Source organism: Pollicipes pollicipes, unplaced genomic scaffold (genome assembly GCF_011947565.3).
Source record: "Pollicipes pollicipes isolate AB1234 unplaced genomic scaffold, Ppol_2.1 Scaffold_4219;HRSCAF=4965_pilon_pilon_pilon, whole genome shotgun sequence".
Lineage (NCBI taxonomy): Eukaryota > Metazoa > Arthropoda > Thecostraca > Pollicipedomorpha > Pollicipedidae > Pollicipes > Pollicipes pollicipes.
Genome location: NW_023596448.1, coordinates 29352608 through 29494733, shown reverse-complemented (window position 1 = coordinate 29494733; position 142126 = coordinate 29352608). Strand labels below are relative to the sequence as shown.

The window sequence follows — 142126 nt, the reverse complement described above, 5'->3', positions numbered from 1 at the left end:
ACAGGGCAGTGCTGCACTGGCCACCGGCGGCAGGGCAGTGCTGCACTGGCCACCGGCGGCAGGGCAGCGCTGCACTGGCCACCGGCGGCAGGGCAGTGATGTACTGGCCACCGGCGGCAGGGCAATACTACACTGGCCACCGGCGGCAGGGCAGCGCTGCACTGGCCACCGGCGACAGGGCAGTGCTGCACTGGCCACCGGCGGCAGGGATGTACTGGCCACCGGCGGCAGGGCAGTGATGTACTGGCCACCGGCGACAGGGCAATACTACACTGGCCACCGGCGACAGGGCAGTGCTGCACTGGCCACCGGCGACAGGGCAGTGCTGCACTGGCCACCGGCGACAGGGCAGCGCTGCACTGGCCACCGGCGGCAAGGCAGTGCTGTACTGGCCACCGGCGGCAGGGCAGCGCTGCACTGGCCACCGGCGGCAGGGCAGTGCCGTACTGGCCATCGGCGACAGGGCAGTGCTGCACTGGCCATCGGCGACAGGGCAGTGCTGCACTGGCCATCGGCGACAGGGCAGTGCTGCACTGGCCACCGGCGGCAGGGCACTGCTGCACTGGCCACCGGCGGCAGGGCAGTGCTGCACTGGCCATCGGCGACAGGGCAGTGCTGCACTGGCCACCGGCGGACAGGGCAGTGCTGCACTGGCCACCGGCGGCAGGGCAGTGATGTACTGGCCATCGGCGGCAAGGCAGTGCTATGTAGTATATATGATGTATCCGCACATATGTATGTAATATGCGTCAATATTATACTTTCAGAACGACCCAAGAGCGTTGTGCCGTGAAGATGAGCGAAATAAGAGTAAACTGCATGGAAGTAAAAACACTGCTGCGTGAAAACTGAATAGGTACCGGCTTAGCTAAGCTCGATTTAAAAACGAACGTGCTCCGCAAGCGCCAAAGAAAGTGGCGTGTTGACGTAACCACATTCAAGTGCATGTAAAGTGCGCACATGACGGCCGGAATTTTAGAACGGTCAGACACATTTCCTTTGACGGATGCGATCCAAAATGACCTATTACCACTGCGTCAAACGCTCAATTGGTCACGCACCCTTCCACCCAGGTGCGCACGCCACCCCCATGGGCACGTGGGCGCGCTCGTGCACTTAAGGTTATTGGGCGGGTGTGCTGTGAGGCGGTGGGTCGGCCCGGCTCCCCGGGGGTCGATGGTGCAAACAAGCGCAGCTTGAACCGCTGCATGCCGCGGGTCGGGCGGCGCTGGCCGGCGCCTACTGATGGGCGGGGGCCGAACGTGTCCACCGTCGAGAGGGGGAGGGGAGGGGAGGGGTAGGGGCGAGCGACGGCCAGCAGCCGCTGACCGTCTCTGGATCACCAGCCGCCACCCGGCGAGCCTTGCCGCTGTGAGCGCTTTACGCCAAAAACGCGACGTTCAAACACCAGTGGGCTCCTGACAGCGAAGCCGGGAATGTTGGACGTCTCTTATTTTGCACTTCGATGTCGATTGCGGAAATCTCTATTTCTGTGCTGAAAGTTGCAGATTAGTGTAATATTTATAAAGATATTATTTATCTGATGGCAAAACGTTCGTAAAAATAGTCTTCGTCTGATGACAAACCGGTAACTTCAGAATTGTCAGGTGATTCCAGAAACGGGGGTGCTTTCGAGCGTAACTTGGAACTGGGGACGCGAAATGCTGCCAGTGTTCTGCAGCATTGCACCGGAGTGCGCGAGCAAAGGTCATTAATACTGCAACTGCTGCATGAATCTTACAAAATCACACGGCTCGTGCGTGACTCGTTGCAACACGCCAGCTCACGTTCAGCCGTGCATAGCGGCGCTCCCTTTGTTTTAGTGCCTCGTGTCATAATTCTGATGTCATGTTTGGCAACCCGACGATCAAGTATAGACCGGTAATCAATTAGAGAGTAATTGGCACGGTAAAAATGATCGTTAACCCACTACCTTGTAAATCTTACGCGCATTTTAGGCAAACATGTTCTGACTTTGTGTGCTGCTAACGAAATGTGGCCGAAACCTCATTAACTGTTCGACCAAGGCTCAAATCGGGTTTGGCCAAACAGCGATAATAATAGAGTCGAAGCCAGCCGACCTAGCTGCGTCGACCCTGGAGCTTGGGCATCCACGCTGCCGTTATCGGAACCATTATCTGACTCTGACTGACTGAACCAATATCAGAACCATTACCTGACCCATTCACCACCACGGGACATAAGCGGAAGTAACATCCAATATATCACTACCTGAGCAGGACCGCGCCATGCTTACTGGAAATCGCCTCAGGGCATGCGCCTTCTCCCACGAGGGTGCGGAGTACCCCAGGTAAAAGCCATGTCCGATCGCTTTCCTCCGGATGGTGCATCTTGATGGAGCATTACTGAGTAACCGCATATGTATGGCTCGCGCGATACACGGAGTGTTTAGCGCGCTCATTAATCCCGCACAAGCTCATTTATCTGTCAGCCCTAGTTAGACGGACGAGGCCGCAGATGGCTTTCCGACGCCTCGTCACTACAGCCACCGTACCTAACAGCCCCAGACCAACCATTACGCTGGCCGCATCAGGAGACACCGCGTGTAATTATACTGCTTTCGTGTACCGTGGCTTTTCGTGTTTCGTGTACCGTGGCGTGTCCTGCACGGGCACTGTTTTCGACGAGGCCAGCGATATCCACCAGTTCCAAGGGCTTTATTACATGAGGTCAGTTTGCGTAAAGCGTCCAGTGGATGGACCATCTCCTTCCTCCCCCTCCCCCCTCACCCCACTGATGGTCACCGGACGGACCCAAATGTGCCAGCGCCAGCGGACCTTCCGGTGCCCGAGCCTACCTGCCAGCTGGGATCTGCCGACTTGTAGTATATGAAGTTCTCCTTGATCCACTTGTAGATGCTTGCCAGCGTCATCTTCTTCTTGTTGTCCTCCATGGCCATGATGATGAGGGTGGCGTAGGAGAAGGGCGGCTTGACGCAGCACTGTTTGTAGTCGATGTTGGGCAGCACCAGCTCGGCCTTCTTGCGCCGTCGCTCCCGGCTCGCTTCGGCCGGCGGCGAGGCCGGCGGCGTCGGCGGCGTCGAGAAGGGCGCCAGGTTCAGGTGCTGCAGCCAGTTGAGGCTGGTCAGGTCGCCGCCGTCGTCGCCGCAGGGCGGCACCGAGGGCAGCGGGGAGAGCGACATGGCGAACGGAGCGCTGACGGCGGCACCGGAGCAGCCCCGCTCACATGGCGCGCGCTCCGCCGGCCTGCTCTCCAGCTCCGTCGGCTCCGCTGGCAGCTCCGTCAGCTCCCTCCTGCGGCACACGGCACGTCTGTCAGCGGCGCCGCCTGCAGCTCCGCTCCCGACCGGCGCCCGCTACGGCAGGCGGCGCCGGTCAGCGCCGGCGCCAGCGCAGCGAGCCGTGTCGGCTCGGCAGCGGGGCGGCTGGTCCGCCCGGCGTCCGAGCGGCGCCGACACCGCCGTCGCGCCCGTATCCCCACCGGAAGCAGCGGCCGCCGGCCACTGAACCGTGCTGCTCACCTGTCCCCCGCCCTCCCGGCGCCCCCAGGCGCGGCACGCGCGCGCCCGCCACAGGGGTGGGAGCTGCACCTGCCGTCGGCGCCTGAGGCAGGGCCCCGCCCGGCAGATTAGAGCGCGGCCGGGGGTACGACGGACGGGGGCACGGGGTACGGCGGACAGGGGCACGGGGTACGGCGGACAGGGGCGCAGGGAACGGCGGACGGAGGTGCGGGTGCGGCCGCCGGCGCGAGGTGCGGCGGACAAGCGGCGTGGGGTGCGGCGGACAGCGGCGCGGCGTACAGCGGACAGGGGCGCGGGGTGCGGCGGACAGGCACGTGGTACGGGCCAGCACCAGGCGCGATACGGGGCGAACGACGTAGGCATCGGCGACTGAGATTCAGACGATAAGGACCTGGATCACCGTTTCCAGCGGATAAGGGGGGGGGGGGGGGGGCACGAGGGCTTGGCAGTGTAAATTTACCAATTTGTCACGGATATGCTTCACTGTAGTAACTGAAGTTTGTATTAAAGTAAATAAAACTTGCGACAAAATATGAAACAGTTCCATAGCCACAGCAAACAAAAAAAGACGGATACCACAACGTTTGTCGTATTTTCTCCAGCTCACGACATCGTAATGCTACAGTCCCGAAGTATTTGTCGCTGTAATGCTGGTGCCGCTGATGTCTATGGCCTCAGAAAGGGCCCATGTTAAAGCCAAAACTTAGCGAAATTATTGCCGCAAAAATAGCAAGCGGCTGGGCAAAGCAAACATAGCAGATGGATTGGTGAAAACCGCAGCTGTCCATGTGTGTAGAAACGTAGTTCATTTCAGCTATCGCATTGTTCATATTTCAGCTAGGTATATACGCAGCTTAGCGATAAAGAAAGTTTTATCCAATTCTAGAAAAAAATCATGCCAGAATTTTGGGGTTGGCCCATTCCTTCCAAAAAACTCTCGCGAACATAGACATCTGGTAACATTTGATATCTAGTGTTCCTGGATATCCATCCTACACACGGCTTTGTATATATATGTTTGTGATCGTCGGGAATTTTGTTTTCCAACATTATGGCCGAAAGGGCTCACGTTCGTAAAACTACAAGGCGTTTCGTGTTGATGAAGCACTGACCTAATATTGCCGGTCGTACTGGACAGCCCCTGATGATGTTTGGGCGTTTTACGGGCGCGTCGGTTCCTGAGGCAATTTCGCCTCGTATTGAGCAACCTGGCGACCTTCCAAATGCATTGACGATATATGTTATGACCTACGTATGTGCATACCCAGGAAATATTTTCGCTGGATCCGATCACTTTGAATGATTGCACTTGCAGCTTTCTTTTCACGTCGCAACTCTAAAGCCAGATTAGCGTCTTTCATCAATATCAGGGAACACTGGCTGCACAAATCAGACAAAAAGAGGGCATCATGTATGCACGCGCAGCGCCGTGGTCGGGGGTCAGGATAAGAAGTCCTTCCAACATGTTCCGACGATACTGACTCTCCATTACCATTGCCATCGCCGACCAATTTGCGTTAAACAGGGCTCAGAAGTCCGCATTCTGGGACGAAATCCTCCCAGACGGAAGTGCACACAATGACTAATGACGACTAATGTCGCCATTAGTTCGCGGCCAGGATAACGAGTTCTGCGAAAAAGCAGCCGAGTGGATGACCAGGTCGCATGTAAAGTTCCGATCGACCTGACCTGACCTGACCTGACCTGACCTGACCTGACCGAACCTGAGCCGATCCGTAGCCGGACTTGAGCCGGTCCTTCAGACCCGCCTGACCCGGCTGGCGGCGCACGCGAGCTGACGGCAGCACCTGCCCGCCTGCCCGCAGCCGTCGCCGCGTGCAGCGCGCCAAGTCACACTGTACATTGACCCGCGGGTGCGGCGCGAGCGCGGCGCGAGCGCGAGTATGACGCTACACGCGACTCATCATCGTCGCGCGCTCCAACAGGTCGGGGAGAGAGGCGAAAAATCACAGGAAGGGGTCATGTCAGGCGACACATGTTCTAGCCAGGGACAACTTTTCAGAGCCCTCCGCGCATTTATCAGTGGCGCAGGACGGTGCTCAGGTCAAGGAACTAGCGTAAGCGGATTTCCCTGCGCGAGATGTCTTAATACGTGAAGCTGTACGACTGCCTTACAGTGAACACCGGACCAGATCCTGCTCATTATCGCGGATCAGGAACACCTACATTGGAGCGCTCGCGAAATAGGACAAAACGTGCCATCCAGAACGTCTGGAGGATTTACAAAATTGGTTATTTCATAACCAAGCTGGCAGATATGGGATGACTCCAATTTAGGAGCAGAGCGTTTTGATTCAATGACAGAATGCAATCAGTGGGCATATTCAGATATCTACGATCTGCAACCCATCGCATGCAATTTTCAGGCAATCGATACACCATTCAATCGACCTAATTCCGCGCCGGACAGTGTAGTCTACATCGATATCGATTTGTTATCTTATACTGCCTCTTCTAAATTCAAAGAAGTGAAAACTCCCACGTTGTCCGCAGTAACCAAGTTCTTCTTCTTTTTTTTTGGTCACGCCTGATCCAGTTCCACAAAAGGATGCTACCAGCGTGCGCACTTCCAAATGATGCTCGTGAGCATGCTTATTGTAAACGATTCGAGTTTTCCTTTATAGCACGAGAGGCGTCGTTTCTGCGGCCGTCAGGGTAGCCGTCCCCCGCTCTGACTGTTGCAGGGGGCGGCGAGACACCTGCCCGGCGGCCAGACAGCACGACATGCGTCACTTCTGCGGCAGTCAGGGTAGCCGTCCCTGCTCTGACTGTTGCAGGGGGTGGCGAGACGCCCGCCCGGCGGCCAGACAGCACGAGAAGCGTCGCTTCTGCGGTCTTAAGGGTAGCCATACCCCCGCTCTGATTGTGGCAGGGGGTGGCGAGACACCCGCCCAGCGGCCAGGCCCCAATGCACGGCGTGTAGCACGGTCAAGGGCGACGCAGACGGCTTAGTCCTACAGTGCGGCTCAGTCGTGAATGGCTTGCGGGTCCGACTAGGAAGCAAAGCCGACCCACTTCCGTCAGCGTTCTAGCCTCGGAGCCCCGCTGTATCGAACTGGGCCGGCTTAAGCGAAGTGTGCTGAATGAATACCGGAAGCGTGCAGTCAGTTGAAATGCACGCCGACCGGATTTCATGAGGCGCCAAACGGCGGTGGCGCGGAGATGTCGTGGGGAGCTCTCGGAAGGAGTTCAAATGTGCCAAACCGCCGACGGTCCTCTCAGCAGTTTGGCAGGATTTCTTTTTTTCCAGATCGATCGCAGATCGCAATCGATCACACTTACAGATTATCATTGTTGAGACGGGTATTCAGCGCACGCGTTTCTCACGTGCTTCGAATTTAAATACAAATATCAAATCAAGATAGATCACATTTGACCGTTTCGCAGCCAGAACGCATGGGTGCGGGTTCTAATCCGCGCCTGCGCCGGTTTTGGGCTGACAGCCGCCTGGGGCTACCCTCACATGCCATCGAATCCCGCACAGATCGAGCTTTTACATTGTGCCAACACGAAGGACAAGAAGCCGAGTCAGATTGATCGGCGCACATTTGTGACTTAGTACTGCGCGTCACGCAACGACCTGCGGCGCCATTCGTGACGTCATTCATCGGGCGCGTGACGTCATGTAAGACGTCGTTAGCAGGCTGACACCTGTGCGTCAGTGCGCTGGCACTTATCCGTACGACGTCGCGATGTGTCAGCCGTGGGTGACGTCACCTGGGCGGTGACGCCATTCCCGGCTGACACATAGGAACATGAAGTGACGTCACCTGGACGGTGACGTCACGTCTGATGTAGGACGGGCCCGCACGGATCGGTGGTCGGTGCGGCACGTCAGGTCCAGCATGACACCTGTGTGATGCTGACATAGATCATCCCGAAGCGACTGGCACTGCTCGTAACGCATCCGGCGATTCCCGAATCTCCCCCACGTATCAATGGCGCTGCAAACAAATCTGTGCCAGGACGCCTGTACAAACCGAGTTGTCCTTTTCTCAAAGCGGTCTAGTCTGCGGCCTCAGAACGTCACGCGAAAGAATGTTGCGATGGAAATGCCTCTCGAACCGAAACGTTGAAAACCAAGCCTCAGGGGAAAGCCGGCGTTTAGTGTCACGTGCGCGGTGCATGCCACCTCGTCAGGCGTGTTGCGTGTATGCCGCCTGGGTATGCCGTGTATGCTGCCTGGGTATGGATCCCGGCTGTGCCACCCCGAATGGAGCACACGGGATGCCGCGGCTCCCACGTCGCGGGAGCCGCGCGACATGCGTGCCACCAGGAGCATGCTCCGGCGTCCGGAGCTCCGGGCCGAGTGATCCAGTGTGACGTGGCTGCTGCGTTTTCCCGAGCGCTGTGCCGGATGCGCTGTTCCGTCCACGTGGCGTGTCAAATGTGACGCGCAGAACGGCAGTGTGTCGCCTGCCCGCTGCCGGTCGGGACTGACGGCCGTGGTATACGGGCGGCGCGGAATGCGAGCCAAAGCGAGCTAGTCTCGGGCACGGGTACGTCGCTCCAAGACAGCTCACCGCGGACGAGATGCAGGCCTAGAGAGCATACCGGCAAATTACGAGCCAAACGTTAGAGGCTTATCGCAATCGCGTTTTCATGGAGCACACTCGTGAGTGTGGATAGCGTATTGTGTCGTCTTCAAACAACGCCACTGCTCGCTGCTCGCTGCCGGCTTCCCCGTGCGCGAGGCGGTGCGCGTCACGTAATTAAGGTCATGGCCCGACGGCTGACCGGCTGCTGTCGAGCCCCCCCCCCCCCCCCCCCAGCTGCCCGCCGCTCTGTCGGCCGCCGGGCAGATGCCCGTCCACCTGCCCCCCCCCCCCCCCTCTCCACCGGCCGGCCGGACGCGACAAACGAGCTCGGCGTCCACCTGCGCTGGCAGCCAGGAAGTTAATCCTGACCAGGTCAGCACCGCGTCCCCTCCGTGCGCCCACTGGTCTCACAACGGCTAGAGCCGAAGGCTAGCTCTGGCAGGGCTCACCTGAGGACACTAGGTCCTCCTCATCCCGTCAGCCGCGCGCCAGGGGGTACCTCTGACCATCTGCGGTCGCTCTGCCTACCCCAGCTGTGCTGATTCGGGACATGACCTGACTGCAAAGAGCGACGTCTCCCCTCCCCCTCCCACTCCCATCAGCAATCGTCAGGTCAACTGCACAATACGCGAAGTGCCGCGGCAGCTAAGAGGTGTTACAAGTGCCGGCCGCCGCAGTGGCTGAGCTGTCATGTCACACTACGTGTCAGCACTGGACGACAAGGTTGTCAACTGTCACGCCGCGACACGTGACGTCACCATGTCGCGAACACCAACGCTCGTGTACCGCGGCTGAGTCGCTGTCAACCTCCTGGCGATCGGCGCTCACGGCTGGACGCGCTGGAACGGGCTGAAACACGCAGGGCGCGCTCACGGGCTCGCCACGACCACACGGACCGCAGGCGCGCGGCGCGACGCGGGGCAGCCGGCCAGGACCCGACCGGCGGGAGCGGGAGCCGAGCGGGCGCGGCGCCCGGCTCCGGAGTACCCACCTGGTGCGTGGCGGGCCGGTGACGGCGCGTGCAGCCGCGCCTGGGACGGTGTCCGCCCCGCTAGTAGCCGGCTCCGACTGGCCCGTCGCCGCCGCCGCCGCCGGCGACAATCAATACCTGGCGCGCTCCTGCCGGGCGCGCGCACCGCCCCGCCCCCACCTGTGGGCCGACGCCGCTGCACCGGGGCCGCCCCGGACACGCCGTGCCGGAGGTGAGGCGCCTGGCCGGCGTGTGGGTACACGCAGTCAGAGACGGCGCGCCTAATCACACGGGGCTAGCGACTGTGAATCAGGCTGGTTTGAATCCGCTAGAAACGTGTGACCAGGTGATTCTGAACCGATGGTGTCAGCGTGTCACGCTAGGGTCCTTGCCGCACTGGAATGCTGCAGTGGTCCGAGGACCGTAGTGGTCGCAGCGCACGTGCACAGGGCGTGCGCGGCGCAAATTCCTGACTTGGCGGTCTAAAATTAGAACAGCTGCGTGTGCTCAGACTATAACCCATATCAGGGTTGTAGTTTCCTATTCTGTTGGCGGGCTTCCCTTCCTGAGCTTTAGCCCTCCCTCCAACTTTGAGAAAAAGCGGGTCAAACCCGAAGGGATGCCCGTTTGTTGGCGCATTTTGGAAAGGGTTTCGTCATTCTTTCACTGGTTAACCCTCAAGTCATTTTGCAATACTTGTCCCTAACTCTTTATCTTGTCACTGTTCTTTGCTTTAATCGTCGGGACTTGGCCGCTTCCAGTGCAATCTACGGCGTCTTATATTCTCCGCGATCAAACACAAAGTCGAACCTCATGCTCTGCATTCTTGCTTTAATTGGGTTGCTCCTTTCCTCTTGACTTATCTGTGTGGGTTGTTCCGTGCATTTCGTGCTTGTGTCTACAGGTCAACACCTTAAAAATGGGACGCTCTGCAGAATATCTAATGTGAAACCTTACGATATTGTAAGAAAGACGCTCGGTAGATGCGTGTGTGTCAACGACACATTAAAGAGATAAAAACATATCGTTTAGCTTTTGCAACCCCGGGAATGTACCTGACAGAAAGAGTGGCTGCATTTCCAGTTTTATTTAATGACTGCCAGCACGTAGTTCATTCCGCGTACAAAGGCGCTCTATAAATGCAGTAGCTTGGCGTGTACAAATCCGCATGTTTACAGACCATCGATGCGCCCCTGTGACATACAGTCGACACGTAATTCACTTGCCTGTCCCCGCCTCCCCCCCCCCCTTCAACGTTTCGTGACAGCTTCACATTAACCTCACGGTGACGCATTGCAAGAAATCGGCGTAAAAAGGGACAGTTTCAGATCTCCACTTTTCAGAGCGATCCGCTGGCCCTGCTGTTGCTTGGCCCAGCGCGTGTGGTCCACGTCCGACCAGCGCCCAGCAGGCCGCTGATCGAGGCCAGCGTCACAAGGTCCGCACGTTACGCTGGCGCACTACGCAGCGCCGGACCGAGGTCAGCACCCCAAGACGGCAGCGCAGGAGAGATAAGACCGCCGGTTTGCGATGACTTGCTATTTGCAGGACTTCGTCCGCACGGAAATGGGACCGGGCTCATGTTTCGTCGCCGCGCGAGGGCAGCTCTAAGCGTCGAACATGTAATACCCATCCTCGGAGGCATGCGGCAACTGACAGCTGCTGATATCGACGCGTTGCGTGCACCGACGAAGACAGTGAGTCTTGGTGCTGTTTAGCGGAGCTCCAACGAACCTTGCACTGTACTAGCGAGAACTCAAATCTGAGATGATATGACGAGATGCAAAGTTGAAGCAAAAGTAGACTAACCTTGGATTCAGCCAGAAGAAAGGCAATGAAAACCGACAACAGCAGAATATGCCCATCTAGCCTTGAACGCTTATTTTGAGCATCGTGGCTGATAGAACTGCATATGGCTCCTATCGTATAACAGCGGGATATTTTGAAAAACAAAACACTTACAACGTACACTTTTAAACCATTGTGTGTGGCCGCAAGCGTGTATCTTAATGAACATGCTGTTGACCGCTGTAGTACGCCTTGAAGTGTGTCAATGGGTCAAGATTGTATCACTTATCTTCGGACCTGATCCGTTACTAGCGCACGGAAAATACAGACGCCAATGCCACAATCAAAAGGTCTTTTTGTGTAGCACAGGTTCTTTAACCAATTGAAAGGGACGCAAGTTATGACCCTTTGGCTTCTTTGGTTGGGTCACGTGGGATCCGACAGAAAGAGGCTCACAGTGACATCTTATATGCAGATAGACACAGAGCATTTTGGTGGCGATGGAGCCGCTCGCTGTCTGGTTCTCACCTTTGACCATGCGTGCATGCGATGCGCCTCGCGTCGTGGAATAAGGTGACCTCAGATCGGGTCAACAGTCACGGAAAGCAGCCTCAATGGTGCCGTCGATGCAAGATCACTGCTAATGCAGACGACGGTGCACGCTGAGTCTGTTCGACGATCCCCGCGAAACCTCACTCATCATGCAAGTCGTTGCTAATTTCTACAAATAAAACCGGGATGCATATGGAAGCCTTGGTTTTGATCTAAAAGCATCAGACCAACTTCAAAGCAATTTGTTTTCGTTCATTTGGGAATACATGCGTGATATGAGCATATGGTGGGATTTATTGCCACAAAAGCTCTAGCATTTGAAGCTCTATAGTCACTTCCGTCGCACGCGCATGACCAGCGGTAATCAATTTCAATAAAAAGTGAGTTATTTGGACTAAAATCGCAAAAAGACGCCTCAATCGTAACAACACTTTGAAACAACACGATCGGCGTGTGAAAATTGTTAACATTCTACAACGTAAAAATGAGTGCGTCGGCAGGAGAGGAGAACTAAGAGATCGCGACCTTTGACCTTTCTAAGCATCTACACGGTAGCATTCTGGGATCGTGAGATGACGCTCAGTTTCCGAGCTCTTTGCATTGGGTTCCGAAATGGTCAGAGCCTTGAGCAAGTTCGGTTTAAGTTTGGCGTTTCGAAGTGCGTGTATGACAAAAAAGTCACGCGGGCGTGAAATCGGCACACGTGAATGACACGTAATGTCCGCGTACAGTGCCTACGATTAGAACAAAGATCCTTGCGATTCCGCCGCCACTGCGTTAAAAAGAGAACCTTCGCTAGGTGAGCTGGTGGGAGGGGAAATGGGCTGAGTCATGAAATGTTATGAAATCTTGCCCCAAAAGCTCGTCATTAAAAGGCTTCTCCCCGGATTCGGCCCACTTTTCTCTCAAAGTTGGGGGGCTGGAGCCCAAGCTAGAGGAAGGGGGGGGGGGGGGAGCTGAAGCTCTCTCAGCTAAATAGGAGAATATACCTCTGGAAAGGAAACGAGTTAAAAAATGGGACGATTTGCGAATCCGACCATAAGCCGCAAACCACCCACCCCACCTACAGAGAACACGTTTACGGACCTTGCTTTCACTTCGCTTGGTCCGCCCGGCTGGACCGAACGAGGTGAGACAGAATGTGCAGGAAGCAACCGACCGCCGCTGCGTAACCGCGGGCTACAGCTGCTCCATTCCCGGAACGGCAACACAACACTTCCACGGGACAGCGTGACGTCATGGGATTCCATGTTGGTATCGATCTTGAATGAAACTCGGTCTACCTCAATCTATCTTTCACGATTCATCATCTGGCCCTCCCGGGCCGTTGCGGACTGATGACTGGACCAACGACATTGATGACTGACTGGACATGAACATGACTGGACCAACGACCAGCGAAGCGGTTCTTGGTAGCGGGAAGGGTGCGCTGGGATGGCGGCATCGATGTGAGTTGGAAGGACGCAGCAAGTGATTTGTTGCTCAGGTCAGGGCAAGGTCAGATCCAAGGAGGGGAGGGGGGGGGGGCGCAACCGAACCATACCTTCAACCAAGTTGGCCCAAGTTGCACCCAAAAATGATGCAGAGATATTTGAGGTCTGAAAAAGTCTTAGCAGTTTTGACCAATTTTTTTTTTAGTAATTCTTGAGGTAAAGGAAAAGATACCTGATGAATTTCTATCAATCAAAGCAGCTTTTTGAATTTTGAAACGCCAACGTCGGTGTTACCCCCTCCTACGCACCCAACTCTTAGAGGCTACGTTCTGGATGTACTGCTGGGTCAGATAGATGTTTGAGTAGTAGCGTCAAAGATAAAGCAGATGACATCGCATATTTCTTTAAAATATTTACCTAACCCACTTCAGCTTTTCTAAATGGCTTTTAAGTCCAGTTCAGTTCTTCCATACCAATGAGGTCACGCAAATCTCCCAAGATAATAATACTGGTCCCCAAGAAAACCCTACACCCATTTTGCATTTACTAGCCCCGTGCTGTAGACGGCCGACAAAACGAACGACAACATGCGGGTAAATGTAAACTTTAGTCGCAACAGCGTATGGGAGTTGTCGTTGTTGCTGTTGCTTATGCACGATGACCTGAGAAGCAGTCGGAACGGTTCATGAAAGTGTTATAGAATGAGGTGGGGGATATAAGCCAAACGTCCAGGCGTGTTACACCGAGGAGACGGCCTTCCAACATAACAGTGCGTTTAAACTACGCTGGACAGGCCATACCCACCTCACGACGTTAGTCACCTCATTCTGTCTCAATGGGATGTGTGATAGACATAAAAACAGAAGGGCACAGGTTCCGCCGCGCGTGACGCACGCCCCACAGCATTGGAGCGCCCCCCCCCCCCCGACAGAGGGGGGGGGGGGCGCTCACCGCAGAGCACTGGCGCTTTCCGAGGGAACTCCAGCGGTTGTCGTTCTTTCATCGTCTATTCCACATCATGACCGACGACGTGGGCAAAATTTGATTTGGCGTGTGAGCTGGAGCTTCCGAACCGATGCCATGCAGGGACGATAGAACGTCCATAGGAAACGGGGACGAACGGTAGCGTCACTTCTCTGTTCTCTCTTATGTTGTGAAGTGCATTTGCGAGGAACATTATGCACACAGGGTAGACAACATCAGTGGCCTTATTCCTCGTAGAAAAAGAGTAAGAATGACAATTTATTTTACGAGGATGGAGGCCACTTATACTGACTCATCTCTGTTCTCTCTTTCCACACAATTTTTGCGCCAGCTCACTTTAAATCCGTTAATGATTATTTCGACGCATTACCAAGCAGGCTGTCGCTCGCCGCCCATACGGCTATCCACCATACGGTGGACGCTTAGCTGTCATCCACGCTGAGCCGTGGTCCACAAGTAACGCGGACCACAGCTCGCCGGTCCCATCCCCGGTCCGCACCATCCCCGATAAGAAATTGTATTAAACCATGACGTCAGCAAGTTCAGATAATTTTCGATAATTGCGAGTGCGGTGGCGTGAGAATGTTTCAATAGTGAAGTAAGCAAGGGCAAGAGAAGAGTTTTAAGTTCCGCGTGGCTTAAGGAATGACAGGATTTGAATGACGTTATTATGACGTAATGAATGTCAAGGTGATTTTAAAATACTCTCCCCGAAATACTCTCGCCATTTTCGCGGGCGTGTAGCTCAGAAACTAGGGGGTTTAGGCCTCAAGAAAGGCAGGATTGTTAACTGTACCGACAGGTGTTCAAGATGGCTATCTCAGTTTAAAACCCCCACAGAAATGCGGAACATTCCCTTTGAAAGGAGTGTTCCATATTTGTATGGAATTTGAACTGAAATAGGCATCTTTAAGACCAGTCGGTGCAGTTCACAACCATGCCCTCCTAGAACCCTTTTAGTTGGGCTGCACGCCGGCGAAGATGTGCAGACTATCTCCAGAAGACTTTTATGTTCACGCGAACATCCATGGTGCCATTATAACGTCATTAAAGTTCTGCCATTCATTACCCATGCGGCGATCAAGGCCAATTAAAATTTAGTTGTCGAGTCGTTCATACCTGACGTATGTGAGCACTGTTCCCAAATATAAATATCGTCAATTGGCTCTCCCTTAATGTTGTGCGAGGTTCGGTGACACAATCAAACAATGACATATTGAGGAACATATTCACTAAATGGTGAAATTTTGTTGTCTGGGGCAGCCTTTTCCACCTAAAAGCATAGCAATAGCCATGTTGGCTTGCTTCATCACATTTGATGCTTCAATAGCTTCTAATGTGGAACATTTACTTCAAGCCAGTCGTCACTCGCGCGGGTGGCGTAATGGCCGAGTGGTCAGCGTCTTGGACTCCGACGTGCGGAGTCCGGGTTCAAATTCTGGTTGTGTCATGACCTCTGAGCGCTGGTTGGTTTTTGGTGTCATGACCTCTGAGCGCTGTGTCATGACCTCTGAGCGTTGGTTGCATTCGCTGGCGCTCCATAAAGGCTGCGTGTCAATGCGCGTCACGTTGTCTTAACGGAAAACAGAACGAAGATATTGCCTGTGCGCCGCTCCCCTGGTCGGACGCGGCTTCGGCGCTCCTCTTTGTTCCACACCCTTGGACGGACGCCGAGCCGGCGCACACCCCACTGTCTATCCCTCGTTGTGAAAGGGAGGAGTGAGAGGGGCTAGCGCACCGCGAGGGAGGTGTGCACTCCCAGTGTGCACTCAAAGCGTGCACTCATAGTGTGATTCGCGATTCAGACTTCAAACAGGACCGAGGGGCGTAATGGAGGGTAGTGATTCCGTGACCTTCGTTCGATATCGGCGCGTTGCGGTTGGCCGTGGTGAGTCTCCTCGGCTATTCGGCTGTCCGTGGCCATGGCCGTCCTCCAACCCACCCATCATCGAGACCTGCTCCGGCTTCTTGTAACGCTGGTCGACGTGCGGAGCCTGGTGCTTATCATCTTCGCCGGCTGGTCGCTTCTTCGCCGTGATCGAGGGAGTGAGCACCACCGAATCAGTCGTGAGACCGGTCCGGGCCAGCCTCTGCCCGGGCCACTGCCGTTGGCCGTGTCACGTGACCGAGCCGGCCTGCCGCCGACCCCCGCGGCCGCCCCTCCCCGCCGGGCCTGCTTGACAAGGGCGCAACCGGCGCTTTCACCGGGGTGGCAGAGGGCTTCGTTGATGCGGCACCCAAAGAGCAATATTTCTTACCGGCCATCTGAACATTAAAAGTCTCAAGCAGAAAATGTTTGAGCTATTCACCGAACTCAGAAAATTCCGGTACGACCTCTTCCCCCTCAACGAGGCCTGGTGCCGCCGGACACCCCGTCTCGCCTCCTGGCTACGCCTAGCTACCGAACGGGTTTCGTCAGCTACTGCACACTGACCTGCGGGAAGGTCGTGGGTGCAGCGGCGGGACAGCGCTCACTCCGGGACAGCGTGTGCGTGTCACGCTGCAAAGGTTCTGCAGCGCCCCAACCCGGCAGCTGGCTCGAGACTCTGTGGACGCTCGTCACACCCGGTGTTGAGCGGCGACTGATCTCCGGATCAGCGTGCCGCCCGCGTGATCTCCGGCCCCGATCTCCGCGTGATCTCCGTGCCGGCGGCGTGAGCTCGAGGCTCAGTTACGAAGTCTACGAACTGAACATCACAGTATGAATGTTGTGATTTGCGGCGATCTTAACTGTGAACACCTGAAACCCGACTGTGGCAGTGGCAAATTCAGGCTGTGCGCATGTTGGTAAGACTTCTCCCTGCACCAGAGTACTGTCTCCAGCACCTGTTCCTCCGGTTCTTTACTCGACATGTTTCCTGTCAGTTATTCTGGTCTAGTCTCCGCTGTGGCATCCGGTTCTGTGCTCTTAGGCCGCCTTTGTCCGTACGTACGCTTGTATCGCTACCTTAAGCACGTGTCCGCCTGCCACCCTCCGCTGTCGTGCTTTGCGTCACCTTGACTTGGTCTCTTTTCACTCGGACGCTCTGAGTGCTGGTCTATGGCCTTCCATCAGTTTTTTTTTTGCCCCGGCGACCCAAAGTCATAGCCGGGGCTGGGGAACTTACTTCTAGCCTAAGGCCAGGCAAAATGCTACGTTAAGCCGGCTTGTGCTATCCAGCGCAAAGGAAGGGACAGGGGTGAGCTACGTTACGTTAAACCCGCTAATGCCGTCCGGTATTAATGCAAGAAAACGCGCTCGATGCTACGTTAAACTGGCTAATTTCGTCCGGTAGCAAGTGCAAAGTAAAACACGACACACACACACACACACACACACACACACACACACACACACACACACACACACACACACACACACACACACACATTCATTGTATTCAACAAACACAACACGTTTGGATGACGGACGAGCACCTCATCGCAACAAAGGTTTCCCCGCACAGCAAGCGGTGGGCCCCCCGGCTCGGCGGTCAAGTCCGTCAGTGACCTGAACCGGGTCGCTTCCCACGCTGAATGGGGGAGCGGCGCGGTGCGGCCATGTCGTCCGGTGTTGTGTGATGTAATCCGGGAAAAGTCCTAACTATAAAAACCCGAATTCCTAAACCTATTGGGAAACCAGCACGTTTATGCCGAACAGCACGTTTTGGACCGAATTGTGCGTGGAAAAACCTCACGACCATGAGGAAACCGCCAACGGCGAGCATGGCATCTGTCTGCGTGTTGTCCGCCCCAGTTTTGACGCCATCAGCACTTTATTGCTCCACTTGGTTATCTCCAGCCTTTCCCTCTCCCAAAGCTCTGATATCCTGGAGACATTCCCTAGTTTTCTCTCTCTTCAACTTCAGCGATCACACCCAACCGTCCAATGGCCGTCCAATGCACATTGTTCCAGTGATTGCCAAAATGTGGAGCGCACTGTCCATCAGCAGCTGTATAATTATCTCTCCTCGAAGCTACCTCATTTCCTCTTCCCAACACGATTTCAACAGCTTCGCACCCAATGGCACAATGATAGGAATGCAACATTGCACATTGTCAGTTTTCACTTAATCTAAGAAATATCTAATACAGAGTTCAGTCCTTTTCCTGCTGTCATAGACCCCATGTCTTTCCAGGCACATGAAGATTCTGTTATCTATCATACGGCTCCAACCCTGGGCACTGGACTGACGGCATTGAACGTTCTCGGCCGATTCTGGTTATGTCACCCGGTGGTCATTCAGATAGGTCTCAATAGGGCTGCACTTTTTGTTATTCGATGCTAGCAAATGTGATGGAACTTCGTTCTGAACAGATCTGCTCACGTGAAAGACAACGTTTGCAAAAAGTATTTTGCTCCTGCGATGCTGTTCAGATAAGGGGTGACTGTCCCCTCGTATCCGAATGTAGACGAGCACGCGTCCCCCGCCACCCCCCCCCCCCCCTCTCCGGTGGCGCCGGCCCTAGGCCTCAGCCATTTCGTGCTCCGTCAGATACCGCGGCAAACCTACTTACAGCAGCATCGCTGTCAGCATTCCTACATGTCACCTTCGAGCTCTATGACAATAATAGCCAGCACAATATATTGCATCATTTTCGCATGGCAGTCCATCACTAGCTGAGAGTTATTGCGGGTTGGGGCCTCCCTTCCCAGTCCCCAATGAACTCTCTGAAGACTCCCACAGCTCAGGAACTCTCGCGTCGCAAGTTTTTCAGCGCACGCTTGCATCTGGTCTGTAGGTAGCGCCCCGGGCACCAGTGCAATGGCTAGTTGGCGGTCACCGCGGGCCGGCTCCCTTGCCCTCCCGCCTGTTTTTCCACCACCGCCAGCCTGCAAGGCCCTCAATTTTATCGATTTCCAGTGCAGTCCCACGCACTGGACAACCGTCCACCAATCAGCGCGGCGTTCTGTCCGCCGCGGCCAATCCGCGGCGCCGACGCAAGCCGGCCGCCATCGACCGCGACGCGTCGCGTCCGGCCGGCCGTCGGGGGCGACGGAGCCCGGCTGGCCGGCCGGCCGCCGCAAAGCGGGCCTGATCGCCGCAAATGCCGCCGGCGTCGGCTGGAGGATTACACCTGGCTCCCGCTCCCGCCTGTCGGCTCCGAGAACGCCGGCGAGATCGGATTCCGGCAACATGGTCTGTAGCAGAAGGCCCGACGGATCGGCCTGGCAAGTGGAGAGCTGGGAAGGAGTCGGCGCCAACGTGCTGAGAGCATATACCTAGTCGTGGGGAAAGGGGAAGGGGAATTCGGGGTCATTGATCACTCTTACTTTAGCGTCGGTATGCCTCGCTAAGGAGACCATTTAATCCGAGGTCTCCCCTCTGAGGAGACCATTCAATACGAAGGGAATGGATTCATACTTTGAGGGGTCAAAATGCCCCACTTTTCTACATGGACCTTGGCAGGAGAGACCAAGGCAGACCACAGTTTCTGGATGCATTAGGGGCCCTTGAGCCTTCAGTTGCCCAGCAGCGGCGGGCGGTGGTTGATGCATGGTGTTGATCCTGGGACGGAGCGATCGCTCCCAGTCGCCATCATCGTCTGAAAAGGTGCCAGTCGTTGAAGAAAGCCTTAGCAAAGTCGGGCTTGAATCAGAGACCTCTCACCAAGATGGCCATATCTACGCATTCACTAACTGCGCCACTGAAGTGGTCAGAACGAAGCAAGATACACATTTGAAACTTGCTGTTGGTGTGCATGTCTATTGTCTCTAAGACATATGTTTGGTGTTTTAAAATTTCGAGCAATGTATGTCTGTATATTTCATGCCGTGTTTTCCAAAAAGTATAGCTTTCATATTCACGTGCTTGAAACATTACAATTAACTCCATACCAAATTCCAGTTTTGTAGATCTCAATACACCCTATTCGATACACTTTTGTGCAATGTGCATCGCGGGAACTCGATTCAGTTTGCAAGTTGACTTCAACACGACCAAAACATTTGAAAACCTCATTCGAAAACCTTTGCCACATATGTGAACCACTCTCCTCTCAAAGCTAGCGAGTTGGGAGTCCCCATTTGAAGAACAAGACAACAGCGTCTGCTCCAACACGTTTTCTCGCTCTGTCTCGGCGGGAGGCGATGCTGTCCGGCCTCATTTTCACTTTTTTGGGCATCAGTGGTCGAAACAAGGTTTCAGCACTTGCCGTGAGGTCGTTTTTATGCGGTTTCAGAATTCTTGGACGTGTATGGCTCCGTTAATGAGGCGTGTAAGATGGCAAGGGCGCTATTTTGGGCAGCCGCGGGAATCCCCGGCCGGCTGTCGCAAGGCGGGCTGCGGGCTGCGGCGCGCATGCGCGTTAGACATGTTCGCGCGGCCAGCGTTGTTTTGGTGGCCATCGTCGGACGCTTGCCGCTGTAGGTTCAGTCGGCTGATGTTGGTCGTCAGGTCATCATAACTTCTCCATTGAATATTCACGTCCAAGTGGATGTCGGCGCATTTAAGGATTCTCCCGAACGTAGACGGCTGGTAAATTTGCCAGTTTTTTAGGTGCTCTCATCTGACTTTCTTTTCATTACCATACGATTCGTCGGGGCAGAATGACGCAACTTGTTACAGTCGGTAGAACTTAAAGCATCGCTGAGTAACGTACATATTTGTGGTTTTAGGGCGCGCTGACTGCGTCGGCTGTTGGCACCCACTGAATAATGGCAAAGTACGCAGGCAATAACAGAAAACTAGACTAGAAACAACAAGACGTGCGTATCACATGACTAAATATGTGCAGCATGCAGCAAAACAAGACGATACTGCACCAACACATAGTTTTAAAAGTGTGACCACCTTAATCAGGTGCACTCAACTGAGCATAGCGCCACAGTCTAGCGTCCTTGTTCCTTCCACTTGTGAAAGAGGTATTATAAAACTTCAGAATTTATATTGTTTTGAGCTCCCATTTGTCATGTTTTGCTTGCACTCAGGTGTCAGAACTTTAGGGTTCAAGATCTGCTGATGGCATTCTTTTCCAAAAAGGAACTTGGATGTAAGAGGTCTTTGGGCCTGCAGTAATTAAGGCAACATTTTTTAAAGCGGTTTTGGGACATTTTGTAGAACCCAACGACCTCTGGTTAAGGCCACCTGAGCTTCCAAACCACATTTAAATTAATGTCTTGGCCGAGGAAACCTTTGGACTTCAAGGCCCGGAATGCACAAGTTTCAGGGGATCACCGGCCGCAGGCAGCGTTTAGGCCTCCATGGCATTCCAAGGCTTCAGAGGGGGCTTCAGGACTACTTCGTAGGTCCTCTCCGGAAATGCAAGAGCGGCCAGAGTCTTGGTCAGGCTGTCTTACATGAGTCAAGGTACCTGGGAGTATCTTGGGGTACTCCAAGAGTAGAGCCTTGGAGAAACACGACCCTCCTAAGCCGCTTACATGAAGGAAGCCTTTGATGCAGAGCCATTAGGGCTTCTACGGAAGGTCAAAGACCCTCCTGAAAGGTCCTGAAGCGTCTCCTGATGCCTAAATGGGTAATTAAACGCATGAGCTAATTCTAAACTTATTAGCGTAAAATTGGTGATAAGTAAACTAGTAATGGTCGTGGATTTGCGATCGGCTGGTGAGAACTGGAGCCGTACATCCGTCTACACTGGGTTCATCCGCCTACACTGGATGCCCCGTCCCCACTACGTACAACCACCTTCACTAGGTACGCCCGCCCACTTTGATTACACCCACCTACACTGGGTCCATCCGCCTACACCGAGTCCTTCCATCTACACCGCGTAAATACGCCTACACTGGGTACATCAAGTTACACTGGGTGCATCTACCTACGCTGCGTTCATGCGCTTATACTAGGTTAATTCGTTTTTACTGCGTAGATCGGCCTACGCTGCGTACACCCGCCTACACTTCGTAGATCCACCTCCACTGCGTACATCCGCCTACATTGAGTACCTCCGTCTGCGCTGTGTACATCCGCCTACATTGAGTACCTCCGCCTACACTGCGTACATCCGCCTACACTGAGCACCTCCGCCTGCGCTGCGTACATCCGCCTACATTGAGTACCTCCGCCTACGCCGGGTACGCCCGCCTACACTTCGTAGATTCACCTACGCTACGTATATCCGCCTACATCGAGTACCTCCGCCTGCGCTGCGTACATCCATCTAGACTGAGTACCTCCGCCTACACTGCGCAGTTGGTGCCACGTCTTCATCCACTCGGGCTGCTGAGATATGACATAAACCCTAAGAAAAAAACGCCACCCAGCGGGCGGGTCCATGGTTTACGCACGAGGGCGCGTGACCACTGATCACGTGTCGGGGCACATGACCACTGATCCTCTGCACACGTCGGCTCGCCGTGCATGATTGACCATTATGTGCTCAGGCGACTTGTTGTGCATTTATTAACACGCGCCCGGGAGGCCGACTAAATGCCCTTCGCTCGGGTGGGGGTCAATTTGGCCCCCTGCGATCTCGGGAACTAAGAAAGCTACAGACATCAAACTTACAGAGTGTGTTGACCTGTACGCGAACTCGCTTAGGGCAAATTTTCAGGTTCCTAGGTCATGACCTTCGGGTCAAAAAGGTCAAACAAGGTCAAGTTCCAGGTTGGTCTCCAAAGTGCCCCCGGAACCTAGGTAACCGTTTCTAAGCAAAAGATCGCATGGTCATTTAAGGTCAGTGACGTTTTTTGACCTTGTGAAGGTCAATGTGACCAAACTAATGCAAAATTGCTTTGAGTTTTGCATTTGACTAAGCGACAAAGATTACGCTAGGCAGTATGTTCCTAAAACAAAATGTTGACCCGGGTCATTTTAGGTCAATGACCTATTCTGACATCTGAGAAGTCCATGGATGACGTATAATGTGGTTCCTGCTATCAATAAATTCGAAATGAACACCAGAAACTATCCCATACAGCAAGCCCTAGAGTAACAAAACAGGTTGGTTTTGACCAACCTGTTGGTATGACCTTTAAACTTGACCTTAGGTCAGTGTAATATGTTCATTTAACTGTTGTGTTGCCTAAGAAAGCATCTCAGAGATGTATGACTTCGTCTACCACTCCGTTGTTGGATCAGATCGGAGGATTCCCTAGAAATTGCCTTCGCTGAAACTATGGCCTGATTTTGACCTGTTATGGGTCAGCGAGTTTATAAGGTACATCTAAATTTTTGATGCCAAGCGATCCGCTATTCAATCGTCTACAGCTATGCAAAATGTGGTGCGGCTGTGCCGCGCCTTTCGGAAACCATTCTGGAAAAATCTGTGGGGGGTCAATTTGACCCCCGCCCGAGCGCGTGTTAAGGGATTCACAAGAATAGAGCGCCCACGATATGTGTGCCTATCACAACCTACTTACACACACGTTCTTAACGCACTATGCACATGTTGCTGCAGGTAATGTAAAACGAAACATTAGCACTTCCCCACGCACCATTTCAGAACACGGTTCTCAGCGTGGTTCTCGATCTCAAGAGCATGGTCCTCAACCTTTTCCCGATACGCTCAGACAAATGGCCTCTCGCTGAGAATGCCTGCCCTCGCTCTTTGTAAAAAAAAAAACGCATTGTGATCTATGCCGCACTTCTGGGGGCGACCGTTCCAAGCTCTTAATCTTTGTAGGGAAAGCGACCCTCACCCGCTTCTGTTCGAAACGTGTGAGAGAACTCCCGTCGTGAAAATAATATGCGCAGCTCAGGCTGATTGTGACGGTGTTCTCATTTGAACTGGCTCTTCAGTGGCCACGCGATTACACCTATGTACGCATACCCGATGTTCAATGAGCTAGCCCACGCCGGAGCACAACCAGTCTTGGCAAGGTGGAGATGGGAAACAGAGTTGGCAAGGGCCTCCCTGCCTGTGGAAATCCCATCCCGCCAAAAATAGATATGGTCCACTTGTATTCGAGGGCCACTATTTTCTCCGTTGTATTTCAATATTTATATTTAGATGAAACAGAAGCCAGGTTGACATGGCCGACCAGGTTCTCCCGGGAATATTCTACCTTTGTACGGAGACGCGTAGAGAGAAAAAAATAAAAAAGCAACGTTGACCACGTGCCCTCGCAAGTCTTGGAACAAACTCCCATGTCTGGCGATACAGCTTCCATGGCCGCGCGGCGTCGGATGAGGACAACCTCAAGAATATAGAGGTAAAATTCGCGAGCAGCCCAATCTTTGAACGGTTTAAATTGATCTTAGCCCAATAACACACAGAATTCCGACTCCGAGCAGCCTGTCACATTTTGAGTCGCTTACTACTCCTTCGCAAGGAATGCACCTCCAGTGTGGGATCGATTTCGATTGAGCCGTTTCCGGTGGCGGCAGTTCACAGGATTCCGCCCATGCAAAGAACTTACCAATCTTGATAAGGCAGTTTTCAAAGACTTGTTCCTCGTAATAGCCAGGCAGAGTGAACTCAAAAATACCTGTCGATCCTACCAGTTTTTCAGCCTTATTTTGACAGCAAGGCACAGTTTGCAAGCCACCAACATTCAGGGAATTAAACAAGGAGCAATTGCCAACCATTACTACGATGCAGTGTATGCTAGGAATTACATATAAATATATATTATAATATACGCAACTAAGAATTAAAATATGCAAAATATGTGTGCATGTAAGCGAATTCAAGTAAACGGGTGTCACACATCACACATCATTCATATATGCAAACGATTTCAAGTAAACAGGCATTACGCATCACGCATCACTTACGCATGCAAACGGTTTCAATAAAACAGCCATCGCGCATCGTGCGTCAGGCATAATTCTGTATGTAAAAGATTTTAAGCTAGCACGTTTCACACTTACGGACGCTAATCACGTTCGCATGATCAACCGTGATGAGCCCTGTATGCTTAAGTTTGGTCGACGATCTTTTATAAGAATAAGTTCACTTACCTGTCTGGGTGGTCCTGCGCTCTGCAGATGAGATTGAAATCTAGAAGGGATGCAGAGTCCGTGGCTCCCTGGACTTTTGTCTGAGTGTCCCCAACCTGGGTGTGCTTTGTCAAAAAAATGTCCCCGAAAGGAATTTTCTCTGCTTTGTTTTTAGAGTCGCAGGTGTTCATTCTATCCCAAACGAATAGGTGCCCATTGACATAGACTATGTCACGACATAGCCGGTGTCCCCCTCACGTTTTCACACGGTTTACACTTAATTTTGTAAACCACCTTTTTTACATGGAAACCCATGCGGGAGTTCATGCGGGAGCCCATACGCCCTATTCGTTCGACGAGCGGGTGAGAGTGAGATGAGATTCGTTTGAGTGACACCGTTTGAGTGATGCCTGAGGCGTGATACGCGATGCGTGTTCACAAATCATTCGCATGTATAACTCACGCGTGATGCATGATGCCTGTTTCCTTGAAATGGCTTGCTTGTAGGAATGATACGTGATGCTTGTTTGCTTGAGTTCATTTGCATGTACACGCATTTTTTCTCGCATTTTGATTCTTAGTTGGATACATACTGTTCCGTAGTAATGGCTGGCAATTGCTCCCTGTTCAATCCACGAATGTTGGTGACCCGTAAAAGGCGTGGCTTAATATAAAAAAATCCAGTAGGATCGGCAGACAATTTTTAATTTACTTCTCGTGTTCATCTTATGGAAAGAAGCGTCTTCAAAGCATCGATGGCCCTCAACCTCCGGACTTAAGCGGTGATACAGCTGGCCGTTACCACACAAACTTACTACGGACATCATTGAAAGCGTCATTATGTGGCGCACGCCTTACGCCGGCACCGTGTTATTGCTAAAACATTACAACATTATTGATGCACAACGAGCAAACTCCTGACGAAAAGGTACCAAATGGATCAGTAGATAGTGGAACTTTTTACACATTAGCCGGTTTTACGATGGATCAATGCACTCAACAACTGTTTAAAAGTTGTTTGAAGCTTCTTTGAAGTTTTATTATATACTGTTACAGAGATAAGACTGTTTTCATACAATTCCATTAAGGTGCAACAGGTAAACCACATGCATCAAACTAAGACTGAGTCTGCTATATTGAACGAAACGCTTCATGAACATTTCACCAGCCCGTGCCTTTAGTTCACCCACATTCTAGGAAATTACCAGACCTGGCAATCAGCAAAGTGCACCCGTCGACGGCGTTGGGCGCCGGCTGTCCCATCCTTGTTAAGATCGGTGCTGTGTGGAGCAAGGCGGGCTTTGAGGATCTTTCATTCAACGATCATTCATCTTGGATGATGTAAGCCCTGTAAGCTCTGTTAACGCTGTGAGCCAACTCTGTAATTACTGTGAGCTCTCGTAAGTACTGCGCGCTAACGAACAGGAACCCTACAAGGATGTAGTACTTTGTTTTGTCGCGTCTGCATCAAAGAGGCCACCGAACGGTTCTAGTTAGTTTTGAAAAGCTTCGGTACGGAGAGATCTGGCATCATGCCTGTTCGTAAAAGCATGATCTTGCTTGAGGCCAGCAAACCGCAATTTTATCAATTTATGCGTCTCGACAAACATGTTTTTAAATCTGTGCGAGACATTTCTTGCCGATAACCGCCGATTAAAGATGTGCAGTTATGAAAACAAATGTTGGAAAACATTCATTGCGGAACGATTTTCGGGGATGCTCAACCCGCTTCTGAAGGCACGCCGCTCCTTAGTGCTTCATAAAACCTGCCTAAGACGAAAATTTGTGGAATTAGCAATGTGCTTAGGAACTGATTACCAGCAACAGAACGGGCAAAACCTTGGTAAAAATAGGGGTGGAGAGGTACAAGTTGTTTGCTGTTAATTATACTATATTTTGCGAACATGTGCATAGTTCAGCCACTCAGTTGTATCTCAGTACATTCACGGCTTCGTCATTGCCACACGTGTAGTAAGTCTTAATTGAACTATTGCAAGCACGGAGGGTCTTTTCCAAGAGATCGTTTTGCAACACAAATCTTTCAAGCATGTCACTGAGTTGTGGGGGCATGTTTGAAAGGCACTAGCAGGGCTACCAACTTGTATTTGGCCCGAATCTTTGCCGAATGGTGGCAAAGACCTTTCCAGAATAGATCGGTCTGGGGGCATGCAGGAAGAAATGCATATGGGCAACGGCAGGCCCAGCACTGTGTGTGCCCGGGTCCAAACGGTTGTTAGTCAAATGCGGTGTTTTATCCACACACCCCTCATCATACCACTCCCAGACAAAAAAAAGTGATGATGTGGAAAAGCTCCCAGGAAATGATTTTGAGAGGAATGGCCGTGACACGACGGGAGGCGGACCACCAACACAGCAGATGGCACCGGCAGCAACGACCCAAGCCATTAAGCGCCTCTGGCTGCCCAGATGAAGACTGGGTCAATCAGACAGTCAGGAGGTCCTTATGGAGGCCGTGCGAAAACAAACTGGGGAAATCCTAAAGCGAGGTACAAGCGTGTGAAAATAATTGAGACTAAGATTCCGAAGACAGGCGACGGTGGTCACGATGGCTTGGTACACACGCTGAAGGATAACCGAGTTGATGATCTCCACCTTGTATTTGCCGTAAGCCAACAGTTTTCACGTTCGCGTTGCTTCCAGTTTGTATATTCATTCAGCTCCGTTCCGTTATTTATGAGCGGCGTTCATCACGTGCTTTATTTACCCACACGCGAGCGTTGTCAGAATTAGAGCGCCTGTTGTTACCGTAAATGTCTAGGCAATTGCTGGACTGACTCATCAATGATTTGAATCAATACGGCCGACTCAGCTTACCACGGCTCACGTGAGTTTGCAAGGAAGTCGATTCGACTCTGGTTCAACACATGTTTGGTTGACCCTGGAAGTGCACCTTCACATCCTCGAAGAGCATCTTCGATATTCATGACTTGTTTTTTGGCAGGGCGTTCATGTTAAAAGTGCCAACGCCATTACTTCAGTTAGTTGCAAGTAAAGCAATAAATTGACGCGTTTGGACTAGCCACTTACCTTCATCCGCACAGGACGCGTGGTCTCGAGTTGGTCGACTGACACCATCCGAAATTGTGTAGCTTGGTTGATCTGTTGATGTTGGTAGATCTGCGTACTTCGTAACATTTTTTCACTACCGGGTGCTGAGCTGATGGTGCGGCCATGGACAATCTAAAGCGCCCGACAATCTAAAACTTGTTTGGTCTTCACATGCTCCGCGAAAATGTTTCCGGATCTCGGATATCACAGCTCGGATTCTCGGATCTCTCCTAATGTGACGCATCAGGCTCGACATCACACACGTAGCAACGTTCCGATCGTGTATTGTGCGAAAGCATGACATTCTGACCAACCCGCCCCTGGGAATATGAAAAACAGACAATGCTTGATCAAAAACGACGTAAAAAGTGGCGAAGGAATCGAGGCCAATCGTCAGTTCTGGCCTTCGTTGGTCGTGCTCGGTGTGAGTGAACTGCGCAGAGGCTGGCAGGGGCGCTACTGCTGTGTCCTTTATCGAAGGTACAATCACTGAGAACCCCGCTACAGTGGAACGGTGCTGACCTGAAGTGAGATAGCATTTCTTCCCATCAAAGTAACTGATGCTTAAAACGTTGACTGCGTACGTCCAAACATCCTGACAACGATTGACTCATCTTATATTCTTGAACAATGTCAGTACAAATACTCTTTCACACAGCATCCCCGCGGTCAGAAAACACAGATCGAAACATAAAACGCTGAGTACTAAGGACAACTTCTCCAAAACAATTATACACGATACGACAGGGGGCAGTCAACAGAGCGCGGAGCCAGCGCATCGTGCCTCGTGGCCTGCCGCACCTGCACGTGCACACGGGTCCAGTCCGGTCACGACGCCGCCGCGGCGGGAGTGTACACAACGGTGTGCGGCGGTGAGACGACATTCACGGAACGAACCGGACGGCCCCCTCCGGGGCACCCGGTACACCGAGGAGGAGGTGATCCTTAGCTCAGCTCCCGTCGATTCATTCGCTCCATGTCGCGGAAAGGCGTGAAACCGAAGGCGACGGACACAAACACAACTCTTTTGAGCCCCGCCGGCACGGGGCGCAAAACAAGCTCATTAGATTAAAACAAAATGCGTTATTCTTCCCATCAGCAGCGCCTAAATGCAACATCGTGGGGTGGTGGCGTTGAGCGAAATGCAACTGAACAAAACGTAGGCCATCGCTCCCCACTGAATCGTACGATCGGGGCCGAGCGCAGGCGGCCGGGACACCTTCGCGCCCTCCGCCATCCTGTACAAGTATGTATAACAGGCCGGCAGGAGACGAGCGGCGTGCGCGGCGGGCGGCGGCGGCGGCGCGCTCCCAGCCCAGGTGCCGGCTCAGCGCCGCCGCCCGGCGCCGGCCGCGCGGCCTCGCCCGGTCCGCGCCACAGCACCAGCAATACAAAACGGGACCGGCCGGCCGGCGCGCGCTCGGCGGGCGCGCATGCTCACTGCGCCTCACTCTCCAGTTCCAACATGGCGTCCAGCTCGTCGGTTAGGTCGGCCAGCATGGACCCGATGTCGTTCAGCACGTCGCCCTGGCCGCCGGCCGTGCCCGCGGGCGCTTTGGCCGACCTGCGGCGCGGCACAAGTTACCGTTCGGCCCCCGCGGCGATCTCGGCCGGCGCGCCCGCCGCGACGGTGGCGACGCGCGGCGGCCACGACGGCAAACTCACTGGCACCGGCGATTGCAGCATTACAGTGGAGCGTCAGCGACGCGCGATCACTCAATCATCTAGGCTACGGAATGGCAGCATCAGTTCAACAATCGAATGACGTTTGTGTCGGTACGACGATGAGTCGCGGAAACGCATGGAAACATCGCGCACTGACTGACTGACGTAATACCACTCACATCACCTCGTCAGATATGTGCAGAAGACGGAAATCCTCCAAAAAGCGTGCTAAGCCATCTACGAAAAGAGAAGCTGTCTGTGAAAGTGTTCCTCAGACCACATCGCGTGGTCGTGGGTGGCGAATTGCCATGCGCCCGACGCGTCACTCTGGCAACGAACGCCGCGTGCTCTGGGTGCGAGTCCACCATGCAAAAGAAGCCTAACCGACGCCTCCAACCAACCAGAAGATAGCGAGAAGCATGCCTGTCACCAACTACAAATCGCTACAGGCGATACAACAGAGGGCTCATCGACGACGAAAGAAACGGGTCCTCTACCGAAACATGCAGACGAGACAAACGCCGAAAACAAGCCGTCGCTGGCCAGCGGCGGCGTGCGCGAGCGGCGCACCTGCCACGCGGGCATGACCTGTGCTGGCCCCGGTTCCGTGTGAAGGGCAGAGAGACAGAGAGAGAGAGTGCCGCCGGGGACAAGAGGTGTGCACGCACCACGCCGAGTCCACCGCACCGCCGCCTCGCATGCCATCGACAAAGCCTCCTGAAGCGTACCATGCAGCGCCGGTGGCGAGCCGGCCGTGCTCGTCCACTCACTTGGCACTTAGACTAGAGGCCAGGTCGCCGACGGCCGCGTGCGGACGCTGGGCCCGCTGCTTGATCGTGCCGGCGTTGTCGTTGGCGAATGGGAACGAGTCCGACTCGGTGCTCGAGGTCGACTGCGGACACAGCGGGAGGCGCGCGCGCCGGTCAAGCCCCTGCGGCTGGTGAGCCGTCCCCCGGCGTCGCTGAGTCGGCCGGGCAGGACACACACACGCACATACGCATGCACGCACGCGCGTACGCGCACGGATACTGAGACACATAGGCAGGCACAGACAGACACGCACACACACACACAAACACAAAGGCACGCACACAGGCACACACACGGACAGACAGCACCACGATGGCTAGGCATACCCACCCACTGTGAGGTCAGCCACCCCTCGCTCGCCCACACTGGTCTGACCCGTCACCGGTAATCCCGCCGCCTGACCAATCTGATCCCCCGTCACCAGAACTGCTCCGCCCCCCGCCGCCAGCAGCGCCCCGGCCGTCCCCCGACGCACCTTGAAGCTGGCGCTGCTGTCGTTGCGGCCGGCCCGGCAGGTGGCCGGGCTGCCGCTCTCGCAGTCGGAGGTGTCGCTCGTGTCGCCGCTGTCGCGCACCACCAGCGGCAGCGGCGGCGGCGGGAACGCCTGGCGCGCCGCCGCCAGCTGCGCCGCCTCGGCCGCGCGCAGGACTGTCGCGCCGTGGCGGCGGCGGCTTCTTGGGCGTGCTCTGCGGCGTGCTGAAGGCGGGCCGCGCCGCGTCCGGCCGCTTGAGCGGGTCGCGCGGCAGGCTGCCGTAGCCCTTGGGCGGCGGGTCGGCGGCGCCGGCGGGCTCCGTGTCGCGCGTCTTGGCCACGATCTTGGCGACGGGCCGCGGCCGGGCGGCCGGCGCGCGCGGCCGCGGCAGCGTGCCGGCGCCGTCCAGCAGCGCCGGCTCGTTGGTCGGCGTGACGTCGCCGTCCTCGAAGCTGCGCCGCCACGGCGGCGCCTGCAGGATGTACCGCTGCTGCTCGAAGTACTGCAGCTGCGTCTGCGGCGCCGGCGGCGGCGGCGGCTCGTCGCCTGGCTCCCCGGCCGGCTCCACCTGCGGCGGCCGCGCGGCGCGTCATGGGCGGGGTCAGCGCGGGGTCGACGGGTCACCGAGCAGGGGCCGTAGGGGTCACATCGACCAGCAGGGTCGTCTGGGTCAAACGAGCCAACTACGTGGGTCGGCAAGAGCCGCAGGGTCATAGCAGCGGTTATCGGGGTCAGCAGATTTGAGAAATGGGGTATCTACACTTGCCCCGTTACCTGCGCTACGAAGCGGGCCACACAAGGGCTGGTATGATCTCAATGGGTTCAGAGAAGCATTCCGATCGGAAGCACATCGCAGTGTTCATAGGGTCGGGGTTCAGGGTCCAGTAAGCCCACTTAAGGGCCAAAAACTCGGCATAAAAAAATCGTGAAAGCTAATGGAAATTATAGCAGTAGTTTCCCATGTACCTCGTAGAAATGATTCAAATTTCGACGAACTTTATGAGGACCGACTATTCTCCGCAAGAAAGCGAGCCCAAGTAACCCGGAAATACCACGGAAAGCACTCTAAAGTTGCCCACTCCGCCAATCGGCATGATGGCTTATTTCATTTCCCGTCGTCCGCGCGCGATTTTCCAGCCCGACGACTTCGACCAACTAGTTTCACGCACTGCAGTCGCCACCGATCGCGGTCACACGCGTGTGACAGCGGTCAGGGCAGCATCTTGGCGCCAGCACCTGCTGTAGCGGCAGCGGCCGGTACTGTCAGAAGCCCCGGTACCGTACCCCCGGTACTGTCAGGGGCCCCGGTACCGTACCTGCGCCTGCACCTGCTGCAAGGGCAGCGGCCGGTACTGTGAGAAGCCTTGGAAGCGGCCGGCGGCGGCCGTCTCTGCCCAGCCGTCGCGGGCGGGGCCGGCGTGGTGGAACGTCTTGAACTGCTGGTAGGTGGGCTCGGTGGGGCTGGAGCTAGCCGGAATGGCGATCTCCTGCGGGCCGGACGGACCGGCGTCAGCGGCATGCCGAGAACAGCGCTGGCCACGGCCGGGTCTGGCCTCGGCGAGGTCAAGACGCGCGGCGAGGTCACCGCTGGTCACGGTCAGGTCACGACAGCACGGCGAGGTGACCGCTGGTCACGGTCAGGCCACGACAGCACGGCGAGGTCACCGCTGGCCACGGTCAGGTCACGACAGCACGGCGAGGTCACCGCTGGCCACGGTCAGGTCACGACAGCACGGCGAGGTCACCGCTGGCCACGGTCAGGTCACGACAGCACGGCGAGGTCACCGCTGGCCACGGTCAGGCCACGACAGCGCGGCGAGGTCCCCGCTGGTCACGGTCAGGTCACGACAGCACGGCGAGGTCACCGCTGGTCACGGTCAGGCCACGACAGCACGGCGAGGTGACCGCTGGTCACGGTCAGGTCACGACAGCACGGCGAGGTGACCGCTGGTCACGGTCAGGCCACGACAGCATGGCGGGGTCACCGCTGGCCACGGTCAGGTCACGACAGCACGGCGAGGTCACCGCTGGTCACGGTCAGGTCACGACGACACGGCGAGGTCGCCGTTGGTCACGGTCAGGTCACGACAGCACGGCGAGGTCACCGCTGGTCACGGTCAGGTCACGACGACACGGCGAGGTCGCCGTTGGTCACGGTCAGGTCACGACAGCTCGGCGAGGTCACCGCTGGCCACGGTCAGGTCACGACGGCACGGCGAGGTCACCGCTGGTTACGGCCAGGCCACGACAGCACGGCGTGTCGCGGCGTGGTAGCCCACAGCCATGAAACTGCACCTACACCATCTGCACTGCGCCCAGGTGATGGAACATCGCCTGGGTCACGGAGGCACCGCCCGCAGCGTGACCCTAATGAGTTGAGAGGCGCTGACTGAGAACATTGAGCACGCCAGGGCGCTCGCAGCGGCCGGGAAGGCGGCGCAGTCCTGCCCGGCGCCGGGTCTGACGTCACCCACCTGGGTTGTGTACTGGTGCTGGTACTGCGACGGCACGCGCTTGCCGGTCAGGATGTCCTTGGCCCGCTTGATCGCCAAGGTGATCTTTTTCTGGTGTCCCAGCCGTGAGATGCCTGCAGGAGTTGGGGGTTTGGTCGGGGGCGTCTCGAGCGGGCCGGACGAATGTGACGTCATCGCTGCTCCGTCAGTGACAATAGCTGAGCGCATGCAAGCGAAACAAAACAATACTGTCTATACGTCACAGATTTCATGATAAGTCACCATTTTCGTACAAGTGAAAACACGAAATCAATCTATCTTTGGTTCGGAAATAACGCAACATACGACAAAAAGACCCGTTCACCGAGCGCCGTTCACCGTTGGGCGACGTCTGACGCCCCTGCATACAGACTCGAAAAAGTTCTCAGAAGTTCTCAGTACAGAAGTTGATCGGGCAGTCTAATTCATTTCTTTCCAAACTTATAACAACCGCTCCCGCGTGCACTTGAGAGCGGGAGAGCCGGCTCCTTTCATGGAGGGGGGTGGGGAGGGGGGGGGGGGGCTGGCGGTGGCCCGATAGGCCCACAAGGCCCCCGCTTGTTTCCCAATGCCTTCCCAGGAGATTCAGTAGCTTCAGCGTCATAATGGTCCCACAGATCTTCCAAAATCCTCACAGGTGGCCATAGTGCCCAAAGTCTCATATCAATCCCATTTATCTGCCCCAGGGGCATTCTCCAGATCTCCCCATGTCATCTCAGCCTCCAGAAAGCCTCATCACATCCTAACCGTTCTCAGCCAGGCATGCCCACGTGATCTCGGGGGCCAGAGCATCATAATGGTGCCACTGATCTCCGCCAGGTTCTCCCAGGTGACCTCGGGGTCTATGGTCTCTCACAACGTTCTCACCGATCTTCCCGACGTCCTTCCAGGTGATCACGAGGCTAGCGGTCTAACAACGTTCTCACCGATCTCCTCGAGGTCCTCCCAGGTGATCTCGGTGGCCTGCGGCACGGTGGTGTAGCCCTGCGCCCGCAGCAGCTCGCTGTACTCGCTCAGCCGCAGCACGTGCAGCCAGCGCTCCAGCGACTCCGGGATGAAGTCAGGGATGCCGTCGGAGATGTTGAGGCGCGCGATCTCCGCCTTCAGCTTGCGCCTGTGCGCCGGCTTCGTGATCCCGATCGCCGTCAGGTCCTGCGCGAGTCACCGGGTCAGCACTTCAACAACATTCCTCGCCGGCAGATACCACAGGTCACGTGGTCTCCCAGCCAACCGATGTCTCGTGGCGATTGCGATAGTGGACATCATCCAGGCACCATTTCGCTGTCGCTCACACGCCACATTGCCTCTCGGTGCACGAAGCAGAGCCTGGCCAGGACATGAGACATCTGCTAGGCTCTGGATTGATGCGCTGATGCGCGAGCAGGAACCGATGTCGTTCATCTGGCTCACCACATCTATACAGTCTAAGGACAGGAACATATCGATCGAAGTTTTCACTCCGACTAACACGTGGAAACACATGCACTGTAAGAGCCGGTGACGACTGTTAAACGCACGACCTTCGGCTCACGAAACAAGCACGCCCCCGCAGCGCCGCGACCGTGTTTATAGTGTAACAGCGACAGCCCGCGGCTGTCCGCGCTGCCTGCCGTGTTACACAGGGCGCCTCGGTCCCGGGGGTCCAGTCTGGTTCAGTCGCGCGCCGTCGCGGGCGCGTCACCACACCGAGCCGTCATCCGCCCCGCTTGATCGTCCGACCGGCAGAGCGGCGCCCCGCGGAGCATGGCCGCAGGGCGGGGAGGCGACGACGCACAGCGCGCCGGAATCGCTGGCCGCGGTTACCCCAGACCATCGGCCGGCCGGCCGGACACGCCGCCGGCGCGGGAGAGGCTCCACCGGAGCGGGAGAGGCTCCGCCGGTGCAGGAGAGGCTCCCCCGGCCGGGGCCAGGCTCAGAGGTCCATTGTAGGCCGACGGCCAGGCTCAGAGGTCCATTGAAGGCCGACGGCCAGGCTCAGAGGTCCATTGAAGGCCGACGGCCAGGCTCAGAGGTCCATTGAAGGCCGACGGCCAGGCTCAGAGGTCCATTGTAGGCCGACGGCCAGGCTCAGAGGTCCATTGAAGGCCGACGGCCAGGCTCAGAGGTCCATTGAAGGCCGACGGCCAGGCTCAGAGGTCCATTGAAGGCCGACGGCCAGGCTCAGAGGTCCATTGAAGGCCGACAGCCAGGCTCAGAGGTCCATTGTAGGCCGACGACCAGGCTCAGAGGTCCATTGAAGGCCGACGGCCAGGCTCAGAGGTCCCTTGAAGGCCGACGGCCAGGCTCAGAGGTCCATTGAAGGCCGACGGCCAGGCTCAGAGGTCCATTGAAGGCCGACGGCCCGGTCACAGCCAGCATCCGGCGGCCGGTCATTTTCCGGTGCGCTGACCGCGACACCAGACGGCGCTGCCGCGGTCGGTCTGTTTTTGCCCGGTCCACCTCCAGCTTTTGAAACGCGTCACAGCACAGCGGTCGGCTTCTTCGAACGGCAGCCTGGGCATGTTCTTAGGATAGACCGCTTTAACAGCCAATGAAAATGCCTTCCAGAATGTGGAGGCACTCGACAACACAATATACCCGCGGTTTCACGACCCAAACATCTCAAGCTAAACCGTCAATAGCGCTTTCCTGGCAACTATGCTAATTAGACGACGCGGACGATCCGGGCAAATCTTACCGCAGTTACGTATGCAAAAGGATCTGAAACGGATCTGACAGACGGTAGTTTGAAGAATTACTGGCAGGCCGCCGCTCATGCATGGCAAGCGAATGAAGGACTTCTGCAAACCATCGCAGGACGTCTCAAACACGACCAGCCTCGCCGCCGCGCGGCGCCAAGGCCCGGGCCGTCCGAGCGTGCTTCAAAACCCGCCAGCACGTCCAGGAGGCAAGCGGCACTTACGGCCGACAAAACAGCGGCGTCCCAGACACCGAGAGATCGATACCAAGGCCGGCCGGCCGGGGGCGGGGCGGGGCCGGCCGGTCAAGCGCGGGGACACTCAATGACGCCGTAACTTACCCATGGCCATCAGGGCGGCCGGCTATTTCGTGATGAGGTCAATCACGGGTATGCCGCTCGTCATGGCCCCTTGATGGTCCATCGCGGGGCCCAGGAGTGCGCGAGAGGCTCGGAGACGGCCGTGGGGCCTTGAGACGGCCGTGGGCCTCGGAGACGGCCGTGCGGCTCGGAGACCCACCACTGAACTCGAGGCCAGGCCCTCGGCACGGACGCGCACCCGCTGCGCCGTTCGGCATCGCATTCAGACGCCCGCAACAGCACCGCGGCGCATAAACAGATCGAGCCGCTGCGAGCTGAGATGCTGGCGGGTGGGTCGCCGGTCTCAGCGGGTGGTCATCGGGACGCGGCCCGACGCTCGGCAGCCGCGCCGACCGGCCCGGCGCCCGCCAACGCCGCCGCCGCCGGTCACAGCCAGACGCGCCGGCGACCGTCGAAGGGCGCGGAGCCTCGGCCCGCACACGGCGCCTCTGACAGGGCAGGAGCGCACCGGGCCCCGGTCGGCCTCTGGCGGGACCCCGTCGGTCGGGTCACCAGGGGCGACGTTCACACGCCGTGTGGATTCGTCCCACAAGGAGTGGATGATGAGCACTCAGACAGCCGACTGCAGTGGACCCACTTTACGGCGAGAGGTCCTCGCAACGAGCTGTCGACGGCCTCTAGCGAACTGGGAGAGGTCGGACTGAAGGGGCCCTTCCGGGCCGCCGCTTCTCGAGCCCTCCCGCCGGCAGCGCCTGCGGAGCGTGGCCGCCGCCCAGCCGCTGCCTTCCCAGCAGCAGCGGAGGTCCGAGCGAAGGCCCGTCTGCCTTCCACACGCCAGAGATTGAGCCAGAGACGGCCGGTACAGCGTAACCACAGGTGGAGCAGGCTGGACCGACGGGGACAGCGAGCACTGGCGGGGCAGGCTGGACCGACGAGGACAGAGAACACGGGGGGGGGGGGGGGCAGGCTGGACCGACGGGTACAGAGAGCACGGGCCTGGCCAGGCAGGACCGACGGGGAGAGAGAGCACGGACGGGTCAGGCAGCACCGACGGGGACAGCGAGCACCGGCGGGGCAGGCTAGACCGACGAGGACAGAGAACACAGGCGAGACATGCTGGACCGACGGGGACAGCGACCACGGGCGGGGAGGGCCGGCCAGCCGCACAGCCCGAGGACGGCGGCGCGACACCGGCGGGAGAGGGGGGGGGGACGCTCGGCGGCGCCGGCTCACCTCCGGGGTCATCCGGGACACGGTCGGCATGTCGTAGCCGGCGCTGACGAACAACTGGTAGTACTCCTCGAAGTGGAAGTCGGTCAGCCAGGCGTTCAGCACCTCAGAGTCCTGCGGCAGAGGGTGGCGGTGTCAGCTCGCGCGCTTAAGACCCGTGTCACACTTACCTGCACCGCCCACCACACCGAACCACACACATACTGACCACGACAGCCGCAGCGGCCGGCTGGTTACAAGTCGATTACAGAGTTCAGAAACATCACTGCTCCGTGGTGGAGACAAGCGCCAAGGGTCAGGAGCGTAGGATACTGATAGACACTGAAAAATCGTGTACTCAGAGCGCCGAGCGATGTACGGCCTCGTCCAGCTCCACCCAGCTCTCGCTACGGCCTGAGTGATGTGTCGGTGGTGACGGCAGGAAACGCTGCCGGTTGCCAACTGATACCGCGGGGAAACGGACATGGTATTCACCCCACTGCACTAATCCTACTGTGTAATTATGTGGGACTGTTGGATCGTAACGCGCGATGTGCAAGTGACATGAACCAATACGCACACCAAAGGTTTCTTGAAGCGACCTTAATCTAACGAAGGCTGATAATATCCTCGATAAGCTACTATGAAAATGCAGAGCAAGAATTAAGAGAAGACTGCGATGATCAAAGATAATCCAGGCACGTGAAGTCAAATCCAATAGATCTGTGTCCCTTCGGCCTTGTATCTTCCACGAACTCGCGATAAAGGATCCTGCGAGACCGTCGAAGTTTCCTTTTCCGAAACACGGCGTTTTATCTCCTCGACACACAACAGGCACCCGAAGCCCGTCGACTTAGCCGGGCTTTAGGTGCCCGTCCGATCGCAGCAGCTCCAAATCCCCGGCTCTGAGCGAACTTAGTTCTGAGAGCGCCCGCGTCCAGGGTCACCGCGTGTGACCTGAGGCCGGGGTCGCCGAGGCTGGGCTGAGGATCGGGCCGGCCGGGGTCGCCGAGGCTGAGCTGAGGATCGGGCCCGGCCGGGGTCGCCGAGTGTGACCGGAGGACCGGCCGGGGTCGCCGAGGCTGAGCTGAGGATCGGGCCCGGCCGGGGTCGCCGAGGCTGACTAGAGGATCGGGCCGGCCGGGGTCGCCGAGGCTGATCTGAGGACCGGGCCGGCCAGGGTCGCCGAGGCTGACCTGAGGCCGGGGTCACCGAGGCTGAGCTGAGGATCGGGCCCGGCCGGGGTCGCCGAGTGTGACCGGAGGACCGGCCGGGGTCGCCGAGGCTGAGCTGAGGATCGGGCCCGGCCGGGGTCGCCGAGGCTGAGCTGAGGATCGGACCCGGCCGGGGTCACCGAGGCTGACCTGAGGACCGGGCCGGCCGGGGTCGCCGAGGCTGATCTGAGGATCGGGCCCAGCCGGGGTCGCCGAGTGTGACCGGAGGACCGGCCGGGGTCGCCGAGGCTGAGCTGAGGATCGGGCCCGGCCGGGGTCGCCGAGGCTGACTAGAGGATCGGGCCCGGCCGGGGTCGCCGAGGCTGAGCTGAGGATCGGGCCCGGCCGGGGTCGCCGAGGCTGACTAGAGGATCGGGCCCAGCCGGGGTGGCCGAGGCCGACCTGAGGACCGGGCCGGCCGGGGTCGCCGAGGCTGAGCTGAGGATCGGGCCCGGCCGGGGTCGCCGAGTGTGACCGGAGGACCGGCCGGGGTCGCCGAGCGTGACCGGAGGACCGGGCCGGCCGGGGTCGCCGAGGCTGACCTGAGGATCGGACCCGGCCGGGGTCGCCGAGGCTGACCGAAGGACACCGGGCCGGCCGGGGTCGCCGAGGCTGACCGAAGGACCGGGCGGCCGGGGTCGCCAAGTTTGAACTCGGGACCGAGCCGACCGGGATTGCCGAGTGCCACCGAAGGACCGGGCCGGCCGGGGTCATCGAGTGTGACCTAAGAATCCCTGAGGATCGGACCCGGCCCGGGTCGTCGAGGCTGGCCGGAGAGCCGGACCGGTCGAGCCGCAAGGAATCCGGCTACCGTGTCCACCTCGGACGCCCGGCTTATCTGTGAGCCGGCGTCGCATACGCGGCGGTTGCCATGCTTGCCGCCTGGCTCTTGAACACCAACCGATCCTCGTAGCGTGAAACACCGTCTCAGAGCTGCACCATGCACCCACATCTCAGCCCTCCCGATCCCCAGGATAACACCGCCGCCGCCCGCCTCCTCGCCGAACTGAGCCGATGACCCGCCTACAGGGGCGCCGCGGCCTCCACGCCGTCCCACGCCGTCTCCTCCCCCATGTTTGTGCCAGCGGCCGCCCCCCGCGCCGCCGCCGCCGGCGACAAATGACCCCTGATCGGCGCCGTCTCGCCAGGCGCTGGCCTCCTGCGGACGTTCCCAGGCTGGGCCACCCGTCCCTCGCGCCGCCCCACGCCGCCGTCCGGCCGGACAAATCCGCCAACGGGCCGCCGCCACGGGGGGACACGGACGCTAAGCTGCAGCGTGAGATAACGGACACCAGGCGTGGCGTCCTCCGTCTTCACCTACCCGGGGGCGCTGCAGTTAGCCGCGACACAAGCGCACCGGCCACCAGTCGGCAGGTCTGGCCAGGGGTCAGTCGGGCCCGCGCTATCCCGCCGACACCTCGGCCCACACGCCGACGACATCACCGCCCTACGGACAACACCTCCGGACCGTGCGCTTGAGCAGCCGCCGAGCATCGGCCGCCTGGCCGCGGCACGCTCCCGCAAAACCCCGCTACCCCGGGCTAGTTGAAAGTCAATCGCTCCTCGCCGCCCGTGTCCGACGCCGGTCGAAGCGACGGCCATCGCGCGCGCGCGCGACTCCACTTACAATGGGCCGTCCGCGGGCACATCACTCGCCGGAAGACCGATCGACGGCCGTCGACGCCGACGTAGAGCGGTGACGACAGCGGCCATCCGCCGCGGGGTGCGGCGGCGCTCACGCGAGACGTGGACCGGTCCCGGGGGAGGGTGGTGCCCGGTCCCGGCGGAGGGTAGTGCCCGGTCCCGGCAGAGGGTGGTGCCCGGTCCCGGTGGCGCTCGCTCGAGACGTGGGCCTGGTGCCCCGGCTGGGCGGGCGGCGAGGGGGCGGGGCGCTGAACATGCCGGTGGCACGAGCAGGCGACAGACGGTGTCCAGATCCCAGTTGGAAGCGGCACGTGCCCCCACGCAGGACCGGACCCAGCGCAGAACCCAGCAGGAAGGGGGGTGGGAGCGGAGTGAGCGAGCGACCCGACCGCTAACCACCAGCAGTCCCCCTCCCCCTCCGCACCACAGGCACCACAGCCCGCGCCCACCCTACGCCGACGGCGCCGGCGACACAGTGCCCGGGTCACGGCCGGCGGCTGCGCCCCTGCCCCGGCACACGGTCCGCCATCACCCGTCACCGTTACAGCCGGCGCGTGTTTACCGGCCCGCTATTACAGCGGAGATCGCGAGCCATGGCTGAGCCGCGATGTAAACATGGCCGAGCGGGCCTAACTAATGGCCGCGTCTTAGTGCTTTATCAAGCGGCGCCCTCATTCCAACCAGCTGCCGCTACCGTGCTTCACTCGACTTCAGGATAAGCCGGGCTGATAGCCCACCAAGAGCCGGCACAAAAGGCGGCGGGCGCTCGGTCTGACCATGTGGCTAGAGCGGACGAGCCGGCAGGGACGACATCCGGCGGGCGGTCATGGGACGCATGCATTCCATCCTGCCACCATTGTAAACAAACGTGGCAGGAGCAGCACGCGACGCCAGCTGCCGACGCGTCGGCAGGTAGCGGGCCGGGCCGTCACCGCCGACCGCTCACTCCCGCGGCGTTCGTGGCGCGGACGCTCACTCCCGCGGCGTTCGTGATGCGGGCGCTCCTTCCCGCGGCGTTCGCGGCGCGGGTGCTCGCTCCCGAGGCGTTCGTGGCGCGGACACTCACTCCCGCAGGCGTTCGTGGCGCGGACGCCCGTCGCCACCGACGGGTCCATTGCACGGCGAGCTGGCGGCTCTAAGCCGCAGCTGGGGGCGGCGACGGGCCGGCGGGCCTCAATTGACCCGCCTCCGCGCCGCAGACGGGACCCACCCGGCGAGCGGGCGGCGGCGGGCCGGCGTCGCCGCGCCGCGCGCCCCGGCCCGGCAGCGACCACCTCCGGGTGGCAAAACAGCGGCCGCCGGCCGACCTGTCCAATCCGCTCGCGGCTGACTGAGGCCCGGCGGCGATGGCCGGCCGGCCCCAGCCATCACGCCGCCACCCAAGACTGGCATTCAAATGCCTGCAAACAGCGGCCGAAGCAATTTACGAGATGGCGTATGGAAGGTGGCGTGCGCGGCAAGAAAATGCAGCCAATTCGGCTTGCAGGCGGCCGTGTGCATGGTGATTGCACGCGATTGCGGGCGTTGCAATCGAGCGGCGGCGCGCGGTCGCGACCGGCGTGACCCGCCCGTGGCAGCCCACGCCGAGGAAGCGCGCCCCGCCCATGATCGCAGGCGTGGACCCGACACTGGCAGGCGCGTTCCACGAGCGGGCCATGTGGGCCCGCTGCCCAGCGCTGCGCCGGCACCAGCCGGCGTCTGCACTGGAGCGGCTGCAGCACTGGTCACCGACCCGCCCCGCGTGAGGTCAGCTTCCGAAACTGTGCGGCTCTCACTGCTCAGCGGCCTGGGCTGTACCGTGCGGCCGGCCGGCGCCATTGCCAACAGGGCACGCTGAGGTCAGCAGGGCACGCTGAGGTCAAGAGGGTAGGCTGAGGTCAACAGGGCAGGAGCGGTGCCGACCGGCGGCCACCTCTGGCCGGACTGCTAGAGACGCGTTCCGAGAGGGGAGCTGACGTCGATGTCCAGGATTTCGGCCCCTCCCCTCCCCACGGGACACTGAGATCGGGCCTATTTCTGGCCGTATATTGGCTGGCGACCCAAGTGGGGCCACTTTACGGCGGTGAAGCGGTCAATAGCGCCGGGGTCGGAGGCGCCGCCCCCACCACTGACGCCCAAACACGGCAGACGCTCCAAGGCGCCGATGCCGGCATCAGAACCGCCGCGGGCCGCCTCCGCCGCCGGCGACACACGGCAGCCGCGGCTAGTAACCGCGACCGCGGCCTGGTCCGCCGCGCCCGGGCCCCGGGCCCCGGGCCCCGCGCCCGACGCCAGGGGCCTCCAGGCCGGCGCGAGTGGCCCCAGAACCCCGTCAAACTTAGCTCCGCAGGTGTCGGCAGTAGAACATCGCAATTTGGAGCGACCTGACCAGCAGTTGGTTGCAACAGAAAGCGACCTGACCAGCGGCCAGTTGCAGCAGAGGGCGACCTGACCAGCGGCCAGTTGCAACAGAAAGCGAACTGACCAGCGGCCAGTTCCAACAGAATTCGACCTGACCAGCACTCAGTTGCAACAGAGGGCGTCCTGACCAGCAGTCAGTTGCAGAAGAGGGCGACCTGACCAGCGGCCAGTTGCAACAGAGGGTGACCTGATCAGCAGTCCGTTGCAGCAGAGAGCAACCTGACCAGCGGCCAGTTGCAGCAGAGGGCGACCTGACCAGCAGTCCGTTGCAGCAGACGGCACTGTTGCACGTCCGCTGATGGTGCATTGTCCGATGATCGATGCGTCGCTCAGCTGCTGGCGGCGCCGGCGGCGACTCTCCACCGCGCGCGGCCGTCTCGGCTTGACCCGTCGGCGGCCAGAACACCTGCCGCCCGCCGGCCAGCGGCCGGCCCAACAGGTGCACCGGCGGGGTGACGTCAGACCCACTCCCAGCCGGCGTCACGAGATGGCGGGAGGGGAGCAGGAGCCGGGCACAGAGCGGCGCAGGGAGAAGGAAGGAGTGAATGGCACGGGCAGCGGAACGTAGTGACAATATAAATACAACGGGAGGAGATGGACATCAGGAGGCACAGAGGGATCGAAGTGGAGAAAATGAGGGACAGGCCAAGGCTGAGAAATAGGGGGAAAGACGCAGTGGGAAAAACGCACTGTCCGTTATTCGATTCAGAACCCAGCCAGCCAGTGGAGCTGCTCTGAGACTGATTGTCCAGGCATGGGACCGCAGGACGGCTGAGAGCGATGGCCCTCGATTCAGCTGAGACTCGGTCCCCCGTCGTCTCCCCGCCCAGAGGGAGTGAATCCAGCTGAGAGCGAGTCCAGACCGCGTTCAAGTGAGTTTCCAGTCACTGACTCTTCCCAGCCAGCCGGTGTGTGGTTTCAGCTGACTGCAACTGAGCAACAGCATGGAACGATTTCAACGAAAGCCTCGCAGAACTGATGCCGATTTTCCGAACTCATGCCGAGGGATCTCATTCATCTGAACTCCTCGGTCGACAAATCTTCCCGCCTCGCTAACCTCGCTTCGACTCGGACCCCGTCACCCCCCCCCCCCCCTCTCCCCGCCCCAGCAGGTCCGTCCGCACCCGTGCAGGCGTCAGAGGCTCGGCAGAGCGCCATCGTGATCAGCTGAAACGAGCAGCCACGGCCAGCCGAGAAGTCCGCCGGCGACGCGGCCGTAAAATGTCGCGCCGCGTCGCCCATGACGAGGCCGCCCCCCCCCCGCCGTCATCCCCCTCCACCGACGAGACGACCGTCGGCCCGCGGCACCCGCGGCGGCGACGCTGGGACCAGCGGTCGCGGCGCCGATGCTGGGGCCAGCGGTCGCGGCGCCGTCTGGCCAGCGGCAGACAGCGCCGGCGGCCGGGCGCGCAGCGGCACATCCGCCAGCCGAGCGGCGGCCGGCCGCGCGCGCGCCCGCCCTCCGGCTCAGCTCGGATGGAAAAGTTGCTCCCCGGCCGGCCGCCTCTAGCGAGCGGCCCACCGGCCCGCCTGCCCACGGCCGCCGGCACAATCGATACCCGCCCAGCTGGGATTTAATTTGGGGCTCATCATGTTTATGAACGCAGGTCGGACGAAGCAAGACCAGTCGCCGGAGCAGAGCATTAGCCCTCGATGAATGATTGAGGGAGCCTGCTCAGCAACCCAAACGTTAATCTGGTAGCGTTCCATTAGCGAGTTTTTCAGACTTTCGGGCTCCCAGCAGTATGACAGACGGTGTTATAACAGATAGCGGTATGACAGACACGGCTCCCAGCGATATAACAGACCGGGGCATCTCCGGGAACGCGGCGTCCGCGGTCGGGCGGGATAGAGGGAGTATTTATTACATCCGGGGGGCGCGTCTTTACCAGGAGCGACGAGGTGGCCACCACAAGCGTCTGGCCAGCGCGGCCTTTGCTCAAAGCACACGGTTGTTGCCAAGGATTTCGAGACGCGTTTATGGTTGAGAACATTTTGCGTCCATATGGCAGGGGTTATCAGGCAAGATCTCCCACAGCGTCAAGCATGGCGAAAGGCTGCAGACTTGACCCTTACGGTCTCCGGCCGCTCCGCAGCCGGTCACAGAAACCGTGCATGCCACCGTCCAATCGCCAACCGCGGCGTCATTTCCAGCCGGGCGGCGGGCGGCCGACACTGCCTGCACGCATGCAGAGCCGGCGGCGCCATCCATCAGAGCAGCCGCCCGGAGGCGGGGCGTGGTCGGAGGCTGCCGGCGCCGACCAGCCGGCCCCGCGCGGCGCCCAGCGCCCGGCCCGGAGCGACCCGGGGCGGCGGCCTCGCCGCCGCCGCCAGAGGTCGGGCTCGGGTAGTGGAGCGTCGTCACCCAGCGGCGGCCGACTCCCTCACATGCGAGCCTCCCCCCACACTGGGGCTTAATTGGCTGCGCCAGCCGCCACTCGCGCCGTCCAATATATCGGCCACTTGAGGCGGCCGGGAGCTGCTGCCGGCCGACCCCGGCGACCTCCTGCCCTCAGAGCCTGGTTCGCTTCGGAGCCGCCTCAGCGCCCTGCACAGGGGACCACCCCGCCGGCCGACCGGGCACCGGGCGCGGCCGAGATACTGCCGCCGATCACCGATGCCAACAGGTCGCCCGCCGCCACGCCGACGCCGCGGCGGCGGCCCGACGGCCGCATGGGCGTGGCTCCGTACCGACCCACGGCGCCTGCAGCCGGCGCCTGCAGCCGCCGCCACGCTGGCCGGCGGCGCCGGGCCGGAGGACACGCAGCGGTCCCCGGCGCTCCGCCCCGCCGTCACCTGCGCCGGCACTCCCGGCCGGAGGGGCGGGCGGGGGCGGTGGGCGGGAGCGGCGGACGACCCCGGCGGCGGCTCACCTGCAGCGGCTGAGAGCTGTCCTCGCCGGCGCGCAGGCACCAGGCCATGACGGGGGGCGGCGGCCGGCGGACGCGGGCGGCGGCTCGCCGGCCCTCGGACCTCCTCTGACATGCCGGGCGACCGCGAGCGCCACCTTAGCCGGACCGCACCTCCGCGCCAGCCGACGCCGCGCCGGCCCGGCAGCGACTGGCGGCGGCCGGCGCCGACGCTGAGGCCGGCCCGGCCGCGATGCATCACGGCTGGCCCAAGATTGGACCGGGCACCGGCGGCGATCGCGGGCCGTCCGCGGCCGTGAGCCGCCCGCGCACCGGCGGCCACCGCTCATCGCGCGCACCGCTCTGATGAATGGAGACGGCGCGCCGCCGACCGGCCCTCTAAACTGCATATTGGCCGTCGAGAGGCGGCCCGGTGGTGGCGCCGGGCCGCCGCCGAGCCGCCGGCCGTCGACCGCGGGGGCGGCGTCCTGGAATGTCAACGCGACCCGCCTCGCTCCACCGGAACGCCGCCCTGCAGCGGTACCGGCGGCGACCGGCCCCCAAACCTGCAGCCGCCGGGATCGCGCCCTGCCCGACCCCGCGCCAGACCGGCTCGGGTCAGGTCAGACGCGCGTCCTCTGACCCGGCCGGCGGGCCGCGCCCCCCGCCAGGCCCCCGCGTCCGACTCCTGCCCTGACGACCTCATTCATACACAAAATGACATTGATTGGGCGGCGCGGCCCTTTGTGCCACCGGTCGGGTCACCGCGGTGGCGCCCGGGGCCGATCGATGCGGCGCGGCGCGCGCACCGGGCCGCCCGGCACACTTCACACTTCCCGGAACCGCCGGGGCGGCCTCAAACGGCGCCGCCGGCCGCCCACCGAGGTCACCGTCCTGGCCCGGCCGCCGACGCCGGTCCGGCGAGGGGGCGGTGACAGGGAGCGGACGGACAGGCTGGTGGATTTGTTGTTTGTTGGGGGTTGCCGGCGCGCCGACTGCAGTGGTCATTTTGCGCCCCTTGGCTGGTGACTTAGGACGGGTCAGTGACCGCTGATGACCCTGGACAGCGACCGACAGGTGACCTCAGATAGGTCAGTAGACGCTGATGACCTCGAATGTGTCATCCACCGGTGGCAACCACGGCCAGGTCAGCGACCAGCGGCGGCGATCAGCGCCAACACACCTGCCAGAGCTCACGATGCTCACCATGCACAAACACAGAGCGCACCACAACCGTCCACCGCTGGACAGCCCCGTCCGCTGATCCGGAGCCGCGGCGGCCAGAGCTGTCACGCCGTCACCGGCAGCGAGAGACGAACGGAGCCCGCGCCGGGGCTGCCCGGCGGCGCCGACAGCCGGCTCCAATCAGCCCATTAATGACGCATTAGACGCCGGCAGCGCGTCGCGGCGTGCTGCTGACGGCGGCGTGAGGCACGAGCCCGAGCTGAGGCGACAGGAATACGGCCAGGCTCGGCGGCGGCACGGGTCCGGCTCAGGGGCTTCGACCGGAGCACGAGCTCGTCCGTAACAATAGCACGAACGTGCTCGCGTGGATGAAAAAAAAGAAATATAATAAAATACCGACTTAAACGATAAAAACATCACTCAGAAAAGACACCGGTACAAATTATAGAAATTTAATGCTACAAAGCCGCATCCGGAAAGGCACGAATGCCAATTCCAAGATTCCTTACATCCCTTGCTCGTAGCAAGGGATGCAAGAAAAGGCAGAAACAAAATATAAAAATTACCGGCTATGCGTAAGAGCACTAGCACCATTACTTCCTGATCACAAAAGCATTCATCACGTAATTGTCTCCACTGAATGTTCATCAGCTGCCACGGCTGGCCGGTACCAGAGCCCGAAGCTCAGCCATCCAGGGCCAGCACTGGGCCATCAATACAGGGACGGGGTATCGACGAGCCAGAAGATTACGACGCTAATGCAGTAATTTGTTGCGCGTCGAGATAGCCATATAACTTACAGTGCACCCAGCTGTCGGGAAAGGAGAGACAGTCGGCCGTCGCAAGTGCCACAGCACGGGTGTTGATGGCAGCTGCCGCGTTACGGCAGCTGGGCCGGCGGCGGTCCAAGCCACAGCTTCGGAGGTCGCTGACCCGGCGGCAGCACACTCGAGACCAGCCATTCATCCTCCCGGAGAACGGCGACTGCACTGAGGCTACCATGCCACCCTCTGGCACCGGCTGCTGGTCCAGCCGACTGCGGCCGGACAACCATTAAACGTCGCTGCGGTGTTGACCGCTGCCGAGCGCTCGCCGGCGCCGGTGCCCCTGCTCTCCCGCGGCGATGGACGGCGGCTGCGGAGGCGCCGGCCATCCGCGACACGCTCCTCTCGGCCGGCTCACGCCGGCCGAGGAGCGTCCCAACGCGCCCGGCCGGCCGGAGCGTCGGGCCAGAGCGCGGCGGCCCCGACCGCGTCCGCCGCCCTGCTCGCGCCGCGATCACCGCACCAGGAGCGTGCGACCGTGGCCGTGGCGGCGTTGGTGGCGACGTCGCCTGAATGTGAGCCGACGGCCACGGCGATACTTGAGGCCGGCGCGCCGGTCCACTGCGGCGTCCCCCGACGCAGCTCACCGCCGACGCCTCCTCCCCCGGCGGGGCGTTTCTCAGTACAGGACGCAGGTAGCCGCAGAGCGAGGGCGTTTCTCAGCAGGCGGCGGACAGGCGGACAGTGCCGCGTGCCGCCGCATCCGGGACGGGCCGCGCCACCTCGCACGTCACCAGAGTTGAGAGGTCGTCGGCGCGGGCGTCCGAGCGGGCCGGCGGACCGGCCGGCGGACCGGACCGGCGGACCGGACCGGCTGCAGGAGTCCCAGACGCCGCCACACCCGGCGGCACCCGGCGCCGCCCTCGGGAACGACTCCCACTGGCGCGGAAGATTTTTCCATTTTGAAAACGGTTATGGTGATCGATTCCTCGCGGAGCAATGTCAGTGTCATCATCATCATGGCACCATCATGCCAGTGTCATCCTGACGGCATGGCTGGCGTCGGATCGACTCTCGCCGCGAAGGACGGCCGCTCCACCGGTCCCCTCGCCTCGCCGGCGAGGGGCTGACGGGCGCTCCGCAGCGCCCCCTGGACGTCCTGGTCAGAGGATCGTGAGGCTCCCCGGGCACCGGAAGCTGCCCCGGTCCGGCCCACTTCGTCTACGCCACAATCGTACAGTTGTGGGTACGATTGTGCGGGTGCCAGCGTGCGATACGTGCGAGCTTTCGTTCCGGCTGCAACATACCTGCTCCTACAATTAGTGTGGGTATCTTGGCGTATTTCATGACGCTGTCATAACGCAATATTGACCGTGTCAACACAAGCCCCCGCCGCGCGTTCCATTTGCCCCCCAGGACCTACCCGCGGAGCGCTTCCGTCAAAGCAACACGTGTCTGGTAGCGTCCGCAGATGCCCGATGCAGCAGACCATGCAGCTATCTCATCGACTTCTCAAGTGACAGGCGGCACGCCTTCGGAGTCGCCCCTGGTGGAGCTCCGCCGCGACAGCACCCCGGCCGGCCAGCCGGCGCGGCGGCCGGCACCGCGCCATCTCACCGTCGCGGGACGGCGAGAGGTGACCAGACCGCGCCCACGGCTTTCCGGTCGCGGCATGAGATGCAGGGATGCCGCCCCGCACGGGGCGCGCTGCATAAACCGGGTCAGGGCGGCGGCCAAACAGACTTGAGTGTTTACGTCCGGCCGGCCCCGACCTCGCCGCCCGCTCCTGGAGCTCGTCCGCACGCGGCCAGCCAGAGCCTGTCCAGACGCGGAGCCGGCCCGCTCCCTTCATTCAAATGGGGTGCATGTCAAGTTCGCTGGATAGTGATGAAGTGCTGCCTCTTACGCGGCGGACAACTAATGCACTGCTCTGGTGTAAAATACGGATTGACCTTGCTTTAAACGACATCCACTTGGTGCGCCACAAGCGTTCAGTCTTTCGACATACGGTTTGGACGGCTTCCATTATTGCACGAATGGCCACTGTCCACGATCGCATAGGTCATCAGGGCCTTCCTGGGACCAGTTTCGGAATAACAAATGGTTCAGCTAATGCACGCTTGTCATTATTAATACCGGCGTCACTCAATCCCACGTTTTGGTGCCCCTTACAGTTAAGAGAGGTGGGTCACACATGGGACGCGTTTCCCAGCATTTTTCCCAGCTCCGCATCAGCCGAACTTCGTGGAAAGGCTGCGCGCAGACTGCCCCCAGCCCCCACCGCCGAACTTTGACCCGAGTTCTGCGTGCCCCCCCCCCCCCCCCTACACATCCCCAATCCGCAGAACTCGGGCGGGAGCGGACGCCCTGAGTTCGGCGCGCGGCTGGGGACGGGCCGGCCCGCAGCTCCAGCAGGGCTGGCCGGCTGGGGACGGGCCGGCCGTGACGTGACCCGGAATAAACAGGGCAGACGGATCCGGCAGCGCCCCACGTCGCACTGCAGAGGTATAATCCGGCGGCGGCGGGCCCCGTCAGGTCCCCGCGGTCCCCGCCCCCCCTCCCCTCCCCCTGACGGCGGGACGGGCATCAGCAGGGGGCGGAGCGCCGGCTCGGGCGGCCCACTGTACGCTCTCAAAGTCCCTGCGCAGCGCTGGGGTCCAACATCAGGGCCTCTGACGCGACGTTAACTTTGGAATAAGAAGCGCTTCAGCTCCGACTCCGAGCTCCACCAGCTCAGACACACTCGGAGACTCAGCAGGTTCGTGACTCAGACGGCTTTGTGAGCGGCAGAGACGCCCGGCCGCGTTTATCCGGAAGACGTGGGCGCGGTCTTTGCCCCTGCCGTAGCGCGGCCTTTGCCCCGAGCTCCACCAGTTTGGACAGACCCAGAGAGCAGCAGGTTCGTGACTCGGGAGTGACTTGTGAGCGGCAGAGACGCCCGGCCGCGTTCACCCGGTGCATACGGGCCTTTGCCTCCCTGCCGTATCACTACTCCCCAAGGAGAGGTCGCCGGGTGTCCGACGGCGGGCCGGGCAGCGAGGCTGACCCGCACCCCGCCCGGCCGGCCGGCCAGCTCGTCGGCGACGGCCCTGTCCGGACCGCCCCCGGCCGCCGCCGGCTGTCGCCATCTGACAGATGTCGTGCCCGCCCCGGGCCGGCGCGGCAGCGGCGGGTCCGCCCACAGCGTCCAGGGGGGGGGGGGGGGAGAGACGGCCCCGACGGGGCGCCGAGGGAGGAGGACTGATCTGGGATCAGGCCGGCTAGGGACGTGCTCATCGACATCGACATCGACGACCCTATTGGTCGATGGGCGTGGCCACTTTGCTGTCGCAGATATGTCTCCACGCAGAATGCATGACCCCGATCACTTTCTTAAACTAAGCCACTTGCTTTCAGCACAGAACGCATCCACAGAACTTCGCCATAGTTCGAGTCAAATAAGCCCTCGAACAATGCGGAACCACAATTAATTACCGGGAGTGTGGCGCGATCTATCCATTGATTCCATCCGTGTTCCCGGACACGACAGTTTCCGCCTCGGACACGACAGTTCCCGCCACAGACATGGCAGCTCCTGCCCCGGACACGACAGCTCCCACCACAGACATGGCAGCTCCTGCCCCGGGCACGACAGCTCCCACCACAGACATGGCAGCTCCTGCACCGGACACGGCACTCACCTTCATGCCCTCGGCGAGCATCTGGCCGACGTTCAGGTGGGAGATGACGTCGTCCTTCTCCAGCGAGCCCAGGCTGGAGCTGCTGCTGTGGTACGACTGGCGGTAGCTCGTGCTGGACTCGTACGACTGGCCTGACAACCTGCCGAACGCGGCCGACCTCGACCGTCAGAGCACGCTTCCCATACAAAACAGGCAGACTCCTTTTTCGAACTTCCGAGAAAATGCAGCGTAAGAATGTGCGTAGTGCTATTTAAAGTGGTAATTCACATAAATATACGCTACATTGTACGCATTATAAAACATATTTACATTACTTCTTATCCTTCTATATTGTATACAAACATAGAAAATAACTGAACATGAGAAAGTAACGTGGAAGCTCCACATTTGCAATGAAAACCATCTGACCTGGTTGGCCATCTACATATATTCATAACATTCACATTAATTCAAGCGTAAAGCTTAGATGCACACCAATATAAAGCAGCCATTTCAGGATATTCCACGTAAGAACAATTATGCGACTTCGCATGAGGTATCCTAGCCAAGAAAACTCAAACCATACAGGCACTCATCTGCGAGCTATCATACGTCAGTTCCCGGTCGGACCGCCACGCGGCGCTGCAGTCGGCGCGGCGGCGGCGCTGCTGTCGCACCTGTTCAGGCTGGGCGGGTGCGAGGCCTTGCTCTCGTAGGCGGACGAGGCACGACCCGAGTCCAGGCTGGATGTGCTGTTGCGGCAGCCGAAGCTGCTGGTGGAGCTGCCGGCGCTGGACGGCGAGTCCCGCCCCGGACTCTGCAGCAGGATCAACAGGTCAGGTCAGGTCAAGTCAGGTCAGGACGGCCAGCACAAGCAGTCACGCGGGACAGACCACAACAGCGAGACGCCGCAACACCACTTTCCCACCTCTATCCCTGCACGCCATAACACTCAAACGGGCCCTAAATCCACGGCCGTGATTTCCCTGCCGCCCGCTGTTGCCGGGCGCGCGGCCGCATCCTGGCACGAGCAGCCTCCGCCGACACGCCAGCTCCGGCACCACGTCCGCGCGTCTCACAACACGGCCCGGATTACCGACCAGGTGGGCTCACTTCCACCTGGCCGGTCACGCTGGCCACGCTCGGCTGGGCCGAGGAGCGCTCGCTTCATGCGGGCTGACACCGCGTCACCGGCGGCGAACGAGCACACTGCCGCCGCGAACTGGTCACCAAACGACGGCGACGGCGGCGGCGGCGGCCACCCAGTCCGGTCACGTGCGGTCGCGGCGGGGCCCGGCGACAGCGTGACCCGCCTCACGTGCGCCCGGAGAGAATCGGTGGCGACAGACGACAGCCGAAACCACTCAGGACCGGACGAGTTCCGACCCGCCGACGTCGTGAAAGGCTGCTGGCCAATACGCTTCAGACTAATTCATCATCCCAGCATGTCAAGATTTCACATAATGTGGATACTCGCTTCATATCGCCGGCATTCGGGAAATTGGATACGCCGACCAATCATCAGACGTGATCATCACTTTGGTATCCCAGCGGCTGGCGACACGCTACTGATTCGAATATCTCGCCGTCCGTGAGCCGCGCTGGGTCGCCCGTCAAGAAGGCGACCACATTCCGACGGTCATTTGGGAAGCCGTTACTGCGCGGACGACATTGTACACAGCCTTCCAGCGCCAAAAGCGGCTAATCACCGGCGTAACGGGCACGGAACAGCCTAGAGCCGATGGTATCGGCGGTGGTGAGGCATCCTGGCTGACCAGTTGGCGATGTCGGAGTGAGGCGGTGCGGGGCCCCCGCCCTTCGGGCGGAGGCCTAGCCTGCGGCGGGTCGTGTCGGTGTCACCCGGACACAGACGCCAGGCCGGTACCGGGTCACTTTAGCCCGGGGGTGCGTCTCCGACCGACCGGAGACAGCGGCCGGGTCAGGCGATGACCCGAGGTCCTCGGTCGGGCTGGGCTGCCCCCGGGGCGGCGGCGGACCCCCCCCCCCTTCCCCCCCCCCCGGCACAGTGCGGACCGCCGCTGGGCGGCACCTCGGCCGACGCCGCCGACGCGGGGGCGTGGGAACCCGAGGCACACCTGGCCCGGCTGGCACCAGCCCCGAAACAGCATCGCACAGCGCTGGCCAGCGAAGGAAACAAACCTATCCCTGCTGCTGCGGCGCTGCTGACAACGATGCAACACTGACCAGTGGCGGCCCGGCCCGCCCACCTGTCCCTGCCGCGCCCCCGACCGCGGAGCGCGGGGGCGGCACCGGGCGGCGCGGTCCCGTGACGTGAGCAGGGCGCGATACAGGGAACGCCGGCCGGACCGCGTGATGTCACCACCCGGCCAGCCGGGCTCACCTTCCCGGACACCGGCCGCCGCGGCCCACGTAGTCCAGCGCGGCCTGCTCGCGGCGGCTCGGACCTCCGCGGCGGCGGCGGCCCGCGGGCTGGACTGCCCGTCGCTGCCGCACACGCACGGCGCTACTGAGAACGGCCTGCCGTGCGCGCGCGAGGCCTCGCCGGACACGAGAGCCGCTCAGCACGGGCTGTGAGCGCACGGAAGCCGGCCGACAGGCGGCGCCGCTGGACGGTCGGAGCGCGGTCCGGGCGAGGCCGTCCCTCGACGGCACACCCCGCCCACAGACCGCCGCATCCGGGCGCCGGGCATTCGCTGAGCCAACGCCACAATTCTAGGAAGGCTGCGCAGTAAGGATCCGCACAAAAAAGATCGTTGGGGATGATGCAGAATTGTCTGCATCGCCGAAGTCGGAATACCGGTCCGACAGCGCTGCAGCCCCTCAGCGCGAGCCAAGGTGCGGCGGGCGTGGAGGGCCTCTCGTCCCCCCAGACGGCACGCCACCTTCGAATTCGTCGAATCACTGCCGCCTCCTCCCAGCCGACCAGCTGCGCAGGCGGAGCCAGCTGTTTGGCCACGGTCAGCGGCGGGCACAAAGAGGCGGCCAGAGTCCATTGTGAGCTTCAAACGGTCGCCGCCGACTCGTCCGGTTCGATCCGAGTTGGGGCCCTGGGCGGTGTCTTGTGGTCACGCTGCGTCCCTCCTGACCGGACGGCAGAGGGGCCGAGGACGCGCCACCAGCACCTGTGCGTCCTTCCCCAACACATGAGAACTGGAGACATATCTCCCGGAGGGGAATGTACATACAGAAACGCCAGGTGTTGTCGGACGGAGCACGTTCCTGTCAGCTGACAATCGTGGACCGGCAGCGCATGGGTAGTGCGCGACTGATGCACCAAGCGTGAAGGCATCGCAGTCCTCGCAGAAGTAACTGCCGAAGCAAGGTGTCCCCATCCACGGAAAGCAAATAAACTCATGGTGGATTTAAGCGATGCTGATAACGCAAACCGAGAAAAGACACCGGTTCAAAGAGTGCGTTGAAGCAATCAAGAAAACCCCAATACGCTGAGTTCGGCGGAGGACAGGAGACAGAGGACAGAGGACAGAGGTGGAGGACAGGAGACAGAGAAAAAAGGACAGAGGACAGAGGACAGAGGACGGAGGATAGGGGACAGGGGACAGGGGGCAGAGGACAGAGGACAGAGAACAGAGGTACAGGACAGAGGACAGAGGAGAGAGAACAGGGGACAGAGACAGAGGGCAGAGAACAGAGGTAGAGGACAGAGCAAGTCTCAGAAGCCAGCTAAGCCCTCGTCAACCTCTGCCGTGGCAGACCGCGGCATCGACTGACAATATTCCTGACAACGGATCGCCAACCTCTGGCATCACCAGCTGACAGCGGGGGAACTGAGTCGGCGGCGCCCGTGAGGCGTAAGAAGCCACCACCGGCTGAAATTTCACGGCCCAAATGACGGCCCACCGTTGCAGCAGATGGAGGCCGCAGCCAATCGTCGACCCAAACGGCGACGACAGCGGGCGCCGGCCCGAACAACAGAACAGCGGACCGCACCGCAGAACCGCGGACCGGAATGCAGCCAGTCAACAAACGACGCAATTTTCCGGCCGGTGTGCTTATGGGACAGAGGGAAGGTATTGACGACTGAAGTGTTTGTTCAGGTTCTTCTCAGAGCTCGTCAGCGTGACAATTGCAGCGCTTTTCTGCCGATCTCAGCGGCGACATGCGCCACATTTCGGCCCCAGGCTGAACGCGGATGCTCGATCCGCTGGAGCACAACGATCCTGCGACCGGCAACACGCGCTAATGAAGTAGCAGCGTCTTGGTTCAGAAGCTGTCCGGGACAGCAGGATCTCGACACCACATCTTCCTCTGCAGACGAGAGCACCGACACTCTCGTCGGATCGCCGACCCCTCTGACCTGACCCGCTGACCCACGGCGTCATCACAGACCACTCAGGGAGGGGGGGGGGGGGAGGATGGCACCTCTCACCTGGACGTCGATGCCCTGGTCATCGCTCTGCTGGTGCTGGTACAGGTGGTTGTGGAAGTGCGGCACGTACTCTTTGCCGGAGCCGGAGACGGCCGGACCGCCGGGCGAGGCCACGGCCCGCGGCGCCTGCAACGGACCGGGACCAGGTCAGCCCTGTCACAGGGGTCACCGACGGGACGCGACCTTTGCAAGTTCTCGTCCCCTCACCAGGTCAGCCCGGCCACAGGGGTCACCGACGGTACGCGATCCTTCGCAGGTTCCCGTCCCCTCACCAGGTCAGCACGGTAACAGGGGTCACCGACAGTCCGCGACTCTCGCAGGCTACCGACCCCCCGCCAGGTCAGCACGGCCACAGGGATCATCGACAGGCCGCGACCCTCGCAGGTCACCGATCCCTCACTACACCAACGGGACGCCAGAGTAGACGGAATGCCTAGCGCACGCATTAAGAATGTCAGGCTGCTCTTCTCTAGAGAACATGACTCTTCCTCCCCCCCTCCCCAGGATCTCTGCGTGGCCTGAGTAGCAGCGCCCATCTTCCATCTCCCATCTCCCATCTCCCTCACACGCCAGCGTCCCGCCAACAAAATTTCCCTGCTCCAGCCAAACTGGGCTGGAAAATGCGGCGCTCTCACATATTCAGGCGTTCATTCCGGCTTTCCAGCGGTATGCCACAAGACGTCGGACAACATCCCAACAGCCAACAATGGGAGAGAAACCACGCGCAGCGGGCTTTTGAAAGCACGCACGCTGTACGTGCCTGCGATGGCCGAGTGGGACGATGACGCCCAGAACACATGTCTAGGGACGGATCACCTTGAGAAACGGGGCGTGACCAAAACACAATAATTGGAGAAAGGCTGTTCTTCCGAGTGACGCAAGACATGCAGCGGTAACACAAAGAGCCGCCGCAGCAAGAGCCGTACCGGTCGGGAGATTCAACAAACAGATCAGCGGTCCACGTTGGCGGTCTTTCTCCCGCCGGGGCAGGTCCAACCGACGGTAGCGGCGGTTACACAAAGCGGTTGCACAAATAAGCTCCGCGCCCCTTCCGTCTCGCGCGGGTCGCTACGCAGCGCGAGCGAGCAGGTCCCCTGCTACAGGGAGAGCCAGGGGACGGGGGCACGCAGCATCACCGAGGTCCGAGACTAGCGACGTCTGATCGCGGACGCCAGGACACCAGTGACATTAAGAGGCATGTCGGGGGTCGCAGACTCCTCAATCAGTCCGGTAGGTACGTAGCGGCGAGTACAAGGAGCGACATAGCCGACGTGGACCGGCACCGGCATAGACCGGCATAGCTACGGACCGGCACAGACGTTCTCTGCCAGGTCCTCACCAGTCGCGAGCCTGCTCCACCGGACCCCCCCCCCCTTTCCCGCCGTCACTCCGTCGGCCCCTCCCCCCCCCTCACTGGCCGGAAGAGTGGCCGCGGGCGGCAGCGACCCCCCCCCCCCTTCGCCGCCGACGCGCGCCGCCGACAGGTCCCGACGCAGCCGAGGCGCCTCGTTTGTTTTCAATTGCACGGCTCGATGACAGACCGCCGCCCGCCAGCCGCCGCACGCCGTGGGGGCGTTCGTGCGTGGCCAACGCGAACAAAAAGCGACCTTCACGCGCCGCGAGCGACCGCTGCCGCGACTGCCGGCGTTCCGCCCGCCAAGACGTGCCGCTGAGCGCCGTCAGCGCGCGACACGGCTACCGCACCCGCCGGCACCGCTCCGTTGGTCTGCCGAGGAGACCGGGCCAGCCGCCGGCCCGCCCCGCCAGCACCGCTCCGTTGGTCTGCCGAAGGGACCGGGCCAGCCGCCGACCCCGCTCCGCCGGCACCGCTCCGATGGTCTGCCGAGGAGACCAGGCCAGCCGCCGACCCCGCCCCGCCCCGCCGGCACCGCTCCGATGGTCTGCCGAGGAGACCGGGCCAGCCGCCGACCCCGCTCCGCCGGCACCGCTCCGTTGGTCTGCCGAGGAGACCAGGCCAGCCGTCGGCCCCGCCCCGCCCCGCCGGCCCGCTTCCTTTCATCGAGCCGGCAGCTCCAGAAGAATGGGCTTATTTCGGAGCCGCGGTGCGCAACTGAAGCCAATTCATTGGCTTGACAAGCCGTTCGGCTCAAGCGTGCACGAGCTTCTGCTCAGCCCGCCCGGTCAGAACAGAACAGAACAGAACGGAATGGAGGGCGGAGCGGTCTCCACGAAGCGCTGTAGCTGACGGGCGATGCAGTCGGCTTTGGTTGCAGCGATGTCAGCGATTAGACCGTCTATCAGACTAATTCATTCCACTGCTCGCACGCGGGCCGCATTTCGAAACAAAGCATCAGCGCAGGTACGTGAGGCGGCAAACGCGCAGAGCACATTGCACAGCCCAAGCTGACGTGGCCGTTTCTGAGCGACGTGCGACATTTGCGGCGCGGTGTCGCAACGGCGCGGGCGCACGCGGCCGCCGGGGTGCCGGCGAGCAGCGCGGCCGCGACTCTCGGGGAGAGGGCTGCCAAATGTTCCAAAAAACTCCGGTTGCCAGACACAGCAGCCAGTTCGACACAGCAGGCCAGGGCGTCCTGAACTCCTGAGCGAGAGCTGCACCGCTGTCGCCATGGTTACGCAGCTGCTACCATACGTCGCCATGGTTATGCTGTCAAGCCACAAACTTGTGCCCCCCCCCCCTCCCCCTCCCCCCAACACTAATCAGTCTCCCGGCCCGGCTCCGGCTCCGGCTCCGGCTCCGGCTCCGGCTCCGGCTCCGGCTCCGGCTCCGACTCCCGTCTCCGGCGCCGTACTCACCTGGGGCGTGGGGAAGGAGAAGGCGTTGTAGCCGGCCTGGGGTCCAGGGCTGTGCCCCGAGGAGCCCGTCGACAGGCGGTTCGAGCCCGTGTACATGGCGCTCTCTGCCGACTCTGCAACACAAAACAGCGCGACTCATCAGACAAACGGCTCGGCTTCACTTCTCACTGCCGGGAAACACCACACCAGCCTAAACAGGAGTGAAAGCTGGCCATGCCAATACGGTGCTGTACGGGGTATGTCTGTGATTCAGTTTTACATTGTGCAGGATGCTAATATGTTGGCACGGCGTGTGGTCGGCACACACCTTGACGAAGGCTTATGTCCATATAAGACACTGTCGTGCCACAGGCGACCGCAAAACAACTATCCGTTATTAATGGTGGTTAAACATTCCAGTTACCAGTTACCAGTTCATAGCCACCCAATCGTCCCACGGCACATCTTGTCATCATTCGCACCAAACAAAACTACTCAACATCACGTTTCCAGCACACCGGAGCAACCCTACATGGTCACCCATAATACATAAATCTTCTTCACTGAAACGCGAATATGGGCAAATTCGTCGTAAATCACACAACACGTTATGTGACGGCGTCGTAGCACCTGTCGACGCCATTTCCAGTTACAACGTGAAGGACGCCGGCCGTTTGTCCAGTTCGCCCGCCCGCGTTTGAGGTTTTCCTCGCCGCGATGAGTGGCACGAGGGCCTGCGTAATTGCATCAGAAGGGTGCATCGCCCCGCGCGAAGAGTTACAACGCTAGTCAGCCCATTAATTCAGCGCGCTCATGAGCGATCTAACACCTAACTGACATGCGAATTACAAACCACAGACAACGGCACGGTCTGGACCGCAGAGTGGCCGCGGCGATGGCACAGAGCCGCCCCCGCTCGCGGACCGGGCGGCCTGTGCCACCGAACACGTGTTCAGCCGCGTGCAGCGCTCGCGAAAGGTTCTGTCACCGCCGTCCCAGCCACACCTGCCATTGGCAAGCCGGGCCGGGCGGCGGGAGGGTCCGACCGCCGTCGGCACCGCGGCGACATCGGGCCGGTGTCGTTCCGACCGGTCCGTGTCGGTCTTTGTCGGCCGGCGTCGGTCGAAGCCGGTCGGTGTTAGCCGGATTACTGGCCGGAGATCCCGCGACATCACCTCGGCCGGCGTTCCAGCCCGTCCGTCAAGTGTTTACACCTCGGCAGCTCACCCTCCAGGGGAGCAAACATAAACAGAGCGCGTGCCCGCCTCCCGACAGCCGGCACGGGCTGCCGGCCGGCCGGGAGCGCGGGGCACCGGTCGGTGACCCCGCACGCGCCCCCTCCCCTCCCCCCGCACACTCCGGACGCGCTTCATTGTTCGGCACAAACAGCGGCTTACGGTACGCGGCGGCCAGGTGCGCCGGTGTCGGCCGGCCGGTCCGGCAGCCTTGAACAGCGCCCAGACCGCGGGGCGATCGGGCCCCGCCGGCGACTACCAGAGCCGTACCCAGCGCTGGGACGGCTGGCGACAGCCGGCGACAGCTGCCTGCAGCTCTGGGTGCCGACGTCCGCACTGAGCTACGCTGACGACGGTGCCGTCGACACTCACCGATCACCGACACAGATCACTGATCATCGATCGCCGATCGCCGATCACTGATCGCCCATCACCGATCACCGATCACCGAGTGACGTCAGCAAGCAGCCAGCAGGTGCTGCACGGCTTCAGGGCGCAATTCGATTGATGATTTGCTATATACATTTCTGACATCGTGGCTTTACGAAGCCTACATACATTTCTGTTATATATATATATATATATATATACATACATACATACATATAGGTATGCATGTAGATATATGCTACATAAATTTCTGCAACGCATACAAAACATCGCTGAAGTGACAGCCATGGCCACTTTACGTCCCATCACGGAAGACAAAGCAGGTGTCCACCCTAAGACGGCACGAAGCCGCCAGTCTTTTCTGAGCTTAAGCAGCTACACTGGGGTGTAAATCACAGCCAACTGGACATTTGAAAGAAACGGAATGTCAGTAGTATCACGAAAACCTAATCGCCCAACTAGTTTGAACAACGGACAAACCAGCTGCGTTGAAATGCGGCACAAAGCCGACCTCAGGAAAGCAAAAGGGTACGAGCGGTGGGCCGAACCAGAATTGATGAGGACACTGATTTGTTTCTCATTCATTCCATTCCGACATTTGCAGGAATTCAAAGACGACGCAGCGATGCCAGCTGGCTTCATTTGCTGCCGGTGGCATGTTCGAGCTCATTTGGGACGAGGTCTTCGGTCGGCCAGGCCAGTGAAAGCGCGTAATGCCTTTCCTCATTCGGTCACGCAGGGCACGTAATCATCAGAAGCCGGCTGCCGCCGCCGCCGCCACCGCCGGTGGCGCAAAACTCGGAGCGATCACGCATCTGCCCGACACAGCGCGTGCCGGACTTAATCACGATCCATTCACGCGGGGATACCTCACGCCGCATCCTCATCAGTCTGCCAATGCCGCTTCGGCTGGTCACAGGAAGGCCGAGAGAATAGCGGGCCAACGACACTGCCCTGCAGCACCCGGGGCGGAATGGCCAGGATGCGGCGTGCCGCCTGCGCTCCGCGACGCGTTTACAACAGGCCATCATCGGCTCTCTCCTGCGCCGAAGTGGACACGCTCTAGAGAGTACACATGGCCGCGGGCGTGGCCCGGGTACGCGACCCCAACAGCGTCAAACGCCCCGTCAACATCGGGTAGTGGTGAGCGGCGAAGGCCGCCCCTCAGCGAGCGTCAGGCCGCGGGCGCCGGACCGCCACCCAACCGGCTCTGAACGAGGAAGACCCGGGCGCGGACCTTGGCGGAGAGTTTTTCGGGCCTGATCGCGGGCCGATTGCTGTGTGCGCCGCCGCCGCCGCCGCCAGCTTCGGCGCCGAGCAGGGCGTAGTCGTTGCGCCGCCCCGACGGCCGTGTTTGCCAGCGGAGCGCGCTGATGGCGACATCAGATTGCCTCCGATCACGGATGGAAACGGCGGCCACGCCCCCATCCGCGAGGAGAACGGCGCCAGGAACAAAAGCCAGCCAAGGCCTGACGCCCAAACAGGTTTTTACGGCGCACACGGGTGCCATGGTCTCTTCCGGGACCGTCCTCCGTCTCCACCGCCGGGGGATGACAGTCGCAGCAACCTACGCTAGCATCGGACGTACCACACCGGGTTGCCAGCGTCCCAGACTTTTCTTAATCAAACGAAGCAGTTCCCAAGACATCACGATTTAGCAAAGATATGATGCAACGAACGCCGTCCGGTCACGTAAGGAACGAACGGTAGGTCTGCCAAGGCCAGCAAGATCACAACGAACATTTCCTGCAGCCGGCTGATGGCCGTTCTTCCCGAGAGCCCCGCCCGCCGTCCGGGCCGACATTCCGCGCCGGCTGCGGCAGCCAGGTCATCTCTGCCCGGTGCCATTTACCCACCACCGGCGGTATGTCAGATCACTATCAGCGGAAAAACAAACACCTCGCTGAGGAGCGCAAGTGGGGCGTGCTCGGGCAACCGGCAGCTGGCGCCGCCCGGCCGCCTGTTTTCACAGATAGCGCCAATCTCGGCGGACCCCGACCGGGCCGTTGACACCTGCACCCAGAGCCGCCGTTCGAGAGTGGGCCAGCGTTCGGCGTCGGGCCCCGGCCGCCAAACGCCCATTCTGGGACGGTCGTCGGCGTCGGGTTCGGTCCCGGTCGCCGATCCGCACCTGGCTGGGTTCAGGCCGCCGGGTTCAGGCCGGGTTCAGCCCGGGTTTGGACCCTCTCGCAGCTCCGTATGATAAAAGGTGGCAAAAACGGTCAGTCCACTGCACGTAGTCACCGCGATAGCATCAGTGGCACCGGTCCAGTAGAGGCAGGCGGCGGCGCGCGCCGACCGGCCACACCGGCGGTGGTGACTCACGACCCACGACTCCCCGAATCACAACTTACGGCCCACGACCCACGACTCATGATCCCCGACCCACAAGACGGCACGGGTCGGTGCCATCCGGAGATCAACGCCGTCCACTCGCAGGGCGACGCGGTGATCTCCCAGCGATGATCTCCCAGCACGCGCCGCCGCTGCCACGGCCTTGTGGAACAACCTGTCGGTTGGAAGTGGAGCAAACCCACAACAAAGCCGGCCCTGAGGTTCGAAATCATTGCCTTTCCGTGGTGAGTTCGGCCCGTTCTCATCACCACCACTCCTGGACCGATGAGTTGCCTGCATCACGGGAGCGTGGCTTACGGTAGGGCACAGCTTCTTCCGGGCAGTGATAGAGTTCGCGACAACGCGCACCTCGGACTTTGGTTATCATGAGGACAACCCAGTTGTCATGGAGCCCGCTTCAGCGATGTCACCAGTGATTCATCCGCGTGGGCGCAACGTCCGCGGTTTGATACGTGGTGAGCATGCACATGCCCGGTCAAATGACAGATAGCAGCTTGAGTTAGACAGATGCAATGCGACAAACTTTAATTCCGGAGCAAACTGACGCAAGGAATTTCTCCAAAATGGACAAAAGACATTACATTCATCTCCCATGGGCATGACTCAAAATCCATTCCACCGAATAATTTCAATTTAGCATCCCGAGGACGGCAATGTAACTTGGCGTACAGATTACAGATAATCCAACACGCAAGCCAAAGCCCACCCAAGCATGCAAACCAGCGCACGCGTCAAACTTTTTCGTCAGCGCTTTCCCTCAGCTACCAAAGCGCGGCCCGTTCGTGAGGGTTCGTGACGCCGGATTCCGTGACGCTGGAATCGACGCAGTGGGAATGAGACGCATGAACACCATCCGCCATGGCCGATCCCGGCGGTCGAGTTTAATTAGAGAGGACGCGCCGGCCGGCGGCGCCGACGCGCGGCGGGCCGTCTGAAGTGGCGCCGCCGCGCCCGGAAGCCCCGGCAACAGAGAGCCCGCCACGCTCCGATGGTTAATGAGCAGCATTGCAGCGGCGTTCCCCGCGGTGGCGGGACGGCCGGGATCTCGAGTCGCTCACGCTCAGCCGACGGCGGCTCGTGGCGTCCGGGTACCCGCGCGGCCGACGGCGGCCCGGGACGTCGGGGCCTCGCTGCGCGGCGAACGATCGCGGCGAGGCCTCTGCTGGGGCTGACGAGCACCGGGGACATTCACGACAGGCAATCAATTGGCCATGGCGGGCGGCACGGGTGTGCACCGCGCCGCCGCCGCAGCCCGGACTGGGCTCTCCGCGGCGGCCCGCCGGCGGCGCGGCGCTCCGCAGCTCGAGCAAGCACGGCCGGACCGCGGACGCGCTCCTCAAAACTTGGCCACGTCGCCGGCGCGTCCGTCGGAAGACAATCACCCTCCGGAGGCCTAATCACGCTCGGGCCGGCCCCTTCCCGGAGCAAACGAGCACCTTCGGTGCCTGTAATAGTCACCGGGGTGACAGGGTCGTGACCTCCGGCCGCCGGCGCCCGCGGCCGCTCCGGCGCGGCTCGGTGACTAACCGGACCCACCGCCGGCGGTACCGGCGTGGGCCCGCACACGGTGGGACTCGGCGGTGCTGGCCGGGAACAGGCGAGGCAGGTCGGACGGCGGGACAGGGCGGGACACGCGATCGGTCCGCGGGGACCCATTGGGGACGAATGACCCTCGCGTCAGTCACCAGCGGGGTGAGAGGCCCTCGATGTCGACCGGGCCCGCGGGTCGTCACCCGTGAAACGGGAACACCAGAGTTAATCATGCCCCACTTCGCTTGTACAAACACGCAATTTGCGGCCAACTTCGGGCCGGGACGAAATCGAAGTCGGGATTAGTACCGTTCCCGATGCTAAACTGCATATGGAACGCCACACCGCGGCTAATCGAGATCAACCTCAAAGCTGACATGAGAAGATTTCAGAACGAAAGCTGCCCTTGCCGGGAGCAACGAAACCATGCATGAAATTACAGATCTTAGTTGATGTTGTTCATGCTGCGGAACTACCGGGACTAACTCTTTCACGAGTAAACTATCTGGTCGTTTTCATTTAATGACGCACAACGTGCGGACCACGACCAATCACAGACCGGTCTGAAAAAGACTCTGCCGGATGCTTCTCTGTTGAGCAAGAGGAACTCTTCACGGCTTCAGTCAAGCCCATTTTATTTGTGCCTGTTCCTATCTCTGTCCCTACTCCCCCATCCCCCATCTCCCACGCCTAGTATGCATACATCGCATCTGCTAATAGTATGTCGGACTCCCAGTGTATTCTGTGCCCCTGCCAGATTCCCCCCCCCCCCTCCCCTGTGCATGGCTATGCCACAAGCACCCATGCAGGGGCCTTGTCTTCCGCAGGCACGTCCGACGTATCTTAATCGGGACCGGGTCTCCCAGCCAGTATGTCGCATACCATCACCGCTGGGACCCGGTCTCCCAGGCTGGGACCCGGTCTCCCAGTGTGGCAGCGAGCCGTACCCGCCGCGCCGGCGGTACGGTACGGAGACACCGGCACCGGCCGTGCCGGAGTGTGTCCGGTACGGTACGGTACGGAGACACCGGCCGTGCCGGAGTGTGTCCGGTACGGTACGGTACGGAGACACTGGCCGTGCCGGAGTGTGTCCGGTACGGTACGGTACGGAGACACCGGCCGTGCCGGAGTGTGTCCGGTACGGTACGGTACGGAGACACCGGCCGTGCCGGAGTGTGTCCGGCACGGTACGGTACGGAGACACTGGCCGTATCGGATTGTGTCAGGACCGGGCAGGGTAAGAGCGCCGCGTCTCCGCGGAGGCCGAACCCGCCCGCGAGCGAGTGTGCCGTACCTCTGCCCGGACTGGGCGGGCCGTCCAGGGGCGAGGCCGGCGGCTGCAGGTGGTCGTCCCCGCAGCAGCTGCGGCTGTCCGGCTGGCCGACGCTGCCGTAGCCCGAGCTGAAGCTGCTGCCGCTGTGCCGGTGGCTGCTGACGCCGGCGCCGCCGCCGCTGGTGCTGACGCTGCTCTCGGGCACGGTGGGCGGAGGGACGCGACGAATCTGGGCCGGCTTGTTGGGCCGGTGCATGCCACCCACTGAAACGGCAAGGAAGGAGAGGCGTCAGCACCGGTGCCACACAATCAGCACGAGCTACAGGGACACCCTCAAACGGCAGACACAGAGGCGCACACGCCAGCTCCGTCCCCTGAAACAATAGCGAAGGATAGGGAGTACCCTCCGCACACAGACGGGGACGTGGCTCAAGCGCGATCGCCTTGGGCGAGCACTGGAACAGGAACACGTCGCAATTTGTTGACACATTGGCTCAGCAGCCAGCGTGCACAGTCGTCGCTGCCTCAGCAGGCCACGGGCCGCCTGTTATCAACACCCCCGCGGCGTGTCGCATCGGGCCAGCGACCTTCGCGCCGGGCCATGTTGTTCTGGTTTGCGTCGCCCCCGATCACAAAAACTGCCGCCCAGCATGAAACACGCGGCAGTCGCGGCGTGCGTTTAGTCGCCGGTCAGAACGGAACAGGCTGGGGCGCGCCGGCGCTCCGCCCTCCACCCGGGACAGCACGGAGACAACGCGGAGGCCAAGCGGGAACGGGGGCAGCCGCCGCCACCGGTCGGGTCACAACGGCTTCGACACGGCTCGCCGGCGGCAGCAGCACCGCCTCTGCGTCAGCGGGACCGCCGCAAGCGCGCAGGTGTGGGTAACACCCCGACGGCGGGCACGCAACCATTTAAGTTCACTTCGTCGGGGCATCCCACGCGACAGGAATGACGACAAACGGAGGATAGGTCAGGAGATTTTGGCGTCTCTCTTCGCTGGTCCGTGGGAGCGGCACCCGGCCGCCGGCAGGCCGGTGGCGGCAGGCAGCGACGCCGAGCCCGCCACGAACCGTACCGGAAGCCGTCGGTAGATGGCGCCGGCGGCGGAGCCCGTTTTTGCGCCGCCTGGACCGCCAAGGCGAGCCCGCGAGATGACGGATAGAGGGACGCCACATGGAGGTGTGGGCGTGCCGCGACTTGAGACGCCCCAGGCGCCGGGACAGACGCCGGCCTGGACCACGGCCGCGCAGATGAAGATACCGAGATACGACACTACAGACGCGGAAGCCGCGGGGCCCCTAGGCTCGTCCAAATCGGACACTGGACCTTCAGCACTGCATGCGAGACAAAGACGGATGGCTGAACGGCAGGTTCAACCTCAGGGCCCGCCTCGACCCGCGCGTTCTGGGTCACAGGATCGACTCATTAACAACGCCGCTTTCTCGCGGCTTCCGTCGGCACGGCCTCGGCGTCATTTCAAACACCTGTGCCGGTCGGCGCCGCGGCTGGGTCAGGGGTCACGCCGCCTGACCCCCGGGTCGGAAGCCGGCTTTCGTGTGTCGACGGGGCGGCGCTAATTGCGGAAGCGCCGCTGGCGCGCGACACGGCACCGGCGTCCGTGGGCCAACAACAGGTCGGCGCCGCGCTGGTCGGCATTCCGCCGCTCGGGGTTCGATTTCGCCGCGTGCCTCAGCCGTCGGTCCCGACGCTCGTCGGCAGGAGCGGCGGCAGCAGGAGGGGCGGCGGCAGCAGGAGGAGCGGCGGCTCCGGCCGTGCGGCGCCCGCCTCGGGGAGGGGGAGGGGGCCTCCAGCCCGTCTCGCCGCTTTTTGCCGCCCCGTTTGTGATGTATGCGGGGCGTTTTTGCGCGCGGGTAGTTTGTGCATCCTGGCAGCGCGCCGCGGGCCGGGGACGGGACCCGTCAGCGGAACGTCTCCGACTCAGCGGGCGGGGGAGCCTCGCCGGTCGCGTCTCCGGGCGCCTCGGAGTCCCGTCCCCGGGCGCCGGGCCCGGTTTTGTCGGCACGACACCCCCGTCAGGCTGCGCGCTCTTTGTTTCGAAGCCGCCCGCGGCAGTGTCGGCAAAAGTGCGTCAGTTTTCTGGCAACAGGGAGTTCTCGAAGAAGTCCAAGACTTGGTAGACTAGAATCGTGCTACACAGAGTTCCAGTTCAAAATCGCGACATTTCGACATCGCGCACCGCGGCGGGTTTCCCAGTTTTGCCATGGCCCGCGCCGGCCGGGCCGGGCCGCAACAGACGCTGGCCGTCGACCCTCGGCTCGAATGAGCGTGTGAACATTCCCAAGGCCGCTGACGAGCACGGCGCCCGGCAGGCCGACATGTTAGCCGCACCGTTAATGAGACAACAGGCCCGGCGCCCGGCCGGTCGCGGCGGAGCGCACGGCCGGCCGACGCCGCCGACCGCGGCCCGGCGCCGCGCGCGAGACCAGCCTGGCGCAGCAGATCGGTGGCACACGCGCCGTCAGTCTCTTATATTTCCAGCCGCGCATTCAAACGCACCGGCGCATTCAAATGCACTGCACAGCTCCCGCAACAGGTGTCCCCCATCTTTCTCTCCGTTGCGCCACCGCCATCAGCTGGTGCGTGAGGTCACCCGGGGTCAGTCAGCTGGTGCGTGAGGTCAACCGGGGTCAGTCAGCGGCGGCCGCGTCGTCTGCAGCGGTCGCGCCGTAATGGACTCCGCGCGGTCACAACAACAGCAGCGGGCCGAGGTAATGCGAAGTCAGGGCAGGGTCGGGCCGTGCCGTGCCGACGTCGGCCGCCGCTGCCCCGACCCGGAGCAACAAAAACCCGCCCCGCTGAGTGCGGGGCATCAGACTCCGCGACGCCCGGCACGGCAGCAATCGCACCCGCCTGCCGTCCCGATGCATTATTGATGTCGGACGCCCGGTTATTGGGGGCTGCATCCAGGTCAGATGGGACGGCGCGGCCGGCAGATGCGCCGAACGGCAGAGGTGCGGCCCGACGGTCGGCGCGGCTAGGGGACGGGCAGGACCTGGATGTGGCACGGGCAATACCTTCCAGAGACGTCCACACGGAGCCCTCCGAGTCCCAACAGCGCTGCCGCAGGCGCCTCGCTTCGACGGCAGGCGCCGCCGCAAGCGTCTCGCCTCGATGGCTCGCGCACCGGTCCGTCGCACGTGACGGCCATGTGACCTTGTGCTCGGCGTGTGTCATGCGCCGCGAGCGTCGGCCGTAACTGTGGCCGGATCATGCCATTGGGGCTTTACGACGCACTCAGCTGCTGAGGCTATATAGAGTCCCCATGTGGTCCAGTCAGCTGGGATGAACAGCGCCGGCCGGCCCACCGTCCGGACCGGCCTGCTCGGCGTCCAGGGACCAGTCCGACCCCATCACCTCAGCACAGTCTGCCAAATAGCAGGTTCACAGACGTCACTGGGCGGCAGGTGAACACTCCTTTCCCTGTTCACATCTCCCGGCTCGACGGAAGCCACCGCTTTCCAGCTGTCTCTCTCGTTGAACACCGTCCAAATTCGTGCAGTGTTTGTGTCGCTGCGGTTGCCATCGCCGACAGCGCCAGCCCGCAGCGGCTTGGCCGACCGAGCCAGGTCCAAACCGCGGCCGCGGGCGGGGGCGGCAGCGGCAGCTGCGGCCGTCACCCCACCCACGCCGTGCGGGCCGCGGGAGCGACCCGGCCGGCAGCGGTACACGCGCCCCGCCGGGCGCTCGCGACGGCGGCCGCGGCGGCGGCGGCAGGCCGCGAGCCGCCGTTATGTCTCAATCGCGCCGGGCCCAGGCCGCGGCCCCGGAGGTCGACCACGGCCGGCGCCACGCTCCCGGCTACCGTGACGCAAGCCCGGTCCCAGACGACCTGTGTCGCGACTCGCAGCCGTCCCGGCGGCAGCGGCCGAGCGCCGAAGGCAGGCGGGCGCTGTCGGGCCTCGGTCAGAGCGGTCACGCTGTCCAACTGGACACATCGAGCCGCGCCGCCATGCGGCGGCGCCTGAGCTCGGCCGGTCCACCTCGCCCGCCGTGTCTGGGGCTGTGCCTCCGGTCGGGGCGACCGGCCGGAGTCGCACGTCGTGCCGCCGGAGGTCCGGCCGGCGCGGCGCCGCTGCCCGCCGTCAGGAGCGCAGCGCACGACCCCAGCCTCGACAGGCCGCGGTCGCGTCCCGACATCGCCCCGGCTGGCCCGGCGCTGCCCGGCAGTTGCGCGTGCCTCGCCGGTGGACAAACAAGACGCGCCACCTGATATATCACCGGTGTTTGCATGTATTTACACGCACAGTCACTGATGTATAGTCTCCAGCATCGCCCCGCACTGGGCGGAGAAAGGCCCGGCCCGCTTCATTGAGACCGCGACAAAAAGCGAGACGCCCAAGGAGACCGCTTGGGATGAATAATACAGCCGAAGGGTCGCCTGAAGCTTTAATGAAGCCATAACTCGGCAGAAATCATCTTCGGAATGTGCAACAGTGGTGCGAGACACGCATACAAAGTTCGTAGAGAGGCTTTACAGGGAGCGTGATGTCTGTGGCGTAACACGCGAGCAATGCGCATCAAAATCAACTGCCGACAGTGGAGTCCCACTCTCCGGTACACGCCAGTGCTGCACCTGTGCGTTCAAACCTGACCGGTGTGTGCTATCGGTAAACGTCGCGCCCCATTTAAAAGCTTCGAACATCAAACAACCGACGCCCGCCAAGTCACGAGCGCGATCAGGAATCGCAGATTCGATCCTGCACTTGCTCGCCTCCACGGACAGGCTGCAAGCTATCACGCCTTCGCGAGAAAAAGCGAGCCGGTACCCGTCCAGGCGGCGGCGGCGACATTCCGGACCACCATGTTTGTTCATGGTCAACGTGCAGCCGAACACTGATATCTATCTGAACGACCCGCTCGCGGCGGACGTGCCTGCGCTGCGCTCTGAAGCACGCCGACCGCACTCCGCTGCATCCATACTGAACGCCACCTCGCCCGCCACCAGGACCTCAACGCGGAAGCTCTCTGAAGGCGCACGTCACGCGCGTCGCCGCCGGCGCCGCGTCCGGGGCGGCGGCCCGCCCCGCCGGACTCGGGGACGGGCCGCGGCGATGTTCCGGTAATCGGCCGCCGTCGCCGCGGCTGATGAGCCCGGGCCGGGCTGACCGATCTTCCGCCGGCAGCAGACTGCAGACTGCAGACTGCAGACTGCGGACTGCGGACTGCAGACTGCCGCTGGGACGGACTGAAGGACCGGACTGACGGACACGTTCGCGCGCCGCTCGGACACCGCCGCCGCTCGGACACCACCACCGCCTGAACACCACCGCCGCTCCGGACCCGCCGCCTTCCTCTCCGGTGAAGTCCGCCGAGCCGCCCCACCGCAGCGGGCCCAGGATGGCATCTCCGTCCTCCGCCGCCCGGAGCCCTGCGCTCGGCCGGAGCACAGGCCGCCTCGGCGGCGTGCCTCCCCCGAGACGGCTCCACGCTCCCGTATAAATCGAATGCAATGCAATATCGTCGGCGCGCCGCATGGGCACCGGCCGGTTACCGACCGGCGGCAGCCGCCGCTGAGCGGAGCTGCGAGCTGCCGATCCGAGACAGACCGGCCGGCCCGGCGTCTCCGCCGCGCAGGCGCTGCTGGCGTCGCCCCGGAACGCTGGCGTCGCCCCGGACCGTCGCTCCGGAACGCTGACGTCGCTCCGGACCGTCGCTCCGGAACGATGGCGTCGCTCTGAACCACCGCTCCGGACCGCCGCTCCGGACCGCCGGCGCCTCCTCGCCATGGTGGCGAGGCCGATCCACAGCCAGTGCGCGTGACGGGCGCTCCCTCCAGCGGTCCTCACTCGGAGGCAGCTGTGTGGCGCAGTTTGGAAACCAACGGCCATCTGAAGACGGCAGGGGGAGGGCTGAGGAATGGCCTTCCCCACCCCGACCAGCGCCAATATCCACTGTCCAGCGAGCGCGGCGAATCCCCGCCTCCGGGAGTGCCATGAATCCTGCTCCCGACGAGCGCGGCGACTCCTGAGCCGCCAGCGGCGACCGGCGGCGGGCCCGGCCGCCGCTGGTCCAATCGGCTAATGCCGACCGACCGGCCCTACAGCCGAGCCATGCCACACGGCGGCAGTAACTCTCCGCCGCCGCCCTGTCTGCCGGCTCGCTTGTTAACTTAATTAACGGGCCGTGGCGACTGCGACGGGCTGCGTGCCGTCCGACCGGCGCTGCCCCTTCGTGACCCGGGCGGCCGCCGCGGCCGGGGTGAGTCAGGACGTGGGGCAACAGCGCCCTGACCACACCCTTCCAGGAGGGACGACCGGGCGACAGCCGGGATCCACACACAAACACACAGACACGCGGACACACGGACACACCATCGCGGGGTCCGCACAGACGCACACCACCCGACGGACAGGCCACGCAACAACGCGTCTGAAATGGCGAGTGGGCCACACAACATGACAGCAGCCCGGCGCGGGCTGGCCAGGAGGCGCTGCCAGACGTCACCGGCGCAGCCGGCCCGCTCGGCTCCGCTCCAGGCGGACTCCTCCCGAGCGCGGCGAGCGGGCGAGGCGAGGCGGACTCCTCACGAGCCCGGCGAGGCTGTCACCGGTCCGACCCGGATGAGCTGGCCGGCGGAGGGCGGCGACAGGAGGGGCGCGTGCCGCGGCGGCGGCGGTGACGCGCCGGCAACGGACGGGCGGCGGTCGACGGCTGGGACAGCCCTCGACGTCGGTCGGGCACGGCACACATCGCGGCCGACATTCTGACGCCAGAGGCGCGCCCAGGCACGCCGCTGGGGAGGCAGCGCCCAAGATGGCGACCGTTAAGCGTCCTGTGGTGGACAGAAGCCGTCTGCCGCCACAGCACACCCACGCGTCGGGGTACACGCACAAGCTCTGGGGCGGATTCGGCTTTCCGCCGCGTCCCTCCCGCTGCGCGCGCCCGTGCGGCGGACAGGCGACGGACGCCGGCGGACAGACGCCGACGGACGGCGGCCACTTCATTCCACTAACGAGACGTCGACGACAAACACCGGCAGTGACGCGGCGGGGAGGGCCGGGCAGCCGCGCCGCGTCCCCCGCCCCGGAAAAAAAAATCGGGCCGCCTCCCACGCCACGCCCGCGTTTCAGTGCGGGCGCACTCGGGGAATGCTGGCGTGCTGGCCGTCCTCAGGCGAGGACCACCTGTGGTGCGGCGCAATGGTCGGTATCAAGTTCGCCAGCCGGACCCCGTCCAACGAGGAAAACGCCTGGGCGCGCAGCCGGGCCGCCGCGTCCGACGAACGCGCCGCAGAAATCGTCAGTGGAACCGGTTACATGCGCTGGACGACGGACACGATAAAGCGACACGCAGATTGACATGACAAGCCGATGATGGACGACGCTCTTCTCCAATGAGCAGAAGTGATCGAGTGCGGGGAGCTGACGCCGGACAGACCTCTCCAGGCGGGCTTTTAAAAAAACCGTACATCTAGCGCCGGCTACCGATCCGTTACCGTCGGCCGCAGACGCCGGCGGCATCTGATGCTCCGGACCGGCGGCACGGGTGGCCGGACTGACACGGGTGGCCGCCGGCCCGGCACGGATGGCCGGATCGGCACAGGTGACCGGATCGACACCTGATGCTCCGGATCGGCGTGGCCGCCGGACAGGCACCCGCGCCGCCTGTCTCCGCCGTGCCGCCGGAGCGAGCGGCGGTGGAGGCGGCACTAAATCACCGCCAGCCAGCGTCCGGCTGTCGGAGGCAGCCCGGCCGCGCCGCATGCCCCCCCCCCCCCCCCCACCCAAGACGACTGGCCGAGCAGGCAGGGCAGGCAGGACAGGCCGAGCAGGCAGGGCCGGCAGAGCAGGCCAGCAGGCCGAGCGGGTAGGGGCAGGTAGGGCCGACAGGGCAGGCCGAGCGGGTAGGGCAGGTAGGGCCAAGCAGGGCCGCCGGGTGGCGTCCCCCGCGCCGATCGTGCGGCGTCCTCCAGATGGCGTGTCCGGCCGAGCGCACGCTCAGGTGAATCAGCCGGCCGCCAGGGACGGGTCCGGGCCCACACGCCGCGGGCGCGCGCATGGCACCGCCGCACAAGGACGGGAGGACCGGCTCGGCGACGGCCGGCCCCGCAACCGGCTCCCGCAGCCGCCGCTGGACCACGCGCTCCCCCAGCCCGGACGCCGGACCGGACCGGACCGGACCGGACTCGTGTGCGGCCGGGCGGCGTGCCTGCGGCGGCGGCAGACCACGTACCTCGCCGCAGATGATCGGCGCACGGCGGCGGCTCAAGGCCACCCGGCAGGACAGGCCCTGCCCGCGGCCGGCGGCCGGTCCAGCGACCGCACACAGAGCTGGCGGACACCGGTCACGTGTGAAGATAAGCCACCCGCCTGGGCAGCACGCAGTAACTACGCGCCGAGGCTGGGAACGAGATGCACTGGCGCCTGTTCTGGGGCCAGCTGAGAGGGACGGAGCGCGCCAGCCTCGGCCGCCCTCGCTGCGCCGCGTGCCCGGCGGCGTCGCTGCCGACTGCGGCGGCCGGCCGGCGGCGACCGGCCCGGCCCCTAACGAGCCACGCGAGACGGTACACGGCTGCCGCCGGTCTGACGAGCAATTCAAGGGATCGGAGGCCAGCGTGGCCTCTGAAGGCCTCTAAGGCCTCTGAAGGACTCTCAGGGCCAGGAGGCCTCTGAATCAGCCCGGCACCGGGCGGACTGAGGGTCCGGCGCGGGGCCCTCCCGCCGCCCGCTGCCCGCTGCCTCCCGGCGGCGCCTCCCCCGCCTGACACACGACACCCGCGCGCCGGCGGCCGGCCGAGCGCCGGAGACAGGGGACTCGGCGGAGCCCTCGGACCGCCGCCGGCCAGGGGACGTCCGGGGGCCGCCGACAGATGCGGGCATTAGAGCCCGGCCAGCGCGCGCAGGAGCACCGCGAGGACAAACATCGCGAACCACAGCCCCCGGCTCGGCGTAACGACCATCTGAGAGACATCTTGATTTATTTTAATAGCACGCACCCATGCGGCTGAGGAAAAACACGCACGGTGTCGGCCGGCTACGCCCCTGATGCGCGCAGATAGTAAACTATGACGGCAGAGGAGTGAGCTGCGCCGCCTGCGTCCAGCTTCCAGGCCGCGGCGGGCCGGGCCGGCGCCCGAGGACGCACGCCGCCGTCCGCGCCTGTTGCCAGCGGCCTCTCCATCATCTCGCGTCCCGGCACGTCCCCAGCCGGCGGCCGCGCCCGTCCCCAGCCAGCCTAGCAAGGTCACGGCGCCCGGTCGGCGCCAGTCACGACTTTTAAATGGAAAAACGCCCACTCGCAATCGCCGCGCCATCTGCCGGTCGGCGGGCGTCGGACATGACGGCTCGCGGCCTCCGACGCGGCCCGGCGAGCTGGGGGAAGCGAGCGGGGACGCAGCCATGGCTGGGGGATACAGGTGCTCCCCTGGATTAGATCTCCCCTCCCCCTCCTCTTCCAATGAATGTCCGTATCGTGCGGAGCACCTCCCTTTAAACGACCGACCTTGGTTACGTGCCTGCCGCAAGTCTTCTGCGCTGTTCCGTCACATCCAAGACCATACTCCTCCCCCCCGCCCGAGCCTGGAAGTCATCACCGGTGCAGGGCGGCCGCTGGCGAAGCGGCGCAGATCCGTGGCATGGCGCGGTTCCGATTGCTCTGTGTACACAACGAGCCTGCTGCCCCGGCGCCGCGCCAAACTAGGCCAGATGAATGGACACGATGGGGCCGAGGACGGTGCGATGGCAGCAGCCCGTGGACTTCGAACAGAGATGACACGGCGCACTGCTGACGCGTGCGCTCTCAACCCGAAGAGCGTGCGCTCTCAATCTGTCGGCTCTGCTCCCGAGGCGAGAATGGGCGCAGCACAATCTGCTGCTGTTTGACAGCCTTACAGACAGATTCAACGTCGGCAAGTGGCGCCAAGCCGAGACGTATTTCTTGCCACGAAACATCCACTGGCACATGATCAGACTACCCCGCTGGGCGGGAGCTATTACAATTTTTCCCACACGGGTATTCAGCGCGGCAATGCCACTTACGCTGATAAACCGCGACCAATGCTGTTCCGAGCGCATTCCTCGTCGGACCGCGCACTGCTCCAGCGCACAAAAACAAAGCGCCGCCGGTCACATTGTTTGTGAAAGCCGCTGGCCGCCGGCGGCGGCCTCCGTCGGATCAGGTTAATAACGGGGAGCGCCGCCGGCCGGGCGGACGACGCGCTGCCTCGCGGCGCCGCTCCCGGCCGGGCTCGGCGCCGTTGCCGGCGCCGGATCACCGTCAGCTCCCGCCCGGCCCGTCAGCGCCGCCGCTGACGCTGATGGACCCGCCCGGCCGCCGCGCACAGCGTGGCGTGACACGCCGCGTCTCGTGCAGCCGTGCCGGACGGGCCGGAGCTGGCGCGCCACCGACGCTGGGGTCTCTCCGTGCTGCGGTGCCGACGGAGGCGGGAACTGCTGCGGTCCTCGGCACCGGCCAGCCGGCGGCGCCCGGTCCGCGGCCGAGGCGCAGGCCGGCGCCGGCCGACGCATCGCTCCAGGATGTCGTCCGGTCCTGCGACAAACCCGTCCGGCCGCCGCCGCGCAGCAAGGACCGGCCTTGGCCGCGGCCCTACACGCCACTGGATCAGGCGCCTGCGACGACACAGCGCGCCGGCGCGGCACGCAGGGGCGCCACTGCGCTCGGTACTGCACCGCACCATGCCGCGGGCTGGTGCGCAGGCGGCGGCCGTCCCCCACCGGCACCCCAGCGCAGGGCGATCCCCCGGCGGCACCCCAGCGCAGGGCGATCCCCCGCCGGCACCCCAGCGCAGGGCGATCCCCCGCCGGCACCCCAGCGCAGGGCGATCCCCCGCCGGCACCCCAGCGCAGGGCGATCCCCCGGCGGCACCCCAGCGCAGGGCGATCCCCCGCCGGCACCCCAGCGCAGGGCGATCCCCCGGCGGTGCTCCGGCGGCGCCGCGCCAGGCTGGGCTGACCGAGCGGCGGCGATCGGTCAGGCGACGTCAGCGCCCATCGGCGCCGCCACGACACGCTTCTGCCGTGCCGCTCCGCCAGAGAGCCCGTACATTTGGTTACTTAACGTGGAGCGTGCAACTGAGACGGCCGGCTCGCCTATAATCCTATCTAACGAAGCGAGGTGGGCGCGGCATCGGACCGACGGCAAACCTGTAATCCGCCAATCGAAGCGCCGCTACCTTCCGAGAAAATCGCATGCAACACCAAAGCCAATTTCCCCACCAACCCGCCCGCGCCCCCAGTCAAAGTGCCATATTTATACGTTCACACCAATCTGCACACACACAGACAGTAATCCCTTTCTTTCGGGAGAGGCAAACAAGGTCAGGATCTGCCGGAACAGGCTGACGCTGGCCAGCCAGCCACGCACCGCCAGACCGACACAGAGCCGCGGAGCTGGGACGGCGGTCAGCGCGGTCCACAGCGAGCGCCCGCCGGGCAGCGCCGCACTCGTACCGATAATCCACCCGCGAGACAGATAAATGGACCAGATGCAGCAGCTAATCTCTGCGCCTCGCGCTGACCTCACAGACACGTGACCCCGCCCCCCCCCCCTCCCCGCCGGAGGGGGCCAGGGGCGCCGGCCGCGAGAGGACAGGTCACCGCGCGGCACCCCGGCCGGGTCTGGACGCTCGCCGCCTCTCCCGCCGGACGACCGCAGACCCGCCTTGCCGGCCAGACAGCGCGGTCGCCGTGCCTCACTGCAAGCCGATCCTCTTTCGGGACAGGAAGGCGGAATATTTCAGATTCGAAGATCGTATCTCGATGCGCTGTTCGGTCGCTGCACGTTGCACGTTGCCAAACAATCCATACGTGGCCTGACGTTTCAGGTTTTTGGGGGAGACCGGATCTCCTCCGGCCGGCCACCCGCCACTGCAACCCGCCACAGCTCCGGACGGGTCAGCCACCGCCGCCGGCACGTGTCGCGCTCGCGCTGGTGACGTCCCACGACCGGCCTGCATTCAAGCATGTCGCTCCAACACGGCCATGCGGGCGCTGCTGGCTGACACCCGCCGACAAGTGCAGAGATTAGCTGAGGACATGTGTGGGGGTCGAGCAGAAGTGTGCCAGCCATGCAGCTCTGCAGGGCGCTGTCCGGACTGGCGCCCAAACGAAGGAGTGCTGTCCTGGCTGTTGGGCACCTCGGCCTGCACGTTCCCAAACCTCGCCGGGCAGTGTGCTGTCCGCCCGGAACACCGAGCCGCCTCGGCCGACAGCCCCGTGTGCGGGCTCTGTGAACGGGCTGTTTGCATGAGACGGTCCACGCCTCACGGCCTCCGGCCTCCGGCCACGCAAGACGGCTTCCCAGCGTAGCCGCAGCAGCCCTGCAGGGCGAGACGCGACGCTGCCGCCGCCGGTGGTGTGCGTCCCCACCGCAGCCGGTGGAGTGCGTCCCCACCGCCATTGGCGGAGTGCGTCCCCACCACCGCCGGCGGAGTGCGTCGGCGGCACGTCGCCCACTCGGCTGCTGACTTTGGCAGTCCTCGCCAGCGGTCGCTGTTGACCCGGCGCCGTTATCAGCCGCGCTGCTATCAGCGGTGCCAGATAGCAGCTCCGGCCAAGCGGCGCCGTGTTTGGCTACGTGCCGCGGCGCGCTGGCGGCGCGGTGCGTGACCCCTGATCGGGAGCCACCCTCCTCCGCCTGCTCCTGATGACCCGTGTAATGGAGCCGCGCCGACCGCGCCCGGCGCGCGAGGAGCCGCCCACGGAGCGCGCGGCCGCCGACGCGTTCGCACGCGCGGATTCGCCGGCGCCAAGGTTGGGCGGGGCGCGGTACGCAGGAGACGAGCGGCGTGTGGCGCCGCCCGCCTGCACGGCTGCAGCCGGCGGCGAGCATGTCCGCCGCCGGCTGCACGGCTCTGCACGACGACGACGTCCATCGCGCCCCCGATAGGCCCTTTCCCGCAACAGCTGTCACGATTACCGAACGATATCACCAGACGGTCGGGCGCGATGGTCCCGCCTCTCGCGCCGATAGCTGCGTGTTTTGCAACGCCTCGAGCGCGGTCGCTGCCGCCGCTCTCACGCTGCTCAGATGTCCGGCGACGCCGCCTTCCCGGTTCGGCCGAGCTCGAGCGCGTCCCAGACGCTTGTTTCACACCTACCTTGCTTGAGCAGGTTCCTCCAGCTGCCGCTGAGGGCGCGCATACTGCGCCGTAGCGAGTGACGCCGCTCGCGGTCGTCGGCGCGACCGGCGCCGCCGCGCAGGGGCGGCCGGCCCAGCTCCAGGCCCAGGCCGGCCGCCGCCGCCGCCGGCAGCGGCTGGCACACGTCGGTGAAGCTCTGGCTGCGCACCATCCAGACGTGGGCGCGGCCGGGCTGGCGCGGCCGCCGCTCCAGGCTGCAGTAGTGCGGCAGCGCCGTGCTCAGCGAGCGCCGGTACAGCCGCTGCTGTGTCACGCTGGGCGGCGGCGGCAGCGACGCCGGCGCCGGCAGCACGCCGGCCGCCGACGGCACCGGCGCCGACGTCAGGCTCTCCGTCAGCGACGCCGACTTGGGCAGCAAAGGGCGAGGCGCGGCCGACGCCGGCACGCGGAACTCTGGCACCGGCTCCAGACGCTCGCACAGCAGCTCGGCACGGCCCACGTAGTTGCAGCTGTCGATGGTGCGGCCCGTCTGGCCCAGCGACATTTCCGTCAGCTTCTGCTCCACCTCCGCCTCGTAGTCGGCTTCCAGCACCGGCATGGCCGGGATCTTCAGCTCGCTGAAGCTGTACGTGCTGAAGCGCTTGTTGGACGCCTCCAACGCGGGCTCAGCGGCGGCCTTCTTTTTCCTCTTGAGCGACATGGCGACGGTCGCCGGCGGTCTCTCTGTTGAAGCGTAGCGCGCTGCTAGCGTTTGGTCCCCCCCTTCAGGGCGCCACCACGCGTCCTGACTCCTGACCCGTCCGTCCTGACCCCAGCTCAGGCCAGATTTACCTCGCCCCTCCCCAGCTCCAACTGAGCCGAGACGCGATATGACGCCGCCACGGACGGAGAGGCGAGCCCTAACGCGATGACGACACCGCTCGATCAAATTGAAACAGCAATGGCGTCAAGGGCGAATCGCTGAAACGCTGATCACGACAACCCCCGCCGGGCGGACGTGGCAGCTTGAGGTCCGCGCCCGCGCGTTTACACCCCCTCCCCTCGCTGAGTACAGTGCCGACGCCGGGTGGTGGTGGGTGCGGGGACCAAACGCTAGCAGGGCGTGCGGCAGCAGCCGCCGTTGTCGTCCATCTTCCCCTCCCTCCGCTGGGCGCGTCCGACCGCGGCGACAGTCGCCCCGCACCATCGCCGCCCCTCCCGCGCCGCCGCCCCGACCGCTCAGCGCGCGGCGACCTGACGCCGATGAAAGCACTCATAATTACGGTGGTAAGCGACCGGCCATAACTCATCGGGTGCCCGCATTGACAGCGCGCTGGAGCTTTCGACATCGGGCCCGCGCGGGGCGGCGGCGAGCGGCCAGACGCGCGACGCGGAGCTGACCCGCCTCGCACGTACCCGCGGCGCGCCACCGGGCCCCGCGGCGCGCCACGAGACCCCGCGGCGCGCCATCAGACCCCGCCGCCGGCGACCGGCGCCCGCGCGCGCCTCCGCGGATTTAGATCGGCTCATTTGCGCAGGCAGGTCGCGCGCCGCGCCGCCAGTGTCGGCGCATAAATACCCCGGCCGAGCCCGGCGGCCCCGCCCGAGGCGATATTGGATCCGGGTCGCGGCGAGCTGACCTCGGGGCGTACCGGCGAGCGCGGCCGAGCACGGCCGAGCACGGCGCGCCGACCGCGCGCGCCGGGCGTCGCGCGGCTCTCGGGAGCGGCCGCACGTGCCCGTGCAACGGTGCTGATCCGCGCGCGAGATAATTTATGGAAGAGATGGATATCGGGGTGAGTAACCGACGCCCGGGGCCCCGCGCGGCACGGATCTGCTATGCAGAGTGAAATGGCCGGTATACTCCGGCCTGAGCAGAGCCTAACGGGCGCCGGTGGCGCTGCGACGAGCGAGCGCAGACCGCCGGACGAGCGGCGCGGCGCCCGCTCGCCGTGAGCCGTCTTAGCGGCCGCTGGGTGCGGCGGGCGACGCACACTGTCCGGCTCAGCTGGCTCGTCGAGGCTGGCTGAGCGGCCGCGCGGAGGGCACAGCGCTCCCCGGATGGCGTTCCGGGCGAGACGTCGCTCGTCCAACTAGAACCAGGCCGGTCGCACAACGAATACGAAACGAGACGCCCGCGCGCCGATCGGGCCGACGCCGCTCGCGCGTCCCCGCCGCCCGACCCGGCGGCCGGCGCCGCGGCGGTCGCTGACCATCAGCACCCGGTCGTCCACTGCGCGCAGGCCCACCACGTGCCGCGCGCACGCGTCTCCCGCCGTCCCGCGGACAGACGCCTCCCGCGGACCCGCGTATCACCGTCCGCCACCTTCAGTCCGCGCGGCGACGCTGCCGGCCGCCCGACACGGCACGCGAGGCGAACACCGCGGCCGCGGCCGGCCGACGCCGACCGGCGTCCGCGCCGGATCCACAGGTGAGCGGGCCGGCGGCGTCCGGTGACCAGCACCGTCGCCCTCGGCGCACGTCCGCGCACGCGCCCCGCGCCGTTCACGCACTGCCCGCACCGCCGCAACACTCACTGTTCGGGTGTCTGGCACCCGCCGGCTGCACCGCCCGCCTCCTCACGCAGGCGGCGGTGCACTCGCCGGCGTACGCGTCAGCGCCCGGCTCACTAGCGCCACCCCACTCCGGCGGCCGCCGCGCCAACTAACGGGGCCGCGGGCGGCGCGGGCGCTGCGTGCGGAGACGGAGGGGAGGGGAGGGGCGACACGCGGGCGGGGGAGGGGGAGCGGGCGCCCGGCTCCTTCTGTTCGGGTTCCGGACGATAACAATCAGTCACTGGCCGACACCCCAGAGCCCGCGGCCTGAGCGTCCAAACCGCCCGTAAGGAGGAGGGCCATGTTGTTTTTCTCGACACCACCCGTGTCCCAGAACGGTTGCTTTGTTTCAAACTGGTGCACCGGTGTTCCCAGAGCCCCAGGCAAACCCCGCCGATCCGTAGGCGGGGTGCCTTCTCCGCTCCGCCCGCGGTCCGTGACGGACCGCGTTCCGTCCGGGTCGCCGGGGTCGGACCGCTCCCTCGATTCTCCGCGCCTGTCGCCGGCCCCGCCGGCCGACGGCGGCCAGGGAAGCGAGCGAGCGTGATCCGTCAGTCAACGGCGGCGCGGCGCCGGCCGTATCAATGCCCGGCTGCAGGTGGCGGCTCGGCTCCCCGGCAGCGGGGCCCATTGAGTGCCGCCGCCCGTCACGCTCCTCTCAAAAGAGCAGCAGCGCGGCGGCCCCTGCGGACCGCCGTCACCAGTCATCGAGGCATCGCCGCTCCCCCGGCAGCCGAGCGTGCCCCGCGGCGTCCCCTGCGAGCTCTCTCCGGCTCTGTTTGCACACCGTCCGCTGGGATGTGCGGCCGGGATCGGGTACACGGGCGGCGTGTAGCGGCCGCCGCGGCGTGTCGGCCAGCGAGCACCGTCCATCGGTCAGCTACTGGTGCTGCCGCTGCCGCCGCTGCCGCTGCTGCTGCTGCTGCTGCTGCTGCTGCTGCTGCTGCTGCTGCTGTTGCTGCCGGCCTTGTGACGCGCAGGACGGCCCGCCCCGCCGGCGACACACTCACATATCCCCCCCCCCTCCCCCCGATCCAAAACTGGCTATTCCTGTCGTCGGCGAGCGGGCTTTCGATGGTGTCAGACGCGCAGGTGGTGGAGGGCCAGGGCAGGAGCGGACCATTGTCCATCCTGTCCCATCGCCAAAACCACACGCTCCTGTTTCGACTTTCTGGAGAGCGGAGGGGAGGCGACGCGTACGTCTGTAAGGCAACCACGTGCGGGGTCGCCAATGCTGATGGTAATGTTCTTGATCGTCTCGCCGTCCCTGGACTGACCTCTGAGGGGTGCCGACCGAGCCGCGAGTCCGGCCAGCCTAGCTCTTCCCACCGCCCACCTGAGGCCAGTCAGGGAGGAACAGCTCGCCACCGGCTGACCCGCGGCGGACCGCCACTTTGGGTGTCACGGCGGCAACTGATGACACCATCATTTATGCAGTTACCGTATCAGACAGCTGAGAGTTCTCACCATTCATCAGACGAGACGACACGGCCAGCGAGCCGCCATGTTCATGACCCACATGTCAGCCAGACGCCAACTAGTTCAGGGACAAGCAAACTTGAGCGGCCATCTGGCCACAGGCCGACGTGACGAAAGCCTTCTGGCTCCGACGCTCATGACGGCCGCGTAATGGTCCGACACGATGGAAGAAGAGCCTGCACTCAGCGGGTGGGCGGCGGCGGACGACGGTGGTGACGAGCGCGCCGCCTCCCGCGGCGGGGGGACGCCACCCGTCCGCAGCTCGCGCTCCAGGGTCAGGTCATGCGTCCCCCGGGGCGGACCGAGGCGAGACGCACCCGCGCTCGTCAACTCCGGGCGGGTCAGTCAGGTGGCACGCACCGCTCTCCTGGACCTCATCCGCTAAACTCACAGCTGCCCACGCAGCTCTGTCGAGGTCCCCCGACCATTCAGCGCCCAATGGGATAAACAAGAGCAACAGCACGGCGGCGCCCCCGGTCCGGCCCGGCCCGGCCGAGCCCGGTGCCATCCTGCTCCGCGGCCACCGCCCCGGCCGGCCTGCGCGGCCGACCGCAGCCGCCGTGCAGGACGTTCCCACGCGCGGCAAGCACGCCACACCCGGCGCGGCCAGCTGTCGCCGGGGCCGTGTGTACCGAGCCGCTGCAGAGGCCGCGGCCGGCCGGCGGGAGGGCACGAGGACCGCTCTGGCTGACGGCTGACGGCTGGCTGGCGGCCCGCCGCTGCCCAGACCGCCGCGCCAGTGGCCGCCATTATCGATCGCGTGACGCCTCAGTTCTGTCGGCATGCCGGTGCAAGTACGCCGTGTGCCAATGCCGCGTACGAATGCAGTCATGCGCAATAAGCGAGCCGGCCGCATGAGAAGCAGCGCCGTTCGGCCCGTGGCGCGCGCGGCCGCCGGCGCCGCCCCGAATGGCCTGCAACTCTGCAAACTGCACTGCCCCACCACTTACCCACAGAGCAGTATTCCGTGCGCACCCGACGGCCCGTCATTTGGCATCGCAAGCCGACCCGGGCGGCGGCGGCGGACTAGGTGATCGCTGCCTGGACCGAGGCCGAGGCGGCGGCGGCAGCCTGGGCGGTCGGGGCCTGGACCGAGGCCGAGGCGGCGGCGGCGCCGGGGCGGTCCTCCGCCGGGGCGGGCACGGCGCTGCCGCCCGTGACCCGAGCAGGACGGACAGCGGTCAGAGCGGGCGCCAGGACCGGGCTCGGCGGCAGGCACCCGGCTGAGCCCAGGCGGCCTTCGCTTGATCAGTCGGTGAGACTCCAGTGAACAGAGTGGTGCCGCCACAGAGAAAACTGATGGGGCCTCCCCCTCGACGTGGTCTTCAGGGCACACTGGCGGATTCGGGGTCCGCCTGACCTGACCTGACCTGCCGCCGGTGACGTCAGGCCAGGCCCCACCCTAAGCGATCGCGCCAATCCCGTAAGTTCAGACCTCGCCAGGCCGGCAGGCAAGCCCACGGGTCGCTCTCCGTCCACAACAAGTCGCGGCAGTAGCGACACACCACCGGCACCCAGCAGCCGGCCGCCTGCTGTACGTGTTCTGCATTGTCATGCACAGGTTTCCATGCTGCAGCGTTCATTCATCGTCGTTACCATAACGTGTTCTTTTGCAAGACGAGACGTCCAAATACAAGCTGCGAGCTATGCACTAATCCACCGCGTACAAGTTTACCATGGAATACACTGTCACCACCAGGATTCAGCAACAGCGGCCGCCGGGGCCTGGCGTGGGTCAGCCCGGTCAGGGCGGGCCGGCCAGGTCCGCATGCCTGTCGCCGGCGGAGCCGCCGGACGCCACCCCGGGCGGGCCGCCCGCAGCCGCACAGAGACGCTGCCAGCCCTTGCGTGGCGCCGCACGCGCGAGCAGCGATTGTCCCAGTTCCAAAGTACGCGGAACATTGGCAAGGCGAGCGAGGCGAGGCGGCGCGAACCGACCGGGACAACGGTCACGCCGCATTGCGCCGGCGGCGCCGACAAAGCGCCCCGGGACGTTCCGACTGCGGCTTCCGTCGGGTCGGAACTGAGACGCCACGGCCCGCTGGGTGGCGAGGACATCGCGGCCAGCGCCGGCTCTGGCCCTCGGCCCGGGGCCGTCTGCCGGCCGGTCAGCCGAGGCCGCTCGACGGCGTCCGGGCTTCGACCGGGCTGCAGCCTCAGAGACGGCGCTGGTCCGACCGTCCCGCCGCGGCCCGCAACGGCGGGGGCACGCCTGCGGAGAATAACCAACCGGTGTTTGCTGCCGAGGGCGATACTATCGCCGCGGGTTCTGGACGAAATGGCCGGAGCGACAGCGGGCCTTGATAAAAACGGGCCCTCTCGCTCTCGCGCGCCGTAAGCGTGTTTACCTACGCCCTGCCACGGTTATGGAAGTTCATTACGGTGTCCGTTAGCCAGGGCCTCAGCCACGGGCCTGTCTGCACCGGTGTTCTCGGTGGACGGTCTGGCTGGATCGAGGCATCCCTGGACTCGCGATGGACGCGTCCCTGGACTCGTGATAGGCCGCCGCCATATGGCCCGTCGCGGCAGCTCTGGCGTTCGCTCGTCTTCCGACCTTCGCCACAGCCGCGCCTCCGGACAGCGTCACGTCCTGTCCCGTTAGAGCTGGGGGGGGGGGGGGGGCACCGCTGCACGGCCTGGCCTCCGGAGCCACCCACCATGCTGGTCCGAGAGGGCCACCCACACAGCGCAGCACGTCCGACTCACAGCTGCCGTGCGGGAGGGCAGGATGCGAATTCGACCACGTCCCACAGACGGCGGCGCACGTAAATCGACACGCGGCCGGGAACAGACTCCCAGAGGACACATCAGTCCGAAGCCGACGAGTGACAGACGTCTCACAAGCCACGCGTGAAGGTTCGACGAGCGGCAGACGTCCGCGACCGGCCGACACCGTCCGGTACGACAGACACTGTGCAGACGCCCAGAACAGACGCAACGCGTGCTACGCAGACATCATAAACACCTAGCACATGTCCAACACGCTTTCAAAATGTATTCCGATCGGTTTCCTGGTGTGGCACCGGCGAGAGTGACCGTTACGTAACGCTCGTTACTTCCAGTGTTGGCCGACAGACCAGGTGTGGCCACTCACTCGGGTTTGCCAGACACATTTGCCCCGCTATTTCGTCAGACCGGATCCATGAATGGTCTGCCCGCGCCGTGGAGTGACGGCGTGACATGACATGACACAGCTTCGAGGCGTCGGCGCGACCTGCTCCGTCCGTGTGCCGGCTCGCCGCTGCACGTCGGGTCAGGACGAACAGTGCGCTCCCTGGGACCCGAACCCAGGGGCCAGGGTCAATGGGAACCGGGTCCCCGGGGCAAAGGCACGGCAACAACAGACCGTTCGCACGATGGCGACACGCAGACATTCGACTGCCTGGGCGAGGATCGATCAGCCACGCTGAGGGACCCGTCCTCCACAGATCGTGTTGACCAGCCCGGGCCCTCGGGGCAGGTCACCGGCTGACCCCGCGCCGTCTGGTTCTCAGGGCGCGTTGCCAGCCGACCCCGCGCCGTCGGGCCCTCGGGGTGCGTCACCAGCTGGCCCTGAGCGCGCCGCTGTCGACACCCAGCCGCCTGCAGCGGTGTGCTGGCGCTCGCTGCCCCAGACTCAGCGGGTGGGTGAGAGTGAAGCCCCAGACGATTACGGCTACGGACAGAAGACGAGCGACTTTGGCGGCGGATGGTGACTAACTTCCTTCGGCTTTCAGCTCGCTGCTCCGTGTTTTCCAGTCCTGTAATCTGTTCACGTAGCGACTAGCCGTGCCAGCTTGAGGTAAAAAGCGCTCGTAAGACGTGGCCGAATACAGCGAACCTTACCCCATAAGCGGACGCCACTGAGTCATCCCGGACGAAATACGGACCCGGGCATGAGAAGCGCCCCCGGAGCTGTCAGCCAACGAAGCTGTGGAGGCGACGGCCGGTGAGTCAGCCGCTGGAGCTCGAGCTGCCATGTCGCCACGGCTATTCTCCAGCTATCAGGCCCATCTCAGCGGCACAGCCACTCTCACGCGCTGCTGAAGCGCTCTCACTCGACGACACTCCTCATTAGGGTCAGACTGCAGCCGCCGCAAATAAAGCTGCCCAAGTACGGGCAAGCTTGTGTTCTAGACGCGTTTAGACGGCTAATTTCTTTCCAAACACATGAGGTACGTCAGCCACAGACGAGATAACCAGCCATGTAATCTGCCATGCCCGCATGCTGTCCCGACATCCCTCAGCGTAATTTGTAAACTTATGTTTTGTGCTTGTCTCATACTCGGCCGAACATAGCCGCCTGCCTGGTGACGATTGCAATAAAGGTCAACGTCGCCTGCAATACGTGGTATTATAATACGCAATACGTCGGCCACACAGGATGACCCGGTGTCTTGCGCCGACAACAGCAGCGCCAACAACACGGAGACCTGCTATGGTAGCCGTCCGCCGTCGGACACGGAGACCCGCTGTGGCAGCCGTCCGCTGTCGGACGCGGAGACCCGCTGTGGCAGCCGTCCGCTTTCGGACACGAAGACCCGCTGAGGGAGCCGACCGCTGTCGGACGCGGAGACCCGCTGTGGCAGCCGTCCGCTGTCGGACACGGAGACCCGCTGTGGCAGCCGACCGCTGTCGGACACGGAAACCCGCTATGACAGCTGTCCGCTACGGCAATGCCGGCTGCGGACTGCAGCGGCTGCAGGTCACTGTTCGAGAGAACACGACGAAGTCGACCTCATGCGACAGACGCAGCGCACCACGGCTCGGGCATGAGGATCGCCTGCGACATGACCGTCTGACCAGACTGAGGTAATGTCAGCTGCAGGGGCATGTCAGTGCCCCCCCCCCCTCCCCGGAAGGGATAGCACTTGTACTCAACCCGTCTCCACACAAGAAGCTTACCCGGCCCCGCCAGCCACCAGACCGCAGCCACCTGTCAGAAGCGTGGGAGCACACAGGCGGTCGACCTGAATCCACGGGTTGTGTGCGGGTCTCACAGCGAGCCTTCAGAAGCCCTGCACCGGAGCTTTCAGAGGCCCTGCACCGGAGCCCTCAGAGGCCCTGCACCAGAGCCCTCAGAGGCCTGGCATCGGAGCTCTCAAAACCCCTTGGAGGCCCGGAAACCTAGGAGATACCGCACAAAGTCCTCGGAGGCCCGGCCCCGGAGTCCTCAGACACCCGGCCCCAGAGTCCTCGGAGGCCCAGTCCCAGAGTCATCAGAGGCTTAGCTCCGAGGTCCTCGGAGGCCCGGCCCCGGAGTCCTCGGAGGCCCAGCCCCGGAGTCCTTGGAGGCCCGGCCCCAGAGTCATCAGAGGCCCGGCTCCAGAGTCCTCCGAGGCCCGGCCCCGGAGTCCTCGGAGGCCCAGCCACTGAGTCCTTGGAGGCCCGGCCCCAGAGTCATCAGAGGCCCGACTCCAGAGTCCTCGGAGGCCCGGCCCCGGAGTCCTTGGAGGCCCGGCCCCAGAGTCATCAGAGGCCGAGCCCCGGAGTCCTCAGAGGCCCGGCCCCGGAATCCTCGGAGGCCCGGCCCCGGAGTCCTCAAGAGGCCCGACCCCAGAGTCCTCGGAGACCGGACCCAGAGTCCTCGGAGGCCCGGAGCCAGTCGGCCGACGCGGCCGGGTGCGCCGCCGCCCGTCATCGCTGTTGGCGGTGCGTCAAACCACCAGCCGTGGAGAATGGCCAACACGCGACTGAACACGCCAGGTCGGCCCCAGCTGGCCACCGCCCGTCGCGGTTCGACACAAGGCCGACGGCGTTATCACCAAGCAGCGCTTGGAAAAAAAACGTGAATGTCAGAACAAAGGAGTGTTGTTGTGAACACGCTCACTTCTATGCTGCGCTACTTACGTAATTCAAAGAAGCAAATTGGACGTGATGTAGCGAATTTCCCCTTCGTACGGCAACAAACGTCTGTCTCCACAACGGTAAATTGCTTTAACTACTAACGAACGAGCCTTGTTGAAGCATTTGCAACGACAAATGAGAGTGGCTGGATGCATGGTTAGGCTGGTGCGCCGCCGCCTGTCCCCAGTGTTATTCAGCACGCTCGGCAGAAAAACCTCAGAGGGGCTATCAGAAGACGACCGGTCAAGCTGTGGGGCAACTGGGAGGTCAGCCAGAGGTCACGGCAAACCGTAACTGAGAGCGGGAGACACATAAACAGGCGGCACGGGGCCGGACACGGACCGTCAGACGGGAGACTGGAGGCGAACAGGGCCTGGCTTGTACGACACAGGGCTGTGGGTACACGGGGAGGGTCAAACAGAGTCCGAAACAGGATTGGACACCGATACCAGGACTACCTGCAGGCTCAGAGCCCAGCTGACTGACTGTATTCGCAATGAAGACGCGAAGGCTGCGGACGGATGGAAGGGATGGCCTGCACCACTGGCGGGAGTGGAATCACTCACGACAGTTACAGGGCTGCAGAGCCGAGTCGAGCTACCGAACAGGAGACAGAGCACCGAGGACTGCAGATGATGTGAGAGGCAGGCCAGCAAGCGATGAATGGCCCAACAGAGGGCTGGAGACACCGTGAGCGCTGCAGCCGTCAGCCGGCCCGTCTCCGGCTGGCGGGCAGAGGCCGGCTGGCGCGGCCGCCGGGCCCTACACCTCTCCCTCTGCCGCCGCCAGCGGCCGCAGCCCCGCCCCACTCATCAGCGGCCATCACTGGAACTGGGCCGCCGGCCGGACATCGCTCAGGAGGCGTCGCCACGCGCGGCCGTCCCTCACGAGCCGCTCACAACACCGCCGGCCTCGCCAGCAACACCGCCGCCGCCGCCGCCGCTGCCGCCGCCGCCGTCGCCGCCCAGGGCAGCGAGCCACTGCCCCAGCGCGGCAAAAACGGCGACCATGAAGTCGGCGAGGTTTTTGCGTCGGTGAGGGATGCGACGCGGCGGGGCGAACAACACGGAGTCGATGAAAGTCCCATGGGGCTTGTGTCGAGTGACACCAGCAAGAAACCTGGCGTCTTTGTTCACCGCGCAAACGAGCCGGCTCAAGCCTAAACTTCCAGGCGCCGGATCAATAACAATCACCCAGGGGATAATCGCCAGACAACTGCACGGGCGCCAAGACACGGTCCGGCTAATGACCTGATGAGCGTAGCTGTCGCGGGGTGGTGTGGCCACGCAGCAGCGGGCGGTATCCCCTGTCCATCGCGTCATTAGCAGGCCCCGCGTTGTTCTATCGTTTCCCAGCACAAGACGTCACGCTGCGATCGCATGATATCGCTCCACGAACCGCACCTGCTCCGTCGCGGGTCGGCCGCGCCTGTCGGCATCAGGGGCCGTTTCCGCGCCGTCGCGTCTGGCTGCTCGTGACCCGTTCTGGTCGTGACTCCCCGCCCTCTGCAGACGGCATTTTTGCCGCGGCCGCCGGACCCCGGTCCCACGGCGATGAAGCCCGCACGAGCGCACTCAGGCGCGACATGTGCAGAGATCTCAGGCGCCAGCGCCCGCCCGCGCCCCGAATCGGTCAGACGCGCTGCGCCACTCGCGCTGTCTCGGTACGGGCGCGCCCCGTGAAGCCCGACGGGATTGTTGGCCAGCTGTGGGAGGCGGTTGCTCGTATTTCGCACACGGCGAGGGTGGACCCGGCCCCGGCCGCAGACCCACCTGCCCCTGATGACGGCGACGCCGGCCAGCACCGATCGGGACACGATGACGGGTCGCCGGACCGAGATCGGCGACCCCGACGACGCCACGTCATCGGGCGCCGCGCCAGGGATCGGTCCGATGACGCCCGGACCAGCGCCGGCACGGAGCCCGATGACGCCAGCTGGCGCGGCAAGCGGAGCCCTCGATGACGTCCGGGGTAGTAAACCCTGCGTCCCTCTGACCCCGGCCTGTCGGCCCCCGTCATCCCGCCACCTGGCCCCGTCACCGGCCGGGGGCCGTCCGACGCAGCCAGCCCGACCGGCAGGCGGGGGGGGGCGCCGTCGCACCGAGCCCGGCCGGCAGGCGGGGGAGCACCGTCGAACCGAGCCCGGCCAGCAGACGGGGAAGCGCCGTCGCACCGAGCCCGGCCGGCAGGCGGGGGAGCGCCGTCGCACCGAGCCCGGCCGGCAGGCGAGGAGGGCCGTCGCACCGAGCCTGGCCGGCAGGCGGGGGAGCGCCGTCGCACCGAGCCCGGCCAGCAGACGGGGGAGCGCCGTCGCACCGAGCCCGGCCGGCAGGCGGGGAGGGCCGTCGCACCGAGCCCGGCCGGCAGGCGGGGGAGGGCCGTCGCACCGAGCCCGGTCGGCAGGCGGGGCAGGGTCGTCGCACCGAGCCCGGCCAGTAGGCGGGGAGGGCCGTCGCACCGAGCCCTGCCAGCAGACGGGGAAGCGCCGTCGCACCGAGCCCGGCCGGCAGGTGGGGGAGCGCCGTCGCACCGAGCCCGGTCGGCAGGCGAGGAGGGCCGTCGCGCCGAGCCTGGCCGGCAGGCGGGGAGCGCCGCCCGTCGCACCGAGCCCGGCCGGCGGCGGGGGGAGCGCCGTCGCACCGAGCCCGGCCGGCAGGCGAGGAGGGCCGTCGCACCGAGCCTGGCCGGCAGGCGGGGGAGCGCCGTCGCACCGAGCCCGGCCAGCAGACGGGGGAGCGCCGTCGCACCGAGCCCGGCCGGCAGGCGGGGAGGGCCGTCGCACCGAGCCCGGCCGGCAGGCGGGGGAGGGCCGTCGCACCGAGCCCGGTCGGCAGGCGGGGCAGGGTCGTCGCACCGAGCCCGGCCAGTAGGCGGGGAGGGCCGTCGCACCGAGCCCGGCCAGCAGGCGGGGGAGCGCCGTCGCACCGAGCCCGGCCAGCAGGCGGGGGAGCGCCGTCGCACCGAGCCGGGCCGGCCTTGGACGGGGCCGCCTGCACCGCTCATAGCGCCACTAACCGCCGGCGGAGCTCCACTTACCGCGGCCGCAGCGCCGCCGGCCGTGTGAGCGGCGCCCCCCGAGCGTGCGGCCGCGGACGGGCGGGCGCGCAGCCCCAGCGCTGACGAGCGGAGAACCGCCGGCCGCAGGGGCGTACCTCGGCGGCCCCCGGCTCCGGATGTGGTGGGCCGGCATGCCCGCGGTCACGGCCGCAGGCGGTCGTGCGAGCAGCCGCCGCTCCCAGCTCTGCACGGACCGGCTGCAGGCCCGGAGACGTGGAGACGTTGTGGGAGATGATGGAAACATCACCTACCTGTTGGCGCCCCACTGAGCCGTTCAGCTGCACCGCGCAGCGAGCGGGCACAGCGTGTCCCCAAACCACACAACTCACCTGAAACAGACAGAGGACACGGCTTAGTACACACGGTCACGACCCCGCACGCGATGAACCACGCGTGTTTACCCACGATAAATGACAAACAGTTCACACCAGCGAGAACAATGTTATCATTCAGTTATCTCCGGGCTCAAAAACTACGTGCACGCGAAACCTTAGGAGCCATATCACAGGTGCATCGACAATCCCATCGCACGAGTAAGCGGGGAACAAGTCACCGGTTCATAACACCTGCTGCTTACCCGCTGCGTCCGGGAACTCAGACTGAACCTGCGGCACCTCATTCATGCGGATCGCATTAAAGCTCAAACTCCCGGCGCCGGTCGTCGCTTGGGGCATCCCGGGCCGCCGATCCGCCCAACAAATCACCTCGACCGCCAGCCCGGCTGGTGAACTGTGGAGCTCGGCCGTCCGACCGCTAACCTCCGGCAGCTGGCGGCGGGCGCCGCGCAGTACCTGACCGTACGCCCCGCGCCGGCACGGGCGGCGGGCGGCGCCGCCGACGGCCGGTGACCGTGACATGGCCTCCAGCAGCGGGTCGCTCGCGGTCGGGCTGTCGCCTCAGACGACAGCCCGCCCGCCAAAGGCAATGCACATTTGTTCCACGTTTCTGCCATGCACCTATAGCCTTCGTCATGGGAAGACAGCACCAATGTCTGAATGGTTTTGCCTCCCTTTGTTTCTCGTTCGTCGGGCGGATGGCGGACTGCTCCAGATTGTGCGGGAGGAATGTTCGGCAATATCAATCTAGGTGCCTTCGGCAGCCGACAAAAAAGGCAATAAACTCTTTCTCCGCAAGGAGCAATTGATTTTCCTACAACTCGGTCATACAGCATCCGGACCTAGTCCGAGCTCTTTCAGCCGCCAGACGCGAAAAACGCGAGACCTGACAATAAGCTGCACCGCATACCCGCGGCCGAAAGAAGCCGGCCGAGGAGGCGCACCTGCAGCTGATGGTCGGCCTTCAAGGTCGCCCCAGACGGCTGTGTTTACACAGCGTATTGTCGGCCGGGTCGCGTGTCCTGACGGATAGTGACCGTCTCGGGCCCGGCTAGGCCCCTCGGAGGGCTCCGCGCAGCGGCGCATCCCAGCCCCCCGCCCCCGCCCCTCCCTTCCCCCACCCGTGATGAGAAGCCGGAGCTCAGGCGAAAATGGAGCCCCATCAGCTGTTGACGCATGTGTGAACCGGCACCTCCATTCCTCCCGGTAATGTTTCGAAACAGTACAAGTAGCTCCTGTGGTGAGATATGATCCTGCCCTCCCAGCTCACAAGCCAGCCAGGCCCGCTGGAGAGCAGCAGAGGCCAGCCAGGTCCGCCGGACGGCGGCGGCCGCTGAAGGACGGCGCACGCGTCGCTGGGCAGCCGCGGGGCCGGCACCAGCTGTGTTTGACCTGCGCTGTTGACTCTCGTTATCACCGAACGACACACAGCCTCCGGGAGGACAGGGGGCGGGGGGTGCGGGCGGGGGGGGGGGGCGTAGGAAACTGCCAGCGAGGGGGCGGGGGTGCGGGCGGGGGGAGGGGGGGGGGGCACCGGAAACTGGCAGCGATAAGGATAAGGCAGCCGCCCGAAGAGGTGTCAGACCGCGCCGCGGTCTGCTCTTCCACGCCGGTAGAGCAGACCGCGGCGCTGGCTCGAAAACGCGGTACACCGCCACACCTTACACACTTTACTTGAAAGGGAAACCTAGTGCATTCAGCGCACGATAAAAAAATAATGGGTGGCAGCTTCAAAAGTTTGCAATTATACGGCTGGGGAAACAACGGAGAAGTACTCCAATACGGTAGCTAGCCATTGTCAAGACCATAAGCCGCAAGGCGTCGCGTGACGCATCCAGAGGCGGTCCGGGGTCGATCTGCTGCGGCACCGACGCACGGGTGGCGACCTCTGCCGGCCGCTCCGTGACGCCTCCTCCCGGCGCTGAACAGGCGACGCGACACATGGCGAACGGACCGCACGCACCGCCTGGCTCAGACGAGCCAGGCGGACCTCTCATCTCTTGCCCTGCAGAAAACCTTCTCAGACCTGGCGACCATCTCTTTCCCCACAGAAACTTCTCTTAAAGCTGGCGACCATCTCTTTCACTGAATAAACCCTTCTCAAAGCTGGCGACCATCTCTTTCACTGAATAAACCCTTCTCAAGCCTGGCGACCATCTCTTTCCCCACAGAAACTCCTCTCAAAGCTGGCGGCCATCTCTTTCCCCGCAGAAACTCTTCTCAAAGCTGGCGACCTCTACACCTTCTTCGCAGAGCGCTGCATGACCTCTGCAATTCACCTGCCTTCATGAGAAGCCCGCCCTATTGCTCTCGACATCTCACCATATTTCAGCCCCCCCCCCCCCGCCCCTGCACGTCCTGGAACATCGCGAGCAGGCTGCAGCCGGCCACGTCGAGCAAACAAACTCGGGCCTCCGTCTAACACACGGCCGATCAAATACCGCGCATAACGGGCCGCCTTGAGTCAGTGCTCGACGGCTGCAGCGTGCTGCACCAGCACAAGGCCGCCGGCGGCGGCGGCTGTGGTCGGCCCCGGCGCGCCACGCAAGGTCGCCACGCAGCCGGTCCGGTCAGCGCGCGCTGCCGCCCCCCCTCCCCCCCCCCCCCGCCCGCCGTGGATCGGCCGCCGCCCCGCCCGCCGCGTCACGCAGCTGGACGGTCTGCGAGCGCTGCTGCGCGCGCTGTATAGACAGGGGCAGCTCTGCGCACTCTGTATAGACAAGCCCGGGCTCGGTCACTGGTCCCAGCTGTGAGCAGCTCTGTGCTCTCTGCTTGGCAGGCCCAGGCTCAACCACCGGTTCCAGCTGAGGGCAGCTCTGAGCGCTCTGTATAGACAGGAGTAACTCTGCGCGCTCTGTTTGACAGGCCCAGGCTCAGCCACCAGTCCCAGCTGAGGGCAGCTCCATCCTCTCTGTGTATACCGCTGGGACCCAGCCGTCCAGTCCACCTGGGAGCGGTTCGTGCTCTGAAGACATCAGGCCATCACGAACCAGGCTCCCTGTGCCGGCCCTCTTCACGGGCAACTCGCGCTGCTTCGGCCCAAGCTGGAGGATGAGCACCGGAGCGAGCGTTGAGCCGGGCAGATGATAGAAAGAGACGCGGCTGCCGAGCCCATCCACCACGCCGCCGGCCACCGCCGGTCACCGTCGGCCACCGCCCACGATGACCGGCCGCCGTAAGCGTCGGCGACAGCGCGGTCCACCGGCCGGCGGGCTGGCAGTCGGGAGGCGGCGCGAGAGAGCTGCGGAGCAGCGCCGAGAACGGCAGCTGAGCCGGCCGACCGCGCCGCCGGCCGCAATACGGCCCCAGCGGCGCCGTGTCAACAGCGTAATGACGGTCGTCGCCGCGTCCAGCCCCGCCCAGGCGGCCGCACTCCCACGTCAGCCACACAAACAGCGGCGCGTGTTTTGGGCCGGCGTCGGCCGCGCGACGACCTCGCGCCGCCGGCGACCTTGACCCGGGCGTCGGCCACCCATTGGTTGGTGCAGCCGCGGTCGGCCGCGGCGCCCGTTCGCGGAACGCTGACCGCAGGCCGAGGCCGCTCGCTGCCGGGGCGAGGTCGTCCGAGTGCACCGGAGCGCCGGCTCGCGCCCGCCGGCCGCCAGCCGCCGGGCGTCGGCAGGAGCGGCGCCGGAACCGGTGACTCAGCGCCACGGCGCGTCAGATGAGGCGTCGTCACGGCCGGGGCACGCGGCCCGACACCGGCCCGCGGCGTCGCACCGTCCGCGGAACCCACCGCTGTCGGCATACGTGCATAATCGCGCCAGTTACACGCTGGTCAGCGGGCAGCGCAACTGGTGGTCGGCGGGGGCGTCGCGCGCCGCGTGTCCGCCTCCGCCGCAGCATCCGCGCTCGCCTATGCAGCATCCGGCAGCTAAATAAGTGCCGCATCGGAGCGGCTAAATGAGGGTCCAGCGCGCGAAGAGCCGGCGTCGGATCGCATGACCCCGGAAGACGCGGAATCAGTCTCCTCGGCGAACCAAGCCATACGTCGAGCAGCCGAGGCGCGGCGGCGTCCGGCCGGTAATACGAGACGCGCCGCGGCCCGCAGGAGGCCGATCCGAGCGGTGAACCCGGCCGGACCCGGGTCGGCCGGCTTCCGGCCCGGGTCCGGCCCGGGTCCGGCCGCCGAGCCCGGCCGGGCGCCGTGCGGACACAAGTCCTGGCGCACGGCAGGGTTCGGACACGTTGTCCTTGAGGTCAGACGGGGCGGGGGCGGGGTGGAGGCGGGCAACAGGTACGCCCGCCGGCCGGCCGCCCCCGCCGCCGGCCGGCGTGATCTATGACGCCGCCCTCGCCGACTAATGAGGTGGAACGGGCGGAGGTGCGGCACGCCAGCTCGGCCGCCGCCGCCCCGCGAGCTGCTCCCCCCTCCCCTCCACCCGTTCGGCCGCTCCTGAGAACGGGACCGCCACTTCCTGAAGATGAGCCCCGCGACTGGGAGCGAATCCGGCATCCGTCACGCGCCGGCGATGCGACGGAGAAACAGCGGAGTCTGCGAAGAGAACCGGCGCAGAGCTGGACAGCCGAGGGCGGCAAACACAGGTGCCACTCGCTGACCGCTGAACTCACGAGCGCCTGCACGGGGAGAGTGGCTGGGGACAGTGCCTGAGGACAGTGTCATCGGGCAGAGAGCTTCCCGGGCCTGAGCTCGGCGTCCCAGCGGCGCCGTGGTCCCTCGGACCGGCGCTCGACCGCCCAGGTGTGCCCGCTCCTCCCGGCCGGCGCGCGCAGCCGTGCGCCGTGAGGAGCCACCGCCGGCGCCGGCGCCGGCCCCGCGCCGACCGGCACCGATGGCCATCAGCGGCGCCGCTCCGCGCCTGCTCCGGCGCCGCCCCGACACGTGTCGGCGCCGCGTCAGAGCCGGCCGGCGCCGTGCACAGGCGTGCCGGCAGCCGCCGCCGCCGCTGATGGCACGGGTCGATCTCGGCGCATCTCCGCGCCGCAGACGGCGCCGGCGCGCCGCGCCACTTGTCATCATCGCCAGTCGCGATCGTCACCGCCGCCGCCGCCGCCGCCGCCGCCGCCGCCGCCGCCGGCCGGCACGACCGACACCTGCTCGACAAGGCGCGCGCGCGCGGCCGGGCGATGCGGAGAAAGCCAGCCGGGCGCGCGGCCGGGCGCGCGCGGCCCGCGTGTGCCGAGCGGGCGGCGCCCGTCACGGGACACGGCGCGTCGGGCGCGCGCACACACGACGGCATCGGTCATCGCGGGAGAAAGCGGACGAGACGCCCGAGCGAGAAGGCGACCCGATAGAGCCGGCGCCGCGTACGCTGGCCATGTAAATCCGGCCGCTGGTTTGAAGGCCGGCAAGCGGAGTTGGTGTATTCTGACCCGGCGCGGAAAGTGAGCCCTCGCTGTCCGATGGTAATCCGCTTCCCTGCCGAAACTTCTGCCGTTCAATCACCGGCACAACCAGCGCGGGCGCAGATGCGATCGGTGGAGCCCGGTGTCGGACTGGTCGGCGCCTGCGGCCGGCGCGGCCCGCGCGCCTGCCGCGTCACCGCCGGCGCGCGGAGCAGGCTCGTCGGCCGCTGCTCGAGTGTTTCCCGTGACATGCTGCCGAGTCCTCGGGTGTTCCCGCGGCCTGCTGGCGACCGGCCGCGGGTCGGCTGCTGCCCGCCCCGGAGCCGCCTCCTGCCGTGCGCGCCCGTCGCCTGGTCCCGCGTGCGCCGGCTCGGCGAGCAGCGCGCACACCGCCGTCATTGGGGCGGTGACCGCTGCCACGCTCGACACACACACATCCATCACCATCCCCCGCGCACGGACGTGGGCAGCGGCGAACAGGCGATGTTTTTCGACGCGCGCAACACTTACCCTCACGCGAGCCACATCCTGCCGTCCGTACGCGCCAGCGACGGAGCGGGCACACAGAACGACCCCATGTAATCACCACGTGCAGACAGCCGCGCCAGCTGCGGCGCTGCACTCAACAAAGCCGCGCGGTGCACCGCCTCATCAGCACAGAGCTGCGGTGGGTCAGCAGCAAACGCACGCCAATAGTAGCGGCGAGTGTGACGTCACGCAGTCCCCATCTACCATGTCAATGGTCTGTCCGGCAGCCTGCAAGCCCTTCCGCTGACGGCGCCGGCAGCCAACGACGGCCGACCGGGCACCGGACAGCGGACACGCTTCGGCGCGTTCGACGTCAACAGCGAGCCGCGGCGGGAAACGGGCCACGCGGCCCATAATCAGCCAACCTAATTACGGCTCACGGGGATTTTGATAAGCCTGGGATTTGCGTGCGTTGTCCAAAGCGTTGTTGGATAACAGGATACGAGCTGTAACACATCAGTAGTCCATCACAGCAGATTGGCTAAAATCATTTGTGCAAATTTTTCAATCCAATTCAGATCATGACCACCCTGTCCTCTCCAAACACACTAAATAGTGAGGCCCTTCACCCCCGAGCATGTCATTAGTTCGCCCCGGCCGTGCACCAGGCCGTCCCACGTGCAGCGACCCTCGCGCCCGTGCGCCACGCGTCAGCCCGATCGATGGGATCCACCGCACCCATCACAAACATACGGGCGCCCCACGCTGTCTGCTAACGAGCGGCGTGCATCGTTCCGCCGGATTACAAACGGCTGGCCAACTAAAGCCGTGTCGAGCAGTCAGCTCCAATTAAATCGCCGTGCGGCACGTCTTCGGCACGGTCCCGGCGCTGGACTGGAACTGGTCCAGTCCGGTCTGATCTGGTCTGGTCTGGTCTGGTCTGTGGTCTGGTCTGGCCTGATCTGATCTGATCTGATCTGATCTGATCTGGTCTAGTCCGGTCTGGTCCGGTCCGGTCCGGTCCGGTCCGGTCCGGTCCGGCCGGATCTGGTCCGATCTGGTCCGATCTGGTCCGGTCCGGTCCGATCTGGTCTGATCTGGTCTGGTCTGGTCTGGTCTGGTCCGGTCGGGTGCGGTCCAGCGCTGGTCCGGTCTGGTTCGGCGCTGGTTTGGTCCGGCCCGGCAGCAAGGAGGAGCGACGCTGGGGCCGGTGAGAGGGCCGGACATGCGGCGGACTGACCATCCTCGGGGACGAAACCCGGGCAAGAGGCAGACTGACCAGCCGGGGCAGAGGGCGGGAGGTGCGTGAGCGGGCTCGCCGCTCTCCGCCGGAGCGCGAGCCGGACCAGACAACAGCTGGCGAACATTACCGAGCCCGAGAACAAGGCGGCGCGGGAACGAAAGAAAACAGATGAGAAGCATATGATAATAACGCCGCCTAGACGAGGACGGATAAGTTGTTACGAAAACACGCCAGCTACAGACATGAGAGGAAAAGACACAAAAGACAAATGGGGAAGGAAACATGATCAGCGCCTGCCAACTCGACGCCCAGTAACCCCCTATCACGACTCTCGAACAAATGTCTCGGCCTGACAGAGCTACTTGAATGCGGGCCGGAAGCGAACGGTCGGCTCCGGTTCGGGCCCGCCGGGGCGGGGCACCGCCGGAAGTGGCCGCCTTTTGTTCACAAGGGGCGCCGCCGGGCCAAACACGGCCGCCGCCGCCTGCAGAAGGGGACCGGTTCCGGCGCGGATTTACGGCGCGGCGAGGGACCGGCGACCGAGTCACGACCCTCTCGAGGGCTGACGGGCGGCGGCCGACGGCCTCCCGACTTCGCGGGAGCAGCCCCGGCGGCGGCCGGCTCGAGCCGTTCCAGCACACCGTGGTCACGGCGCAGGGCACCGCTGTTGGTGCGCGGGGTGTCCCCGTCGGTGTCCGGGCGCCCCCGCCGGTGCCCGGGGCGCCCCACCGGCGCCCGAGCGCGGCAGCTGCGGCCGGACAGATGACGCCGGGGGCGCACAGAGGACACATTCCGCCGGCGGCGGGGGCCCGGCTATCTGCCGCGTGCCGGGCGCGCGTCACTTGTCCAGAACTGATGGATTACCGCCGCCGCCGGATGGGGCCGCCGCCGGCGCGGCCGCGTGCAAATCTCCCCGCCCCTCCCCCTCTCGGCTCCCCCTGAGGGGAGGGGGCGACAGGACAGCTGTGTCACCAAACCGCGGCCAGCACGCAGGCCAGCTCCCGGTCACCACAAGACAAACCGGTTCCTGGCTCTTTCGCTGAGCCCTGCCGTTATCACGCTCCTCTTTTTCTGGGACGCTTTTGTAGTGCGTGACCTTTGAGTCGTTAAGGATCCAGCCGATGTAAAATGCATTAAAAGGGCCGGACAATTACTTTCACGGGGCAAACAACTGCTCGCATTGTTAATGCCGTAATGGTCCCGTGGGACCGCGGCCAGCGCCGGCAGCAGCTCAGCCGGCCGACCCGGAGCTGAGCTCACGGCGCGACCACAGGGAGGTCGAGAGACGGCCCGGCACCGCCCCCGCTCCCGCCCCCGCTCCCGCCCCCGCCGCCCGCTGACCGCCCCGCCCCACGCCGCTGTCCGAGGGAGCTCCAATGACGACTCAATTCATTCTGTTTGTTAGCGTCGTGCTCTTTAATTGTACCTTGAGCACGATGTATTGAATTTAAAATTGTTGTTGCATGGGAATAAATGTGGACGGGAAACCCATTACAGGTTATTCGGTAAACAGAAACATACTGGCACAAACATGGGTCCTGAAAACGGATTGCACATATCTTACTCAACCACATATTTGCAGAGAGGTATCTTTTCCCTGGTGAAAAGACGTGAGCTCACATCAGCACCACTAGGCCTTCCGCGCTGATACATAACCTGTGATCCGTGATCTGTGATCGGACAGCGGACAGAGCTAACCTGGTCCGGCCGTACCAGCGCCTCCCGAGCCGCCACACAGCTAACCCCATCTGGGGTGGGGGCGTGTGGCGCGACCGGCCGGCAGAAGCGGTCGCGGCGTCTCCAACAGGCCTCCCAGTACAGCGCCTGGCGGCGGCGAGGCGGGCCTGGCGGCGCCGGACGGCCAGTCGAGGCTCGGCCTAATGGCGAGGCGCGGTGCCGCCGCCGCCGCCAGCGTATTTACATATCCATTGATTATAATCAACGGTCCCGGCGGGCCACGACCCTGACACGGGCGTCTGCAGAGCGTCGCTGGGCGTGTGCTGCGAGCCGGCTGACGGGGCGTCACTCCGTGCGTCAGGGCGAGCCGCCGCTGCCAGCTCCCTGCACCGGCCGGGCCGCCCCGCACGCCGACGGACGGTGGAGAGGGCGCCCGCCGCAGCCGCGCCGCCAGTGTCGCAACGAGGCAAATTCGTCGCCTCATCGGTCCCCGGCCCGCGCGGAAATAGCGCCGGCGACAGCCTCAAATAAACAGGCCTGCCCGGACCCGGCGTCCGCGCGCCGCGCCGAGAGCGGGGTGCCGGGGTGTAAACTGATACTGGTTGGAGTAGAAGTGCACCGCAGAGTGCGGCCACAGCAGTGAGCAGAGACGCAGCGGTCGACAATTGGACGTGCTTGGTCTCAAGTGGAGAGCTGTGAGGTTCAATCTTCCCTTCCTGCGCAGCGCGTTTCGCCGCCGCCAGTGCTACAACCAACGTAAGAGCCTGCGACGTTGCTGACCTTAACGATCACATGTGTAGACACATGATCGAACGATAGCTCAAACTAATTGTGAGTTTATTCGCATGGTTAATCAGGTGATAGATTAATATTTATCGACGAATAAATCACTTCGGTTCAAAATCCCACAGTCTGAACGTGCTCAATACACGCATATTCAACGAAAATGATTCCAGAAAGTCTTGCGCCGAGCAAGAAGGCCGCTGAAACGTGCAATGGCAATGTGAAAATCGACCCTGCGGGCGTCGCCGACGTCACAATCCTCCACTTCCTCCTGGAGGTGGAGGATTGTAACCACGCGACGATGCGTTCACAGGGGAGACGACCGCAAGCCTCGACCTTCCGACACCAGCTGTGCCAACCCTGCGACTGATTCACGGGATTGGCGTGTCAGCGATCACCACGAGGCCCTGAGCGCCACCGGAACCAATGACGCTCGCGGGACGGAACCCCCCCCCCCCCCCCCCCAGGTGAACAGCGGCCCTCCGCGGCGATTGGGCGGCGAATATTTCCGCAGCGGCAACTATGAAAACCCATCTGGCGAGGCGGATCCGGACTGCAGCCGACATTTTCAATGGCACGTGACAAAAACAACGGACTCTCGATGTGCGGATTAACGAGCATTAACCCGGCCCCAAATGCCAGCAAAATGTCGACAGCGCGGCACGAGCGCAATGCACCTGCAGCGACGCCAGGCATGGCCGAGGTCCACCGGGGCGATCGCACCGCGGCACCTGCGCTGGCTCCCCTCGTCCGGCGCCGCCTACCGGCACCCCTCCCGTCCCGCTCCCCTCGGCCGGCGGCACCCCTGGCAGGGGAGCGGCCGGGGGCGCGCCGCCGCCGCCGCCTGCCGACACAAGGAGCGGTTGGCCGCGGGAGGACGGGCCCGGCTCGGCCGGGGGGGGGGGGAGGTAACGCTCAGGCGGAGCGGGCCGGGAGGACGGCAGTCAGGCAGTGCAGCGGAACGGCCCGCTGTCCGGCAGCGTGCTGGCAGACGGCAGGCCGGCTGCTGTTGACACAGGACGCTGCGGTGGCATTCCAGCGCAGACCGCAAGACCGTCAATATTGACGCCCGCCACCGCCATGCGCGCGAGTGCGTGAGTGCGTGAGTGCGTGAACGCGCACACGGCGGCCCGGGTCGGCGGCCTTCGAGCGGTGCGTGACGGCGCACCCCGGAGGTCCGCCCGCCGCAGGACCAGCTCGTCCCTCCTGCTGCCGCCCACCGGCCAGTAGGAGGGACGAGCCGGGGGGTTCGGACGCGCCCCGAGCGGCGTGGCGTCACAGGCCGGGCGCTGGTCGGTCGGCCACCCACGGCGGCAGCCAGGACGTGGCCAATCAGGGCCGAGGCCGGCCGGTAGCGCGCTGCTGACGCCCAGCCGCCCACACGGCAGCCCAGCCGCGCGCGCCGCCGCCGACGCGATGAGACCGCGGCGACAAGCGCCTCGCTCGTTCACCCCCTCCGACCTTGAGGCCTGGTGGCGGGCAACATGGGAGTCCACCTAATAGCTGGCCACGGCGATATTGCTGCCCCCTCCCCAGGGGAGTCTCGCCCCATCGAAGGCCAGATCACCCTCCGGCGCCCCTGGCGCGGCCGCGGCGGCCGCCTCACGCCCTCGGTAAACGCCGCGGCAAATTACAATCGGCCTCAATAACTGGACGATTTATCGGCCGACGATGAGGCCGTAAATTCTTGATTTGGTGCCGGACCGCCCTGACGCCCCCTCCCTCCAATCCCCCCCCCCCCCCCGCCGCCGTGCGGTGCGGCCGGCCCGCTGACCGGTGTCCACGGCGAGCGCTAAGCGTCAGACTACGGTCGGAGGTCACAGGAAGGTCGGAGGTCAGCCGCCATGTCACAGGAACGCCTGCTATCGGTGTTGACCGCTTCAGTCGAGACGCCGGCCGATAAGGCAGCCGATCGGTCCGCGCTTCAAGTGGCGCTCGACGCGGCGTCGGTCAACAAAGGCCCCGGGAGGCGTCACGGGCGGGATGACCTGCCGACCTTTGGGGGCGTTTTCGCGTTTGCTGAACGGAGGTTAGGGGTGCATAATTTCGCCGACCTTTACCCATTCACGACCGCTGTGTCATGAATGGGCGATTAGCGGTCTGCGGGAGGCAGCTGGGGATGACATTGTGCCGCATTATTCTCACGATAATCGTTCCATGTGTGGCGGAAGCCGCCAACATGGAATCAAGCACTTGGCTTGCTGGCAATAACCGACCGTTAAGAGCCCGCGGCCTTGCTGGCCGGCTAACTGCCCCCCTGCGAGGTCCCACAGCCACCATCACCCACATGATCATCGTGACCAATCACGTTGTCGACAGACGCAGCCACAACGGGACAATAAACAGCTGACGGCTCGCGTGACAGCCACAGACCATGGCCCGGGGGGAGGGGGGGGGGGGACGAGGGGTCAGCGATGAAAGCGTGGCTGCGGGCCGCAGCCGTGCCGCCAGCTCGCGCGACAGCTGACAACAATGACGTCAGCGGTCACGATGCCGCTCAGAGACGGCATGAACTCTTCGTCCAGACACGTCCTTTACCTGGCCGCCGACACAAGTCACAGTCTGCACCTGAAGTTTTTTATGTCGCGGGATGACTTCACCAGCATCGCCTTGCTCGTCATTGGTCTTTCCTGGTGCAGCCAAGATATACTGTGACATCATCGCTCGCATGTTAACAGGCTCTGTCTACTGCATTACATTCCTCCAAAGTTGCAGCGTCGTTTGTCATGTTTCTTTTTTGCTGTAAAACAAGGAAATAATTCCGGCTTTCACAAGTATTCGAACAATCGTTGTCAGAGCCGTGTCACAAGATGAGCGTTTCGCATCGCAAACGCTCTACAAGGCGCTTGAATCGGTGGATTATCGCAGGCGAAATAAAAACCGTACCCGTGACAACAGCGACAGACTAGAGCTTAATCAAAGCAGCGATCAAAAGATATGAAAAATCGCAGAACATACGCACTACAAAATGACACAGGTGGTGTTATACACAGCACACCAAGCTTGGTGGTGTTTTGAGCTCAGGAGATGGACGTAGTGCATGATTTATGCAGCAGCTGCACTGAAAAACCTACGCTACTTTTTTCTTTGTCCACTTTGAGCAGGATCGACCTCTGTTTCATTTTCACGCCACATTCCTCTTAAAATGCTCGCAAGGCGATAGAGGAATGGACTGGTTGATAAAAAAACGTCCAACTACACGACGCAAATTGCGTCTCGTTATCTAACATCTGTTTTTTGCCCTCCAGGTATTCCCATCTGGGTCCCCCACATTTCCTGCCTCCCGAAGTTGCTACAACATCGAGCTCCTAACAGTTTGAAATGTACTCAACAACATTTACGAAGTCTTTGTGTCAAAAGCATTGCCCAATTGATCTGCCAGATTAGGTCCGATATGCAAAATGTTCTGACCGAAACACATTGTGGACCGATTATTTATGATATAAACACATCGTGGACCATATAAAGCCTCGGGGTGCTCGCTGGATGTCTCCCCGGCTTGTTTAGCATCGCCAATAGCTGCCAAACCCAAAATATGGAGCGGTGCATACTTTCCAATTTTACAACACTTGAGCAGCGGGGTAGGTACGCTTTCAGTCCCGTCTCCGTCGCGACGTTTTCCGCAGCGTCAGGGAGACGCCGCAACGGAACGACCACGGCGTTATCTATCGGTCAATGGAGTAACTAGTGGTACGCCAACTGAACGATAGGTGGCCCCGCCCAGCTGATCCATAGCGCGGACCGATGTCACTCGGTCCAGATGAGGGCCGCCGCCCGCGCTATGGTCTATCCACTGTTATTTGCATGCTTAAAAATTACGGATTGATAAGGAATGGAGATCGGGGTGTGTTGTGAGTTATAGGTGAAAGGAAATACGCCCAGCCGAGATTTGCACCAATAACTCGCAACACCCTTGATTGCGAGTTCCCAAATGGGAAATCGTGCATTCTTTGAAGTGGCTATGTTGAGTAGTCTCGCTATGCAAATTTGAGTTACCATTCCATGCGTGAAGCACGAGTCGCACGCAGTGGTGAAGGCGCCAAGGTCACCAGTAAAGGGCGGCTGATTGAGAACAGACGCAGCCCCGGCCGCACAACGCCTGGAAGACAAGCGAGTGTAAGACATGCCCCTCCCTCACTCCAGCCCGACGATAAAAGCCCGGGAGGCCCAGCAGCGGCGGCGGCGCGGAGACGGCCCACCGTTTCCCACGGACAGCTGTCATTTGACGCTCCCACGACCGCCGCCACGCCGGAACGGGGCCGGGCGCGGCGGCGGCACGCGCTCGGCGGCTCCCTTGGCGAGGCTGACGCTGGCCCGCCCCCGTCCGCGGCAGCCGTCGAGACCACCACCTCCTACACGCGCGCTAATGGCCGCGCTGGACAGCCGGCAAGACGCTATGTCAACAAGCCGGGACATCAACGAGAGGAAAGAGTGCGGTGAATAAGCCGCCTGGACGCGCCGCAGGAAGCCCACCCACTAGGTGCCACCCACCAGCCACTGTACCGCCAATCCCCGCAGCAACAGAGCGTCGAGCCCTGCAGCCTCCGACCAGCACCACATTCCCAGAAGGCTTTGCCAGCGGTGAGTAAGCCCCGGTACATGGCTGTTTTGGCAGCTGTGAGCAGCGCCTCTGCGCCGGCGTCATGTCCGACCGGCGCTGGTCATAATCAGATTTGGGTCGTGCTCGGAGAGGCACACGGGACCGGGATTACAGGCGATCTGCTTACGCGTCACGCGGCGCCGCCTGATGCCGCCGTCAGGCGCGGGACCACCGCGGCGCAACAGCTCACCGGATCGGCGTCCCGGCGCGACAGGGCGACGGGTCACCAGATGACCCCGACACCGGGGCTGGAGCCGAACGGCCTCCGCGGCTAACCGGCGCGTCCATTCGGGCCTCCCTCAGAGGCGGGCCACCGCACAGCCCCGGCGGCCGGCAGCTCGGACCCCGGACCGCGCGTCACCGAATGACGTCCGTGTCCCGTCAGGTCAACTGTGACAGCGCCTGGTCGCCGAGACCACTCCACTCAGCCAGCGCCGGAAGACGAGCGCCGGCTCACTTCCCACGAAGGCTCCTAATGTAATGGGCGGAAGTCTCCTAATACAATGGGTGGCAAGAGTACCCGTTGTACACCAGGGTTGGGTACACGTCGGCAGCGCCGTGACGGGCCCGCCGCGTCCGCGTCCTCCGCACGCGGCTCTGCCGCGATCAGCTTCACCGGCCGACAGCGCTCCGCCTGTGTCCGTGTGCTCCGCCCACGTCCACGTCCCCCGCACGCGGCTCTGCCGCGGTCAGTTTCACCGGCCGCCAGCGCTCCGCCCGTGCTCGTGTGCTCCTCCCGCATCAGATCACCAGGTCCAACGGAGTCGCTCTAACGAATCCGCTGAAGGCGAATCCTCCACGAGAAGATTGGAGGACAAAGGCGCTTTGCGCCTTGTTTTTCCCATGCAATGCCGTGGAGTTGCGCATAAATTTTCCGGAGCTTGGGCGGTCGGTCGCCCCCACCCTGGCGACCCTGACAGCTTCTAATCACACTACGGTCCAGACGGCGACCTCGGGCGCAGCGGGCAGGAGCCCATCGCCCCGTCGTCGCCTCCCGCGCCGACCCCCGACCGGCGGCTCCCGACGCTCGCCGGCGAGCGGCGCCCAGACGGGAGGCCCCCGCGCCGCCAGCTGACTGCGAACGGGCCAATCGGCGGGCCGGTAGCTGATTCTTCTAACGGAGATTACGAGAGTTCAACAGCCCAATTACTCTGCGCTGGAGCAGCGGCGCCCCGCTCGCCGCCGCACCATCCGCCGCCGGCCATTGTCCGGAGCCGCCGGCGCCGGACACGTGTGAGGAGGCGTGCGGCCTCAAGGCCGGGCCACGACCGCGGGCAGCTCTGCAGCGTAGTCCGGGAGTCAGCGGCGCCACGCCCCCCCCCCCCCCCCCCTCCTCCCGATGGAGCCCTGTGGCAGCCGCGAAGACGCAATGCCGCACAAGTGTGGGTGTGCCGGCGGCTGGAGGCCGAGCTGCGGCCAGGACTCCGCTCACGGCGCGGTTGGCGCTGCTCCGCTGCCCCGCTGCCCCGCTGACCGGCGCCGCCGTCGTCCGGTGAGGGGCCCGCCCAGAGGTCAGAGGGCGTGCCGCTGCCGTGACCCCGCGCTGTGGCGCCGCTACTCAGCATAACCGGGACGCTGCAGCGGCCGCACGGCGCGGCGATGGGCGACAGACCGGCACACGCGGCGCTACGCACTGTATGCCATTATTACTTCTGGTAAAAGTGCCATGGCTTCATGACACTTCTGCATGACGGCCCAGGGTAACATGGTCATTGACTAACAGAGTTATAGACTTCCGCCAGGCTTCTCTCGCGCACCCTCACCACAACAGCTGTGAACTAAGCGCGCCTCGACCTAGGCACGGCCGTACGACCGTGACTTTCAGCGTTCAACATCCGCATTCTGGGAGGAGCGTGACAGGAGAGGCCCTCGGAAGAGGCTCATGCAGAGGATCGTGCCTGCTCCCCGCTGGCTGGTCAGTACGGCCGGCGGCTCCGGCCGCCACTCTGACAGCTGCGGATCACGAGCGTTCCCTCCCACCTCGGTCCCGGCCCACGCGTCACGGTCGTCCGGCGAGCCTGCCGCTGCAGACCTGCCGGCCGGCGGCGCACCACGCCGGCCACGCTGCTGGCTGAGACGGCGGGCAGAGCGGCAGCCTTCACACACAGTCACACCGAGCCTTCACACACAGTTACACCGAGGCAAACCTCACACCACAGGTGCGCCAGCCTCCATAGCGACAGACCATGTGGCGGGGGCTCCAAGCATGTTTACCAAAGTCTCTAGGTCAGTCTTTTTGCCCTTCATCGCAGGTCCTTCTACCCCACACCCCACCCCCGCCTGATGTCGATCCCGTATGACCCCGATGTCCCCGTCCATAAGGTGAGTCCTCAGCCTATTCCATCTTGGTCAATACCTCCCCCCCCCCCCCCCACATACGTCTGATCAGTTACATTTCCCTCCACCCTGTGCCAGTCCCCCTCATCTGAGCCCCGCCCGTTCCCACAACCAAGGTTATCAGCCCCCTTCCCCCCCCCCCCCCATTCTCCTCACCAGACGCTGCGACACAGAGCGTCGTTAGGATTCGTTCAATGCCTCCGCGGTCCGAGCGAAGCTCTGCAGGCGGCCCAGCCCTGATTAAAGCGAGCCCGTATGCGCCGAAAGCACCGTCGGCCAGCCGTCTGGCTGGTCGCGTGGCCAACATTCGATCGGGGGCAACTGTCGGCTGCCGGGCACAGGCACGGCAGGGCCGAGTGTGCACACCGCGACCGCGCTCGAGTCGGCCGCCGGCCCGTCACGTGGGCACGCGGCAGGGGGGGGGGAGGGGGGGGGCGGGAAACACGTGGCAACACCTGGCGCCGCGTCACGAGAAACAGAACAAGTCTCAAGACCACGTGGAGTCAGAGACGTCGGACGGGAACAGCAAGTGATGTGGCCCGAGGCCGACGCTCTGTGCTTTTGCCACTGGTTGAGCCTCGAAGCAAGGGTACAGCAAGCCCTCCTCTCCCCACGTCTCCGAACTCTCTCCCTTTCTCTCTCTTTTTCTCCGCGTCTCCATTAGAGAGGTCCCTTTCACGTACAACAACTAGGTTGTTATCCATCAGGCGGGTTTCCACGCGAGCCGCGCGGGCATATGTCAACGTCATAGGAGAGAGGATCCTCCTGTTTCACAACCGCCCCCTGTGCTGGGACGACCCACAACCGCCCCCTGAGCTGGGACGACCCCACACTTGCCCCCTGAGCTGGGACGACCACAACCGCCCCCTCCGCTGGGACGACCGCAACCGCCCCCTCGCTGGGACGACCACAACCGCCCCCTGCGCTGGATGACCGTAACCGCCCCCTCGCCCCTGGGACGACTACAGCCACCCCCTGCGCTGGGACGACTACAACCACCCCCCTGCGCCGGGACGACCACAACCGCCCCCTATGCTTGGATGACCACAACGGCCCCCCGCGCTGGGACAACCACACTCGCCCCTGCGCTGGGACGACCGCAACCGCCCCTGCCCTGGGACGACCGGGCTACTCCGACGCGTGGTCACCCGGTAGGGACTGCTTGAAGTGATTATAAGCATTGCCGTAAGGCTGAGGCCTACATTTTCTGTTATCGTGCTTGAAATACAGATGACCAATTGCCGAATCGTGTTAAAATGTAACATCCACAGACTTCAAACTGATGTGGACACTTCAGGATAACATTTGCATCCAAAGGTTATCTCCGAACAGATAACATGAGCATCCGACCCAAGTCAGCGCGCCCGCCTGGCCGCAAACTCGCCACGGCCCGGACCGTAGACATCGGTCCGTAGCACGGCCGCCAGGAGTCTGACCGTTCGCGTCCCAGATGACGGCCCAGGCGTGGCTGACTTCGCCGACAGCGCCGTCGGTTGACGGACGCAGCTCCAAGAGGGGTCGGAGGCACGGGACCGTCCGCCTGCGCTGCCACGTGTTCCGATCCGCCGTCGTAGAGCGACCGTCGGCCGGGGCCGGGCGCCACGGGTGCATAGTGCTGGTCATCCCCGAAGACACGCGCTCCTGACGCCGGCACGTGGATAAAGGAGATGACGCCCCTGATGGCGGCACGCGGCTGGAGATGGATTCCTGACGGCACGCGGCTGGAGATATATTCCTGACGGTGGTGCGCGATTGGAGGGGATGGATTCCTGACGGTGGCACGCGGCTGGAGAAGGATTCCTGACGGTGGCGCGCGGTTGGAGGAGATGGATTCCTGACGGTGGCACGCGGCTGGAAAAGGATTCCTGACGGTGGCGCGCGGTTGGAGGAGATGGATTCCTGACGGTGGCGCGCGGTTGGAGGGGATGGGTTCCTGACGGTGGCACGCGTCTGGAGCGGATGGATTCCTGACGGTGGCACGCGTCTGGAGGGGATGGATTCCTGACGGTGGCACGCGGCTGGAGGAGATAGATTCCTGACGGCGGCACGCGTCTGGAGATGAATTCCTGACGATGGCACGCGGCTGGAGGAGACGGATTCCTGGCGGCGGCGTGACCGCCCCATCCATCGCCAGGCAATCGGCCCGGACAACGCATCCATCAGGCGTTTCAGGCGGCGCAAAACTCGATTAAATCATCGACCGGCAGTTCAGGCGCCCCGACGACCGTCACAACACAAGCCGAATGGTCGGCGCGGCTGGCACACACGTCCTTTCCGATATGTATCTGACGCAGATTATTTCCACGCCCGCCTCTCTTTCTTCCATAATGTAGGCATCCATTACCTCCTAAAAGAGAAAACTGGCTGCGCTGCAGGCACGTTACGCACAAAAGCCCCGGCCGGTCTTTATCTAAGCGCACAAAAAACTCCCAAGCGTTTCTACTACACCTTAATAGCTGCAGCGAACGCCAAAGCAACCGGCTTCCAACAAGACCACACTTTGTGACAGCTAATCCCACGCATGAAATATGACGTGCGACCCACAATCAGGGAACCGAAGCTTTCACCGATCACGCTGACGGTGAATCCCAGCTTGTCAAACACGCCGGATCCGACTGGCAGCAGAACTAAACGATGGTTTTGGGCCGCCGAAGGGAGTCCAAGAGACTATCGACCGCTTCCCAGGTGTTCAACCCACCCCGTCTCCCACCGATTGCTTCCCTCAAAATGCAAACTTCCGCGCAACTTGGACAGTTCGTCTGCTGTCGGCCATTATTTCTTTCTCCTGTCGGGTAAACTTCCCTCAACTGCGTAAATATTCGCCCGGTTATCCTTTCTACAGCGAAGACGACGGCGCGTAAACACCCGACGTGTGCGACCGAGCTGTCTACGACATCCATAAACAGTTTACGCTCCATAGACAGCAATAGCCGGGGGGTGCAAACAGAAGGTGGCTTTATTGTTGACGACGCGGCTGTCCTCCGTGCCGAGTTAACTGGGCAGTCTTTGTTCAGCTGGCACGGCAGGGGGCTGGGCTCGTCCCACGCCGGGCCTGCCGCCTTCACCGACTGTCCTGCTCAGGCGCGGCACGGGGCGGAGGGACAGGCCCGCCCCCGCCTTAACCTGCCCACTGACCACCACCACCACCGCCGCCGCCGACGCTGATGCCATCTACGCGCCCACTCTCAGACTCTCACCCTGCCGCGCCCCCACAGGAACGCGCGGCTGACGCCGGCCGGGCAACCGCCCGCGGCTTTTGTTTTTGGCGCGCTCGATCCGGCGCGCGCCGCGATGTGAGCGCCTGCCGGGGCGGCCGGGCCCGCCTGACGTCTTGACGATGGCTCCGGGGATGACTGATCACCAGCGGTCCGGCCCGGGCCACACACCGCCCGTTACCGCGCAGTCAGCCACGAAGCTCAGCGGCGGAGCGGCACACCGGCCGCACGCGCAGTCAGCCACGGAGCTCAGCGGGCGGAGCGGCACAGACACACCGGCCCGTACCGCGCAGTCAGCCACGGAGCTCAGCGGATGGAGCGGTACGGACACACCGGCCCGTATCGCGCAGTCAGCCACGGAGCTCAGCGGACGGAGCGGCAGGGACACACCGGCCCGCACCGCGCAGTCAGCCACGGAGCTCAGCGGGCGGAGCGGCACGGACAAACCGGCCCGTACCGCGCAGTCAGCCACGGAGCTCAGCGGGCGTTCCGACCTGAACTGGCGAGGCGGCGCGGCGAGAACTTATGGGCCACCCCAGCGAGAACTTATGAGGGCGGCTCAGCTAGTATTTATGGGGAGGTATAACACCTCCCGTGGACGCACCCAGGGGAGAGATACACGGCTCAGAGGTATCTTCGGCTGGGCGAAATGCACTGCTGGACATCATGTTTAAGCTCACTGGCTGGGACTTCCGTGTGCAAATCCGCCCTTGTGTTGTTATCAACTGTGCAGTGTAACTCGTGCACTGCATCTGATTGTGCAGCGCACGCACCGGTAGTGCATACAGTGCAGCCCACGCGCCTCACTCGACACGCGTGCCACGCAGAGGCAAAACAGGCCGACGTTATGGAAACACGGCGCGGCGTGCAGGCCGCGCGGTACAGCACAGCAGGCCAGAACCCGCCTGCGAACACAGCGCCCGGTGGAGCCGGCGGAGCGCAGCACAGCTGGCCGGAACACAGCGCCCCGGTAGGGCCCGCCGCACTCTCGGTGATGTGCGATCACTAGCGCAGACGAGGATCGCGCGTGACCCGGCCTCTCTGTGCGGGCCGCTTAGCTGGTAACAAATGTCCCAACGGTACATGACATTTGGGCATTTTGGGCGTTTCTGGCCCCAATCAATTTGGGTCCCATTGACGCTCAACCGGAAGGAATTGTCTTCGCGCTCAGTTTGTACCATCACAATTTCAGTCACATGAACAGCACAAATAATGTTGTCGTTGACGTTAAATCCTGTTTGTTAAACACCTATTCAGCAGTTTTTACATTGTCAACGTGAGTTGCAAAATTACGGTCCCAATTGACACGGTGCTTAAACTATTGTGCTCCAACTGTCCAGCAAAGTGGCATGCGATGCGCCTGAGCTGATGACGTCACGTCGCTGACCGGCCGACCGCAGCCTCTGGCTTTCTCCAGCGCCCAGACCTGCGCGAGCGAGAACCACACGCTGCCTCCCCGTAGGCGGTGTGCATCGTATTGGCGCTGCCACTGCAGCCGGCACCAGAGAACAAAGGTGTACTGCGGTACGTGAGCAGCACCTGCCCACGCATGCGCCCCGGTAGTGACACGTAACGACGGGTGACATTACAGTGCGGCGCACACTTCACAATGCCGCGGCCGCGGCTGAGGTCTGCGTCAGGCGCGGGCGGTGACCTGACCTGGGCACGGCCGCTGACCGCCGTGGCGTCCCGGCATCGTCCTACCCCCCCCCCCCCCCCTCTCCCCCTCCCGCCTCCACCCCCGCTGCGCCGGCCCGACACCGATAGAGCGCTCAGGCCGTGCGTTATTATGCATGAGTGATGCGTGCGGGTCGGGGCCAGGCAGCGGCCGGTGCAGGCCGACCCTTCGGCCCGGGTCGGTCACCGACCCGCCGCGCCTCCGACACCGACCAATTCGAGCTCGGCAGCGCGGCGACCGATCCCGCCCCGCCGCCGCTGGCTGCGGGATCGCGTGCGGCATACACAAGAACAGCGCTTTCTCGACTTCTCGGATGTTGTCGTCGTGTCCAGAAATACACAGGCCTGACAGTTGCGCAGAAACCCGGGCACAACGTGACGGCATCGGCATGGCTAAGCCGACGAGCCTGAGTCCAAAGCGCCTCTGCGTGGACTGATAACGTCAAGATCGGTCTTGGAGGTGACTTCTCCTCGCGTACAATGGCCAGGTCAGAATTCCCCACAAAATTCCAGATCAGAGCACTAATCCGATTTACTGGTGAAGAGTTCAGCGTCCAGTGCGTGTCCAGATCGTCACCTCACGACCACCCGCAAGCCGTCCAGTGTCCGGTGTCCAGTGTCCAGTGTCCGGTGTCCCGCGTTCAGTGTCCAGTATCCGGTGTTCGGTGCCCAGTTCCCAGTGCTCGGTGTTCGGTGCCCGGTGACTATTGTCCACTGCTCCGTGTTCAATGTCCTGTGCCCAGTGTCCAGCGCTCGGTGTCCGGTGTCCGGTGTTCGGTGTCCGGTGCCCGGTGTCCACTGTCCCGTGTTCAGTGTCCAGTGTTCAGTTTCGAGTATTCGGCCTCCAGTTTTCGGCATTCAGTGTCCAGTGTCCAGTGTCTAGTGTCCAGCGTTCAGTATCCGGTATCCAGTGCTCAGTGCGCAGTGCCCCTGGCCTTGAGCGCCCGGTGTCCAACATTTGGCGCACAGTGTTTAGTGTGCTGGTGTTCCGTGTCCTGGTACTCCGTGTTCTGGTGTTCCGTGTCCTGGTGGTCAGCGCCCGGTGTTCGGTGTCCAGTGTGTCGTGTCCAGCACGCAGAGTCCTGACGCTCAGCGCCCACTGCTCAGTGTTCCGTGTCCTGGTGTTCAGTGCCCGGTGTCCGGTGTCCAGTGTGTCGTGTCTAGCGCGCGGAGTCCTGACGCTTAGCGCCCACCACTCAGGGTTCCGTGTCCTGGTGTTCCGTGCCGGTGTTCGGTGTCCAGTGTGCGAGCTGAGCAGTCCGTGTCGACTATCGCCAGGCCATCTATCTGCTTCTAAAAGGTGCAGCCTTGTTGCGGGGCAATCGGCTAGTCATCTACGAAGAATGCGGAATTTCTCAGCGGTAAAAAGCGGCACTGCAACTGCATCTGCTTTGGTCAGTGCTTCCATATGCGGCGGGCTGGCGGCGAGTCCTGAGTCACAGAACAGCGACGCCACGGCCGGCCCAACTGCAGCAGCACCAGCGACGCCACGGCCGGCCCCGACTGCAGTTACACCAGCGACGCCACGGCCGGACCCGACTGAACCAGCGACACCCCGACTGCAGCTACACCAGCGACGCCACGGCTGGTCCCAACTGCAGCTGCACCAGCGACGCCATGGCCAGTCCCGACTGCAGCTGCACCAGCGACGTCATGGCCGGCCCCGACTGCAGCTACACCAAGCGCCGGACACTCTGGGCGGTGTGATCGCCTCGCACTGACCCGCTCACGGGGAAGCTGGCCGCCCCCGCCCCACGCTGCCGCAGGCCCGCGCCTTCCTAATAACGTCAGCGCACATCCCTACCCCGTCCATCACCCAGCGCCCAGCCGCTACTGGCACTACGTTTGCGTCCGGAGATAACGACGAACGCGAATGGAAAACGGCGGCCTGGGCCAGCAAAGCGCTTCGTTCGCAAACAAATTCAAGAAACCGATTGGCGAACGTGACCACTATTAGATGGCGCTGAAATACGAGCGTCCATCTTGCCAACCAAAACACGTTGCATTACGCCACCCGTCTCCCTAGAGAAACACTCGTCGCGTAGGGTCTTTCGACGCGCGCCCGAACCATAATGCCCCCTCCGCTAATGCCCCTCAGGCCCGGTGCACGCGCTGCGCGGCTCCCATGCCGCGCCGCGCCCCCGAGGCCCCGCGTGGACTCATCTGCTGACCGATTTCGTCGGGCCGACGGCGGGGCCGGCGCTCGCTCGCCGCTGACCCGGCGTCGACGGCAACGACGGGGCGCGCACGTGGCCGGCAGATGGCGCCGCCGCCGACGATGGATGGTGATGATGACGGCACGGCACGCCCGCTCGATGAGATCGGCCACCCGGCTCACCGCGCCCGCCAGCCGCAGCCGCCGCAGCCGCGCACGGCGGCGCGCAATTAATGAACGGCTCGTCCGCTACCAGCTGACGGTGGGCCCTCTGTCCGCACGGCGCGCCACCTCTGGCTCTGCTCGTGCGGTCTTTCGTCTTCCACCCATTCTCACACAACCCGCTAGCTACGTTCCTCTTCGCGCAATCAACCAGCCTCTTCTTTTGGTTATCGCTGCTTCTTCTGCGTGGATCCGATCTGCCCGCCGGCGCGCGGCACTGGACGGGGCGGAACATCCACACCAGGTGTCAGGGGCCGTCTCTCCCGCTACAGCGGCACCCGCCGCCGACACGGGCAGAGCCCCGCGGAGCCGGGCCCGTCGGCCGGCAGCGGCACGCGGCTGACCGAGCACCGGCCGCCGACCGATCGCATAATGGCCGGCCGGACACCGCTGAACAGGAGCGGGCGCGCCCACTGCGGCCGGAAAGCAGCGGCGGCACCGGCAGGCGCCAGTACACTCGCGCTCCGCCGGCCACCGAGCGTGCCACGAGCCACGCTCAGATCGCAAGGGGGCGGCGTTCAGTGGAGCGATCGGAGCAAGACGCAGAAAAACGTGGATCATGGATCATGGATCATCGATCAAAACACTGATCATTGATCATGGATCATGGATCAAAACATGGATCATGGGTCATGGATCAAAACATGGATCATGGATCAAAACATGGATCATGGATCATGGATCAAAATCAAGGAGCAAAATCACGGATCAGGGAGCTTCTTAGAAAATGCGTCGCCGCTTCAGCGCCTGAGCGTCGCGTCGCGGCGTCCCTGCTGACCCGAGTGGAGCCCCCGCCGCGCGGCGGCATCACTCGTGCACCGCCGTCAGCACCGCGGCGCGAGGCGCCGGTCCGGCGGATGGTTGTCCGCGTCGTGACACCACCAATCGCCGCTGCTGTCTCCCTCTCCCTCTCTCCCTCTCTCTCGCCCTCTCTCATCCGGCAGGCCGCCTCCGACGGGGCTGGCCGACCGGCGCCACGTGCGACACGTCGTCTCCGCGCCGGTGACCCGGGACGGAACACGCCGACACCCACGGCTGGCTCCTGCCCGTGCGCCCAGTCCACACCCGGCGCTGGGCGACCCCGCTCGTGAACGCCCCGGCGCTGGGCGACCCCGCTCGTGAACGCCCCGGCGCTGGGCGACCCCGCTCGTGAACGCCCCGGCGCTGGGCGACCCCGCTCGTGAACGCCCCGGCGCTGGGCGACCCCGCCCGTGAACGCCCCGGCGCTGGGCGGCCCCCGCCGTGAACGCCCCGGCGCTGGGCGGCCCCGCCCGTGAACGCCCCGGCGCTGGCCGGGCGCTACCCGCGACCTGAGCAGGCGGCCGCCGCCGCCGCCGCCGCGCGGCCGGGAAACTGAAAGTGCCTGGGCGCCGTCTGCATACTAACAGGGCGGCGGGGTGAGCGGGTCGGGCCGGGCCAGGTCAGGGCTCCGGCCCGGCCGCCGCCGCCCCCGGCCGCCAGGTGGCCGCCGGGCGGTGGCCGAGGCCGCCCGGCCGGGCACCGCCGCCCGGCCATAATCGTCCGATTATTTATCGACGCACGGAACTGTTCAGGTTATTAAGGTGTCCGGCTGCGTGGCGCGCTGCCGAGCGGTTCGCGTGACGGCGACACCTGGCTGGAGCCGCCGAGCCGCCGGCGCTGTCGAGCCCGACGGTGCCACGGCGGTGTGGCCCCGGCCCGGGTCGGTCAAGCCCCGGCGGTCCCACGGCGACGCCCCCCGGCCTGGGTCGGTCAAGCCCCGGCGGTCCCACGGTGGTAGGGCTCCGGCCCCAGCCGGAACGCAACCGGTGTCGGGCCCGGCGCTGACACCAGCAGAGCACGGCTCCACCCGGCGCCCGTCTGCACCGCACCTGGCCGGCCTCGCGCGGCGTACCACACTGGACGCGCGCGCCCGTCCGCAGACCGGTCAGAGGTCAGCCGTTAGGGGCGTATATCGATCACGACCGCGTGCCTCAGCGACCTTCAACATGAACCAGACTCGCTCTTCAGCCGCCAAATGCGAGCGAAAGTCGGCGACCGGCGGGCCATCGTAACACGAGTCGGAGTCACGGCGTCGTCAGCTGCTTACAGCGGGCGCAGCATGAGCTGGACGTTTCGTCTACACCTGGCGGTAATATGCCCGGCTAATGGCCGGCTCTGGTACCCGTACCCGAGGCTGGTACCCGAGGCTGCGAAAGAGCCGGGAGTGCCGGCGGCTCGGCCGCTGGCGGGGGCACGCGGCTGAGCGGTGAAAGGGCTGGGCTGAGCCCGGCCGGCGCCTGGCTGACGGGCCGTCCACCCCGGGCCGTCCACCACCGCCCCGGCCGGCGCCCGACCGGTCCGACTGCCACCGCGGCCTGGCAGCTGGCGCGTCGCTGTGGTGCGATAAGACGGAGAGCCAGTAAAACACATTCCAAAACAAAAGCATGATCGATTTCGGGCGTCATCGGGCCGTAGCAACATCGGGTGACGCCTCTGCCCCTCCCCCCCCCCCCTCCCGCTGTGCAGATGCGACGGACCGTTATCACACCATCATCTGTCTGGACTGGACCGGTGTTGATGCGACGCGATCATCGCTGTCGGTGACGCGCTGGAGTCGAGCCTGCGACGGCTCAATCTAAAGGTGGCTCCACTCGCTGACATTCCAATCATCACCCCTCCCCCCCCCTCCCCGCCAGCACATCCAGCGTCGCCAGCTGACGTATGGGCCGCTGCCGCATCCGAGCGGCGCTGGCATCGCTCAGCGATATCCCGAGCCGGGGCTGAGCTACCGGGCGGCCACACCTGGCCGGCTTTGTCACCCGCTCTGCCGCGTGACGCCGGCGGTGCGCAGGCGGCACGTCACGTGATGCCGGCAGTGAACAGGCGACATGCCACGAGATGTCGGCAGTGAGCGGGCGGAACGTCACGTGTTGCGGACGGAAAGGCGTGGACAGGTGGTCCGCTTTCTCACCGCGGCTGACCAGCTACAGGGAGGTTCGGAACCAGAGGATGCGACGGCCACACGGCCACAGGGAGGTCCGGGACCAGAGGAGGCGGTGGACACACGGCCACAGGGAGGTCCGGGACCAGAGGAGGCGGTGGACACACGGCCACAGGGAGGTCCGGAACCAGGGGAGGCGGCGGACACACATCGATGATAGAGACCGCCCCTCAACGGCAGCAGGGGTGTTCTATGGTGACGCTTTCCACCACTTCCAGGAATTGCTAAGCCCTGCATGCGCAGGGCATTGCTGGTTGGGCTGTAACCGCCGCCCGTCGCAGTCCATCCGTGGCGGAAGACCGCCGCCGGACCGGACCAGACCGCGTGGACTTCTGCGGTCCGGACTACCGGGCTGGACTGCGGTCTGGTCGTATGGGAGTGTGAGCAGCAGCCGCTCCATGGCATCGCTCAGGACGATGCACCCTCTGGTCGGGCAGGAACCCCGTCCCACCCAACATCACGACCGCGACCTGACAGTGCCGCGCCGAGATCAGCCTGACCCACCTGGCTGACCCGGCTGACCCACAGCGGCACACCGTCACACCCGTCACGGGCCGTCACGACTCCCGTGTCGGCAGGGGCGGCGCAAAAACGGACCGGCACGTGACGCGACGGCGGCTCCGAACGACGCACGTGACGGCAGCCGCTAGCTGGCCGCCGGTCGGCACGGCAGCCGGCCAGACCGGTGGAGGAAGGCCGGCGGCACGGCTGCCGGGCCGACCGGCGGAAGAAGGCCGGCGGCACGGCTGCCGGGCCGACCGGCGGAGGAAGGCCGGCGGCACGGCAGCCGGGCCGACCGGCGGAGGAAGGCCGGCGGCACGGCAGCCGGGCCGACCGGCGGAGGAAGGCCGGCGGCACGGCAGCCGGGCCGACCGGCGGAGGAAGGCCGGCGGCACGGCAGCCGGCCAGACCGGTGGAGGAAGGCCGGCGGCACGGCTGCCGGGCCGACCGGCGGAAGAAGGCCGGCGGCACGGCAGCCGGGCCGACCGGCGGAGGAAGCCGGCGGCACGGCAGCAGGGTCGGCCGGCGGCACAGCAGCCGGCCCGACCGGTAGAGGAAGGCCGGCGGCACGGCAGCCGGGCAGACCGGCGGAGGAAGGCCGGCGGCACGGCAGCCGGGCAGACCGGCGGAGGAAGACCGGCGGCACGGCAGCCGGCCAGACCGGCGGAGGAAGGCCGGTGGCACGGCGGGTGACGCGCGCGACCGTCAGGGAATATGCTGACAGTCGGTTATGACGGCCAGCTTCCAAACTAAAACAACACGGGTGCTGCTGCACTTAGTCTTGTGAATTGCAGACAACTGCTTCGCTCTACAAGACTGAAGCTTTCGTTATTATGGACGTGTTCAGCACGGGAGGTGACAATCCATGTCCGTGAGAATGGTTGACGCGGTTCTCTGCGGATGTTCTGTCTTCAATAACGAGACCATTATTTTAACGCAGCCAAAGGCTTTCATGAAATGAACAGAGAAAATATAACACCTTCAGCGTTTTCAACTCTAGAAATTGCGGAAAATGCGATCACAAACCCGGACACCCGGGGCAATGTACGGGGGAAACAACACCCACACCCACCCTGCACTGTACCGCACCGGGAATCCAACTTCGGCACGTGAACAGGAACAGGAACTCTGGAAGGACAAAGAACGCGGAAGACCCAGACTCCATTGTTCGGATTTTAAAAGAGAAGCATGGGCAAATAAATAGCACGGAAGTCACGGAAGCTCCGCAAAGTATCTTGCAGCGGAGGCAACGGAGCTACGGCCATCACGCTGCGGTGCAAGACAGAACATCCCGCGCTGAAAACAGCTTGAAAGCCTGACGTTGTAACCGAACAATGCAACAGTTGCAACCTTGCAATCCTTGCGCCTTGTATTCCAGATGTTCAACATGTAGCGAGACTACGTCAGCGGTGTTCACAGCCCACCGGCAAGCCTGGGCAGAGTACGGGGTCCCGCTCTGAGACGGGGCCCTGTGCTAATTCGGGCCAAGCGTGGCCGCCGGTGGTCCGGCTGGCTCGGGGAGAGGCGCCTGCACACCGCAAGACATGAGCAGCCCCTGTCAGTCGGCAACAAAAACAGACACATGTCGGGGCCATCAGGCCGAGACAAACGATGGCCGAAAACCGGCCCGACCGGCGAACAGATCACCCCGTCACCGTCAGGTCACTAATGACCGGTGATAACACGCGGATCGGTGAACAGATCACCCCGTCACCGTCAGGTCACTAATAACCGGCGATAACACGCGGATCGGTGAACAGATCACCCCGTCACCGTCAGGTCACTAATGACCGGCGATAACACGCGGATCGGTGAACAGGTCACCCAGTCACCGTCAGGTCACTAATGACCGGCGATAACACGCAGATCGGTGAACAGGTCACCCCGTCACCGCCAGGTCACTAATGACCAGCGGTGACACGCAAATCGGTGAACAGGTCACCCAGTCACCGTCAGGTCTCTACTAAACCGCGGCAACACGCCGGCCCCTACGGTCTCGGACGGGCCGGACCAGCGCCGGCGCCAGCCATCCTAGACCGGCACATACGCGCGCACCGGCACCGGCGCAGGCTCCAGCCGAGCCGCGCCGAGCCGAGCCGAGCCGAGCCGAGCCGAGCCGCGCGACCTTCGCCAGGCCTTCCCGCGTGACACACTTCGGCCACTTGGCCGCCGCTGCCGCTCTTCAACGACCGCGCAGTCATCATGACCGGCACATAGCGCCGGCGGCGGAGGGGGAGGGGAGGGGGCGCGCGAGCGTCACGTTCGGCGGAGCTGGCTGGTGGCGTCGCGCCGTGCCGCGCCGGGCGCCGTCGGAGGAGCCCGCCCGGACCCGGCGGCCGACTTCCAGCCGTGCCGCGAGCTGGTCAGCGGACCCACCGACACGCTGCCCCGAGACGTCCAGATGGCATCGCTCGGCACGCGATGACGCGACGAAAGAGCGACTTCCGTCGGGAAACTGGACCGATATCAATCTTCGCAGCGGTCGCAGCCATGGCGGTCATGACCTTTTCTCTGCGCCGGCCCGACCCCGACGCATCTGCGTGCGGAAGCGACAGATGGCGCCGCGCCGCCCTGACCACGCGGTCCTGGAATAGTTCCTGTGACCGCAGCCCTCCCGCGTCACAGCATGCTGTGGGCCGTGTTTTTCCGTTTTTCACGGCAAAACACGACGTAGGACTTGTGCAACGGCTGGAACTTGAGACGCACGTACAGAAAATAAATAAACAAGGATACCATAAGCAGGTATGTCATTGGGCGAGCCGCAAGATGGTGGGAGGCGGCGTCGGCGCGGCGCTGGCCCGCGAGGCGTGGATAACTGATGCAACGATCGGGCCGATGCTCGCTAATTTGTCGGACATGCTCCTGGCCCGCCCCTCCCGCCGGCCCCGCGTGCACTGTTCATCAGCCTAAGAGAAGTCCACCCGTGCACCCGAGAGTGCACCCCTCACCCACCGGGCATACCAAGGCCGCGGCGCCGGCGCCGGCCGCTCCGGCCCGCCCTGTCTGCCGAACAGACCTCTCACCTGTCGGCGAATTGGCAGCAGATCGTAACAGCATGCAAGCAGCCAGCACAGGTCGGTCTTAGGGTGCTGAAGTACTGACACGTCACACTGCCGAACACGGCAAATGTGAAGTCATGGCTACTTCGTGTTTCGACAAAATCGAGCAGAATGTGTGAGTCCTGCACGCAACTTTGTTTTCGTGTCCCAGAAGTGGCGCACAAGGTTCCAGGACACGCAATGTAAAACGGCTGTAATAGCAGCGAATTAATTAGAAGATACATTGTCCGCAGCCCTGGTAGCGCTCCACCGTCAACAATCAGCGACGGCGCGCAGGCTCGGTGTACCCTGGCCGCTGTCGTCCCCCGCGGGACCGGGTGAGGCCGCCGGGCGGTGTGCGGTGAGCGACGGCCCCCAGAGACGTCGGCCCCGCTGTCCACCGGACGGGCCTCGTCCGCCCCGCCCCGACCAGCGCGACGGCACCACCGACGGGGCCGGCCGCGGCAGCCACGCCACACCCGGCCGCGTCATCGATCCTCTCCGGCGTGGCACAAACCGCCGCGCCGATCGGCTTTAATTACCGCATCATTCGACCAATCAGCCGTTAGATCGGCGCCGAGCCGCGACCAATCGGCGTGACAGGGTCCGCGGACACGGCGACGGACGCGCCGGCCAGCGGCAGCGGGTCGCCGCCAGCCGACCCGCCGCCGCGGCGGCCATGGCGCAGACGCCGCGCCGCGCGCCGCCACCGGCCGCCCCGGACAAGCCCGTCACGTGACACAAACAGATGACGTCACGGCACGCCAGGCTGTCGCCGAACCGGCGAGACTCGAGAAAAACCGCGACCGGCCAGCCGCAAGGCCGGTCCGGGCCGCGCCGAGCCCGGCGGACGCGGGCTTGGCCGCGATGGCCTTGCTGATCGGGCGGGCCAAGCTGCGGCGGTATTTAGTGGCCGCGTGCCTTGTCGGCTATGAGTGTGAAGAGGGGCCGCCGCCCGTGGGGCGGCGGCCTGACCACGCGGTCTGTGGAACGCCGCGGCCGGAGACACGGCGTGAGGGACGACACGGCCCAGAACGGGTTCACGGAATCGCCGGATCAACAAACAGGGCCCCCGGGGGGACACGTGCCCTCGGCGACGCCGCCGGCCGGCGGCGTCAGGGGTGGGTACCCGTGCGTCGGCGAGTCCCACGCCCCCCCCCCCCCGCCGAGGGTGCCGGCCGGGCGGGACGGCGATCGGGCGCGGATGCCGTCAGCACACGGGCGTCGCCTGCCGAGTGGTGGGTCTGGCCGGCCGGCCGCGTGAGCCGCCGCCGGCGCCCGAGCGGCGGCCGACACACCCCGACAGGCCTCCGCCGGCGCCCGAGAGGCGGCCGACACACCCCGACAGACCTCCGCTGGCGCCTGGGAGGTGGCCGACACACCCCGACAGACCTCCGCCGGCGCCCGAGAGGCGGCCGACACACCCCGACACACCTCCGCTGGCGCCCAAGAGGCGGCCGACACACCCCGACAGACCTCCGCTGGCGCCCGAGCGGCGGCCGACACACCCCGACAGGCCTCCGCCGGCGCCCGAGAGGCGGCTGACACACCCCGACAGGCCTCCGCTGGCGCCCGAGAGACGGCCGACACACCCCGACAGACCTCCGCTGGCGCCCGAGCGGCGGCCGACACACCCCGACAGGCTTCCGCCGGCGCCCGAGAGGCGGCCGACACACCCCGACAGGCCTCCGCTGGCGCCCGAGAGACGGCCGACACACCCCGACAGACCTCCGCTGGCGCCCGAGCGGCGGCCGACACACCCCGACAGGCCTCCGCCGGCGCCCGAGCGGCGGCCGACACACCCCGACAGGCCTCCGCCGGTGCCCGAGAGGCGGCCGACACACCCCGGCAGACCTCCGCTGGCGCCCGAGAGGCGGCCGACACACCCCGACAGACCTCCGGCGGGGCTCGACAGCGGCCGATACACCCCAAAAGGCCTCCGACGGCGCCCCGCACCTGCCACCAGCTCCGTAACGCGAAACAGCAACTTAGTGCTTTTCTGAGTTCGCACTGAGTGCAGATGTAGGCAAGAAACTGCTCAGTTTCGCCGACCCATTCAATTGATCAATGAGCTAACATCGAAAGAGGCAACGACTCTCCGATGTCCGAGTTACCCTCACCGGGTAATCCTTTGGGTAAGCCACCGGGTAATCGGTAATCCTCACCGGGTAATCCTCACGAGAGGCGACCGGAGGAAGGCGCACGACACAGCCTCGTCATATGAAGCCTACCAGCGGCCGAGACGGGGCGCGGGGCGGGCGGCCGTGCGGGAGGACCGACAGACCGCGACCCCGACAGCCGGTGCCGCGGGGCGAGACCGGAGTTCCGGCGTCCGCATCGTCGCGATCGACGATCAAAAGGAGAAATACGCCTCCGACGGCGACACGCCGACGAAGCGTCGGAAGTAAACCCGTCGGCTCTCGATGAGCTAGTGTCATCGCTGCACTTTGTGCGGTGACTGGCAGCCGCCCTACGAGCGGCGTACCCTCACGAGCATCCTCACGAGAGACGGCACAGCACGAGCCGCGACACTGCCCCCGTCCTTGAGGGCGCCGCCGCATGCCGACCAGCGGCCCGGCCTGATGGCTGAGTCGGCGCCGCCCGGGACCGGCAATGCTCCCAGGAAGCGGCTTATCGTCCGTCGCTTTCCGCCGCCGCATACGTAACACAAATATTTGCGGCGCATTAGCCTATGCATGAGCTACATATTGCACGGTAAAAGCTGTCATAAGTCATGACGACGCATGTCTGCGAGTCTTGAGCTTGTCTGGGGAGTGATGGCATGGCGATGAGTTCACCTGTCGTCTGGGATGCGGACCGCAATTTAAGAATTGCACTACACACGTGCTAAAGTTCGACCCGAACTTCCAGCGGGCGCGCTTCCGCTCGGCCGGCGGCTGCAGTGCTGTCGCGATACGACGACATTTCGACGCGGAACTGGATTTTCATTTTATCGGCGTCCTCGCCAGACACCGCGGATAGTATGATTGGCACGTGCTCAGTGCATCGGAACGCTGCCATCTGAAGCGGGGTGTGGGGGGGGGGGGGGGGCGGGAGTGATTGCCGACTGTGTACCGAGCGTTGCAGGGTCTATTTTGGCTCAGCGTGTGCCACCAAGGCCAGCAGCGGCGCCACGGCGGGTCCGCTGGCGGGTCGCCAGTCATTCGCAGGCCGATACGCCACAGCCAGCGTATCAAGGTGAGGTACTGCACGTGCAATCCTTCACTTCCTGTCCCCAAAGTCGCCGCTGTCCCGACCCTGGCCCGGCAGCAGGAGCCTGCGAGATCCATCAAGGCCAGGAGCAGCACCAAGACCGAGCACCAGGCTCCAGGTCATGGTCCTCTCCGCCAAACCTGGCCCCGCCAGTACAGCAGGTCTTCCCCAAGGGCAGTCCACAGCGACCGCACACCGTCACCCCCGACCACGCCACCACCGGCAGCGCACACCTCCTCCAGGGGCCGTCCAGAGCGACCGTACACCGCCGCCCTGGCCCAGCGGCCCCAGCCAAACCGTCCGCGGGCCCCGCGCCCAGCACATCACCTGACCGCCGCGGCTGGTGCGGCGACCCGTCCGCCAGCCGGAGCTGGGCGGCCGGCGCCGGGAGGAGGCGCCGGCGCGGCGCCGGCGCGGCGCCGGCGCGGTCCGCTGACCTGTCCCGCCACTTACCGCCCCCTGTGACGTCACCAACTCGCGGCGGCCCCACTCACCTGCAACAGACAGGGAGAGCAGACGGTTAGCAGGGGCGGACGCCAGCAATAGGGGAGGGGTCGGCGGAGAGCGCCGGCCAGAAGGAACGGGGATGCTAACGACTGAGGCTTTGAGGGGCGTCGACTTCAGGGTCATGCACCGTACAAGGGGAGTGTGGGGGGGGGGGGGGGGGTCAGGCAGCATTGGGCACAACGCACGGAGGGGGATGACAACTCGTTGCCAATCGCGATCCATGGCCGCAGTGATTAATGATGTACACCTACAGTGCACGCGTCTAGCATATTTAATGATTCACGTAAGTCCGGAGACGGAAGACGCAGCACGGTCCTTAGGATCGGATGTGATCATAACATCTGCGCATGCGTCAGCATAGGCATAAAGAACGGGCAGGCCTGGACATGATCAGCTGCAACTTCGGCATCAGAAACATCTGAGACAATGCGCACTGCATGTACACTGCCCGCACTGCACACCGCATGGGTGTCGTTCGAAGGCCGACGCGCCGGCCGTCCAACGGCACCGGGACGCCGTCACGCCGGTTCTCGGTCCGGTCCTCGGTCCTCGGTCCGGTCCTCGGTCCGGTCCTCGGTCCGGTCCTCGGTCCTGTCCTCGGTCCTCGGTCCGGTCCTCGGTCCGCACATGACCGGCGCCCCGCTACCGTCCCCCCCCCCCCCGCCCAGCCCCAGCCCCAGCCCCACCACACGCGCGCCGGTCAGACGGGGACCGCAGCGGGTGGCGCGTGGGCGCGTCTGCAGCCGCCACCGGCCGGGCCGGCCGGCCGTCACGTACCCGATCAGGACCTTGAGGGTCACCAGGCCGACACGGCGGGGGAAAGCCGACGCCGTCGGCGGCCCGGCTGGTCCCGGCTGGTCCCGGCCGAATCCCCGGCTGACGGTCAGCGCGCCGGCGCACGACACCACGCCGCCGACCACCTCACGCTCCGGCGCCACACCGGCCGCCGGCGGCCACCACGCGCCGCCAGCGCTTCTGTCGGCTGGTGGGAGCGGCGCCTCTGCTGCACCGCCCACCAGAGGCTGCGCCAGTGACAGGAGCGCGCCGCGCGGGGCAGCTGCGGACGGCGTTATCGCCGGACGTCCTGCCGCACTTGGGCCTGCCGGCTCGACCGGAGCTCTCCTCCACTGCGCCAGGTCACGTCACTCGACCTCGGGGGTTGCGCCGACCCGTTCGCCCGCCGCCGTCGGGCCACTCCGCTCGCGCCGGGCGGGGCACCGTCGATGCTTCGGCACACCACACGGCACGGAGGGGCCGACCGGCTCAGCTGGGCTGCACGACAGCGCGCCGGCCGGCGGAGACTGGGCAGGCCCGTCGCCGGCCGACCCTGGCGGCCCGCGGTGCCGGTGGCGCCGCGCTCCGCCCGAGCGGCCGGCCACGCCAGGGGCGCTGGCGGCGGTCGCCGGCACGGGCATGAGACCCGGCGGCCGCGTCGGCACCGGAGGCCCGGGTCAGAGAAGGCGGGACCGGCGCGGGACACGAAGGCCGGAGGTATGGCGCCGTTACGGGTTTGACCCTCGTGATACGTGACGCGGCGGCTCTGACCGGAGCGAGGCATCGCGTCACGTGGCAAGATCGGAGCGGCGCTTCGGTCACGTCACAGCGGCCATAACAACGGAGATGCGCGGCTGACAGCAGCCAGCTCCCTTCGCTCCCGCGGACCGATTGCGACTATTGGGGCCAACCAGTTCAACCTGCGGGACCATTTAACCCCTTCACCAGACAATTTTGATTGTTTTTCTGAGAGGACATACGAAAAGGTGTCTGCCACATGCCTTCGCGGACCATGACCAGACATGGCGCCAGCCGTGCCCTTGTGACGGGGAAGAGTCACGCGACGCGCGACCCTCCGTCACAGTTCGCATCCGACTCCGGCCGAACCGAACCCCAACCCTTCAGCGGCGGGTCCGACCCACGGCGCGACCGACACCCGGCCCAACCCTTCAGTGGCGGGTGCGACCCACGGCGCGACCGGCACCCGGTCGAGAGCGAGATTCCGCGCCGTGCCACAGCGGCGGGGCCGGCTCGCCGTCCGTCACGCGCCGCCGCCGGCGTGACAGCGTGACACGCGTCCAGTCACGCTGACCCATCTGTCACCCAATTAACTCGCCGGTAAAAACCGGCCGCGGCACGGCGCTGTTTTTCCAGCCGGCGCGAGGCCGACGCGCCACATCGAGGCAGGTCAGCGTGACGCCCAACGACCTGGTGGCTGACCTCCCCCTCCCCCTCCCCTCATTACCCGAGCAGCCGGGGCGTCACCTCCGGCCAGGCCAGCCTAGGCACGGCCAGAGGCGCCCCGACGAACAGCTGATCAGAGGCTGTTTCGGACGGCAAACGACTGCTCGCAGCTTGTCATTGGGCGCGAGCACCAATTAGAGCTATTTCATCACTTGACCCGGTGAGCCAGTTGGCAGATGCAATTAAGATTTGCTGCGCACCAAAGTCAAAGCCCGAGCCAGCTGACCTGCCGATCTTCGTCCACCCCTTCGCCCCGCCAGCTTCACCACCTCCGCTCAGCGACGCGAGCGAGGGAGTATTAAAACCGCCGAACGCTCGCCGTCCCTGACCGCGGCCGTCTCGGCCGTGCGCTCGGCCGGCCGGCGAGGCGGCACCTGGCCGGCGGCGGGCGTCTCCTATGTCAGCACGTGCTGTCGCGCCGGATCCCCGCCGCCCGCAAAAAGCCCTCGTGTGTCGCCGGGGCCGCGGCTGACACGCGGCCGGCATTAGCGGCGGCGCGCCCGCCGTCCGCCGCCGCCCCTGTCCGGCCGGCCCCCGGCGCGGCGATGGACGAGGCGGCGCGGCGCTCGTACGTCACGCGAGGGCGGAGCGCGGAGAGGCGCCGCGCCGCACCGCGCGCCAGTCTCCTCAGGTGTGACATGGCACGGCCGTGTGAGGGTGGTCTCGGAGGCATGGACGGCCGTGTGAGGGTGGTCCCGCAGACATGGCACGGCCGTGTGAGGGTGGTCTCGGAGGCATGGACGGCCGTCTGAGGGTGGTCCTCGCGACTTGGCACGGCTGTCCGAGGGTGGTCGCGGCACCGCAGCCGCGCTGCAGCGTCACCACAGGCAAACAGAGCCGCGAGAGCCCAACACGGCGGCGCTGTGACGCAGACGGCGCCGTGTCGCCGCCGCCGCCGCCGGCAAGGGCGGAATTCCAGCGGGAGCGGTCAGGTGAAATATCGCCGCCCGCCGAACGGCCGAGCGTGGACGCCCGCCGCAATGCAGTCATACACGGCCGGCGGCCGCCGCCCTCGGAGTGAGGGCCGGCCGCCGGCGCCGGTGATGGAGTGCCGACCACCGTCCTAGCGAGGCCGCGGCCAGGACAGCAACGGTCGTCTGGCGACGCCGACAGGTGCCGAACTCGGCGGGGGGGGGGGGGGGTGCTCAGGTGGGGGCCCGGCCGGGCGGCGCGCTGGTCGCCAGTCGGAGCGGACCACTCCGGCTGCAGCTGGAGTGGCGCCCTGGAGTGGGGTGGCTCCCCCACGGCAGAAGCAGTGGGGTGGCCCAGTGCCAACCCCCTCCCCCCTCCACAGGCGGCGAGTGCGGCTCGGATTCCGCGAACGTGTCGGCCCTGTTTAAATCAGACGCAGGCACGCCGGCACCCAATCATGTAACAATTCAATCCAGCAATTATGCTTCAGCTTGGGGGACAAAGAGCGCGTCGGACCATCACGAAAGTCAATAGAACTTCCACGAATGACCGCATTTGTAAAGCACGACATTTTCCGACATTTTTCCGACATTTTGCGAGCGCGTCTGAAAATAAACCTCCCGGCTCGTCACCTTAACCCGTGTTATTTCTAGTTTCCAGGAGCCACGATTAACGCCAACACACACACACACCACTCCAGGAAGTTATTGAACGAAGGCAGATTTGATTGAGGCGGAGGCCATTCATTCGATGGCTATCCATCCGCAGAGAAATAGCGGCTTAAGTGAGGTACTGGCCCAATCACTTACAAGTCAGCACACTAATCATTACCGATGTTACCGCGCGCCAGATTCCCTGAGATTTATGCGTTGGCGCGCCCGAGCACGTGGCTGACTGGAGGACTTCCTGAGTGGCCTGGCAACGAGCCATTTGCGGAGCGAGGACCCCAGGTGGGCACGGAACATGTCCCACTGGTGCCGCAGCTGTCCGGGAGAGCGAGGACCTCGCGTGCCTACGGAACATGTCCCACTGGTGCAGCAACTCTCTGGGACGCACGTTGGCAAAAATGCTGAACGACATACCAACGCACGCTGCGCCATCGGCTGGGAAAAATCGGCGTATGCGGAAAACGATGTCCAGTGCCCGATTGTCTACCAAAAAACTGCTAACTACACACTAATATAATGATAAATTACCGGATACTAATAAAATAATGAAATTTTTACAACATACTAATACAATATTATCAGACAATAATACTTCTTGAAGTAAACTGCCGTTTACTGCAAGAAATATTTCTAACGGACGTGAATATCATGTCTTGACGACGGCAAATACGGGCTGTACCTCACAAAGGCTACACCTCCCATTATGTCAGTTAATGCCTCTTGTTCCGCGAAAGTGATATGCCACTTATCGCACACATTAATAATGCAAAGGATGTGGTATCGTTCTCGTGTATCATAAAGGTGCAACCGAACTCAACAAAGACGCAAACAGGGCGCACTAAGATGAAGGATAAGGAAGAACAGCTTGATTAAATTACCAAACACTCTGCATAGATCAAAGGTAATGAGGTAAGCCCTCATTTCCTCCAGCGCTCGCTCCGTCCAGCAAAAAACAAAAAAAAAACATGGAGCAACGAACCCTTTCCTGCGAGGGCGCGGAAAATCAACCGCATAAACAAGGACACCAAGCACCAGGCCGTTCAGCACGGAGTTCTCAGGGTGACAGCTGCGGCGATGGTTGCGGCGATAGTGGCTGCCACTCGATGCTATCTCACACCTGTGCCCACGATAGTGCCGCGAGCAGGAGCGGCGGCTCCACAACCGAGCGCCACTTCACGCGTCCGCGCCGCGCCGCCATTGTCAAGGATTAGCGGCGGCGGGTATAAAACAGCGGCGGGGACGGAGCCGCGCGGTGCCGGCGTCGTCAGCGCCGGCCGCCCTGAGAGCCGCAGGTCGAGCGGCCGTCCTGAGCTCGCCCGCACGGAAACAGTCCCTCTCAGCACTCTCAGCAGGTGGCAACAGCTAGCATCCCTCCTCTCGCTCTCCCGGCCCGGCCGCGGCCCCGGCATGCATCGCGTGTGCCGCCGCCTCACCGGGCGCTCGGCACAGCCGACGCCCCGTACCGATACGGCGCCGAGGCATTTCCGTCGGCTGGCGGTGCACGTTCGCCGCATACCAGCGCTGCGCAGCGCCGGCCGCTGTCCGGCCGGTCGCTGTCCGGCGCCGGCCACTGTCCGGCGCCGACCACTGTCCGGCGCCGGCCGATGCGAAGTCGCGACAGGGAAAACCGCTGCAAGCTGCACTGGCGGCCGGCCGCCAGCGGAGTGGCCCGTCCGGCGGCGAGAGGGACGGGGAAGCTGGTCAGTCGGTCTGGGGAGGACTGGTCGGCCGGTCTGAGGAGGACTGGTCAGCCGGTCTGGGGAGGACTGGTCAGCCGGTCTGAGGAGGACTGGTCAGTCGATTTGATGAGGACTGGTCAGCCGGTCTGAGGAGGACTGGTCAGCCGGTCCGAGGAGGACTGGTCAGCCGGTCTGGGGAGGACTGATCAGCCGGTCTGGGGAGGACTGATCAGCCGATCGGAGAAGGACTGGTCAGCCGGTCTGAGGATGGCTGGTCTGGAACTTTGGGGAGGCAATGGCCTGTCACCCCAGACTCCCATCTTGGCACGCTAACAAGCAGCCTCGTTGGGCAGTTTTGTTAAGCTTGCCGCATCGATCCCCTACCTAACTTACCCCGCAGTCCATTTCACGGGCTCATTATTGCACTTTCACGATAGGCTAATCAGACAAAATATTTAAGCCAAGTGCACGTTTCATCGCTTCATTCCTGGTCCAGAACACGGCAGCCTATGGCCCTGACGGCAGAGTTCACCTGCGGTCCGGACCCCGGACCCCGGACCGCCGTGCTCAGCGGCGGTCCGGACCGGCCGGCTCCGCGCGGCCGTGCGCCGGACGCGGCGCGGAGCCGAGCTGCGCCGCACCAGCTGCGGCTCCCCACACCGGCGGCGTTTATGGCGCGGCCGGAACGGCCGGCCCCGATAGGAGCCCTCGTAAACACGTGACCGAGCCGGCCCCAGGGAGCTCAGAGGGCCTGAGAGATGGCCAGAGGAGCTCTGTCCTTTTGCTCTCCTCCTCTGGGCTCCGGGGGGTCTGAAAGGTCAGAGGAGCTTAGCGGGCTGCGGTGGCTGGGAAGTGTCGCAAGGCAGGGACCCCTGGGAGCCCAGAAGGCTCAGGGAACGACGGGAGGTACGAATGTTAGGTATGATTGTAGGGTTCGGAAAGATGTAAGCACTCAGAAAGGTGAGAGGGCCGGGCGGGCTCAGCAGACTGGAAGAGTTGGAAGGGCTGGGCGGGATCAGAAGGCTGGAAGAGCCGGGAGGGCCGGACGAACGAGTCTCAGACGGAGGCCGACTCTGACCGAACTCACATCCCCATCAGCCATCGGGCAGCACGCCGCGCGGCCGCGGCTCACCCAATAGGACCGAGCCGGGAGCAGACACCGCCGGCGAGCAGCTCAGCCGCTGCCCGGCCGACCTCGGCCGGCACCCAGGGCTCAGCCGGCCGGAGCGGTACACCCGGGGCCCGCGGGTGCAGCCGGGCCCGTTAAACATCAGCTGCCGGAGTCGTTAGATCGACCATTACGGCGCGCAGTCAGCCAGACTCGGAGCTGACATCCGCGCTATGATTTCTGCGCTGGTCTCAGCAGGTAAGAACGCCAGGTCAGCCCGGCCCTCATAGAGCACAGGGGACCTGAAGTCAGCCGAAAGGTCGAAAGTCAACACGGGAACTGGACGTGAGCCTCAGATACGGTCTGTAGTCTGCACAGCCAGGGTAGATACTACTTCATCCCAGGCGCGAGCAAAACAACGATTAACAAGCCGATGTGGTCAAAGTCACACGGCTGGCTGCATGGAAGGTATGCTTTTACTTAGGCTGAACGCTCCGGCCGAAGCTCGGTTCTTTCAAAACAGTGTGGAACTTCCTGGAGTTGCCGGGTGGCGTGCGGAGCCTGCAGTCGTGCTTCGGATTTGTCCGATTCTCTGACCCGTTAAAGCCTACGGTTTTTCTCGGGTTCGATATCAGTCTCACCGCAGAGCGGGTAAAGCGGACGCATCAATCCGGCACCACTCAAATGCGCATTATCGGCGGCTCTCTCGAGCCCATCCATCAGCAAAAACCGGGCACATTACAGCAAGCCCCATTTCCACCACTCTAATTCGAGCTAATCTGCATACTGTGAGCAGGCAACAGAGGCAGCGGCTCCCACACTGCGGCACCCCGCTGGTGAGGCGGCGCCGCGCCTGGCCGAGCTGCCGTCCCGCCGCCCGGGCTGCCGGGCTGCCGTCACCGCTCGGGCCGCCGGGCTGCCGGGGCTGCCGTCCGCCGCTCGGGCTGCCGGGCTGCCGTCACCGCTCGGGCCGCCGGGCTGCCGTCCGCCGCTCGGGCTGCCGTCCCCGCTTGGGCTGCCGTCCCCGCTCGGGCTGCCGGGCTGCCGTCCGCCGCTCGGGCTGCCGTCCCCGCTCGGGCCGCCGGGCTGCCGTCCGCCGCTCGGGCTGCCGGGTTGCCGTCCCCGCTCGGGCTGCCGGCCGCCGCTCGGGCGCGCCATCACCATACGTCCGGACCAATTGGCGTGGGAGAAAGCCGCCATTAAAACGCCATTCGCTGGCACGCTCGTCACGACGGGACGCCGGTCGGTGTCTCGGGGCCGCGCGGCGGCGGCGACCTATCCCATGACACCGCCCCTACCCCCTCCCCTCCAACAGCGGCCGGCACCGGCTTCCGTGACCAGAAGCCCCGGCCAGCAAGCAAGGTCAGCGTCGGCGCGGCGCAGGACGCGCGGAAGCCGTCAAAACATCCGCCGCCGCTCCCCCAGCCGCACGTCGCATCTAGCGAGGCGCCACGGCGCTCGCGCGGGCGCCAGCGGGCAGCAGCGGGCAGCAGCTGCGGCAGCAGCTGCGGCAGCAGCGCTGTTCACGACCGCAGCTCGGGCGCGCACCACAACACATCACTTAGTATGGGTCAATCTGAGCGCGTCCACTTCGCAGCCGCTGATCTATCATCCTCACCACCAGCTCTAAATATTCACGAGCAAAGATGAAGTATGGGAGTGCGGCGGCTGCTGGCGTGTCAACACGTGCCAAACAGCCCCATCAACAAACACGGCGGAGCAGACAGGTCCTCCGCAGCGCAGGACGCTCCTCAGCGTCGACGAGACGTCGGAGCCCGTGATCTGCAGCCGCAATCCTTGCATCAGCAGAGCCCTTCATCGCATATCGGTGCGCATCGATCGCATATCGACTGCGCTGCCCTTCAGCCGCGTGCACCAGGGTCGTCTGCGTGTTTCTAACTGGCGGCGCAGGCAGCTGCACGAGCGCCGACCGTCGGCAGCAGGGCCCGCCGCCCCTGGCAGCAGATCCCACGCCGCGAGCGCCGTCCGTCGGCAGCAGGGCCCGCCGCCCCTGGCAGCAGATCCCACGCCGCGAGCGCCGCCCGTCGTCGGGGCGCCCCTCCGGGCACGTGCACGCCCCACACGCTGTTCGTTCGTTCACCGGGTCGGCCCACGCCGGCGTCGCCGCCCATTAGCCTCCTGATTACGGGTAATGACGGCGGGGGCGGCGCCGGCGGCTCACAGGGCCGCTACTGTACGGCGGGGGCTGGGAAGGCTACACCCGTCCACCCGCCGGCCTCGCGGACCGTCCTCCAGACCCGGGAGCGCAAGTTCAGCGGGCCATACTCAGGAGGCAGCCGTCGGCTCACAAGGCGAGACCCGGGCGGTACGCTGTCCGCTGGTGCGGCACCGCGAGTGGACGGGTGTAGATCGTGTGTGCAGATGGGTGGAGTAGATAGGTGGACGGGTGTAGATCGCGGCTCGTGCGCCGGTGGCGGGCGAGTCGGCTCGGCGCGAAGCGGATGTGGTACCATCCAGTGCTTGAACGGTCTGAACTTTGGCCGACCGAGCCGCTTCCCCGCATCGTCGAGAGGAGCAGGTTGTCTCCTGTTCATTCAAATCTCGGACCGTGGACCCAATCTCCCCAGTGAACCCAATCTCTCGGACCCAATCTCCCCAGCATCAGAATGCATCGGGCGGTGCGTATCGGAAGACGGAGCTTGCTCGCTGTTGCGTTAGAGACCACCTAAAACGGACGCATCGCCACAGCACCCCAGAACGACCCTCCTTCCGCCAGGAGTGAAGAGTGGCCCGTCGGGAGCCAGACCCGGCCGAGCAGGGCACTTTCCGTTAGAATCGCGAGGCCGCAGCCGGCTGATGTGTTTATCAGTGGCTATCGATCACACAGCCTGCAGCGTAGCGCATCAGCCCCAGCCCACAGAACGGAATGCAGAGGCGCAGCTAAGTCACTCTGACTCCGGAACAGCGCCGCGCTGCTAATTCAGGCACTCACGACAAACACTTCGTCGAGAGTGCACAAACTCAGCCTACGAAAACAGCGTACTCACAAAACTCGAGTACAAATGACGCACGGTTTTAACGCTGGAGAGCCCACTTAAGCACAACTCAGAGAGCAGCCTTGTGCGATAGGGGTGGGGTTCGGCTCCGCGAAGACGGCGTCTCAGAGTTCGCACCGCGGACAAACAGACAAACAGCCCCACCCTGCGCGGCGGGGCGGTCTGGCACGCTCCGCTGGACCGGCCGACCCCAGACTGTGGCGCAGTCAGGGGCAAGTGACGACAGGGCGGTCGACCACCGGCCGCGGCCCGACGCGACGCCGCCCGTCGTCGTCGTTGGGACTTAAAGACGAACTCGGCTGCTGGGGCAATGTACCGACGACCGCCTCTCACCCTGGCAGGAAGGGCGGGCACCGCGGGAATCGAACCCCGTACCTCTGGTTTCCTAGACGCGTAGTGGTTAACGCAGACGCGTTAACCACTGCACATCAGAACCCTTCACACACAAGATGCCACCAACCCACGGGTCAGAAAAGGTCATCAGCACCCACCGGTCGGGAGAGGTCACCCACACCCACGGATCAGGAGAGGTCACCGCGACCCACGGGCAGGAGAGGTCACCACGGCCCACAGGTCAGGAGAGGTCATCACAAATCCGGGACGGGCCAGATCCTCATGACCCAGGTTCGGGGGTCAAACCGCTTGAGAAGAGGTCACCACGATCCCCGCTACGACCCCTGCCCACGACCTGTGTCATCATGCCGTACTGCGTCATCGCAGGGATCAGAGTCTCGGCCAGCAGCCGTTGCTCCGCCCAGACCGTCATGTCGCCGGCCACGGGCGGACGGGGTGTCGTCACGTAGCAACATCGCAGGACCCGGGGGGAGCCGGGGGGGGGGGGGGGGGGCGGGGCGCCAGCAGGTGTCATTTCGAGTGACAGTTATCGGCGAAGCAACTTCGCAACGGGGCACCGCACCCCTGCGCGGGGCAGACAAAATGGGCCGCCGGCTAATTCATCGCCGGTTCGCATTTCACCGGCACACACTCATAACCATAATATGCACACCCATGGGCATCATAGGTATGGATTATATAATTCGGCGTCCATAAATCATGTTGCAAATGAGACCTAACAAGCAGGGCTCGTCGCCCATTCGCCGCCACCGATGGCTCGTCGTGCTCACCAGGTGCCTTCCATAGTCATCAGCTGGCAACAGCGCCAACTGGGGCTGAGAGCATCGGTCGCCGCGTTCAGCGGTCCTCGCTGACGGCCCCACTGTTGTGCTTCATCGGCAATCGCTGGCCATTGGTGGCTGTTACCTGCCACTGTTACCTGCTTGTTACCTGCCATCGTTACCTGCATGTTACCCGGCATCGTTACCTGCCTGCTACCTGCCACCGTTACCTGACATCGTTACCTGCCTGTTACCTGCCATCGTTACCTGCATGTTACCCGGCATCGTTACCTGCCTGCTACCTGCCACCGTTACCTGACATCGTTACCTGCCAGTTACCTGACATCGTTACCTGTATGTTACCCGACACCGTTACCTGCCTATTACCTGCCTGTTACCTGCCATCGTTATCTGCCTGTTACCTGCCATCATTACCTGCTCGTTACCTGCCTGTTACGCGACATCGTTACCTGCCAGTTGCCCGCCATCGTTACCTTCATGTTACCCGGCATCGTTTCTGCCTGTTACCTGTCATCGTTACATGGCAGTTACCTGCTATCGTTACCTTCATGTTATCCGACATTGTTACCTGCCTGTCACATGCCATCGTTATCTGCCTGTTACCTGCCTGTTGCCTGCCATCGCACCCCACGTGTCAACCGTGCCGTAACAAATGCCTGCATTTGTATCTGTACATCTGTATCTGCACCATCTGTATCTGTATCCGTGCCTGCCACGGTCGACGGGTGACCGTCAGTTGCCTACAGCGGCGACCAGAGACCAGACCGGTGACCGGTGACCGGTGACCGGTGACCGGTGACGATGAAGACCGAAGACGGCAGGGCCGCGGCGCCCACTCACACCCTCTTCTCTCTCTCTCTTTTTCTCTGGCTCTCTCCGGCACCCTTTCAGCGTTGCCGTTCAACAAAGAGCGCCGGCGAAAAAACAGCACCGCCGGAAAAAGGCGGCCGACCCGGTCATCAGTGGACGCAGCCACTCGCGACTAATTGAAATCAAATACGAGAGCGGCGGGGAGGGGCAGAGGCGTCGGCAGCCGAGCCGGTCCGGTCCGGTCAGCACACCGGCACACCGGAGCCGGCCCGACCAGCACCGGCGCACCGGAGCCGGTCCGGTCAGCACCGGCACACCGGAGCCGGCCTGGTCAGCACACCGGCACACCGGAGCCGGTCCGGCCAGCACCGGCACACCGGAGCCGGCCCGGTCAGCACACCGGCACACCGGAGCCGACCCGGTCAGCACACCGGCACACCGGAGCCGGCCCGGTCAGCACACTGGAGCCGGCCCGGCACCGGCACGTCGGAGCCGGCCCGGCCAGCACACCGGCACACCGGAGCCGGCCCGGCCAGCACAACGGCACACCGGGCCGCGAGGTCGACGCCGCCGGCACGCTGCCATTGTCTGGCCGTGTGATTACTCGCACGGCGTCCATAGGCCACGTCCTCGTTTCCGTTTCTGTACGACGCGTGCAGCTGGTATGGTCAATAGCGCTGTGGTCTCCCACTCAGATTGAATCGGGTAATTAAAACAATGCAATTATTCAGTCCCGAAACACACGATTCGTAGCTCAATGGCTCGAAGTCGTGTGCTTCGGGACAAAGGGGCTCGAGCACCGCAGTAATGCGGTCCATTCCTCACGTTCCCTCGATGGAACGGGAAATGAAACTACATCAGCAACATAACGGGCACGGGAACTGAAACGACATCCGTAACGTGACGGACACGGCAACTGAAACGACATTAGCAGCACGACGGACACGGGAACTGGAACGACATCAGCAACGTGATGGATACGGGAACTGGAACGACATCAGCAACTGACGGATACGGGAACTGAAACGACATCAGCAACTGACGGACACAGGAACTGAAACGACACCAACCACATAACGGACACGGGAACTGAGACTACATCAGCCACATAACGGGCACCGTTAGGTGCGGGTCTTGTTTTGCGCCTTGGGCGGGCAGAGGCCGGCGGCACGCCCACGTCCCACGTCGCCCCGACGTCAGCTGAAAGCGAGGCCCACCCAGCGCCGGCCAGCTGGGAGTGACACACGTCAGAGGCGGCGCGCGCAGCCCGCGGAGACGCGCCGAGGCGAAGGGAATCGCCTCAGTGCGCCGACCTCGCCGCATTGTCTGCACGGCCTGCACAGAGGGCTCAGTGTCGCCCGCTGCAGCTGAACACGACCAGATCAACTTCTCCGCCTGCGGTCCTAGTCGTTACGTGTGCCGAAAACAATGGTTGAATCCCGTCTCACTGAGGGTGCGTGTCACACTCATCCCATTATCCCCGACCGAGCAGTAACAATCTCGCATGGCACTGCAAGCAGGGCAAGACAAGCTGCTTTGAGGGCTGCCTTATCAGCGTCATGCGGTCACCGTAATGAGGTCAGCAAAGTTCGGGGCCTAATTTTCTCGTGCTGTGCGCACGTCCGCCGTAGCCTGTCCAGCGTCCGCGCTTGACAGAGCTGGCAGCCGAGACGCCGCACCGACGGTGCTGCCATCTGTCGGGCGGCCGCACTATCGGCTCAATCGCGGCCGATGCGGCACGTCAGCAGACTTTCCGCGGTGATTTTCGGGAAGCGCAATAATCCGCCACGACTCGTGTTCCTGGCAGCGCATCGGACGACACGGCCGGGGCGACGCCCAGTCGTCCGGAGGCGGTCGCGGCGCCGCCTTCATTTGCATCGACGCGCCGCGTGCGGGCCGCGGCCGCCGGCTATTGATTGATGTTTTGCCCCGCGGCGGAGCTCGGGCCCTCGGCGCTCCGGCGGTCGGCACACGGGCGCGCCGCTCCCGGAGAGGCCGGCGCCGGCGGCGGACGAGCCCGTCGGGACGGGGTGCGGGGCGCAGCTGGTCGGCGCGGGGACCGGCACCGTGCTGATCCACATCAGCGCTCCGCCCACACGCACGCTCGCTCGGCGTGTATCTGTGCCGACACTCTGTCCCCATCGCGGCTGGTGTCCCAGCAGGCGCCGCCGCCCACGGGGCCCCCGGGAACGGCCAGGCGGAGCGCCGCGACCGGCACCGCCGACCGAGCGGACCGGAACTGTCGCCTGCACGCGCTCCGCTCCCCCCCCCCCCCCCCCCCCCCTTACCCGCCCACCTCGCTGTCCGGTCAACCGCGCGCCTAACCCCATTTGCACGGCCCGTGGCCGCGTTGACGTGCGTGCACGCGGCGGATAGGATCTCCACGGTCCGGCGAGCGCCCCGTCGCCCCGGATACCATCGCGGACCGGCCGCCGCGCCGACCGGCGGCGCCCGGCGCCGCGCCGAGCGCGTACCTAAAGCGTGCGGCCATCTGCCTGTCGCGCCGCGCCGGCAGGCGCAGTCGGCGGCGATCTGCCGCGCCGGCGAGCGAGCCCGCCGCCGCGCCGAGGCCGCGGCCGCGCCGCTGCACCAGCGGTGGACCGCGTCACGCCGACACGCGCTCCGGCCCCGGTGAAACCGAGCGCGCCGCGAGGCCAGCGGCGCCGGTTTCGCCGCACGCGGAATGGGTCACAGGGAAGGAGGCGAGTCGCGGCGCGGTGCCGATGTGTCCGCCGCCGTCCGGGCAAGAGAGGGAACGCGGCTCTCGCCAACATGTCCGGAGAAAGTCCGGCTTCTGCCGAACGCGGCGCGCGCCACGCAATGTGCATGCTACATGGGTAATGGACACGGCTGTGATCTGACGACTCCGTCTCCGCGCCGACAAGGACAGCGGCGTCCTTCTCTCGCCCTCCACTGGCGAACACTCTCCGAACACCGGGCTACCGAACACAAGCTCCGCAAACGCTGGCAAATATGGAACATCTTAGTACCACGGACGAGGACCGGGGTCGCGTCTTCCATGCTTGAAAAGGACTCGACAATCACGAAGTGGCGACAGAGGCACACAGCAACTCTGACGTCAAGGTCGGAGTCCGCACTCAGCTCCGCCGTTACGCGCATATTTCAGACGTTGTCCACGAACTGAAGGAAATGAGATAGGTCTTGCCAAATGTACGGTAAAGGCTGAGGTCATGCAGCGTGCCGCACCGTACGTAGGAGTCACGCCTGCAGGGTGTTGCAGAGCTCTGCCGCAGGCGCCCAGCGTCGTGACACGAGCACGCTGGCGCCGCGGCAGACGTCTGATGACGCCCGCGTGACGACACGGTCGCAGAGATGGTCCTGGCACCCCCTGTACGGTCACAGGGACGGTTCTGGTACCCCCTGCACATTCACAGGGACGGCTCTGGTACCCCCTGCACGGTCACGGGACGGTTCTGGTACCCCCTGCACGGTCGCGGGGACGGTTCTGGCACCCCCTGCACGGTCACAGGGACGGTTCTGGCACCCCCGGCACGGTCACAGGGACGTTCCTGGCACCCCCGGCACGGTCACAGGGACGGTTCTGGCACCCTCGGCACGGTCACACGGCCCGCTCACAGGGAAGGCCCTAGCAACCCCGGCACCGCAGCCTTCGTAAATCACGAACAGGCTGGTGATGGAGATAACCGCGCCGAAGACACTGAAAGGGCTCGTCACGGCGGCGACGGAACAGCGATAGCCGGGCCACCGACACCGAACGACCCCCGTACAGCGGAGTGGTAAACCGAGCCGTGCTATCGCGCACGTGTCAGGCATACGAAAGGGCCATCAACTCGACGCCATCATCAGAAGCGATCCGGTGAAACAAAGGCACGAATCATCGTCGCGGCCGCCTTCCATTCCGCGGCACTTCGGGACGTCCCATTATACGCCGTTTAGTGCTCAAGCCACCGCATCTTTCAAACTTGCAAAGGCCTTTACGGCCGGCTCGAAGCAGGTTATGAGCAGCAAGGCATTCGCAACAGAGTTCTCCAAACACAGTAACTTCAGGCGAAGGCGCTACATTCCGCTGTGTTGTTGTTGATTGGAGTTTTAGGGCGCGCCCACTACTGTGGTCATTTTGCGCCTACATTCCGCTTAGTGACACCACCAGTATATGCACCAATATATCATGAATATAATAATATTAAAGCAATCGCATGGGGATATCAAACGATGGCAGTTGAAAACAGAATCACAAGTAGGGCCGCTGTTTAAGCATCACCTGAAACATTAGCTATTCCCTGAACAGACCGTACAAGCGCGGGGAAAAGCAAATATCTAAGTTTGAGGCCTCTCACTAACTAGTTCATTATTAAGCTCAGCAGCGTAAATTTAAAATATCCATAACTTTTGTTGAAACTCAAGGAAAATCTAGTGGAATGAAGTACACCCACCTGAAAAGTGTGAAACACGAACGCCGGGAAACCGAGAGATAAGGCACTCAGACCTGCATGGATCACCCCGAGTCCATCAGTTCAGCAATGAACTACTTGCCTTCCCGCAAGGATTAAACGAGAACAACGTAACAGCGCTGTCAAGTATTAATCAGCATAACAAATTGTGTTGGCTAAGAGCTGTTGAAGGGCAATTATTTATTTAGCAGCCATTACAACCATTACGCTATCACAAACTGAAAAATATAGACATACCCTACATATAAGCGGCCGGTGAACTCAAATTTAATTTTGACGAATCAAGTTACTTCAAGCTATATACATTACGTTCCGAATGTAGACACGACGAACCTCCCGCTGCCAACTCAACCGGAAGAAACCGATCGCTGACAACCAGTTCATCCAGTTCAGGCGCTTAATTTGTTCTGTGTCAAGGTGATAGATGGGTATCGAAGCAGTAATGTGTTTGCCAAAACAGGCATTGCAAGATTACGCGTCGGGTTCGAACACTTATCAGCAGTATTAGAACCGGCTTTGTACACCTCCCCTTTTGTTAACGTATCACCGCCAACGAGATATGCACAGCTAGCGCGATGACAAGAACTGAACCAATTACGAAGGATGTCGACAAATGTTTGGCAGCGATAAACTGCACGCTCTGCACGTCCCCATTTGCACAAAACTGGAAGACCATCTGTGCCATCTCAGTGAAACATATATCGTTTTCGTTCCGCTACAGGAATCAAGCGTGAGACCAGGCCTAACAACTGTACTCAGAAGTGGCTGGGTACTCGCCAGTCCCGCCTGGTAGACTCGGTTTTAGGCTGGACTGCTGCCGTAGGCTGAAACCACCACCACCGCCTACTTCAGCATGAAGGATTCGGCTCTTTCATCGGAATATTTGGGAAGGGACGATTACAGAACATGTCAGACTGCAGTCAAGCCACACCGCTGGTGTCACAGCCCCCGGCGGCGCTATGCTGCTAGTGACACGGCCCC

General features: G+C 63.5%; 4 protein-coding genes across 4 annotated transcripts in view; all 4 read right to left on the bottom strand.

Moving 5' to 3' along the window:
* The window catches only part of LOC119094854 (forkhead box protein J1), a 34665-nt gene extending 25547 nt beyond the window's left edge, over positions 1-9118 (bottom strand). The window contains exons 1-2 of the mRNA XM_037217775.1: positions 9053-9118; positions 2819-3275 (exon numbers count right to left, since the gene is read on the bottom strand). Of these exons, the coding sequence (XP_037073670.1) occupies positions 2819-3163 (345 nt within the window). The 5' untranslated portion in view covers positions 3164-3275; positions 9053-9118. The remainder of the gene's footprint in view (positions 1-2818; positions 3276-9052) is intronic.
* Positions 9119-28280: 19162 nt separating this feature from the next.
* Positions 28281-30822, bottom strand: LOC119095143 (uncharacterized; the record flags this gene model as incomplete). The annotated part of the gene is made up of 3 exons (XM_037218025.1): positions 28281-29244; positions 30116-30237; positions 30631-30822. Coding segments are annotated over 3 exons (441 nt in total), but the record flags the coding sequence as incomplete, so codon positions are not given.
* A 1-nt stretch (position 30823) lies between these two features.
* On the bottom strand, positions 30824-78131 carry LOC119095142 (caskin-2; the record flags this gene model as incomplete). Its single annotated transcript, XM_037218024.1, has 11 exons — positions 78027-78131; positions 64969-65211; positions 58186-58298; positions 55411-55536; positions 51719-51858; positions 51063-51201; positions 37351-37461; positions 34046-34271; positions 33102-33214; positions 31944-32114; positions 30824-31195 (listed from the first exon to the last, which is right to left on the bottom strand). Coding segments are annotated over exons 1-11 (1797 nt in total), but the record flags the coding sequence as incomplete, so codon positions are not given.
* A 156-nt stretch (positions 78132-78287) lies between these two features.
* On the bottom strand, positions 78288-80603 carry LOC119095140 (uncharacterized). Its single transcript, XM_037218023.1, has 3 exons — positions 80525-80603; positions 78374-78731; positions 78288-78312 (listed from the first exon to the last, which is right to left on the bottom strand). The coding sequence occupies exons 2-3, from the start codon at positions 78706-78708 to the stop codon at positions 78288-78290; spliced, it is 360 nt and encodes a 119-aa protein (XP_037073918.1). The 5' UTR covers positions 78709-78731; positions 80525-80603.
* Positions 80604-142126: the final 61523 nt, after the last annotated feature.

Coding starts and splice junctions, on each gene's coding strand:
- LOC119095140 (XM_037218023.1), bottom strand. CDS start 78,708: ATGTCGCTCAAGAGGAAAAAGAAGGCCGCCGCTGAGCCCGCGTTGGAG. Junction 78,313..78,373: donor CTGACGTCGGCGCCGGTGCC/GTCGGCGGCCGG, acceptor AGCGTGACACAG/CAGCGGCTGTACCGGCGCTC.